At 38.3% G+C, this 137,474-nt stretch overlaps 3 protein-coding genes and 1 long non-coding RNA gene across 5 annotated transcripts; 2 read left to right on the forward strand and 2 right to left on the reverse strand.

The window, feature by feature from the left end:
- The first annotated feature begins 19,309 nt into the window (after positions 1–19,309).
- On the forward strand, positions 19,310–39,066 carry ANXA10 (annexin A10). The gene is made up of 12 exons (XM_052781009.1): positions 19,310–19,390; positions 20,917–21,001; positions 23,455–23,549; positions 27,899–28,012; positions 29,857–29,947; positions 30,575–30,654; positions 33,467–33,520; positions 33,644–33,737; positions 35,152–35,247; positions 35,911–35,969; positions 38,053–38,175; positions 38,998–39,066. The coding sequence occupies exons 1-12, from the start codon at positions 19,310–19,312 to the stop codon at positions 39,064–39,066; spliced, it is 1,041 nt and encodes a 346-aa protein (XP_052636969.1).
- Positions 39,067–41,125: 2,059 nt separating this feature from the next.
- Positions 41,126–50,723, forward strand: LOC128137641 (uncharacterized). The gene is made up of 8 exons (XM_052778761.1): positions 41,126–41,919; positions 43,411–43,497; positions 43,766–43,999; positions 45,809–45,831; positions 46,711–46,856; positions 47,442–47,542; positions 47,644–47,745; positions 48,835–50,723. Exons 1-8 carry the CDS (start codon positions 41,347–41,349, stop codon positions 50,626–50,628), a joined length of 3,060 nt encoding a protein of 1,019 aa, XP_052634721.1. The 5' UTR covers positions 41,126–41,346; the 3' UTR covers positions 50,629–50,723.
- A 3,250-nt stretch (positions 50,724–53,973) lies between these two features.
- LOC128137635 (probable ATP-dependent RNA helicase DDX60) lies at positions 53,974–103,955 on the reverse strand. The gene is given in 39 exon segments (XM_052778745.1): positions 53,974–54,680; positions 54,798–54,860; positions 57,177–57,328; positions 58,326–58,468; positions 60,806–60,953; positions 63,024–63,145; positions 63,817–63,955; positions 65,347–65,451; positions 66,501–66,701; positions 68,005–68,109; positions 70,499–70,651; positions 73,723–73,867; positions 75,133–75,291; positions 76,576–76,701; positions 77,519–77,649; positions 77,736–77,840; positions 77,952–78,061; positions 78,255–78,400; positions 78,932–79,047; positions 79,726–79,821; positions 81,240–81,359; positions 82,416–82,565; positions 83,556–83,708; positions 85,784–85,947; positions 86,792–87,044; positions 88,065–88,228; positions 90,403–90,518; positions 91,234–91,336; positions 92,722–92,883; positions 94,000–94,141; positions 94,634–94,724; positions 94,726–94,790; positions 95,727–95,888; positions 98,124–98,231; positions 98,739–99,080; positions 99,223–99,400; positions 101,728–101,797; positions 101,932–102,309; positions 103,593–103,955. Coding segments are annotated over 38 exon segments (5,475 nt in total). The 5' UTR covers positions 102,296–102,309; positions 103,593–103,955; the 3' UTR covers positions 53,974–54,577.
- Positions 103,956–105,580: 1,625 nt separating this feature from the next.
- LOC128152529 (uncharacterized) lies at positions 105,581–110,030 on the reverse strand. 2 transcript variants are annotated; one of them, XR_008238682.1, is made up of 3 exons: positions 109,915–110,030; positions 109,110–109,262; positions 105,581–107,532 (listed from the first exon to the last, which is right to left on the reverse strand). It is a non-coding gene; the product is annotated as an uncharacterized LOC128152529 (long non-coding RNA). The 2 variants fall into 2 exon arrangements; XR_008238681.1 differs by having other exon boundaries at positions 109,418–110,030.
- Positions 110,031–137,474: the final 27,444 nt, after the last annotated feature.

The following is a 137,474-nucleotide window of genomic DNA, read 5'->3' on the forward strand; positions in this document are numbered from 1 at the left end:
GTTTGCTTTAATACTTTCTCAAGGTTCAGGAAAACAGTTATAGGAATTTTAGAAACACATGTAAACTTGTCAGCAGAAGTGTGGTCCAAAGAGTGAGAAATCTTCCTTAAAATGAATTCAGATCAACTGCTTGCATTCCTAAATACAAATTTGCAGAAACACTTTTCACACCCTTAAAACACATGGGTTACCCACAAACACTAGCACTGTGTCATAAAACAAGAATAACTTTATAGGAGAACACAGCATGAAATTAGGAAAATATATGTAAGTAATACATCCAAATAATAATTAAAATGATACATTCTTCCACGGGAAGAAGCCAAGACTGCTTTTTGAGAAGAGCATGCTCCAAGCAGTTCCCCAAACCAAGTGATGAGAACCCTAGGAAACCAGGGGCACATATCTGCCATAAACATAGCCGTTCAGGTTAGGTTAGGTTAAAACATGGAAGAGCTCTAAAAACCCTGTAAATGAATGCAATTACAGTGGCAGAAAAAGTCTATAGTGTAAGATAAAAATCACAAAAGAAACCTCTACATTCATCCCATTAAAAACAAAATCTCTATCCCCAAAACAGTCTAAAATCACAAATACAGTGACAACTGTATATATTCATGTTCACCCTCCCTTGCCTAACAGTAGATTAAATGAAGCACATTTGAGCGGAGCATATAGGAAACATTTGAGGGATCAAAGCGGGGGGGGGGGGGGGGAGGCAGTGCAAGGCAGTAGAGCTAGAGGGGGATCTCATCCACCAGAACTGCAATCTACTGCACACAGACTGCCAGAACCCACCAGTCCCTTCACTGCACTCAAAAAGTCTTTAACTGCTTCTCATAGAAACAAATTATTTTGTGCGTGTTTGATATTTCTTTAAATTATTCTTCTTCTTTAATTTTAGTACTTTCTCTTAAATCAGGGATCTGTGCTTTTGATACGCTGAAAGATTGTCCTTTTTTAGAGGAACTATGCTTGTCCCAAGAGAAGTCACCTAGATCCTCTCTGGGTTTAGAGGTCATAAAAATCTGGAGTCTCTTTTCAGTTCCGTAACTTTCCTGCAGTTCCTTTCCCTTCCCAGTCTCACATGGCTAGTCCTGTAATACCGCACAAGATCTTTTGTAAATGAAAACATCTGTTTAAAATAAAAAACACTGAACCTTCCAAAGTCTAACTTGTGAATTACTCAATAAACTTCAGAGTCCCAATCTACAAAAAGGCTTAGCTACCTGGTTACCACTGGTAACCTGGTAGGCAGCTAAGCCCGTGTGACATTGACATCTCTCAAATTCTCGTGGCCGTGCCCAGCTCCCAAGTAGAGGCAAGCATCCTTACCACACCCTAGCTTCATATTGGAACAAAAATTGAGCATGTTTTGCTCCTTCAGCCCTTATGTCTAGTTTAAATGGGTACCCACCCAGTATGCATAATCAGGGCACCAGGATGACCAGGGGTACTAGAGAGCACATCTGCCCCAGAGAATAAATATTGCCTAAGAAGCTGCTGGTGCAATCCCTAACTCCTCCCAAATAAATCTTCCCTGTAGCACATCATCTGAGATTCAAAGAAGAGCTGAACATGCTTGTTGGTCTTATCTCTGTCTTGGCACGGCAGGTTGGGAAGAAGGAAAAGGGAAGAGGAAAGAGAGAAGATCCACTGGCCCTCTGCTTTCAGCAGCTCCTTCTGGGGCACCAAAACCATGAAAAGTGGCTGTGATGGGGTTCGCTCTACCTCCCAGCTCAGGAGACTTGTAGCCACCTCACAACTTGTGCTGGCACGAAAGGATGTCACCAAACGTGTGCTGTGGGGCTTTATGGTTTGTATTGTGGAAAAAGCCTGCAGTTTTTTGTGGGAAACAGTAAGCCTTTGGAGAAATTAAAGGAGTGTTCTGCATCTCCTCTAGGTTTAAATAATCTATCAACTGATACTTAAAAATGAAGGCACCTCTGATAGTGGTGAAGTTGGTAATTTGGAGGATTAGAGCTTTGCCACAATGTGTCAGTGTTTTGTTTTGGGTGGCCAGTATGCAAATATTTGAACAAATAACCTATTAGCTGTTGCCAAAGTAGAACCCTGAGCAACTACTACTTCACTACAATTATTATACTACTTAGGAGTACTTTACAGTATAGCAGTCTGAGCTAGGGCTGTTCCAGAAAGGCAGACACATCAGTGCAAGCCTAGCATAGTTCCCCAGTATCCAAATCAGTGACACTCAGGACTGGGAAGCGCTCTATAGGCCCAAGACTCTTTCCACCTTCTTCTACTGACAAACCACCAGAAACTGCAATTCTAAATTATATTGACACAATGGTGAAAACAGAATTTTACACTCACTAAGTAATCATGCTTCTGCTGTTTCTAGAAAGCTATGCCCACTACACCTTTCATTACCCAGTCTCATTCAAACCCTATGCTCTTCTTTAAAAGCCTCCATCACTTCATGTGGTCAGCCTTCTGTCAATGGCTATATCCCAAATGGCAGCTGGTGGTCACCCTTCCAAGGTGCAGATTACCAGCTCCACAGTCCTCAAAGTGTTTGGTATTGCCTCCTCCATACACATATCGTGCTCAGAGCTCTTCTCAGAAAGAGGGCAGAATTTAGCCCTGGCAACCCTAAGGGGAATTGGCAGGTAGATAAGTGCTCAAATTTCTTTTGTAATACAAATACAGACTTGGGAGTTGCGAAAGCTACATTTGACTCATAGATCCTACGTGATTCATTGCGTTAAGGTATTTACCACCAAATACTTCATTTAAGCATGGTGAGTAAGATTCTACATGATTATAAGCTCCTACAGTGAGTGTAATTCCCATTGCCACCTTTTTCAAATGCCCAGGACTGTTACTATTACACTAGAGCTAGAGATTACCTTTCCACCACTTCTTTTTTTGTGAGGCATTGGAACAGGCTGCCCAGGGAAGTGGTTGAGTCACCATCCCTGGAGGTATTAAAAAAAGCACATAGACAAGGCTCTTCAGGACATGGCTTAGTGGGCATGGTTGATGGTTGGACTCGATGATCTCAAAGGTCTTTTCCAACCTAAACAACTCTATGATTCCATGATTCTTGACCTCTGTCGTGTGCTCATGCATTCTCTACTATGGTGAGTTCTAGCAATTCCACCAGCTCTGGTCATATTCATTTCCCTTCCACCACATAAACTGCATGTTCAGCAGCACAAAGTCCCATGCTTTTAACACATTACTGCTTGCCACTGCTGTAATACTGGACAAAAACAGCAGTACAAATGTGTTTGTTAGCGTCCACATTTCAATTATCTGAAGAGACTTCAGAGCAATATCTGAAACTTATTATACTGTCCTGGTTTCAGCTGGGATAGAGTTAATTGTCTTCCTAGTAGCTGGTACAGTGCTATGTTTTTGGGTTCAGTATGAGAAGAATGTTGATAACACTGATGTTTTCAGTTGTTGCCAAGTAAATGTTTACTCTACAGTAAAGGTTTTTCAGCTTCTCATGCCCAGCCATCAAGAAGGCTGGTGGAGGGGCTCAAGAAGGTGGGAGGGGACACAGTCAGGACAGCTGACCCAAACTGGCCAACGAGGTATTCCATACCATGTGACATCACATCTAGTATAGGAACTGGGGGGAGTGGGGGCAGGGGGAATCGCCGCTCGGGGACTAACTGGGTGTCTATCGGCGGGTGGTGAGCAATTGCACTGCACATCATTTGTACATTCCAATCCTTTCATTATTACTGTTGTCATTTTATTAGTGTTATCATTATCATTATTAGTTTCTTCTTTTCTGTTCTATTAAACTGTTCTTATCTCAACCCACGAGTTTTACTTCTTTTTTTTCCGATTTTCTCCCCCATCCCACTGGGTGGGGGGGGGAGTGAGTGAGCGGCTGCGTGGTGCTTAGTTGCTGGCTAGGGTTAAACCATGACATATACCAATAATGGGGGGGGTGTTAAATTTATATGTAACTGATATGCTAGAGCCTAATTTTCAGGGAAAACAGAATAATTTCATATTAAATCATTTTTACTTTTCACTTTAATTAAAACTTTCTTTTGTAGAAGTATATGGATCTCTAATTAGAAATTAATTATGTCCCATTATTTTTAGTCAAGGTTTCCATTAGAACAACATGGAAATGTCAGTTGCAATGTCTAAGCCTAAGCACATCAATGAGCAGGACAAGGGAAATTTGAGAAAGAACCTTCAGCACAAGTGAGGAATTCCATTGTCTGGGAGGACCTGAAGAAGAGGAACTGACCTGTCCTCACTCCTACAGAAAAGAATTAAGTCTCTCCAAAAAGGAAGAACTGGTAACAAAGTGAGAGAGGAGAAAATTAAGAAGGAACAGGAACAGGAAACTTTTTAGTGAGAAAAAGAAGGAAAGCAACTATGTGCCCAGAACAGTAATAAAATTCTCTAGCCTATAACTGGGTCAGAATTGCAAAATTAAATAGAGGGAGAAACAGAAAAAGAGCCTTTCATCTGTCCAGTCCACTGTGAACAGGAGGACAAATTATTTTTTTCACTTCCCCTTGCAACAGCTTTTATTTTCTTGAACTGTTAAGGTCTCCTTCACCATTCTTTAGCCTAAACAAACTGAGTGTTTCCTGTCTTTCTGTATAAGTAATTATTTCTGCTCTCTTCTGCAGACTCTCCAAGTAGTCCCTATTTTTTTTAAATGTGAGATTGCCAAAACCACTTGCAACACAACTTCTTTGTTTTTTCTCCAAAAGACAGGATAAGCTCCTCCCTGAGAAATGATTCACACCTCTGACCTACTGAGTCTTGAAGAAAATGTAAAGGTGAGATTAGATTCAACATGTTTACTCTGGTACACAAAGATTGGATCCGTTTTGCTGAGCATTACGTGGACAAATATATTTTGCATTTCCTTGTCATAAGCCCTGCCTCTTGCCTTGGAGGGGAGATGGCAGGAAAGGACAGCCAAAGGACATTCACAGGGAAAAGGAGGTTGAAACCTCCTCTTCTGTTGAACACTTTCCCATTTTCTTTAGACTCTCTCACGGCTTTTCTCAGAAAGATTCATTAAAACCAGAATCTAGTTCAGTAATCAGTTAAGTGCTTTCCTCACATTATATGCCAGGTATTAGTATTTCATAGAACAACAAGTTTTGTCTACTTATTTACACACTGTGGTTCCTGACCACTGAAGGTTTTGACACAAGCAGACTAAAACATTATTGTAATCCTGTAAACTTAATCCATTTTGTGCTGTACTGAAGATTAACTGTATTACATTTTAATCACAGCAAGGAAATGCATGTAAAATTAGAGTCTGAAAGAGAGAGGCTTAAAATGTTCTCATATTCTTATCACTGCTTTAAAATATGTATCGTCAGGGGACTGGATCCTACTCTAGGTACCACCTTCAGCACCTCGCACGTGCCATCTTCAAACCAGCCAGACAAGATTCTTTATGGGGCATTTTGCTTAACTGTACAGTGGGACTATATTCCCCAGCCATCCTCGAAGAGCACATGAGATGATACAAAGATTAAACTAAGTGCTTGGTACAATTATAATAAAGAAAAATATCTACCACAGCCTTAATGAAAAAAGAGAAAGCAAAGACATGCCAGTCCAAAGCCCATGTTTCACATGTGTATGCTTCTCCGTGAAACTCTTCCAACTGTTCCTAAGGACACACATGTAGTCCTTATGCATAACACAGCCTGACATGCAAAAGCTTGTATTCAAATCAATACTGCTGAGTTCATACAAGGCCAGAGATAGTTTTTAATGATTAGAACAGTTGCTAAGATATTAAGGCTACAAAATAAAGTATTTTTTGATTCTTTCCAAAGTCTTCCTTAACTGTAAGAAAAAAAATCCAGCTTTTAATAAGTGCTACAAAGTATGTGATGGATACATTAAGAAAACCAAGAAAATTTGAAGTAATTTAATTCAGATTTTGAGCTACTATTCCTGTCCAACTACTGCAGAAAATTACCTCTCTATACTGGTACCCAATCAGGATAATGGTAGCCTGTGCCTTCCATTCAAGTTGTACTAGAGGATATATAGACTGATTCTGCACCTCTATTTTATATTTGGGGTTTGTTTTTTTTTTTTGAGAAAACTTTGTATTTTCTCAATGGTTTATCACAATAATAGTTATCATTAACAGAAAAAATACATAGTATTAGCTATGAAAAACGTGGTTTTGCTGTCAGTTGGACAGTTTGGATTCTGTATAAGTCTTCAAATAGAGTAATGTTACAGGATTTTTTTATCAGCTTTTAGCAGGATTTTGCAAATTGTAACTTGCGTGAAAAGACCCTTATCTACACAGTTCCACTGAGGCCCAAGGATCTGCCCTCATTATTCCAGGTAACACATAAGGGCTATAAAGCATCTTCCTATGCATGCCAGGTACAAATAGTTATTAGAACAAATGATGAGCTGAGAGATTTCAGCACAAAGAAAAAAGGAACTAGACCAGACCCAATCTGAAAAGTAAATCATTAACACAAGCACTTTCTGTAGGTGAACATTTCATTCTCTGACTAGCTGAATTCTGATTCTTAAAATCAACACAGCAGAGCAGAGGGTGTCGTGATAATGACACTGTTTACTTATGTTATAATCATACCTATTCACATATGATTAATGACTAAGTATACAGTGAATCTATAAAACCCAAGGACGTACAGTACCAAGCAGTGTTCCTGCCTCATTGTTACCTTGAAGCCTAACGTACTTCGTATCAGTTTGATTGGATGGTTTCTCTCAATTCTCCAAAACAGAATAAGAGTTAACTGTAACAATTTAGTTTACTGAACTGTTAATTTTATTCTAGGAAAGCTACTATTTTCATCTCAACAGAAATTGAAGACTTGTATCAAAATGTATTGTGGAGATTATGTGAGTATAACGATCTGTTCTCTGAAATTTTTCAAAACTTTTCATTGCTCTTGAGTTGTCATCACACAGGTTGGGACCCATTTCCTTCCACTGGTAGAAATTAATCTCAGGTGAAGTTAATTTATTTGTGACTTGGGTCTAATTCTGGGATTACTTACAGTGTATATGAAGTGTCTGAAATGAAGATTAAAACATAAAGAATTGTCAGTTCTTGTCATATTAATTTAGACCTTTTAAGACAAAATAATTTGTCTTTTATCTCTTTCTGAGACTCTGTTTGTGGGTTTTCTATACTTGCACTTAGCTGTTACACAAGATACAAAATTGCATACTATCACCTAACTATTAAAAATAAAAATGTGAGTTGTTCAGAAGATACCAATTCATGGCACTGTTTTGGTGGGTTTATATTTTCACAAGACAGTCTGTAACTGCATAAAGTAACTGAATAGCTTTATCATTTATAAACTTCTTTTTGTTCACAATGTGAAAAATATTTTAAAGCAAAGAAATGCTACCTCTACAAGGGCCATAACACAGGAAAAGCTATCAATTATTGTTCCCCATCAATAAATTGTAGCAATACATTAAATGGTTTCATTAATGCTCTTCAAGAAAATAAAAGTTCATACTGCAATTCTAAATCTCCATTCTGAAAGCTACTATAGTTATTATTTCATGACAGCAAAATATGAAATTGCTTTCTGCACTTGGCATACTGATAATTATGTTCACTAAGGACTTTCTTTTAATTACTCTTAATAGGAATAATGATTCATTCCTCGCAAATGCTTTTTGCATGTGCATTCCCAATAAATTTACAGATCAATATAGAATTTTCTAAAGAATGAACATTTTTTCCTTACTTACTTTATGTGAAAGTATAATTGCACTAATTATTCCAGTCTCATCAGTAAAGTATTCCTTACTATAAAATTATATTGCATATAATTGTTTTTCTAAAGTAATAGGTATTGAATGGATTTTACTAATGTGTTTGGTTTTCTGCAGTTTGGGATCTTGCATTCTTTACCACACCAGTTAAGAACTGCAAAGGGATTTTCTTCTTTGTTTCTTATTTTCTCTTTTAATTACTATGTTATTAATCTATTCCTGATAATTAAAGGAAGACAGGAAGAATAACTCCATCTGACAAAGCTAGTAAATCCATTTCAGTTGGAGAAGTCAGGAAGTTCAGTTTCTTTTCTTCTACTAATTTATTGAGATCAATTGTATTTAAATTATTGACACTGCATCTGCATATAGTATGTTGCCTGATATTAATGGTAGTACATTATAAAATAGCTTATAGAAGAAATTCTTTTGCTTTTAAGTCATTAAAATTGGTAATTATGATATTTGTAATAATATTGCAATAGTTTGATAGTATTATAAAAAAATCAAATAGATTACACATTAATTCTTAACTGTGGGAGAAGTTTACACCAGCTATTTTAGGCTTACTTTAATGTAATCATTGTGCATTAGTCAGCCTTTAGGACCGCTTGAACAGAGAAGGAACTTAAGTTTCTAATTTTGATCCTCTGAATTGCACCAAAATACTCCAAAATAAATGGTATGAATACCATTTCTCTATTCCCTTTGCTTCTAAACATATAAAGACACACTGATGAGCCCTTTTTTTTTGTAATCACAGAAGTAAGAGAGCAGAGAAGCTACTGTAGACAATGGGGTGCATATTGGTCTCAGGAAAGACATCAAAACCTGATTACAGGCTTTCTCTGGAAAGTATTGTGATGGATTCTCAGGTTGGGTAAATTTTTATTGTTTATTCCCATTTCCATGTGTTGTGGGGTGCAGAAGGGAGAGAAATTAGGGGTTTGTATGAACTAGCTCACTGGATCCTAACCAGTGGAGCAGACTTCCCTGCTGAGGCATCCAGACCAAATGGGGACATGTAGTGCGGAGCCCACGCAAACATTCTCCCCTGGATGTCTGCTGGTTCAAGATAAAGTTGGTCATGGAGCAGTGGCAGCTTTCTCAGATGAGACTCAGCAACAAAACAGCAGAAAAAATCACTCTTTCTAGCAAATCATGAGCAAGAAAGCAGGGCTTACACAGGACTGACTGGTGAGGCTGCCACATTAATTTCTTTCTTGTTTACTCTTCCTAAACACAACCTTAGATTGAGAACATGTCTTAAAAGCACACTTTAGACTGAAAGATATTTTTCAAGGAATCCCAAAACATCAATATACCTTTAATTCAGAAGCATAAGAAACATCAAAAAAGAATTGGAAGGATTACTTTCAAAATTTACTTGGTTCTTCAAGATTATCTCATTTATATTTTATGTTACCCATATTAGTAATTACATATGTTATATATGAACAACTGGATAGGACAGAGTCCCCCAAGATCAAGAATGAGATGTACAAAATGTTAACAGCAGCAGTTCTGCCAGATTCAGCAATGTAGGGCGACATCATTATCAGATTACATACAGAAAATGGCTCCCAACAGTACCACAGAGGTAAAACTACCAGAAATTAGATAAGATGACATCTGTGACCTCTCTAAAATACATATACAGGGAAAGATGGGAGGCTTTGGAGAAAGAATTTTCTATGTTTAAAAATACCCCTTCCATTACTGTATCATATATTATTCAAATGAAGTGTAACACATATGATAAACTCACAGGAAATCAAAATACTCATGAAATTTTTATTTAATAAAGTTGCACACAAAGGATATCTTCGCAAAAGTACAGCTAGCTCTAGCATGTAGTTAGGTAATAAAGCAAGCATTTTATTTTAGTAGATATTCCCTATGGGAAACATTCAGACTAAGGAGTCTGACTTTGACTGTTATCAGCAGAATGACTTACGGAACAAATATTTTTAGAAGGTTGTTCATACTTTAGATTGCTTTTTCCATCACAAGACTGAATTGCCTGAAGTTTACACATCATAATTTGATAAAAGCAGCCTCAGCTTTTACTGATACTTTTGTTGAACTGCTTATGGCTTTGGTCAGGAAAAGCTCTAACTTCCTTGCTCTCGCACAGAAGGAAGGTGGAGTGCAATTATCATTTTTCAGACTTACTACAAATTTTACAGTCCCTTTTCAATCTCTTTTGTTGTTTTAATTCATTCGACTAACACCACACAAGGCTCTTCTGTCTGCACAGCTGTTTTGGAGTCAGTTCCTTTCAAAAGACTTAAATGCACATGGGCAAACACCCAGAGATATGTATGAAGTGCCCACCTGGACCACCTCTGTGGAACAGATCTGTGTTTTTGTAGCAGAGGGCATCTTGATGTCAGAAAGAGGATTAAAATCCTTAAAGTCAAAAAACACCAAATCACCCCTGGAGATTTGTTTGGCTTACCTTTAGGTGCTTGGATACTTTATGAGGAAAAAACAAAATATTGTTGATTTTCTTCCTTCTGAATAATAGATATCCTTTTCGTTAGGAAGCTTCAGAAGAAAGAGAGTATGAAAAACATTTCTCCACGCTCACATACAGCATCTGGTCTAAACTAACGCATAAAAAGGCCAAATTGCTCTCAGAAATAACTTTCCTCAGCTGCCCTTTGAGGGCATTTTCTTTCTAATGCAGAAAGCCCTGCCATGCTGAATACTAAGCTTGGAAAGAGTGCTCCACCAAAATGGTGTATATGTGATGAGGGATGCTAGAATCCAGATATCAAAATCAAAACAGTCTTTTAAATTGTGGAATTCTTCATGTTCTTTCAGTGACCATACCAGGCATTTTCCCCCCAGTTTCTTCAGAAAATTTGGCTGTATTTCTGTGTATTTGTCCCTACCATCTGTCCCGACCAGTAACTTTGAACTTGATAGTGAATTTCTATCATATTTGGCAGAGGAATGGCAATCTCTTCTGCAGTTTTGGGAAAACACTGCTCAATGGAGATGAGGGAACCAAATTCTTTTTCCAGTTAAAAAAATACAGCAGTTTAAACTCAACAGTCATTTATTCTATTGGCCTAGCATTAGCCAAGCACTACATGCATACTTTGGACTCAGTCACAGGACAAACCATCTTTTACTTTGCCAATGGCTGACTTGGAAAGGACCTGATAGATTGCAAATGTAGATGGAGATTCAAGGAACAAGAAGGGGAAATTAACTGCTGGTTTTGTGGCTGGAGGAAGTAGGAATACAGAGTCAAAAGAATCTGGAAGAAACCAGTTGTTACTAGCTGCAGTGCTCACAGAACAACTTGTATCACAAAACAATGTATTTCAAAACAATACACCATCCTAATATCCACAAAATCCACATCCTTGCACCCAAACTGAGTAACTGAATGAGACATTGTTTGGTCAGCAAAACACCTATGTATGCACTTGTGAGGATGGATATTTCTGAGTGCAGACAACTCGAAGGAAAATTTAGTGTTACTGTATCCTGTCCATTGTACCTAATGAATATATCTAAACATATGAAAATCTGGAAAGAGCCACAGAAGAATGCATGAGTTTTCACAAGGTTCATTATGAAGACTGTGGGAACATGCAGTGTATTAGTGTCGTCGTTTAACCCTAGCCAGCAACTAAGCACCACGCAGCCGCTCACTCACTCCCCCCCCCACCCAGTGGGATGGGGGAGAAAATCGGAAAAAAAAGAAGTAAAACTCGTGGGTTGAGATAAGAACAGTTTAATAGAACAGAAAAGAAGAAACTAGTAATGATAATGATAACACTAATAAAATGACAACAGTAATAATAAAAGGATTGGAATGTACAAATGATGTGCAGTGCAATTGCTCACCACCTGCCAATAGACACCCAGTTAGTCCCCGAGCGGCGATTCCCCCTGCCCCCACTCCCCCCAGTTCCTATACTAGATGTGACGTCACATGGTATGGAATACCTCGTTGGCCAGTTTGGGTCAGCTGTCCTGGCTTTGTCCCCTCCCACCTTCTTGAGCCCCTCCACCAGCGTTCTTGATGGCTGGGCATGAGAAGCTGAAAAATCTTTACTGTAGAGTAAACATTTACTTGGCAACAACTGAAAACATCAGTGTTATCAACATTCTTCTCATACTGAACCCAAAAACATAGCACTGTACCAGCTACTAGGAAGACAATTAACTCTATCCCAGCTGAAACCAGGGCAATTAGTAATGAGGATATCTGAAGGGTGTCTGGGTAAGAGAGGGGTTAGGAGATTATCTAAGTTTAACCATCATCTTGTGTAAAACAAAGCTTTACTGACTTTGACAAAGTTATGTACATTTACACCAACTGAGGACCTAGCCCACATTTCTTCTTTATGCTTTTTAGATCGGTATTTCCTTAAGACAATATTTAGACATCCCTTCCCTTTTTTTCTTTTTCTTTTTTTTTTTTTTTGATGAATGACTATATTTACCATGACAGAGCTGAATAATGAGCTCTCTGCACTGACTCTGATCTGGTTCGAGATGCTTAGAAGTTCAGCTCTGCAGTTTCAGTGTATGCTAACATCCCTTTGGAAATGTGTAACTACATTCAGAAACTACTGAAATAGCTAACACCTTACTTACTATGGGATCCGCCCTAGATTATTATAAATAAAACCCATTTAGGGAAGGAATCTTTTTAATGTGATTGATTTATGACTGGTAAGATAAACTGTCTTGCTGTAGCTTCCATACAGACATTATAGTTAGGCTCGCTTAATATCCGTAAACAACTTTATTTTCTGTGCAAGTATCAAAGTCTGTCACTCCTAACAGTCAAATCTCTTAGGCTCCATGCTCATTATACCTTCACTAGTTTCCCTTTTGGGAAATGAAAATGCATAAATAAATTGCACATGAAGTTCACAGTGGTTTTATACTGACAATGTACACAATTCTTAGCAGCATGATAAGTCAAATAGCCACATTATGTACAGTGGACACCAGCAATCACTGACACAAACGTCAAGTTTTGTGCCTGATCCTGCAAAAAGTTTAGAATTCTTCAAAGTATATGTCTGGAATTGGTGTACGCCCTACAGGATTGACCCCCAGAGCATAATGCACATTTTGTTATCACTCAATCCCACGTCACTGAGACCAATGGTTGATTGATAATGTTTACTTTTTTTAAAATGTTATTGGAGAAATTCCTGTTAATTTTTGGCTTTGAAAAAAATTATACAATTATTAGATGGAATGGAGGGTTGGTAGGTCATCTAGCCCAGCCTCCTTATCAAAACAGGGTCAACACTGAATTCAGACCAAGGTGGTTAGAGATTTGCCCAGTTCAGTTTCTAAAACCTTTGAGGACCAAGACTCCACAACTTCTTCAGGCAACTTCTACTACTTGGTTATCCCAACAGTAAAAAATGTCTTCTTCACATCCAGCCAGAACATTCCCTGCTTTGTTTTATGACTTGCTTTTCATTCTTCACGCACCTCAGTAAAGAGCCTGGCTCCATGTTCTTGATGGTCTTCCCATAGGTCCTGCAGAGCAGCTGTTGGGTCCCTGCAAAGCTGTCTCTTCTCCAGTCTAAGTCCAATTCCCTCAGCTTCTCCTCACAGGGCTAGTGCTCCAGCCTTTTGACCACCTTGGAGACCCTCCACTGTCCATCAACAAGTTCTCCTTGCTTTCCTCAGCAAGGTGTAAAACAGTTTTGCTCACTAAGGGCACGACCCAAAGCTCCCTGAAATCACTAAAAAGACCTCCATTGACACTAACCATAAGATTTCGATAAAGTCCTAGTACTAAGAATGTTAAAAGTGATCCAAAAATGTCCCAGCTCTTCTCAACTTTCAAAAAATTTCTGTTAATTCTGAATCACAGTTTTGTTTTACTTGTGTGGGTGCATTGGAGAGCATTGTATTTAAAGAAATGATATTCAGTGAATGTACCTGTTATGGAGGCATGCACAATCAAATCCAACAGGTGTTAAAGCTCAGATTTATTCTTCAGTAAAAAAGTTAGTTAGAACTCCAGTAACATTTTGTAAACCACAGGCTCAATGATGTAAGGGGAATTAATACTACACAGCCGACTTAAGAATTCTTAAGATTTAAAATGATGACTCAAAATGCACGCATCGCTCACCTAAAAGATTAGGGCTCTCTACCTCAAGAAGTTACCTAGGGCGGCGTCCCAACCCAAGGTTTTTTTCCTCTCCTCCCTGCCTGGAGAAGTTTTGTTTCCTGTTGGGGTGTACTCTTCCTCTGATATCACCAAGACAACCACAATGCAACTTTCACTGCTGTGGATTTAGCTTTGCCATGAAGTGTAATTTCTGCTCATAGCAAACAGCAATATAATGTTCATTAAAATTCATTAAAATTCAGGATCACAAAGTTGATGTAAGCATGAATCTTAGCTATTTTATTCCCCACCCATATCTCGCCATCTTCCTGAGTTTAGCAGTTTTGTATTTCAGCACCTATGTCAATTAGTTATTTTGTACTCCAGCGAACCTCTGAATCACTTTTATTTGAAGAAGGCAGACACAGAGCATACTTGGTTTTAGTCTGGAGAGAGAATACTGCCTTCAATTTTAGTATTGAGTATACAGTAGCTGGTTACAGATAAATAATTAAAATGGGACTTTTCTACAGAGGGAGACTCAGCCATATTAAACCCAGGGTCAGAGAAAGCAGTAAAGGCCTGGTCTGCCTTCCTTCCAAACAATGGAAATAGTCCCTGACACTTTAATATATGCTAGTGTGGATCTTAAAATAGCTTAATGATTAAGGACATACAGGAGAATTTGGATATTTTAGTAGCTTTTCCTCTTTTAAAAAGTTTCACTGATAAAGCCAATTTCAGCAGACTAAAGCTGAATTAGCATTTAGAGTTCTGACCAGAAAAGTTTAACTTTAAAAGAGCCTGCTTTTTACAAATCAAAGAATCTTACTCAGTCTGTAGATGAAAGGCTGGAAATTAATTTTTAACATTATAAATTATAACCTAGAAGTGCTGAACTACAATTAAATGATAACGACTTTAATTGTCAAACTATTTCTTAAGAAAGGGAAAGATGATGTCAGTGCAATCCTAGCCTTTCCCCCTCCTTACACCACTGTTCTTCTGATCCTGTTTTCCTGAATTCTTTTGCCTTTATTCTATAGCAGCCTAGTGCTCAAGGTGCACAACATACCCTGTACTGATTTTTGCCACAGTTTACTACTGCTCTTGTTGGGCACATCAGTAATTTTTTTTATGTTGTTTCTATCTAGGGTGGCTTCTGATAAAAGCATAAATTGTGGTGTCCCCCCCTTTTTTTAAGATGATCACCACAGTAATTCTTGATGATCTGTCTCACAGCAGTTGCCACCTCATGTTTTCTATTTCACAGAGGAAGCTGTAGCAATTCTGAAGGTTTTTATTCACTTTGATTTATGATGTGCTTTCTGGTCCTGTAAAATATTTTCAACTAATCTTCAGAAGGAGTTATTGTAATGTGATTGCTGCCTCAAAGCTGTTGGAATCTGATGATGGTACCAGTGCTATGGCCTTCCTAAGAATTCATCCTGATCGATGGGGAGCTGTTGCTTGAATTACTCAGAACCCTGTTGGACATTTCATTCACTGGAGGGTGTTTAAAGGTTTATTTTTTCTCTATGTAGGTAGCTTTTTTCTTTCACATAAATATCACTTGTTGTTCAGGATCTTCTGGTGAATATTTAGAAGAATTAAATGTATTTTTAAAAATAAACATTAAGTAAGAAAAATCTCAACAGGGGAATGACTTAGCATCCCTCTAGTGACCACCTTAAGGCATGTGGAAGAAAAGTCACAAGATCATACTACTAATTTCCCTATGCTTTTCAGAGCTTAGGGGAGAAAAAGATGTTATGTAAGCAAAAAAGAAATGACCATAGACTCAAAACTGGCCGTCCTGCTGTCAGAGTCCAATACTCTCTCACCAGGTTCTTTTAGATATTCCACCCAGAGAGGTTGTAATGTATAATATCAAATCTAATTATTTGAAGATAAGTGATTTTACACAGGATTTTCAGTCTAGCAGAGTAGTACACAATGTACACAAAACACAATACAGTGATACTGATGAGATCCCCATTACTGGTCTCTATGTTATGCTCACTGTTACAATACGGGGCATGCCCAGTCACCAGGAAGGAATACATGGGTTGAAGCCAGCTCAAGCCCATTGCTCTCTTCCAAGTTATTTTGCTAGTTGTTTAGTATTTAAAGTCTGTGTTGGGCTGAGACATGTATGTATTCACTCCCCTCAAGCTGGTCTGGCTAACTCAGGGAGACATTCACACCCTTTTAATGAACTCAGGTATAAACATTTACACTACCAGTTCACCCACTCAACTGTTGATAGCCGTTTATCTAAAACAAAGGCCAGCCTCAGTCCCCTTTGTGTTGAGATAAAATCAGCTTTCTTCACAACAGCTGTGGTCAGTCACATCCTGCATTATTCCCTGAGCTTCATGGGCACGCTGCCCTTGCCCAGCTCCTCCGAGCCTTCTTCCATTATAGGGGTTTATTGGTCAGTCACAGCTGACTTCAGTGGAAATGAAGTGAAATAGCAGTACGTGTAACTACATTCAGGTGTTCAATCAACCCTAAAAATGCCCTGCTTCAAAACAGGGCAGTAGAAATTCTCTAACCAAAGATAATGGGAAGGAACAACCTATTCCCATGTAGTTGCCTGCTCCCTGATCAAAATTCAATCTGCTGTAATTTCATTCGGTTACCAAATGCCTCTACTGCTCTGCTCTCTCAGTTTGTGTAGTGAGGAACACTGCTGCTAGGTATGCATTTCCTAGGCATGTTTAGGCATGCAAATCCTGTATAATTTTGGGAGGAAACATGATTTTGCACCCTGGTCCCTAGGTTCCAGAAGGAGAGCCCCACCTTTCCCAAGGTGAGTGTTGTTTTGACTTATTTCCTCATTTTCTTGAGGAATGTTGAGCAAAAGAATGTTGTAACCACAGATGCTGCTAAAATATGACAAGACTGTAACAAGTCTTTGCAAAACAAAATGCCTGCAACAACCTCCAGGTTTATCTCTCAGTACAGAGGATTATTGTGAGCATTCAGTCTTGCTCAACAACTTAGAACTACACCATCTCTTTCATGCTTTCACTCTCCCCATAAAACTACACCAAAGGGCATTAGAGCAGTCGCTTGCCCAGAAAAGCATCCTCTTGGATTTCTGCATTGCTTTTGAAGCAGGTTTTTTACTTCTCGCCTGCTGTGTAGCATCTTGTCACCACAGGACAGTAGTGCCACCTGCCATCACAGCACTAAGGCCTGTCACTCTGTGACAGGTGTATGGATTGTCTGCACAGGATTTACTTCAGAGAGACACAGACAGCACTGCAGCATACAAGAATCAATCCCTGTCTCCACTGGACTGTCTACCAATAAATTTCCTTGGCTTTGCCTTCCATGGTAAATATCACACAGCACTCTCAAATTATTTGCTACTGGACAAAAGAAAAAAAAAAGGCTACAACACACAGCAAGTGGTAGGCTATCGCTGTGTAATCACACTGAATTCAGACCCCAAATTACCAAAGTTCAGCTCTAAAGGCTTGGCCCAGATCTGCTTGTGCCCATATTTCAAAAATTCAATGAAAACAGGTGGAATAAGTTTAGTAAGTAATAAAATCCAGAAGATTTTGAAATTAAGTGCATAAAGTGAACCAGGAATGCTTCTGCAGGCTTGTCGAAGACTGAAACTATGAAAGTGGTTACAGGATAAAACTGACATAGGTTGTGATGGAATAAATCTTCCTAAACGTTAGGCTGTGTAAACACCAAAAAGTAGCAAAGTACTTTCTTCAAGGTACACAACACTGCAACAATAACTCTGTGAGCTATGCCAGCAGTAAGACATCATTAGTTATGTAGAAATTCCTTCCAAGTATCCTGACAGCATGTACACTGTAAATCTCAGGTCAGAGAACTCTTATATATTGGCAGAATGATGAATTTGCTGAAAAACCACTCTGAAAATCCAAATACAAGGGAGGTATACTGAAACTCCTCATCAAAAATAACACCCTGGGACAAATGTCTTCCATGGGACGGAAGACGAAGCCAAGTACAATGTGTACACTATAAGAAAATTTTAAATAAATTTTAATTTGTTTAAAAACAAACAAAAGGGTGATAATTCTTTCCCACAAAGGACTTGTATTAAAAAGAAGTTGTATTTTACTGTATCTTCTAAAAGTTTTTACCTGAACCTTCATATTTAATTTGGTTCTACTTAAAAACATAGTGGTTTTAATTAGATCCTGGCTAGGAGATAGGCATTTACTAGATCAGGTTTAATCTACTGATGGTGAGCCTCAAATAATGAGACAGTGAATACTTCATAAAAGAAGTGTTCAGCAACTCTGATGAACCAAGGGAGAATTGACCACATTCAAAAATCCATTATTTTGCCTGAAAGATACATTACAAAGGCTGTGTTGAGTTTTTAGGTCAAAAATTTACAAGCCTGCAAATCTGTATATTCATATTCTATGATCAATGCCTCCATTATATTTTTGCAAATATGCATTCATGCAAAGCCCTTTTTTTTTTGTTTTCACTGTTTCATGAATAAAGATATATATTCAGAAATTATTAATGCTTGCTTCCATTCTGACTGAGAGGTGATATCTACTTCGAAAACCACTTTTACTCATTTTTCGTTCCAAGGACTATGCAGGAATCCAGCCTTAAAGCATTCACTAAGTTAGTCACTTCTTTCTGATTTTAGTGCAAGTATCATAAATGCTGAAAAGATCAGTGACTTACTGGTTCATTTTGTGATACCACAAACCTGAATGTGTGAAAGGAAATACTTTGAGATAACTAATCTTTACAGGAATTGAACTTGTTCAAAGCTGATGCAGAGATGAAGAGCCAGCACAGGTATTTTAAATTAGATTTGAATAAATGCACTCATGTCCTACATTTTCTCTCCTCCCCACCACCATCCTTCTGACCAGTGAGGGCTGTGACAGATTCAGACAGCTCTTAAACTGAATGCCGGATATGCTTATGCTTTCTAACTTTGGTTTAAAGTGCAAACTCAAAGTCTTTGAATCTTATTATCTGTTACTTGCATCCATTTGCATCCTACCATTCTTTATTATTATTGCCATCAAAATGTTTTCCATTTTGGCAACCCTAACATAATGTTTGATGATGTGTTGGTTTTGGATTTGTTTTGGTTTTCTTCTCAAGATTGATGAGCTTTTTTATGATGTCAGACATTTTGGGAAGCATGAATTACAGAGCCAGAAAGCTAAAACTTCATTTATTCCTAACTCATAGCATATGTCAATATATATTTTTGATTCTGCATTCTAACAGTGTCTTCTATCACTTCTTTCCATAGTTACTTTGTTTATTAGTAAGCTTGGTGTGGTTTGTCCAGCTGGCCAACCACAGAGCTCAAGTATTGCTGTCTCCTGAGCTGCAGAGAATGATGATTGAACTAAGGTCAGCATTATCTGACATGCTAGCAAAAGGGGAGGGGAAATGGAGCCTCATGTACCATCTGGCCAAACAGCACTTGGCACTCCACACTGCTGCAAACGGCACGTGCCTAGAAAACTTCTGGTGAACAACATTTGAAGAAGTATGTGTACTGTCAGTAACTAGGATGTCATGAGGATATAAACTCTCAATTTCTGAGGCTAGTATCTGCAGAGCCCTACCCTAGAGATATGTTAAGTGACAAGTGAGGCCCAGGCTATACAGCCAACTCCCACACTGAAAAAGGAAGATGGGATGGAGCATATCTTAAGGATGAGTCTGCAATTCATTTTAAATACAATAACATATATCAGCCTACAAAAATTGGCATGGTCTCATTGTCTTCTCTATGGCAAGTATTTATTTCCATATCTCCAAAATATTTTTTTCTCATTATTTTCCTGATTGTTTTAATGAATACAAAGGCACTATGTAGTGACAATCTGTTGCCCCTACCTTTGCTTGGTGGGTCTAAAGTAATGATCAAACACATCAAGAAATGATGTCTTCCTTCTCATCTAAAATATCCATTTCTTGCTTGGTGCTTTTTAATTCCTTTGCTAAAATTGCAAGCCATACAAAATCTGTATGTGTATGTCATTACTACTGAAGGCACAACATATAAAAGGCTTTCAAGTGTATGTAAAGTGAGCAAACAAACAAACAAATTAATTAGTGTAATCAGTGTAACTCCTGATTCTAGGAAGTATTCATAAAAATACTCCATTTTTATTTATAAAATATATCTCATTTTTCCTTGAAATGTAAATTTCAAGTTAACAGTGTCATTTTAATCAGATTTATTGACTGGGACCAGGAATCATCATAAAAGATAACTTTTATACTTGGTACGTCTGGAAAAGCAGGTAGAATCCTCAGACGAACTAAAGAGGTTAACGAGGGGATAGAGCTAAGTAGCTTTCAACCTCAGTTATTTTCTCCCGTATACGTATGGGTCTGTGATTCTATTAAAATGAATACATCAGTTCTTTTCATTATTCACAGATTTCTTAAAAAGAATAAGAAAAAATACATGAGAGAAAGTATCACTGAGAATGAACTGACAGTAATTTAATCAGTCACAAAGCAACTAGAAAAATGGTGTTGCCTTCTACATAGCATATCAGAAAGCTATCTCACACTTAGCAGTAACGCAATTTCTTTAAAAAAACTACTAGGTTTGTAAGCAACCTATGTATCTCATTCATCATTTTCTTACTAGTCCTTTCAAATTAGAAATACCATGAGAAATAGATATTGAAGACTGTCAGGGATACCATGGATTAACTCTGAAAGGTAAAATAATATTTTCAGGAAAAGGTTGGGAAAGACACAGAGACAAAAATATGGTTCCATTTGAATGCAAAAAAAATTAATTAAATTTAATTTTTTTTTCAGACCTAACTCATGCTAGTTAGTGGCAACTTCCTCAAATATGGTCTGTCTTCCTAGGGCTTACTGCAACTTAAGTTCTGTTTCATAAATTAAAAACTTTGCATCCTGTTCCCCATGAAGCGAAGACAATGTTATGATTGTTGGTTTTCAACAAAACTATATATGCAGTGTTATAGATGTAAAACACCTCAGTTAAAGGCTGCTTTCTCCTTTAGCAGATACAAGGAACAATTTTTCCCGCTCCAAATTTTAACCCTATTACGGATGCCCAGTTGCTAGGAGGAGCACTACAGGGAATTAGTGAGTATCTTGACTGATTCTAACACTTTTTTTTTTTTTTTCAGAAAGCTCTCATAAAATAACAAGCATTAGGCAAAATAAAAACTCATAAAATTTAAAGTGTCACCACATATCTGTTGATTCTTCAAGGTATCACAATAAGACACGCTGGTGAGGTCCAAATAAATCATGTATTTGCATTTTACAGGAACTAAGAGGTGATTAAGATTAATCCAAAATCTATACCAACACTTATGGTAATGAATGCTTTCCTTGAGGAAAATAAAAAGAGAACAGAATTCTGTGTTATGTCACTACAGTGAAGGTCAACAAAGGAAAGGTTTTTAATTGTAACTTCAACAATTAACTATTACCAGGGACTGTTAAGTCTTTTAATTAGTCATCAAGAAATAAAAAAAAAAATGGAGCAGAAAGTTTGAAGAATTTATTATCTTTCACTCACAAGCAATTTTTCCTTTCAGTCTATGTACAAAAAAAATTTTTGGTCACCAAAGCATTTTTTCTATATTCAGATTTTTGTGTTTTCCTGTTGAATATTGTTGGTATTGCGGAGGGTCAGAATACTGATTTTTTTTTTTTTTTTTTACTATCTGAAACATCTCCCTCACATTACAATTGTTTTCTACATCAGAATTTTTATAGGGCTCGGGCTTCTCACAAGGTTGTACAGCTCCAAATCTTGCATTCTGTTTTCAGTTTCTTCAGTAGAAATGTGAGGACTTGGACTTAATGTCAAATGAACCACAATGAGTATTATTAATCAAGGGGAACCTGAAGTAGCTTTTTGATTAGTTGGCTACAGATGAAAAGCTGTAAACATTTTGCTAAATTTCAAACAGTACTTTTAATGCAATGTTGCTAACATGACAATGCAGAGACGATTCTCTTCATTTAATACTGTAAATACAAGCGCATTAACCTTACTTTTAATTTACCTATCAAAGTACATGGAACAAAGTTCTAATTTCAAGGACAAATAATAAAAAATGGCAAAATAAAAAGTTAAGCTTCACAGGAGTTTAAGTCTCCATAGCCTTTACAGGCACTGACACCCTGACCATGAATCTTGCACACGACATTCATTCTTGTGAGGAGGTTCAGTCATATATGTTGTCCCACTGATACCAGTGGTATTACACAAATGAATGCAGTTATTTAGGTTTTTAAATATTTCCTGAATCCTTCTTAGTTTTTACTGTAGAGACTATATAAACTGTACAGATTCCTAGTGATAATTTTCTGAAAAGTAAAAAGAAATCCTTATGCACAGAGTTTCAGTAATACTTCCATTTTGTGAGTTTGATAGAAATGAATCAGACTGATGTCAAATCAGTGTCTTGCTAAAAAGCTGGTGTTACTGTGGCTAGATGATCCAGAAGAAAGAGAACTAAACCTGATGTATAATGAGCTAATACAGACTTCCTCTGCCAACTTAAAAAAGCTAAATGTATTCAAAGTCCAATTACATTTGTGTCAAAATAGAACCTGTCAGTTATAGATTATGTGACAAAATCTGCCTAACAAAGCTGTAATAAGTACAGAATGTGTGTCTGTAACATATATACAGACATGTATGCCTATATAACAATGACTGGTAGAAACTTGAGAGACTAGCCTACTCCATTCAGATGCTAGCTGATCCCCATGCTTTCCAGCCTAATTCATCTCTGTTACAAGTGTGATAAAGGCAATTGATTTACACTTGGAGATACATTTATGCTGTAATGTCATTAAAATGCTCAGCCACCTGAAATTACCAAAAGCCAACTTTGGGGATAGAAAAAAAATTTAAAATTATAAAATAATTTTCAGAATATGTTAATCGTTATCTTCTTTTTCATAAGCAGTAAATACTGATTCATTATAGAAGTTTAGCAGTATGCTTTAGCCATCAAGCAAAAGATCATAGGTAACCTTCAACAAAATGCCCTTGGAAATTGGTTAAAATATTATATTTTTTAAAACTTCATAACTTATTTTATATAGTTCCTCTGAAAATATATATCTTTCAGTTTTTCAACAAATGGTCTGACCATAATTTGTCATCCCCATAAAAGAGATCCCTAATCCTGAAATGACAACTTAATCAATATCAACAGGGCATACAAGTATGACTTCCCAGGCTCAGCCACAAATTCTGCTAGTGTGCCTGCTTCTGAATAGATGAAAGCTTCTATCTGTTTTATTGATGCTTTCAAATCCATTGAGCTTGAGAGAGATGGTGATGCATCTAAGACTACTTCACTTTTTGTTGGTATTATACCAGCAATTAAAAGGTACATATGCACGGTAAATGTAACTGATGTTGGTAAATACCAGTGGGATATTAATTTGTTGATCTATTTTTTTCAAGAAATTAGGATAATGTTCTTGAACAAAGCATGAACAATCACAAATGTAAGTAAATAACAACACTTTGTTAATTTAGAGTCTGTGTCATGCTTCCTTTACAGGTTGTGAAAAAGATGTGTTGATTGATATCCTAACACAGCGTTGCAATTCACAGCGGCTTATGATTGCTGAGGCGTACAGAGACATGTATGGCAGGGTATGACAGAGCCATTTTGTACTTTCATTACTTCTATCTCTCCTGTCTCCAGTGCGGTTGGTCAGCCCTTCTCTCAGGTCAGTCACTGGAACCAAAAGCCTGGCAGACAGCTGGCTGGCACCAACAGATTGGCACACAATTTCACTCATGTAACTATCAATACCTCTGACAGTTTCAAATTGTCATTTATATAGCAGTAGAAGTACTTCTGCCACACACAAGGTTAAAAAAAAGGGACATGAAAAGTTTCTTCTTCTATAGTTCATTCTACTCCTCTATTGACCAAACCAGTATTTCTGGACAGACTTTTTTCTTCCTCTATGGGCTTTTGGGGGTTTCTGCATTACTTTTTTCAAGTCTTTGGAATACATAATAAAATAGTATTGTATTTGGTTTGAAACACCAAAGAAAAACACCATATCAACAATTACAGGTGGTTGTATCTTACGCACTGATTAACATTCTCATCTCAAGCACTGACATTCTCAGACCTCATACCATGTAATCCCATCCATATGCTAAGCACAATATTCACCTGAGCTGCTTAATGTTAAATTTATGAATCTTTGAAAGGTGTTAAAAAAATTTTAAGACATAAAAAGTTAGTTTTTTCCTTCAAATGTATTTTATCCATATTTACAGTATATAACAAGGTAATTTTTTGTTATACGAGTTCTTCAACGTACACAGAAATAGATATCCTCATTCTGTTTCCAGATCTACTATTGCTAATCAAATGACTTTGGGAAAGTTGCAATGTCTGCATTTTCCTCAGTTACCCCAGCTATATAAGGGCAAAAATAACAGCAACTCCTTTTGTAAAATCCCTGTGAAATCTAGTGATGAAAAGTGCTGCATGAAACTAGATACTATTGGAAAGCTAAAGAAAAATGCTGTGATTAAATTGACCAGATGTGCCCTTCCCCTAATAGAAGCCAGCCAAACATTCTAAACAAAATCCAGTTTCCTTCTTTTCCTGAAGCCTGAAAAACTAATGGCTCATTGGAAAATGCCTTGAAGGTCAGTGTAAGCTTGCTATTGAATCAATCAGCATGAATGAGGACAGTGAGTTTGCAGAAATCCTACCACACAGCCATCAGCAATAATTAGAGCTAACTAGAAATAGTTCATTCAAAAACTCCACATTAACTGCTGATGTGGTAGTCTGTTACACCACCAGTCTGTTAACCAGTAGAACAGTGTATTTTCTTCTTTGGGTAGTCGAGCAGTTTTCCAAACAGCCTTTGTGCCACCTGTATACCAAAATACCACACAACTGTTGACCTCTAAATATGCTGAAACACCCCCTTACTCTTCTAGAACTGGGGGAAAAAGGAGAGCTGGATTTAATCAGCATGGTGGGTTGATTTTGTGTTGTTACTCACCTGTGGGAGATCACTGGCTTTATTTGGACTGTTATAAAAAATCAAACACACAATATCTGTGATATTTTAGATGCAGCCTTGAATGGATCAGTATGTTTTAAATAGACCATAGAAAAACAATAACTGAATCACAGGTATCCTTACCTTCCAGAGACTGTGACAATGATTGAAATCAGTGGATCTGAATGATTAAAAGTGTTTTTCTATTACATGGTATTTATTAGGCTACCATTACCATTACACATGCAAACCACAAAAGTTCAGTATTTATCCATGCAACATTTCTCACTGACTTTTAGTTTTACTTACAGAAAACTAAAGCATGTCAAGCTACCCAAAGGTGCCTGTGACAGTAAAGCACCCAAGCCCATTCTTTTCAAGTCTTCATTTGTCTCCTTAATCACTGGACAGTGCTCCTTCTCTACTCCATCCATAGCAGCTGGCTGGGGTTTTTTAACCTCTTCTCTAGAGTGTTTCAAATGGACCTATCATTTAAACACGGGAAAACATTTAAAAGCTCCATATAATTTTTTATCTTTAATTTCTGCCCTCTGATACGTGAAGATGACCTAGAGATAACACTAATGATATCTCAATAAAGAATTGCCAAATGTCCTTCAGGAATGGAGTTATGATTTGCCATATTTTGTATTCATAGAGAACAATTATTGACTTGCTCACCACTGATCTATTTGGATTTTCTTTTCAAATCCAAAATAAAAATATAAACAAATAAATAAATCCCTATGAAAACATACCACCTTTAAATTTTTACCTGTCAGCCATATTCTGCCAACCTGAAGTGCTATAAAGCCAGTGGCCACAGACCTAAAGATCTAGAAGAACTAAAAAAGCCAAAGAAAACCTCAGATGTCATTCTTAAGAATTTCAATCTCTAAAACTATGAATGATAATAGAAGGAAAGGCAAGCAAACTATTTTTATATTCCAGCAATGGGCTACAGAAAATTCTGAAACTCGTGGAACATCTTGCTTATACACGCACAATTTTAATTTAAATAAATCTGTTAAGCACTGGGTATACTTTATAGCACAAGATACATCAAGATACTCTTGACAGCTTTCCAAAAAACCCACCTAGTTCTACCTTTTGCCATGTGGAAACAGGGGTCAGTACAAATTAGCTCTAATCTAGTTCAGAGATTAAACAGGAATGGTGATTTTTTTTGCCTCACCTGTGACAGCAGATATACTGAAGTGGCTAATCTGGTTAGCGCTCCATGCAGTTTATTTGATTGATCCCTCAAACATCTGCTATCATCTTGGGCAGGAACTGCCGAACAGGATGGGATGCATCTTGCCCTGAATTGCAGCAGTTTACACTTCAGAGGATACTTCAGCACACATCAGTGATAGCATTTCACTGGCTGTGATCTGTATTAATGAATATATTGCATTGGGGAAATGTGCCATTTGGCAGTTCCAGCTTGTGAGTGGTAAACTCTGCAGGACAGAGAAGACAGACAGCTAGGCAATAACAATTTTAGCCTTTTCAGTTTAATCTGTGGTAAAACTGTCAGTCCAATCCTCCACCCTCTTAATTTCAATTCAATATGGCAGCCACTATGCCCATTCATTTGACAAATGTAAAGTGTGATGCATTAGAAGGAGAAATGTGTAAAAAAAGAAAATAAAACCCTGAACTGGCTGCATTATTCAGACATACAGACAAGCTTTCATTCTTCTTACAATTAGCCTTCAAGGATTTCATATAGCAGAGACAATTAGGGAATATTGACAGCATAAGAGTTGTCTTTTCTTATTTTTCAATACTTTACTTCCCTTAGTTCTGATTGCAGGAGTAATTTTTAATTAGCAGCCATTTGTATTATTAATCCATTTTCCCACAGGCATGTTGTCAGAAGTGAAATGTCTTAATGAATTAATTTCTATTCCGTGTGTGATTTAGTGGTTGTCAAATGCATCTAATGTGCATTCACTGAAGACTGCGTATGTTTCTTCATCATAAATTTAATTTTTAATGTGTATATGTCCTCCTTCATTGCTACTTTAGCTGCTAATTATATTCAGATATGTATCAAAACCAAAGTACAGGCCTGAAAAAGATGCAGCTCTGAAAACATAACAGTTTATCTCATGGGAACCATTTCTGGTACTCCTTTAAATTCAGACTTAGGTCAGAACATATCTGACAGCTACCTAGTACTGTACAGAAAACATAAAAAAAAAGAGTGCACAAGTATCCTCTTAATCAGAAACAGCAACAGTATAACTAACAAGCTTTTGGCATTTGGAGTGTTTTGAAGGATGCTATCAGGAAAGGGCAGAGTGGGGAGGACGTTAATTCTCATCCATTACTCAGCTACCTGGCAAGCAAGTACTGAGACATGTGGGGGAAGAGAGGGGTTCCTTTTTATTAATCCAGCATCTGTCAAAAGTAGTGAATTCAGTTTGAATGTAATATACATAAACTGAAGCACATAACCTTCCAGTAATCCAAAGCAGATATTTTTATGTAGTAGGAGCAATATGGATGATTTTTTAAATTATTCACATAGTGAATAACACTGAAAAAAGCACAAGTTGCCTGCATTCTGTGGGATTTGACTTCCAAAGGTGCTTAGCTCTGACAGATTCGCACAGGGAATATGCCAAGGGAAGCTGCAGATGCTCTGCCGTGGTATTCAGGTTTCCAAGCCTTTAAGTAGTAGTTGCACTTAAACCCTTGAATTTTCTTCTGTATTCTAATGAACCAAAAATCAACAACCCTATGTGGTCTACTGACTTGTGTGTCTATTGCCGTCTCATCCATACTATTAGAAGAAGCAGGTACTATCTAAAATTTTAATTTTAGCCAGAATTCATCTTTGACAGTTCATCTTTATTCATTTACAGAGAAAACCACTAATACTTTTTTTAAGCTGTCTTAATGAAGTGTGACTACTGAAATAATCCTGTCTATGCATTTTTTTGTCTTTTCAAGGATCTGATAACGGACCTAAAAGAGAATCTCTCTCATCACTTCAAAGAAGTCATGGTTGGCTTGATGTTTCCACCTGCCTCCTATGATGCCCATGAGCTCTGGCATGCCTTGAAGGTACTTGTCAAATTCAGAATTGTTTAGAGTCGCAGTCACTAATTACAGTACTGAACATATGTTAAATTGATTTTTTTGACATTTAAATGGTTGATAAACTGCTGGAAGTTAGTACACTGAAATAGCATACTACTACATAGTACACTAGGTCATCAGAAATACAGTGCTATATGAAGTCTATTCATTGGTATGCTAAAACCAGCATAAATAATATCCTTGTAATGTAACAAATACAACCCATTTAACACCTATGGTAAACTCAGTAAATGAATAAGTATTCATACAGGGAAATGTAAGGCCCTGATCGTGCAAGCATTTATGTGTGTTACGAACAAAATTCATTTTAACAGCCAGTGCCATGCACTAAGCCTCCACCTCTGAAAAGACCAATACTTCCTTAGCAGAACATGTCTTTACATAAACACTTACAAATTACTCTGTGACAAAGCAATCATCACTCCACTCAAACTGAACTGATTGCACATTTTGAAGAAAATATTTCCTTTTCTTCCCAGGATCTGAGCCTGTGCTCCTTAAACAACTGAAGTTTTGAAACAAACAAAAATATTTTTTCAAAGATCATGTAATTAAATGGTGAAATTCATTCCTGCAGGGCATTGCAGAGGCCAAAAGCACAAATCAGTTCATAAAAGACTTCAGTACATCCTTAGAAAATAGTTCCACTGTTCGCTATTGAAAATAATAATCCTTGGCAAATTCCTTCTCAGGAAATTCCTAAATTGCCAATTCCTGGAAAATGGGAAGGCATATCAGAGGTCAACACTGTTTTCCTTTTCTTTCCACGAATAGTTGCTACTGTCCACTGTCACAAATAAGACACAGATTATACGACTCCAAGCAAGGTGATCTGTCTTACATATTTTGAGAATACCTTAAAAAAAAAAAAAATTAACACTGTTTTTTCTTGTCCTTCTGACACTTAAAGCAATGCACTTTTTAGAACTAGTGATACATTTTTAGTTACAGTTGGCATTAAAAGGATTGTGCCATATCATTGGTAGCACTGGAAGCATGACTTTCATAAAAATTATTGACAAGATTGCCAAAGTTATATTTTTTCTAAATGTGGCTCAATGTTAAACTTTCTTATAGTATTCTATCTTGATCTGGATTCATATGGCCAAAGTAAAAAACAGGCCATACATGTCTCCAGGGTCAAACTCGATGTCTTATTCTCCCATTATCCCAAATGCAGAATACTCACCAACACTATATATGTGCATATCAAAAGCAGCATATGCAGTGTATCTTATGTCAATTCAAGTTTATAAAATTAATTCAAATCCTGTGGGAAAATACAGTGATTTGCAGCACTGCATGCATGGCCATGAGGCTTCCTTTAAATACCAAGTTCTACAGCAGACATTACAGACTGTAACATTCCTAAATAAATTAAAAAAAAAAAAAAATACAGGCACAACATAATAGTTGTGCTCATATCTACTTCAGGTTGCCTGAACACTTGCTGGGGATATATGCTCAATCTTTGCATCTGATTTCTTTCAGCAAATCCTAAATTCTTACTAAAGCTCTAAAATTCTTCCCATTATGTTTCTGTCAACACTAGTATTGCTCCATTCCCCACTTGTTAATGTACATGCTGCAATTCAAATTAAGTAGGAACATATTTGAAATACAGGGTTCTAGTACTAATTTAAAGTCATTTTCTATTTAAACAGGTAGACTACGCAAAAGTACACTCTGCATTGCTCCAGCAGAGACTGCTATTCTTTTGTTACTTCTGATAAGTGCAGCATTGCTTTCTTCTAAAAGCTGTGGTTTCTACTAACAACATCTTTTCATATTTACTTCTTTCCACACAGGGAGTAGACACAGAAGAAAAATGTCTAATTGACATATTAGCCTCAAGATCAAATATGGAGATCTTCCAGATGAAAGAAGCCTACTTAATGCGTAATGTTTTTTACAAGGGCACAGTAGCAGTTGTACTATGTGTGCTCTGGATGGATGTATTAGCACACATGAAGGAACTGAACTACAAAAATGACTTCTCAATACTACCTGGTTCCCTTCCCCCTCTTCTATAAGTATATAACTTCTATAACTATATACAAAAGTCTGAAGCAAAATGTTTAAAGTTGAAAATACATCATAGTATTTTTGAAATGTATTACTGCCTATGACATGTGAAACACCTGGAAGCCACATTTGGGCATTCTCAGAAACTTTTGCACTCTTTATTCAAAAAAGTATCTACGCTGTCTTCCTTCAAAAAGTGTTTACTCAGGCTGGACACCCCACTCACACAACAGCAGCAGTGGTGGGGCTGCGCCCATGGGTGGGTAGGTGGACAGGTGAGCTGGGGCAGCAGCTGAGGCCCCCTGGCAGGACCTAGACAGACCTGCCAGCCCCATGGCTAGGTCTGTGTAGAACCTGCATGGGTTACTGTGGAATAATCACCATAGAAAATGGAGTAGTACTTGCACCTTATTTATTTACCCTTTGTTTGCTAATCTTAACTAGTACTATTCAGAGCATGTTCATTTGTGATTTAGATTATATGTTTTTCGTTTAACCTAGAATATAATAATGATCTTCAACAAGATATTGATTCTGAGACTTCTGGTCACTTCAGAGATACGCTCATGAACCTTGCGCAGGTACTGTAAAAAAAAGTAATATGACTTACAGTTCTAAAAAATTCATAATAACTTTTGATACTATTTGAGAAGTCTTAAATTTTAAGATGACCATGGTTAAAGCTAGTTCAATAGGACTACACTTTAAGAGGGGGGGGGAAAGCAGGAGAGGAATAGAACTTGAATTCCTTCATCTACTTTGACTTTGGCTTTGGCTTTCAGATGGAGGCACAGGTCAACAGACTATTTTATTAAGACCCTTGATATTCAACTGCTGACCATCTGCTCACTCTCTCTCATCTCAAAAGGAGTCTACTTGCATGTACAAATGAGACTTTCATTTTTAAAGCTCTGTTTTCTCCATTGTTAGAATATATGGCTCATAATCCAGTCTAGGCATTATGCAAAAATGGAGATTTATCCGTATTTGACTATGAAAGAAAGTATTAAATAGTTCTCTGTTTTAAACTTTATGTTCTTTGTGCTGCTGCATATGCTAAATCACAATATGTTTGCAAGCAGGCAAATGAATTATCACCATCACACAACAACTTTTGCAGTTTTACCAATTTGTACTTTTATGCAACAAAGTTGGTCATCCTTGTCAGATCATGAGTTCCCATTCTCATTGTAGTCACTGTGCTTATTATCTTAAAAATCTTTTGTAAACCAGAATAACAAATAATGAAAAAAGGACTACCAGGAGATAACAGCATACATAAGGTATATCTGTATTTTTACATATGTGTGTCTGGTGAAAAAGTTCTTACTAAGATTTAAAATAGCAGCAGGCTTCACTGAGGTACAGAGATAAAGAGCAGATGTTTCAAATGTAGAAGCTATGAACAGGAAATATTTTTTTCTAATGTTGGGTGTTTTTTCCCCCTAATAATGAAAATTCTTCCTTGATTAAAAATGAAGAGCTGCAGGTTAAGCAACCTCACCTCTCATCTTTATTAAAACCATAGTACACATTTTACTTGCCAAAAGAACAAATTTAAAATAAATTATCTGAGACATTATTAGTCCTTATTTTCTTAAACCACAGATATTGATAGAGAGGCCTGAAATCAGAAACTTCTTAGCTAACAAGATCTAACTGCTATTTTTCTCAAGATAAAGAAGAGTTGCAGGGAGTTCCAACTTTACTCAGTTATACTGTATACTTCTGAAGACTGTTAGTTGAATCATCCATGTTTGGATATGATCTTACATTAAAACTCAGTGATATTTCTTTAAAATATATCCTTTCTAGTTCTAGTACCATGCAACTTACAGAAGATTATTCTATAGCAACATTTCCAATCCATCCCTTAATGCTTTTTTCAGACACTCTTTGCTTTGATTTCTATTAAATCTTGGGATTGATGACACACACATCTGACTACAGATAGAAGTAAATGTGCTTCACATATGGAGAGCAAACCATTCAATTGCCATAGTGTGGTATTTACACAGGTCCACACTGAGGCACATTAGAAGTTATAGGTTATAGTCCTTCCTAAATAAATTAACAGAGTTACAAATTCAGGCTAACTAACATTCTAGTATGAGACAAACAGATTTTTATTCTAATTCTCTTTTTTAGGCATTAATTGAAATACGATCATTTTCTCCAATTTAAAAAATAACTATACATATTGTGGGATTCTCCAGCAAAACTATGCCAAGAGCAGTCACTGTTAAATGTTACTGGGGAAAGTGGGTGTTTGACTCATGTAGAGTATTATTTAACTTATTTTATTGTTCGTTTGTCTTTCTTTTTTTCCTGTGTTTTCTCATGTATGTAACTTTATGCAGTCATTCCAGCATAATTTCCTTCAAGTAATTTATCTTGTTACTAGGAATTCCACTGTGTGAAATTCTTACAATTTAATTAAAATATAAATTAACATTTTTAACAGGAAAGAGCTACAAATCAGTCATTCTACAAGTTGACAGCCAATACTTAATTTTAATCCTCCCTTTCACATATAGGGTAAAATGACTGTAAATTTTAATCTAAATTGCTTCAAACACGTATCATTAAGGCAGTGATTACATGCAGCTTGAGATTGTTGAGGGTTCTGCAACCAAGGCTGATTTGTATCCTTACAAGACAATTATAGTTAAAAAAGCAATTCCAAAAGTTGTGTGCTCTTCTCTTTTTCTAACTATAAAATTCAGATCATAGCGTGTTTACTAAGGCATATCAGCTTGATTTGTGTAACCGAAAAACTATTAAATATATGGGAAAATTAAGTATTCTTCCGTGGTTTATGTATCAATGTTGTCAAACAATTTCCTAGTCTTGAATCTTAATTTTAGACAATGATTACAAGCAAGCAAAATCTCCATTTTTTTGATGTGCTTGCTCCTATGGTTTGTGCAGGGAGAAAAAAAATTGAAAAAAGATTCTTCTGGTAATATGCATATTGATAAGAAATAATCAGCGAATTGCAAATGTTACTCTTATCCTTGTTTTCCCCTCATAGTTACCTATTATAGTAAGCAATGTAACATGCATAATACTGGAAATGGTGGTGGTAAGGTAAAAGCTTATTTAAAATGGGACTAAAAATGGGATAGGTTTATCCACTTTGCCCATTTTTTCCTCCCACAAGACCGTTTGTCATTCCAGAGTTCCTCTTCTTAGAGGAAATGAAGACACAGTATGACAACTTGAAGATATTTTCTACAGTTGCAAATTCAACCATTGAATACACTGATCCAATCTAAAAGCCCGTATGTGTTATCTCAAGAAATGAAACATAACTTCATATAAAGACAACTTTATATTCCTACAGTCTTTTAGGATTTAACTTTTGAAGAAAACGTATCTTTTTTTCCCCAGGGAACAAGGATGGAAGGATATGCAGATCCTTCTACAGCTGCTCAAGATGCAATGGTAAATATAGTCAGATGTGAACTTCTCAAACATAAAAAGAAAGAACAAATACAAACATTGAAAAGTAATTTAGGAATTACTTAAAATCTTTTGCTTTTTTTTTTCCTTTTTCTGGTATATTAGATTCTATGGGAAGCATGTCAGCAGAAAACAGGCGAACACAAAAACTTGCTGCAAATGATTCTCTGCAACAAGAGTTACCAGCAGTTGTGGATGGGTAATCCAGCGGTTCAACTGTTTGAACACAGATTGGAAAGGAAAAATCTGCCTTGCTAATAAAACCATGGTTTACATACCAAGAAGCTCAGTGTGCAGCAGGGTATTAGCCTGAAACCTAAGTGTGAACTGTTGGAGCTCTCAGACTCCCACTGATGTTAATGGGATTTTGGAAGTAATGCAAAACTGAACTTTGCGTGATGACTACAGGCAGCTGTAGATAGAACAGACAGACATCAGGATGCCTAATAACAGAGGGAAGAATGCACCATCAAAGAAAGGCATAGGCTATGGCTGCACTGAGTTTATACATGACACAACAGGATGAGGCAAATTTTTCTTAACTATTCTCTTCATTTTTCCTAAGTAACTCTTCGCTATGAGTGGAAACACCTTGGGAGAGGCAGTTGGAGTATTTTCAACAAATGTTTGTATGTGAAAACACATTGCTGTGTTGAAGCTTTTCCCCAGAAGTTGCAAAGAAGTTTTTGATGGGACCACTTCAGGGTCCACATTCGCTCTCTCATAATGAACATACACACAGAAACATAATGGGACATTTTTATTTAAAATAGATAATCAGACATAATTACAGATTGCAAGAAATTTATGTGAGATATCCAGATCTTCCACTTTAGAAAAGAAACCTGTTGTATCTGTTTGGTAACAAGTTTATCACTGTGCAGCCAGCTGTATTTTTTATGCTGACTTCTAACAGTAGCTTAGAACTACTTTGCTGTCATGGATCAACAAAGTAATTCTTCTATCATGACTTCTGTAAGGCTGGTGATGATAGGATTAACATAATGTAACACACCTGCTTATGCTCTACTCTCTTTCTGTAAGAGATTTGAGGGCTCTGTAATGTAGTCCTCCCTAAGTTTTGTAGTAAGCAGTGAGTTGAAAATTCTCCTCCTTCCCTAAAGGAGTAAGCACGCCCTGTATATTTGTGTGTGTAAGTCTGCACACCTGCATTATCCAGAGAGTGTCCATGTCTGGATACTAACATGTTACAGATGTCACGCCATGGCTTCTTGTCACAATCTGTGAATCTCTGGCCAGTTTTAGCCAAGCTAAGCAAGGAAGTTGTCTCAATGACATGACATTCTTACATGTATTGTAAAGACAGGTTGCTAGATAGAGAATTTATTAAAGCTTCGAGTGAAACAGAGGCTTTGGCATGCATTCATTTTATACTGTATACTGGAGAACCCAGAGAGAGAATGTCCTGGAAGCCAGGTTTCAGGCTACTCATTTAGATTGCCTTACCTGGGAGATAGAAACATAAAACACTGAAAATAAATAGGGGAAAAAATAAACTCACTATTTATAGTACTGGTGGGAAGCAGGAAAAAAAGGCAAGTTGATCATTATTAATGAACTAGAATAAAGCAAGATTTCTTCCCCCCCTCAAGTTTTCCAGGAGTTCCAAAATATCTCCGGGCAAGACATAGTAGATGCCATTAATGAATGTTATGATGGATACTTTCAAGAATTACTGGTTGCAATAGGTAATGTAAAAATATTTATTTTATACTAGCAGTAATCTCATAATAAATATCTAGTATGGTATCTCTGTTGCATCAAGAATATTATTCTTCTGATATTTTTATCCACTTTACTGTCCTATATTGTGTAATTAAATTTTCAGAGATAATTAGAAAATAATATTTGAACTACTTTTCCATATTTGTGTAAAACTAAAAATGTATATATGCAGCACTAGATTCTGACTGAGCAGAACTAGTATCTGTTCTTCACTTGATAACAAATTTTGTGTGATCACTGATAACTGCATTACCAACTGATTCTACACATATTAAATAACTGGCAAAATTTTCAGGACTTCAGTGGAATATAAACAAGTTCCAAGCTTTATGTGCCCTTGTTTTCCATTTATAGAATAAGGATAATAATATTTCTACAAAGATGTCATGGAAGCATATTCACTGATATTTAATAAGGCCTTTGATGCAACAGCAATGAGTACCCACCCAAAATAAGTGCCAGACTTTTTAAATTGTGAATATAGTTATGGTTGTGAAAACTGGTAGCTTAATTTTAAGCTGAGTCATGGACAGCACTACCCAGCTTTATATTTCAAGGAGCCCAAAGCCAACAGAAATTCTTTTATAATAATCTTAGGTTTACTTGTTGCAACTCTTCTCTCCTAGTTCTCTGTGTTCGTGACAAGCCTTCCTATTTTGCTTACAGGCTTTATAATGCAATTCACGTAAGTAGTCCTTCTTTTTCACATACCATAAAAAGTAGCTTCCTATTTTTTTGTTTGCTTGATTACTCTTAAACAAGTACTTACGAATCAGTCAGTTCAATCTTTAAGGTGTGACTGCGTGTTTTAAAACTGTTGGTACCTACATAAATTTCAAAGCAGTAGTGCCTAAGCAACAGTTAGGATTTAATGGTAACAGTAAAAGGTTAAATATATAGATTCCTTAAAAAAAATCTGTCTGGTGTCAATTTATTTTTTTTTTTAAATTGAAACCTTTTTTTTCTATGGATTGTATCTCCCCCTGCTGTGCAGAACTCAATGTGCACTTTTTGTACTACGTAATTTTTGTCTCTAGAGATTCAGTAAGTATCACTAAAAATTAAATCATGAATTAATGTTACATAAAAACAAATGGTCATGTTTTCTTGTGGGGCTCATTGTATATACATAGATTCTTTTATCTTTTTGTGTAAGTGCTAACATACTAAAACAAATGAGTGCCAAGAAGAAATGTGGGTACATGCAAAGAAACACCTACAAATTCTTCCTACTAGAGGTCGCTGAAGACATTTTCTTTTGTTTTTCATTCATCAGTGAAAATAATGATGCGTTATGTTATATAAAAAATAAAGCACAATCTTTCAAGCCTAATCTTTTAAGTGTAATCTTTAGAAGATGGTCATAAAAGCCAGCCATGGGTAAAATGTGAAATATCATCTGAGAGCAGGAATGGCAAAGATAGGATTCAAGCCAGAACCATTGAACAGAACTTTTCAGCAACACTTCAGCAGTGTCCCAGTATCCTCTTCCAGATGCTGCCACTACTGCTGTCCCCTGTTTCAGCTAAACCAGCAACAGTGGCAGCAAAGAACCAAGGAAAATCCTGGGGGCTGAGAGGAAGAGGCAGTATTTTGTCTGAGTAGTCAAAAGAGGATTCTGGCACGTGACATGAAAAAGGTTTGCCAAAAGTACCGGGAAATACCAGCTATCAGGAAGAGGGATGTTTCTCAAAGGCCCTGTATCAAGACCGCTTTTCAAGTTAAAACCTCATTTTTAATTTTAGGAAATATCACATAGATAGTTTTCTTCTTTATTATATTCAGATGATGTATCTGATGCAGGAAAAAGTTTTTATTGATTAAGAATAAACGTTTGCATTTTGTTTTAATTAATATTTTACTCTGTTTTATCTAAGTGTTTTAATGAACACAGATAATTCTCAAAAGAAATGCAAAAATTTAAAATAGTGTCTGTTTTTGCAGTGAAGTTATGTCCAGATTATACCAAAAGCTTTTTATACGTCCATTTGTAATACAGTATAATAAAACCCACCCAGGATTCTAATGCTTGAAATAATAGTCCGTAATGGTTTATAAGGAAGATTTTAAAGTAGCCATCAAACATGTATCAAATTCTGTATATGCAGCTTTTAAACATATCTCATTACTTGTTTTTTGGAGAAGAAGATTTCAATATCAATGGCTAGTCGATAAAATTATGATTTAGCTTTAAACAATCTAAACTGGTCATCAGTCATCCCAACCCTAAATGTTTTGATTACTTTTATTGCCACTAGATGTCCCCATTCTCCACACAATTACAATATGAAAATTTATTCAGAAAGTTAAAATAAAACACAGCTGAATACAAGCTATGTAAATTCTAAATCAATAGTTAAAAATCTCACTGAATTCACATTCAGCAGCAGTTGTGAAATAGATTATTGGCTTCAGTGTAGTTTGAATGGACTCCACAACAACAATCACAACAGCTACCTACAAACTGAATACCTAAGAATACTGACAAAAGTTCATCAGGTTTTTGTTTTTAAAAGTTTCAGTGCATGGTTAAAACACTGATATATGGGGAAACTCTGTTATTCAGTAACATGAATTCTATTATTTGAGCATGTGAAAATCCTGTAGGATAAAACCTTTGAATGCTTAGACTTCTTTAAAATCTATGATATCTTTATGGGTAGCCTAATAAATTGGCTTATCTATTAAACATTCGTATGAGCATATACAGACGGGCAAACACATACTGTCCAACTGTCAAGTTTCCTCTCATCTTCTTTTCTTTTTAGGACTTAGGGTTTCACAATAAAACAGTTATAAGGATTCTCATTGCCAGGAGTGAGATTGACTTGATGAATATACGACAGCGATACAAAGAGAGATATGGGAAATCACTCTTTCATGACATTAAAGTAAGTTTTTACAGACTTTTGCATCTCTTCAGCAGTGGCACCACACAGACAGTGCCAAGCCCTACCAGAAAAATACAGAGGGTTAATCTCCATTCAATCACTTGGGTTTAAAAAAAAAAAAAAGCAATGTATAAAAACGATAAGCTATCTTTTCAGTGTCTTGGGCTGACTTCAGTAAGTGAGCAGTGAATTCTCAGCTCACTCTCATTCTATGTGGTTTTGTCCCTCCCCAAGAGCAAGAAGAGGATATAAACAGGGCAGGACAGTGAATGCTGAGGAACAGTTTGCATTAATAGTTTCTACACTAATTGATACCATCTTCTTTCACACCGCCCTGCAAGGTTAGGCTGATACCACTTTCATGCAAAATTGAAATAAAAATCTGGTTTTATCCTTGTGCTTAGGTAGTATCAACCTTCAGAAAAACTATTGCTCTTGTACTCTTGCTCTGTATCTTAAAACAAACACTGTTTAATTGTAGAAAAATGACTCTTGCTAAGACACTTTACCTTTTTTTATGATGCTATAATCCAACTGGAAGATGTGCAGTAACCCTAAGAAATTGCTCGTGATTTTTTGGTATTGAACTTGAGAAGAATTAAACAAGTTTGATCCAACCTTTCAAAGGTAGATTGTTTCAAGGTGCCCACGCAACCAAAGCCCGAGGTATGTGAAATTAGAAAAATCTTGGCCTAGAATCCTTATGAAAACACTGTAATGTTTTACAAAACCTTACAACATCAGTCTAGTCCTTGTCACACACCAAGAAAAGAAAAATTAAGAAAATGTACAGTCACAGAAATGTGGTTTTTTTTCTTGCAGCATTTTGCTTCTGGGCATTATGAGAGTGCTTTACTTGCTATCTGTGCTGGTGATGCTGAAGATTATTAAGGAAGAAGAATATGAACTTCGAAGGCTGTATAAATCTATTTTAAATAGAAATTGAAGCTATACACAATACACTAACTGTAAGAGATCCCTATTCTACATAAAAGAACACAAAAATCAGTGCTATACATTTGCTAATACTAAATATTTCTTGAGACAGGAAAAAATTTTGGGAGGAACATGGTTTTATCCCTAGTTCTAATTAATATTTCTGTTTGTATGGTTAATGTAAATTAATGAAGCAAGTAGCAAAATAACTCCGTGTAAGCGTTATGTTTATCATTTAGTCTCGCAACATCCCAAACATTAGACAATAGGCTCTGGAAGAACCTATTCACTTCCACGCTGGAGAGAAAAAAAAAGGTTTTGCTTTATTTACTTTTAGCAGCATGAGTTCTTCCTTTAAGTAGTTTTTTTCTTTTCTTTCACACTTCTTATACCTCATATTCTATGCTCTTGAACACTATTGTTTTAGTTACTATCAAAGTAAGCATCTGCCCCAGTCTATTATCAGTCACTCACCAAAGAGTGCTTTTGTATTCTCTTTCATTTAGCCTACATACTTAATGGCATTTCCCTTTTCCCATTTGAAACGAAAGCAAAAATTAGAATCAAGTATCCCAAACCATTCTTGATTTAGTGCCACGCGCTGGAGGCCCCTGGAAGACGAAGCATTACATAGCTTTGAGCGGAGAAATTCCAGAGGATTAAACGCTGAAATTCCATTTGCGCCTCTCATTTTAATCATTAATTGAATACTGACCTTCAGAGCACTGAGGTATTTCCAGGATGCCCCAGATGGTATAATTCAGGAGTTGACTAGTAGTAGGTAACACCACACCTCCAAATGAGGCTGAAGGATGCAGCACTCCTCAGAATACCAGCAAACGCAGTCTGACAGCATCTGGTGACAACTACTCCTACCACAACGGGGAAAGGTGGCAAAGCCTGGCTTCAAGTCTTCGTCCCACAGGAAAACATGACACTGCTTTTAAGTATCCCGAGCCTATTCAGTGCAGCCTATCGATGAGACTTTCCAGCCTGTGTATTTGTACCTCCTGTCAGTCTCTTACGTAAACAGACATAAGGGAAAATGTGGTAATATTCACTAAAATAACTGCCCTTTGTTTTTCTCCTGCAGCTACAAGCTTTCCAACTTGACACAGACATTTTAGGGTGTTTTTTTAAACAGGTACTTCCTGCAAGTATGGCTTGGTACAACTGAATAAAGCGCTACTATTAAAACATACAAATACACTTTTATGCTGTTTGCACCTGTCCCCTCCCTCAGTCTGTGAAAATAATGTTTATTTCTGTGCATCTTGCTTTTTTGCAAATACTGACTTTATGTTACAAACCTACTGATTTACAATAAACTTGAAATTTCAGTTGAGTCCCTCTTGAGTTTGACACATTTCAAAATACTTCAGGTGGATAACGTAATCGTTAAGGCAGAACTTTGGAAGGAACGGCTCTGGGAAGAAAAATAAACCAAGAACAAAACGGAGAACGAGATGAGCGCTATGCCAGTCTGTCAGCAGTAACAAAACCCTAAGCTTAAGTTGTATCACGATTTTGCAAGTGTACTTGGAGGTAGCTAGTAACAGCCGTACCTCAGCACTGGGGAGCTACTTCGCTTTAACTCTGTGTACGTGCAGACAGGAACACGGACACCTCTCTCAACCGCAAACGCCTTGTTCACGCGGTGCTTCCCACAGCACGAGGCCCCCTCCCAAAACGCAGACCGTCAATTTCGCGGACAGGCTGTCACAAAATGGCGGCGGCGGCGCTAGCCCCCGCAGGCGTCCGGGGGCGCAGCCGCTCACAGGCCGGGCAGCGGGCGGGCCCCAGCACGCCCCGCCCCACGCCGCCGGCGAGGCGCGGCCGGGCCACCGGTCACACACGGTCAGCTCCGCTCCGCTCCGCGCCCCGCCCCGCCCCGCCCCTGTGGCGCCGCCTCACTCCCTTCTTCTGCCGTGACTGGAAAGCGGCGGTGTCAATCTCGCGGCTTCCCCAATCGCCACCGCGTCGTCTCCCCTTGCCCCTCCCCGCGCCGCCGGGCTCCGCTTCCTGGGAAGTTGGCGGTTGGCAGCGGCGGCTGGAGTTTGGAGCTTGCCGGGTCTTCGGCTGCTTCTCTGCGGCCCCTCGGCGGCGGGGCTCGCTGCCGCCGGGCTGGAGGCGGCGGGGCGGCGTGACGAGGCGGGGGCGCCCAGCCGGCCCGCCTGCGAGCCGGGCCCGGGGCAGCAGGAGCGGCGTCCTCGGCCGCCCGCCTGCTTGTCGCAGATGGAGGCCAGCCTGACGTGCGCCGTGTGCCTGTCCCTCTTCGAGGAGCCGGTGACGCTGCCCCTCTGCTCGCACAACTTCTGCCGGGGCTGCGTGCTGGAGTGCCTGGCCTCGGCCGAGGCCGCCCGCCTGCAGCAGCAGCAGCAGCAGCGGGGTCAGGGGCAGGGGCAGGCCCGCCTCTCCCGGGGGGGACCAGGACCGGGGCCGGGCGCGGGCGCTGGCGGCGGCGCGGCCGGCGCCCGGGTGTCATGCCCGCTGTGCAGGAAGCTGTGCCCGCTGCCCCGCGGCGGCGCCGCCGCGCTGCCCGTCAACACCACGCTGGCGGAGGTGGTCAAGCTCTACCGGTCCGGCGCGGCAGGGGCCGCCAAGGCGGGGGAGGCAGAGCCGGGGCAGGGCCCTGGCCTGCTCTCCCCGCTGGCGCTCGGGGGAAGCTGCCAGAAGCATCCGAGCCGGCTGGTGCAGCTGTACTGCCGGATGTGCCGCCAGGCGGGGTGCGGGCAGTGCGTCTCTGAGGAGCACCAAGGCATCTTCCACTCCGTCAACCTCATAGACACTGTATACCAGGAGGAAAAAGTAAGCGCCGCGCTTCCCCTCCGCGCCGGGGGTCTGGCTGGGGGGGTCAGGCTGTCCCACGGGGGATCCCACCGGCCCCGGGCTGCTCTTACTGGGCGACGCAGGGAGAAGCGCGGTGTGGTGGGCAGGCGAGAGGCAGCGAGGGGGTCTGCTGCTTGGAAGCAGGAGTCGAGATTTGTTTGTGGGCTACTGGGGTGTGCCTTCCCCTCCTGCCGTCAGACCACCTCCACCGCAGACAGGGGACCGGGCGGTATTACGGTATCCACAGAGCGGAACCCAGCTTACCAAAGCACCTGAGGAGTTGGGGTTTTTTGGTTTGGGTTGGGTTTCGGTTTTGTTTTTTTTTTTTTTAATATCGAGACTGGCAGTCTTCGCCAAAGAAACACACTGATGCTAAGAGTTTATTGCATGTCTGGATCCAGTTTTTCCAAGTTCAGGAAGATGCTAGTCCTACTAACAAAAAAAAAAAAAACGCACACAGATATTTTGTTTATAGGCTCTCTGAGCTGGCATAAGTAATTTGGGTCATAGATAATTACATATTTAGAAATAGATGGTTTAGGTAAGTAATAAGTTCATAAATGTAAAACCAAAATGCATTCCTGTTTGCATGAAGACAGCAACTGCCTGGCCTAATGGTTGGTTGGCCGCTTTGTAGTGGTAGTAGTTGTGTTTTTTGCCAAAATAGCTACCATTTGGGTAGAATGAGCCTTTCGTGCCTTATGCAAATTGGGTGCAGGGCGGCATGTCATACAGCAGTTCTGCTGTGCAGTAATTGAAACGACTGCAGGGCAGTGATGAAGAGTATAGGTATAAAAGTTTAAGTACAGCACTGACTATTCTTTAAGCCACAAGTTGCTTTTGCACTGATTTCCCTACTGCCTCTCCCATTACCAATTGCATGTCACTCAGGAAACCGGGGAAAACAGTGTTTGCACTAGACTCTCTGTGTAAAACTTAGTGTAAAACTTAGTGATACTGTGGTGAGGTAAAGGAGGAAAAAAACAGTGATAATCTTAGTTTAAAACCAAACAGAAATAACTCAGTTATGGACAGCTTTCTATTTTATCATTGAGGCATAAAAAAAAAAAAAAGCGAGTATCACACAGTTGCTTGTCAGACTGGAATAACAGCATTAAAACTTACATTGTGATAGATGTCTGTGTGAGGGGAGAGGTTTTTTAAAAAAAAAACCAAAACAAAACATTGTTTCCCTCAGCCTTTTTTTTTTTAAAATATGAAGTAACCCTGTAGCCATTCTAGCAATATGCATTGTAGGTGAGCCTAAAAATATTGTTTTGCAAAATAGCAAAAGTAAGTTTGTGTACTGATCCAGGAAAGCATTAAATGTTGTTAAGTGATGTTTTGAATCACAGCCTATGTTTAATATGTTTTACAGCACATCCCATGATGTGATTCTAGATAACCACTGAAATGTATTTATTTTATGGAGCGGATAAAGTCATACTAAGTGTTTCAATTGTCTTGCAGTTAACCTTCTTCAGCAGTCTGAAAAAAATGAGAATAATAAATGAGAAGCTGATGAATGAAATTTCAAGTCAACCAAATGATACGGACGTGAGTTACAGTTGCTGGATATTTTTATATATATATGAAATGTATATTATAAAAATATATTTTAAATTATATTTTTATGTATTACATAGAAATATATATATATCTTATATATGTGTCTCTGTTTCTCTTTTATGATAGGTTAATCACAACATGGACTATACTGGTGCTCCTTGTGGCAGAGATGTGCTCTGAGCTTACTTGGGGAAGTGACTCCCATATAGACATTGTTACTGCATTTTCATCTGTTTTTATGTTCTCGTGCTTCTAGATGGTGCTGAACAGTGATGCAGAGATAATTGCACTGGAATTTGGAGAAATTTTCAAAACCCTGGAAATGAAGAAACGGCAATTGCTAGAAGATGTTGAAAATCAAAGAAGTAAAAAAGAGAAAGAATTTCAGATTTGGAAGAAAATGAAAGAAACTCACAAGAAGACCATTGAGAATTTTTTGAAGGATTGTGAAAAGCTTGTCCATGAGTGTGATCCTCAGCGTTTCCTGGAGGTGATGGCCTTTTAGTTATTATTTGATATCAGTTGTATAATGAACCTCAAACGTCATATAGAGCCTGCTATTTTGTAGATTATGATAATGACTGGATCAGGAAAAAGAAATTCAATAAATGAAAAATACAGACTAAAATTACTTAACACTTCATACTTTTTTTTATAGCAGTGCTTTTCATTTTAGAAAAGTTTGAAAAGCTTTCATTGCAGCTTATCAGTTATATTTAGTGAATTCAGTAGACACTTTTCTTCTTCACTGAAAACTAATGAAATTAATATTGACTGTGTAGCTGTTGCTGTAACACTTGCTGTATTAAGCTACCAGCTGTGAAAGTAAGCTACCTTGGTGCTGGATAGGGAGTTATTTACTAGTACTGCCTTCAAAATTCTCACATTTATTTGCTTTTTCATATTTATTTTCAAATGCTTTGTGTATTAAGCATTTCCATTGCATTTTTGAAGTTGCAAGACATTAAAAATGCTTTTTGGGTAAAGATTGGAGCCAGAATCAATAACTTGTCTGTGCTGCACAGTGGAGTGCCATGTTGGGATACCTGAGCTAAGGTGATTATACTGATTTTAAAACCTACTGTAAACTTTGCACTGAGGTGTGCAATGGAGATAAATCAGCCTATTCAAAGCTGGCTTAGGTGCTTCTGACATACGCTCTACTATGTAGTATATACACTTCTGTATACAAGACCCTGAAAGTCTTCCTCATAATGTTTAAGGGAACTGCACAGAAAAACAGTTTCTGATTTAGAGATAAATGCTAGAGGAACCCAAGACACAGGCTTAATCTTCACTGTTATCTAAACTAGTGTAGACCTTTTCATCTCGTTTATGTCAAACACTGTGGCTGCAGTTGTATGGAATTTAGGCAGATAGTAGATATGGGGCAAAGTACTTAAATAACTACTGAATTTTGTGTTTTCCTTAATTTCAAGGCTTATCCTTTCCTAAGAAATTACAGCATATTGCTGTTTTCTGCAGTGGGTCTTTTTGCTACCTTCAGATAAATGAGAAGCTAAGAAAGTACTTAGAGTTTGACTAAGTTTCTGGTAACAACTCGTTAAGGAAAATTTCACTTTTACCCAAAGTAAAAGCAACTCCCAGTTTTGGAAGAAATAATCTGACTCCAGTGATGAGTATGCTTTAAACTTAGCACTTTCCCACCTGCCCCTCATAACACTACACAACTCATTTCAGTGAGGTGGGTTTTTGTTGTTGTTTTAAGATTGCGTTCAATGAGATCACCAGGTTTTTAAAAGGAGGCAGCTAGTCTATAATCCAGTCAGGTTTTTACTCCCATTCTTTGGGAAGTGTCACTTAGCGCAGTGCACTTCATACTGCCATTATCTGGCTGATTTAAAACTAAAAGACAGCTTTTTTTAATCTCAGTGTAATAGCATCTTGAGAACAGGTAGCAGAGGCTTCCCTCGCCAAGAAATACAGAACAGTCTTTCATTGGAATGTTTACAAATATCTGAACATCTGAAATGGATTAGATAACCATGTGGGTCATGATTCATGATTTGAATGCCTTCATTTGGCTCTGAAGGAGTTCTTTTTGTCTTTAACACAAAACATGACAAGATAAATCATTGTCCCAGACATACTTTTTTTTTTTTACATTTGGATGCTTTTTTTTTCTTTTTTTTTGAATGTTAACAGGTTTATTTCCTATAGTCCTGTGAAATGAAGACAGGGCGTTCAGTCTCTGAAGTATTTTGATAAAGCAATAATCTCCTTTTGAGAGTTGGAGGAAAACTCATTCATATCTTACAAATTCTTGTTTTATTTATAGGTGGCCTGTGGCTTGAATACAAGGTATATATATTTTTTTTTTCATGCTTTGTTAGTTCTCTAGTGTAATTTTAAGATTAAAAACTAAGAAAATAGTTTCTTTGGATATGGTCAGATATAGCAACTTAAAATGAAAATCATATTTGGTAATTAAGACATTATAATGCTTTCAGATTTTTTGGATGCTCCATATTCCAAATTTTAGGCAATGTGTCAAGAATTTTAGTGATGTACTGTCTGGGATTAGAGATAAACAATCTTTTGAATTGGCTCCCTGGCAAAAACTGAGTATAGGAATTCGTTAATACATGGTGATTGGATATTTTTAGATATTTAAACTCAGGAACACTGAAGCATGCCTGAAGCTTTTACAGAAATCTTTAAGTCTAAGTGTGTGTACGGAGATTCTGCAGTGTCTTCATTTTTGTGTTTGCAGTGCACATACCCTGTATATTTCTTTCTGAAGATTCTTAATTACATTTCTTATTGCTTTTTAAGCAGAGTTTAAGAAAGAATATTGGAAATGGAGTTCTTTAAAATATGTTGTGGTTGAGACTAACATTAGCAATGCCCTCTGAAGAAAGAGTATAATTTAGATTCAGGTATTGTACACTAAGAAAAGTGGGGGTGTTTTAATCTTTTTGCTGAACTACGGGCACTACTTATTGCAATTTCCATTGTGTATGAAACCTAATTCAAATGAATCGTCAAGTAGTAAGTTTTAAGAAAAAAATCTAGGAAACTTGACATTTTATTGAGGACTTAACTTTTTCTGATATCTTCTCCCTTTTAGTGATTTCTTTTTAAAATTAATTTTTTTTGTATTAGGTAGGTGTAATTTAGTTGTTGGCATGTGAGCCTTAAGAAAAGTGTTTAAGATTGGGGTTTTTTTCCCTTTTCCAGAATGAAAACTCAGCTTGACCTGATGAATATAGCATCTAGCTATGAAAAACCACCAGAATATACTCAAAAGACGATGGATATCAAACCTGCGGTTAATGAAATCTTGGCTTTGAAGTTAATGCCTGTTAATGTAGGCATTGTTAAAGGTAGGGAAGAAGGACTTAATATAGGACAAGATTCGGGGAATCACTCTAGGAACCTGCAATTTGTGGAACTAATTGCTAATAAACAATCTGCATGGCAAAAGCATGCAAGAGTTCAGAAAGCATCTGAAGAAATTAATGGATGTTAAATTTATCGAGGGCTTTTAAATGCATTTTATGAATGTACTTTCTCTACAAAGTCCTTAGGCTGTATTTTTGGAAGCTGGGGGAAGTATCATTATAATTTTCCTATACAACCAGTATCGTCACTGTCAGAAGTGTGTTGCTGAAGTAGATGGGCATTTGTTGTAGTGTAGTGTGAATGTTAACTACGCTCTGATTAAATGCTTTTACCTCAAGGAGAAAATGTTGGGTTTTGTATCAGGGCAGGAATCTCCAGGCATTTAGAAAACTTCTTGTGCAGGCCACTTGCTTTTTATCACAGAAGTTTCGACAAGTACTAGGGTCTCACTTAGGGCAATATACTTTTGTTCTTAATTGGAATCTGTGTTTAGATGCACAGGAACCTTTTGGTATTTTCCATACTTAATATGATCTCTATTAGTATTCTTGTATTCTTTCTGATAGATCTACCTTCTGGAGGAAATGAGAACTCAACAAAAAATACTCTATTTAAAAATAACATAAAGCAATGGCAGGACCAGAAGAATATACCCAACACATTTCTTGTAAGTTATTGACTATGGGGCTACAACACTGTACTGTTTTGTTTTGGTTTTTTTTTTTTTATCAAAATAAACTATAATGTCTGCTGCAAAACATTTTTCAGCCTGTAGCAGGACAGGAGGAAGCACTAGCAGATGGTAGCAGGATCTGTACTCGCTTAATGTCAATATCAGAAATGTCAGCGTTTCAAAATATGAGTCATGAGGTATGATTGAACATCTGTTGTAAGTATGGCTAAGTTACTATTTGTTGTGACACAACTTTCTAAATAAACTCTTATAATTTTTTTTCAGTTTTCTTAGTAGAAAGTTACCCTTCCAATTCTAGAATGTAAATCTGACTAGGTTATTAAAGCTGTCAGGATTTTACTCTTCTTTTTTCTTCAGAAAGCTGGAACTTAATCTTACTACTGACTTCAAATACTTTATTTTTATATTTTATTGTGGCTTTTTGAGTCACATCTGTAGCTTTGTAATCCAAATAAGCTTCCCTATTGCCTATTTGAAGAGGAAGTCATCTGCCTGTGTTCTGTTTTCTGAAGATAATAGAATTCACTCTTCTAAGACTAAATTCCTGATAGTTTGACATGAAACTGAAACCAGTCTCTCTTTTTGTTTCATTTCCAATGATCTAGTTATACAACTAGATTGTTTCACTCACTAGCAGTTCCATGTGGGTGGCTGAGCGAGTATTGTTCTGTACAGAATGATTCTAGTTAAAGTTGGTGAAGCATGGCTGGCAGTGAATTGCATAATGTATGTTCTGAGAATACCAATGGCAGATGATTAAATGAAGAAGTTGCTTAGGTCCTTTAATATAGAATTATTTTTCTTTTGCTGTATTATTTTGAAGAACATGTGGCTTATTGCCATTGAGAATACAATTTACATAGTTATTGTATCTAGTAAAAAAAAAAAAAACCATACCACCAGCTAAATTGGTTTCAGATGGTTATTTTTCATGACAACTTGAGAATTTGTCACTTACTGTCTAAGCTACTATTTTTAGTTATTTGTGGTTTTGGCAGTGACTTTAAACAGTTTTCTATAGTCTCCTGTTTCAAAACCTACTTTGTCATCAGGGTTCCATGTGTATCTTGTTCAATTATTTTTAAAGAACTTTTTTCCATAATGACTTGTGTTCTGTTATCTTCTAGCAGTAATGGAAAAATACATCATAAATGCTATAGAATATATGAAAACTTTTCTTCAGTCTTAGGACCGTATGGGGGTTTTATAACCTCTGAATCCACACGTGCCATTTTACTTAACGGGATTCTTTGCTGTAATTGTAGGAGTTACGTTACAGATACTATATGGAACGTCAGAAGCTCACCGATGAGTTCAAGACACAAACTTTACCTGCAAATAAAAAGTATAAATTTGTAACTCCTGAGGCTTTGAAGGATAGGTCCTCAGGAACTCCTTTTGTACCTTCACCTACCAAAGCAAATAACACAGATAAAGGAAAAATGGGAACCCTACAAAGAGCAGATGGCTTTGATGAGAGAAGGTTTTCTGGAACCAGTAATCACAGCATCCCATCCACAAATATGAACTTTTCTGAAACAAATGGTGACTTAAAGTTATTTCATGAGAGAAGTTCCCAGGAAGTAACCACTCCAGCCTTATCAGAAAACTCCGAAGACTTAGTAATTAAAGAAAAGTTGCCAATGCAGGCATCGGCAGTTACTGTTTCCAACAAAATGGACACAAATTCTAGCACTTCATCTGGCTTAAAACCAGCAGCATCAGTAAATGTTACTGTATCAAATTCAGAATTTCTAGATGTTTCTGCAGAGAGACTTTCTGCTTCACCTTTTGCTTTCAGTGCATGTAACAACTCATTACCCAGATTTATTAAAGATGCAGGTACATTTTCCTTCAAAAAGAAAGACAGGAAATATGTTTTCCCTCAATTTTATCTAGGAAAATGTGATCGTGCGGTTAAAACTGATAATGAGAATGAAAGCAAATTTAGAAAACATGGTCCTGTAACAAAAACCACAGTTTCTGATGCTTCAACCAGTCCTAATGTAGACTCAGCAGAAAGTGAGAAGCCAGATTTTTCGTTTCCCTTTGGCAATTCAGAAAGAGATTGTTTTGCAGGATTGGGAGTGAGCAATTCATTTAAGGTTTTACCATTATCCTCATTTTTTAGCCAATCTGAGAAGCCATTTGACAAAAGTACATCATCTCACATGAGAGAAAAAACACTTTCTGCAAAGGAAACTGCAGAATATGGTACACAGAAACCATCTGTCTCATGGGAACAGAAAGCTAATGCCTCAGAATCCATCACAGCTGCAGCTTGTAGTACTTCAGAACCCAACACTGCAGCTGGGATAAATGATGTCTCAGAGTCCCCCCTTCTCCCCAGTAACTGTGTATTTTCCTTCAAAAATAACTGTTTCCAGTTGCCTTCAACAGTATTTTCATTTGGAAGTATTGTCAGAAATACCTCTGATTCGCTGACTTCTTCTGTGTTTTTGTCTGGAAATGGTACTGAAAAAACGGAAAAAGAGAAAATAAAATCTGACAAAACACCTCTAAATCTAGGGAAGCTTGTATCTTCACAGTGTGCAGAGCCTGCTTCTAGACATAGTCGTCCAAAATGTGAAGGTTCATTCTTTCCTGTGAACTCATCTGAGAAAACTGAAAGCGCAGAAATGCTTGCTGATAGTAATTCTTCTAGTAGTCAGCCTTTATGTTCAGTTGTCCTTCCTGTTAAATATGAGAACGCATCTTCCACTCAACTTCTTATTACAACAACAAAACAAGAAACAAAGGTAAAAGATGAGGGAAGTGAAACTGTTGCTGAGAACAACTCTTCCTGTCCTAGGAGGGAAGATGAACCTGAGTCTGTACAGTTTCAGAATGCAGCTTGTTCTGTTCCTGGCATGTGCAATGATCCATCTTTAGGAGATTCTGTGCTTATGGTAAATGAAGCAGGAGGAATGCCAAGTGACAGCGATTCTGACACTGAAGAGCTAAGTCAAACATCCATCTCTACTGATACCAGCAGTGCATCAGAATATTTTTCTGTTGCTGAAGACAAAATATCTACTAGAAGAAAATCAGAGACATGAAGAGAGAGTGAAATGGAAGATGACTATACTTAAATAAGCTGGAATTAAATAAATGCTACTTAACACATTAAAAAGTGGGGATACCTGTGATTTTACAGCTGTTGTTCTCCCTGATTCTTGCCAATTGAGGTACCTTTGTGTTAGAAACATGACTGCTTTTCAGCAAGTACAGTGTACTAAAGTTATTTTTATAGTGCAAACCCAAACTGAAGAAACAACCAAAAATGTCATGTCTTGTTAAAGACTCAAGTATGACCATGTATGCTGTATCTTTAAGAATGCAGACCTTCTGAGAAGTACCGCTGGGGGGTGTGTGGGTGGTGGGGGACTGAGGTGTCCCAGAAAGCAGGTTCAGTGAAGCCTCAGCAACAGGAAGCAGTATATTGCTGTTTTGGTACAGCAGCACTTGCACTAGGGTTAAATCAGAAAGAGTACAGACAATAGCATTCACCTCATAGGCAGGGAGGGACGAGAGCCATGGGGAAAACAAAGGATGTTGAAGGGCATTACTGGAAATTGCTTTGCTTATCTCCCTTTTGCTGTTTTTCTTTTTTTCTGTGATGTATTTAATATATACTGAAGGTGCAACTTCTAGTGTAATTTCAATAATTTCTCTTGCACTTTTGAAATTGAAACACTACATCAGTGTTCTTGTTATGCATTGCAGAAGGGTGTCAGCTATGCTTCTGAACCACTGCCTTTATGAAAAGTAACAGTCACAACTAATTTTCAGTTCCTCTTGGCAACAGTTTTGGAACCAGTGGACAGATGCTAACTTGCTGTTTTGATGAAAGCATTAGGAGAATCTAGCTTTTAAAACACAAAAAATCTCCTTTTAAAATTTGTGTAATGACAGGAAAAGAGGAAAACAGCACTTCTCACTGATCCAGAACTCATTGAATTTTTAGTCTGTGAAATATGACACAAAGTGAGGATAAAAATACCATCTTTTTCTAATTTATTAACCTTTTTGTTGCATACAAGAGATAATTGTGCTTTAGCTATTAGAATATGCAGACGGTAGTGCTATTTCAGATTAAAGCTTTATTTCATTTAGTGTTCACTCTCCAGCAAGAGCTGGTGCCAGATTTTAAATAAATGAATCTTGCGTTAGGTAGCTATGTCAACTGGCAAGTATTAGATCAGAGTGGTTAATATCCCTTCAAAATTTTTCACAGGCAACTAGACAGACATCTTTTAAAAAGAAAAAAAGATCCAAATTATCTTTGTAACTTCATAAGAGAAATATTACTTAAATTTAGATCTCTGCAAGGCTTACCAATATACTTATTGTGACAGAATACTTAGAAATACTGTTCTTGGTTTAGGAAGTGATCTAATTTTAATTTGACTTGTGTTAAATTCTTGGCCTCGGTTTTTCTGTGGTAGTGCATTCCTCTAAATGTGCTGAAAAATAGTGTTTAGAATTTATAAACTTACTAATCTTCCCTTTGCATTATAGTAAGGAAGGTGGCGAAAATGATCTTTATTGTTTTAGTTCTTTATGTTCATCTCTTAAGTCTTACTGTATTTCAGTTTTCCCCGAAGAATTGTTCCGCTTTTATCTCTAGACGTTCTTGTCATGTTCTTCTGCGTGTGTAGGAGACAAGTGTTAAAAAGGTATTAAGTTAAATTACTGGAAGACAAAGGCTGACCATGATGATAATGGCAAAGAGTGTAATGGATGGAGGTTGATCTCACTATAATGAAAGCAAGAGAAATGGAACAATTTTAGAGAGACAGATAAGGCACCCATAAAACTTGTTGCCAGAAGGCTGTAGAAAATGTTTGTTTTCTGCTACAGTGACAAAGAAAAATAATTCCTAATGAGTTAGGGTTATTCAGAAACCCTACTGAGTTTCTTAAAATTGCTTATTTTCTACGTATCTTCCGTTCATTTCTATTACAGTGTTTCATGAGAGTTTGATAAAGTTAAGCTTTAAAGCAGATACTTCATATTCTAGTGAAAAGACACCATTATAGAATCATAAAGCAAATAACAGACTACAATACAGTTTTTGAAAGCAGAAATTGTTGGTGTGGGGGTTCAATACAGTCCTAGAACTTCTTTTCAAGAATGGCAAGTTGTTGTCTAAGTGCATTATAGCTCAGCATTAAGGTTTTACAAGGGAGATAAATGGCAAGCAGGATGTTTTATTTACAATAGGTCGCAGTAAAATTACAGTCCACCCAGATATTAAATCAGTAGAATTACTGATGTTTCTGATATTTTCATGAGTTGATTCGTTGGTCATTTTGACTTAAGCACTTGGTCATCTTTCACTATTGACTCCTTACTAAAAGCTGTAACATGAGTGAGGTACTTCTTGTATACATTATTAAAAGTGAAATGTTGACTGCTATTACTAATGCTTTAAGAGACACTACAGTCTTCAGCATATAAAATTAGTACCCTGTGACAGACCTAGTAAGTGTTTTTCACCCAGGATTTCATGGTTACTGGTCAAATAACTGAGAATACAATAGGACCAATTTCTGACTTTATTCCTTGGTCAATTAATTGTGTCTTAGCTAAAAAGATTATTCCATTTATATTGGGAAATGTGAACCTGGAAAGGTCTAAATAAAGTTACTTCTACCCTAGTTGAGGAACAGTTGTGCAAGATTTATCTACATATGGCATGGTTTGCCAGATAGTAAGGAATAATTTGAGTAAATTTTATTTTCCAATCAGAGTTAAAACAGTCTTTTATACCACTGGGTTTGATTTCTGTCATAATTTTATTTCACATATTAAAAAACTGGAAGGAAAAAAGAGATTAAGTCAGTTGATGGTAGCTCAGCAGCACTACCTGACTACATAGAGTTTTCCCCCCAATATCTCCTAGCGACATGTTGCATGTAGTTTAATGCTGCCTAAAGAGATTAAGTCAAAGACTTCATCAGTGATCATTTGATGAACACCAGAGCTAATTCGAAGAAATGGGGTTCTGAATTGTCCTTAATGCACATTTTGCTTATTATCAATAGCAAATAATTTACATCACTATCTTGGTCATCATTATAAAATTGTGTGTGGCAATGAGGACTGTTGTCAAAGCCTAATTTTCTTAGGTTATCTAAATATTAGTATGTATGTATATATTTTTTCAGACTACAAGTAGACTAAAATGTATGTTAAACTGAAGAATTTTCAGGAATAGTATGAAAATACTGCTGAAAACTTTGTTCTTCCCAGCAAAACCCAAGAAAATAGTTAGGAAACATATTTTACTAAACGCAATAATTTGTATTGCAAGGGAATTTTTGACAAGTATGCTAGAGGTGTCCTGGATCTTTCTGAGTCTTAAGGATACAGGAGGTGAAAAATGAAGCAATTCCATATATGGTTGGAACATTTTTATTAAGCAAACTTCATTGTACTGATATAAAATCCTCTTTATACTTAAAATTTTGTAGACTAAAACTGCAGACTGGTTTAAAAACTTTTATAATGGTTCATGAAGGTACTACTTTATAACTTAATAGAAACCTTGGAAAATAATTAGAACAATTTATTTGATTATAGTTGCCACAGTAATTGCTGAACATCCTTCACAAATGGGCTGAAAGTTTCCAATGCTGTCCTACTAATCTCACCAGCTGTCAGAACTGTGACATTTGCTCAGTATATTTGAGAGCTGTCTTAACATATATATCACTGCCTGAAAAAAGAAATGTGCAATTGAAAGATATGTGCAATTACCTAGTTTTGTAATCTAATAGACACAATTATTTAATTGCTAACATGTCAATGCGTAAAGGTTAATTTTCTAAAGTCAACTTTGTATTACTAATATTGGATATTACTAAAGCTTTATTATGAAATATATTTGATAACTCACACCTAGTCACTTCCTAACTTAAAAGGCAGCTGATCTGTTTGGTGAGAGTACTATGTGCTGCTGCTGCTTTCTTTTTTTTTTTTTTTGTTTTCTTTCTTTTTTCTTCAGGTGACACACTTCAGTTTCTTTTCATAGATTTCACCCAGTTGTTGAAATGCCAGTAGAACATTATCATTTGGATCATCACACAGTTCACTCAGCGATGTTCTGGTTTGGTTTTTTTTTTTTTTTTAAATTAAAAAAAAAAAAAAGCATTGTTTCATTTTAAGTTGCTTTAAAATGAAATATGTATCTTGTATATTAAAAAGCACAAGTTTATCATACCCAATAGACTTAATGAGGAGTGAAAAATCCTTGAGTGCGTAGTAAGCATCTTCTTCATTTAACCTAAAGAAAGAAAAAAATTCAAATGGATATTCACTATAACATACTGTTTCATCTTTAATAAACCCTGCCATGTAGGTTGGATAAGGATGCAGAGAGCATATACCATGGCCTCAAACACTGACATACTAGTTCATGAGGATTACTGTAGAATAACTATAAGCTTAAAATAATTAATAATGCTGTAGGGACACATGTTTCTATAATTATACTAAACATATAAAAGACTTGTGAGTAATATTTGGAAAGATAATTTAATTTATTAATATTATCTTGGGAACATGGTTTCAACTGTTTGAATAACTAATCTGTCTCAAGCTAAACTAGAATGCTATACTTCAGACGAATCTGCTGGCTAAATTGAGCAGGAGATAGTGTAAACTTTCTACAGATGATGAAGACCCTATATTTTGAAAAAAAGGATGACTGATTACTGAAAAGCAACTTAATAAACTAGGTTTCTAGTAATTAAGAATACCACATTTAAAAAAAAATGACCATCAGTATTGTGTTGAAAATAATAGAATCATAGAATGGTTTGGGCTGGAAGGGACCTTTAAAGCTCATCTAGTCCAACCCCTCTGCTATGGGCAGGGACATCTTTCACTAGATCAACTTGATAGAATCAGAGTGTGATTCTATAATCAGTATATTTCCTCATCTCTTGATAATGTGGCATTAGTGCCAAACTCTGCTATTGTAATTACAACAGTGCATGGAATGTGTATTCTAATTGTTCTTCTTAGAATCTGCTTTGAAGAGCTTACAGGAAAGCAGATACTGTCATATGCTCCCAACAGCACCTTTGGGGAGCAGCAGAATGAGGTGGTATTTTCTCAGTCATAAATAAAAGTTACTGGCTATGAGCATGAAGGCAAAATAAAGATACTTGCTAGAGTAGTTGGGAGAGGGAGCTTGTGGTTGAGCTTTTTTGAGCTGAGGCTGGGAATAAAACAGGTATGTGAATGGCTTCATTAAGAACTGCAAGCTAGAAGTTTTGTAAAGAGATGGATTTAATGAACAAGATTATACAGGCCAGTGAGATTCAAAGGTGAAAATGATAATGATGAAAATGGCAAGACATCACATTTAGCAGGTGCATCTCTAAAAGATTGAAGAGGGCAACAGGGCTGTAAATGGTAAGAGCAAAAGACAATCTTAGCTTCTGAGAAGAAACAGAAGGCTGATGCAGTTTGTAAGTTGCTTAGGAAGGTAAAAGAGTGTTAAAGATTGTTTGGAGCTCTATCAAGCTTAAGAGCTTGACAGGCTCTTCAGAAGTTGGGTTTTTTTATTTAATCAAGGTTTTTTCACAATGAAAAAGATCAGGGAAATCGCTTAAATGAGGAAGGCAAAGGCAGTAGTCTGGAAGATGGTAACATAGTAGCAGAGGGATGTCAAAAAGTTTGATCAAATAATAAAGACAGAAACAGATTAGAAGAGGAATTCATGATCAGTGTTAAAAGATACAGGCAAGAGAGTGTAAAAGAAAAGATTAAAGCTCCAGTTTTGGAAAATGTAGAGCATAAGTGCTCCAGGAGGAAAGAAGAGAGGAAGACTACATCTACCATGGGCTTAAACATGAAAATATGATGAGATACAGCAGTGGTCAGCCAGCTTCAGCACAAGAGTTTTTGGTGGGTGGTTGTTTTTCTTCCTTTAAAGAGAGATGATAGTATGATTGAATTATCAGGACAAGTTGCTAAATGCTTAGGAAAGATAGGAAAAGGGGAGGTATTGAAGCAATAGTGGTACAAATACTGAATTACTGGCAGATTTTGCTTTGCTACTGTGAAAGTCAGGTTTCTATGGTGACAGTCTTCCTGCACCAGAAAAGAGTTTGTGTTTTGGATACCTGTCTCTCACCACTGATCATGAATTCCTTCTTTAATCTGTTTCAGTCTTCAGTATTTGACCAAGCTTTTGACATCTCTCTGCTACTATGTTACTATCTTTTAGACTACCGCATTGGGCTTCCTCATCTCAGGGACTTTGCTGATCTTTTTCATTGTGGAAAAACCTTGATTAAATAAAAAAAACTTGTGAAGAGCCTGTCAAAATAACCTGTATCACTGAAGTCAAGACTTCCCATTTGTGGTACTGTTTTGAATACCTGGCTAATATTTAACAGCCATTGCCATTGGACTTTAATTTAGCATATGTTTTATTCTCATTAAAACATTCAACTAATCTAATCATATTTAACAGCTAATCCATCCCCAAGTTCTGGAGTGCGAAGGCTTTAAAAACAAAAAGATGTACTTATGTAACATATTGTAAACAATGCTGCTGTTTAACCATATTAAAAATGGTAGTATGTACCAGTTATCAGTTGTCAATGCAATCAAGGAACCATGCTTATAGAAGTCCAGTGCATATGCATTGAGTGGCCTCCTCCTTCCTTGATTATCATATTTGTTCAAGTAAAGCAGGGGGCAGTTTGTGACATTAATTCCAAGGGAACGTAAGTCAGCCTAAAAAAAAATATACATAATTATCTGTTGAGTAACTACTGTGGTTTTGTTCGTATGCCTATTTTGTCAAACCTACACTTTCAGACCCACAGCTGGAAAGTTCCACACTTCTAATCCTGCACCACTCCAAAAAATCTGCACAAGTACCTGTAGACTGTAGATACAGGAGAGAGTTTGTTAGTAAAGTGATTTACGCTGCCAGTGCAGCTCTGGGACGTTTCTGAGTAAAGTTTGGCTAGGACACTGGATTTCTCTTGAGTTTTAGATGAGGATTTTTTCCATATGCATATATCATGTATTCAGACTCTCTCACTGATGCTTTGAATCAACCTTAAGCATGGAACATTTTAAGGACAAAGATAAATTTCAAATCCCCACTTGTAGGAATTTAATTTTTTCTACGACAGAATTATGAGTCATGTGATAATTCCCTAATGCTACAAAGCCCATGTAGAAGACTGCAGGAAAATGCAAGCTGACAGTAAACATGTTGATGTATATTACAATTAAGATAATTCGTATGCTAAGTAATGTAATCACTGAAATCCTACTTGAGAAGCAAATGATCAATGCAATAATGCATTCTTTTCGTAGGATCCTTGAGACTACTGTGTGATTGATTTAAAAAAAAAAAACAACCCCCGCCCCAAAAAAGAAAACCTCCTGATGTGGAGAAAATGAACTGGGGATATGGCTTGAATCTGAAATTTTAGAGTAATTTACTTGTCTCGGAGTCAAAAGGAAGAGAGGCGTTGCAAGAAAACAAACTACAGATTTTTTTCCTACATCCATCTATTCTGTGTTCCTTGCACTGTGATAATGCGGTGCTACTCAGTGCTGATTATTTTTTGTTGGGACACCTTTCAAATTGTTTCTCCTAAAGAGTGACACTTGAGCATAGTGCCATCATATTACACAGAGGCAAGAAGATTGTAAAAAAAAAATTATTTTTATTGAACTGTAATAAAATTCTGTCCTCCATGAAAAAATGACTTACTTTATTAATGACCTCCCCGTGAAATAGGTCGTTATCAACCACTCCAGATAAACATGCAAAGGGTGAGATGGCAGATATGCTTTTGGTGTTGTCCATCAGATAAGATGCTAGTTCAGAGCCATGCCAATTCTTAGACGTAAAATCTAGACAAGAAGTTTCAAATACAACGTAAGCTATGCAGACACAAGCTCCCTTTCAGCAATCTATTTTAAAAAAGAGAAATTTTCAGTTCAGTAGATAATGATAGGAAATAAGAGTTAATCTTCTAAACTTAAATCTTTCTTGATAGATGTTTGTTTCTTTTGTTTGTAAGAACCTCTACGCAACTGATTATAGTATATAAGAAAAAGCTTTCTAGTGGTGAGAATAATTACATCTCAATCCCCCCTTGCAACTTAAGCCTTTCTCCTTGACTCATCTGTAGCCACAATTGCTAACAGCATAAAGTTGTACCAAAACCAAAGGGAACGTTACTATTGGAAGACTCATTTTACCTCCATCTTTTATTCTGTCCTACATTGAAGAAAAAGTTTTTTCAACCTGTATTCACAGGCCTTAATAGCTAGACATCTAATAATTTTTATTGCTATCCTCTGGACTCCCAGGCAACATTTTTCTTGAAGTGTGGAGCTCTAAAGAATGAATATTCTAACTGAGGCCCTGTTAGGGCTTATATATGTGAAGGTTGTCACATACAAGCGCTCTGCTTTATGCAACCCAGTATGAATTCCTGTTTTTACAACAGCATGGCATTTCAGTTGGCTTATGGTCTGCTTGTAACTTCAACCACTGTCTGTAGAAGACCTGTCTAGTTATTTCTAAATATATCTACACTTTTGATTTTCCTTTTCTAAATAGAAACTTATTCTTTCTTTCCAAATTATCAATGATACTTTCAATCCTTACGCTGCAACCTTTTCTGCTTTGTGTTATGGTAAGTATGCTGTAGTTAACACTGTTTATGGCATTCATAAAAATATCTGAGCAGTTTGACGTAGTGGGTTTTTTTGCAGCCTTGCCCAAAGTTATGGTAAGTAAGTACAAAAATCTCTACCACCTCTTGAGCTGCAGGTTCTTGCATTTCTTTTTCTGTAAATCTAAAGGAAAATGTTTCTTTCAAAGTGAAACACCTTCAGCAAAATGGGGAGAATGCAACCACATAACACCTTCTGTTTAAACAAGAAACTTCACCATTCAAGTAGAATAGGAAATTCAATTTCTACAGCTCACATCCTGAGTAAAAGTAGCATTAGTAACACTAATATATATAAAGGAATATATATCCTGAAAATGCAAGACAGCCCATGCTTTCCTCTTCTCATTTGGAATTCCATCGTTCTGTGATTTACAGCTCTTCATTTCCTACATTTTTCAGGTAACATCAAGGTGTGGGGTCCCTCCATTGTTAAAATAAGCAATCTTAAATTGAATATGAAAAAATAGGATTTCATTATGGTGTTGCTAATGTTATACCATTATGCAGCACTTTCCAGTGCTCTGTACTAGAAATGGAAAACTACTATTTACCATCTCAAGCCATATGTAGTATTCAATCTTGTTTTGCATTCACCTTATCTGTTTATCTCCCCCAGCTGACATCCACTTTCTACAGAACTTTCTACGATCCAGCTGTCACCGTACTTGAAACTCAAAGTAGATGGTAAGATATGGTAGCTTGTAAGGTGAACTGGGCTGGTTTTGGTTTCATTTGTACACAGCAGAGACTAAAAATATCACTGTACCAGTGAAGGAAAAAAGGATGAATAAATATAGTTATCTGCTATAATTAAACTGCTTCCTTACTGCAAAAATAGTATTTTTGAAGGCATGTTATTTTTAGAGGAGCTAGGCAATGGGATAGTGGTATATTATATTGCTTTTATATCTCTCTTCAAGGAAGTAATATGAGATTATGTGGTAGTTAAATATTTTTCATCCAATGGCAATCATATTGCTTGGTAATTTTATAGTCATACCTTTTCATATTGCTTTGGTTATTGGACATCATTTATTGGCATAAGTAACTTAGCTGGTTTAACAAATAGTGCAAAGTTCTTTAATTGTTACTTCAATCTTAAGGCTGTTCAGATATTGAAAATCTAACCTTTGTAAGACTCTGAAGCAATTCAAGTATCACAGGCATTTGAGGATCTGCAAATGCATTGATGATTAGATAAAAAGGCTTTTATTCAATAATTACACTTAATATTTTTTCCTTTTATAAAAAAGTCCCTTTTATTTTTATTTCCTCTACAAAATAATAGAATAGCAACTAAAATGATCCTTTTCCTGTACAGAACTTCTACCGTATACAATATAATCCATAATGCTTGTAGAACAAAAGTGAAATACAAATTGTATCTCTCTATTAGCATGTCTGAAGTCACCATTTTTTTCTTTACAAAATAAGAATTATCCTAGATTTCCCAATACAATCAATTTCACAAATTATGAATATGCATTAATTTCTCACTTCCTACCTGTCTTTGACAGTGGAAGTCTGTATTCTTGTTCCATATCTGCCAGTTTGGCAGTTGTCAGAAGAAAATGAGCAAAATTTTCCTCTACTTTGGTGTTGTACTCATTTACAGCATCTGCAAAGTCTTCTGGCAGATCTTCTAGAAAGACCTGAAATAACATGCAGTTTATTGCTTAATTCAGGTAATTTCTCCAAAACTGTCAGTTCGACATTGGTGCATGTATAAAGTATTATACACACACAGCGTATTAGTAGAAAGAAGGAAAGAGTACAGCTCCAAACTTTACCCAACTTGTCAGACTGCCTGACCATCTAGAATTAAAGGATTTTAAAGATGAACATGAATTTCATGCAGAAAAAGACATGGAAGATAGAGAGTAAGTATAAAATCCCTAGATTTTTATTCACAGAGTACTTGGCAAACAGCTTTATTAAAGATAAAGCTAAAAAGGGACTTCTGAAGGACTGCCTTTCCTAGATCTTGTTTTGCATATCTGGTGTTCAACAGGTTCCCTACCAACATGACAGACTGATGCTTTGCTGCTTTTAGCCACAGCAGTCCTGTAATTCCTCCTACATGACTGGCCACTCTTCAGAAATAAATAACATTTTTCCTCTTGGAATGCTTGCTGGAAACTGGCCACATACACATCTTCATCTGGAAGAAGTTTCCTTTGTTGTTCCGGCCATAGCTGCATCCTCCAAAATTTTAAGGCTTTGCATAGAAGAGCCAACGAGAGCACATTATAAATGTTTCACTTTCTGCCTGTATCCATGGTGGGTTAACTTTGCGCATTACTAATGTTAATGCTCAGCCTGCTAATATTGTCCCATTTTTGGAAAAAGCCCTAGGCCTACAGTGTCATGTGCCACAGAGCATGCTGGTGTCTTTCTGGGTCATTGGTATGTGCCACAAAAAGCTACAGCTCCTTAGAAGGGAACAAAATTCTAGGAGAGTGAGGAGAAGTAAATTGCCATTTGGGAAAGAGATACTTGAGTAGTATTGTATAAAGAAATGCTGTGTCATTTATACTTTTACATTCTGCAATATCATGACAGTAACTGTATAATCATCTGCCATCACTAAAACATACTTGAATAATCTGGTACTTTTCACTTAACCTGACACTCAACTGCTACTTCTGTAGTTAAATCAAGGCTTCTTTATTTTAATCCAGTAAGTACTTTATATTATTCTAGCTACTTGTATTGCGTGTGGGTGGCAGGGTGTTGTGGGGAGGGATGGGCTGGGTGCAGTCCAGGGCTGGCTGCTGTGAGAAGAGGCCAAGGGCTGCCCTGTGACAGACACACCCAGTTCCAATGGCCCCACCACATGACAGAGCTGAGCCCATCAGGCACAGGTGCAGCACCTCTAGGAAAACTTATTTAAGAAAGGGCAAAAATGTCACACAGGCAGAGTGGGAAGCAGCAGTGCTAACACTGAGATCAGAGAAGGAGGGGGAGGAGATGCTCCAGGTGGTGAAGCAGAGATTCCCCTGCAGCCTGTAGAAGAGACCACAGTGGAGCAGAGATTTCCCTGCAGCCATCTCAGTGGAGAGGGCCATGCCAGAGCAGATATCCACACTGTAGCCTGTGAAGGGCCCCACACCAGAGCAGCTGGATGTTTCCTGAAAGAACTACAGCCCATGGAGAGGCCACACTGGAGCATGTTTATTCTGAAGCACTGCAGCCCACAGAGAGGACTCACAATGGAGGAGGGGTGACGCGTAATGAGGAAGGAGCAGTAGAGAGAGCTGTTAAGAACTGACCACAACAACTCATTTCGCATTTTCCATCAGCCCTGCACCGCTTGGGGTGGGGGGGAGGTAAAGGAGTCAGGAATGAAAGAATAAAGTTGAGCATGGGGAAGGCAAGAGGAAGGGGAAAGTAGTGTTGAAATTTTTACTTTTTGTTTCTCACTACCAAAATCTATTTTAATTGGCACCAAATTAATTCAATTTTCTACAAGTTGAGGCTGTTTTGCCCATGATCATAACTGGTAAGCAATCTCCCTGTTTTTGTCTCGACCCACGAGCTTTTCCATCCTATTTCCTCCCCATCCTATTGAGATGGAGGAGTAAGAGAGCAGCTGAGTGGGCAGCCACCTGCTGGCCCACCAGGCTACTGTACATCCATAATGACACTAGTCTAACTGAGAAAAGGAAACAAGTTCACTGAAGTGGTACACAACGTAAGTTAAAGACCAATGATTTCTCTACCTTTGACTGGCAAAATGTGCATTTGTATTTCATTGAGCAGGCTGGAAGATATTTTCTCCCAAATAGGTTTGCTAGAATAAGCACTAGCTTTTCCAGGACATCTTCTGAAAAAACAGTTGAGCCTATGTCAAAACAGAAAGTACTAGGGTTAAATATGATAATGTAAAAAAAAAAAAAAAAAAAAAAAATTATTAAAACAAACAACTCCTACTCAGGAATTTCCTTCCCAGCTGCCATTATCATGACAGAGGTTATGCAAAACTACGTTGGATAAAGATCAACTCATTACATACAAAAAACTCCAGTAGATAATTAAGCAAATAATAACATGTACAAATGAATACTGTATTCTTATATGTTCACATACTGCAGCATATCTCAGTGCACAGAATGGATTTGACTCATGTAATGAGACATTAGTAGTATTTCACTTTTTAAAATTTGTTAATATTCAGAGTAGTCATCCATCTGATTTGCTACATGTCATTCAAATCTTGCTCTGGAGTCAGAATTATTATTTTATCTATGTAGAGCATTCTTTACCTCTTCAGAGTGTTTCACAAACAGTAAATTCAGGTTCATGATACCAGCATTGCAATATGTGTGCCTTGGCTTTCTCAGACAGAAATATAAGCATACGCAGACTGTGCAGAGGCAGAGGCCAAGGATATGAGGATGAAGGCTAGGTAAGCAAAAGGTGGCAGGAGCAAGAAGGCACCCAGAAAATTTCAGAACCATTGGGGTTACAGAGCTTGCCATACACTGTAATTAAGATGCATGGAATATTATTTACCTTTAATTGGCTGGCACAATTTGTGGAATAAACCTTTCACAAGAAAGCTTACTAAAACAAAATTTGAAGGTTCGTAATAGTACAAGTGTGTCACAAGTCCAGCAAAGCCTATGGGGTTACCTTCTTGATCCAAGTAGCCCTATTTAATTTAAAAGCAAAAAAAGCTTAGTTGTAAAAGATGAACTTGGACATAACAAAAATATAAAATGGTGGCATTCAGAAAAACAGTCCTTCAACCTAATGCATAGGTACCTATTGAGACCATTCAATTTCCACTGAAAGGCAAAAATTTGTCCTTACTGAAAAACAAGTCACCAACTATTTGAGTATTTCCATGGGAGATCTTCATCACCCTGTGCAAAGCATAGTTCTTGATTTCACAGTTTTAGCATGGATTTAGATCATGTTGCAAATGAAAAGTGCAGACAGTCACCAAAGTAAGATTTGATGCAACTTTCATTAAAAAAAACTATGAACCCAAATGTTTGATGGGATAAAAGCACAGCAAGCAGTGATCTGTCAAATATGTTGCTGCAAGATATTTGGGTGCTAGAAGCTTATATGGTTTAAAAAAACCAACAGGATAAGTTCACAGAATAAAACTCCATTAAAGGCCATAAATTCTAGGACACCTCTCCTGTCAGAGATCACTCTGCATCACACCCTGTGAGAAAGCAGGAAGTACCCAGAGAATCATCATTCTATGGTTGCCCTTTTTTTTCTTTATACAGTTCCCTGGCATAGTTATTGGAGAAAGGATGCTAGGTATGTGGGCCAGGTTTTGTCCAGTTCTTATGCTAACTGTAACTTTTTGGAAACATTACTAATCTTTCTTGTACACTGATCAGACTCTTCTCTTCAATAGGAGTATCAGATTCTTGGTCTCACACACAAGGGACACTCAGCAGAGGAGGCAGAAATGTTGGTTTGGGCTTCTACTGGGAGCAGGACTGGGAAACCTGGGCATAGATGATTTGTTAATGTAATCATATTATTGGTGCCTCTTACTGCCTGTAGTCCTGAGCTGTAAGTCAAAATGGAGTCATGCATAAAAAATTTCCAAAATGGTATCCACCAAATTGCAACTATTACTATGGAGTGATACACCACTAATTTTCAGTCTTCTCTAAGACCTACTCCCTAAATTTTTATTAGAGATATAATTTCTCCCAGCATTTTGGAAATCATGTCATCCTTAGTATGTTTTAAACCCCTATCATTTCACATGCATGCATCTTCATATACAATATAAATGTACAACTCTTACTTTCATAATCAAATTGTAATCATATAGACCATACCATAAGATTTTTGCTATTGAATTTATTCCATAACATAAGTAGATCAGAATTAACCTCAAACTTAAAGCACTCTATTTTTATCTGTTTCCTTAAATTTCTAACAGAAAGAAATAGCCCATTGTTATGGAATATTTTATATATTGTTCTTTAAATGAAAGCACACTAACACAAACAAATGAGAATCTGTAGATTTAAGAACTACCCTTTATGAGAATGAATTAAAACCTACCTCTTTGATAAGAAATTGCAAGGAAAACATAAAATAAATTTTTAATATTTCAGCATTTCTTTCTTTTCTGAATGACATCAGTGAGTGCTTCAGCACTGACAGTGCCTGGTCAAACAAACAGGAGGGGGGGAAGAAGAAGAAATTAGAAATCCAGGGGAATGCTGATATTGTAACAAGCAAAGAAATTTAATATCCAGCTTTTATGCCTTGTTTCATCAATTGGTTTTCAGGGTTAAAATGCTGGGTGGGGGTTATGTTGTATTTTTATGTAAATTGAATGCCTAACTCCTGGAAATGCTTGTGAAAAAATCCATCCTCTGTCTGTCAGATGTGTGCTCATTTTCTAAATTTATGCTGAGGCTTGTGAAGTTAATTACATAAAATTCATATAGAGATCTAAAAGACAAGGATTTAAATATAATTAAACTAAAACCAGGAATTTTTGAAATTACTCCTTACACTTTAATACCATTTTAATATCTAACACAGAAGTTTACCAATTTACTTTATCTTAAGAAGACTTATGTCTGAATTCATTTAGTGAGTCCTCGAAAATAATGTCTCTATGCCGAAGTAGATGTAAAAACCAGACCATGTGGAGGTAAGAGTTCCTTAATAATTACGAGAGGAGATCTCTGACCAATTTGTAATCATAGTCATGGGTTTTTTACTTAAATCACTGCATTAAATGGCAAGAACAAGAATTCTTTGATTCCAGAGAATTAGTATGCGGATTTAAACAAGTGAGTAATACATAGAATTTTCTCATTGTTTCAACTGAAATAGCATTCCATAGTTCCCCTCTTCCCTATGGAAATGTATTTCACATCTTTTCCTCAAATAAAGCTGAAATTTTAAATATTGGAAGACTTTCTGATTCTCCAAGTTAATGCAAATATTGCATAGAACAAGAGTCAGTAAAAATACCTTCCTGACAGTAGCATTCTTTCTGATGATAATATTTATTGCAAAGAATAAATGCATGAAAATGGACAGTAAAATACTGTGGAGAAGATGGCATGGGTACTAGAAGCAGTATAGCAGAGTATGCAACTTCATTTGGAGGCAGATTGCTTACTTCTGAAGTGCATAACTTTCTGCTCATGTTAAGGAGACATTATAATTTAATTGCTATTAAGAAAAAAATACTAAACCTTTGCTCTGGCATCTGCTTTGTCATCAGCCTTTGCAGCCAACAGCATGAGTCTCAATATTAAGGAAACAGTCAGAGGAAACTGGCCTTTCAACTGAGGTACATTGGATTTGATAAGTCTTTCAACTTTGGGCAGAGGGATATTGTAGAAAAACACATTTCCAATCATATCTTGTCCCCGTCTTCCAGCACGTCCTGACATCTAAGAATAAAATATTTAATAATTACATCATTAAAATAACAACATTATTAATTTTTAAATAAAATATACCTAAGTTGTATATACTGGTACCATCTATACAGTCTTAATAAAGCACTTATGCAAAATTATCAAAATAATGTGTGCAAAATATGTTGTACCTCAAATACAGCTGGTTTAAAAATGTGGTGGGTTTATTTACTTTTTTAAATATGAACTTCCAAATTTCATAGAATACCTAAACACTGGCCAGGATACTTACATTCTCCCACATGTCTTTTTAACATTATATTTCTTCAAGGTAAGTTTTAACTTAATTTTTACCTATACACCAACTTTGTTTTCAAGTTACATTTAGCTCTGAATTATTTCTGGGTACATTTGGGGCAGAGGTAGTCTCAGTATGAAGAAAGAGCAGAAAATATGAATAAGGAGTAGAGAGAAGCTTCCTAAGGGTGTATTCCCTTGCTTGGATCACCTGTTCTTGGTCAGGTCCATTGTGGCGACTTGCCCCTTGTACCAGATAACATGACAAAGCTGGAGTCGTATCATTTATGTGCAGCAGAAGGGAGATGCATGTAGGTCCGGCTACTGCACAGATCCACTCACACTCTGACTCTGATTGCTACCTGCAGGTGATGCCGTCAGCTCTATCTGGCCTACATGGCCTCCTGAACCAGAGGCAAACTGGCAGTACTTCATGAAAATACAGGTTTGAAAAGCAGCACAAGAGCAGGAAACAGGGGCTAATGAAGAGGTTAGAGTCTCTCAGCCCACCCAGTAAGTTGTGCCATGATGGAAGACATTCTGCTTTATTGCATTTGCAACCTCTCCTACACACTACTGTGTTGCATTCTGTGGAGTGCCACTTCCAAGATGGAAGGAACTCAGATGTCCCTATTAATCCAGTCAGCAATCTTTCTTGTCCTCATTACATACCCACTGTATGCTCTTATAGCATATTTTTCACACATTTGTAAAACCCTGGCTAGAACAAAACAGCCTTTTTCTTTCCAGCTCCCATAACTGAAAGCCAAATCTATGCCTTTAATTCACTGAGCAATTGTAATGCTTTCATTGCTGAAATAGGTCTTTTGACTACATACATAATTTGTGGGTTGGCAGTTCTGAAACATTAGTAAAATCACCTTAGCTAAAACTATTATTGTAACCAAAATGAACAGCTAAAACTCAGAACATACCCAGAAGTATATGTAAAAGAAAAGACATTTTTTCTGAATTTGTGTGTGATGACAGCTACATGTATGCTGTTCTTGTAATAAAAAGTAGCTGTTCTATTTCATACCTGTCTGTAATTTAGGGCATCTAAAAACACAGAATCTTCAGCAAAGACAACAGATTTGCATGGCATGTTGATTCCTAGAGCAAGTGTTGAAGTAGCTGTGACTACCTATAAAATATCAAACATGAGTATATCTATTAGAAATGGTAATATCCAATTTAAAAAAGACACCTGTAAAATCCAACTTAAATCAACAGGAATTTTACTATCATTTTTCATATAGCTAAACTTTAATCTGATGAATTTAACAGTGCTATGAACATACATGAATTCCACTCTATTGTAGTTCATATAGCCATTACATATGCGTATTAAACTTTGTATCCTGAAAGTTTATACCACATCTTTTATGGAACACAATTGAAATAATACTGAAATTGAACACAAATTGAAATATTCTGTGAAGACAATACAAAATATCATAATCCTATAGAGTTCATGTAACTAAAACACATTCAGTTGGCTGCTGTGGTAAAAGACAATGCAAATGTTTCTATAAATACATTAGCAACAAAAGGAGGGCTAAGGACACTCTCCATCCTTTATTGGATGAGGGGGGAAACATAGTGACAAAGGATGAGGAAAAGGCTGAGGTACTTAATGCCTTCTTTGCCTCAGTCTTTAACAGGAAGACCAGTTGTTCTCGGGGTACCCAGCACCCTGAGCTGGAAGACGGGGAGCAGAATGAAGCCCCCATAATCCAAGGGGAAATTGTTAGTGACCTGCTACACCACTTAGATACACAGAATTCTACGGGGCCAGATGGGATCCACCCAAGGGTACTGAGGGAGCTGGCAGAAGTGCTCACCCAAGCCACTTTCCATCATTTATCAGCAGTCCTGCCTAACCGGGGAGGTATCAGTTAACCAGAGGTTAGCAAATGTGACGCCCATCTACAGGAAGGGCCAGAAGGAGGATCTGGGGAACTACAGGCCTGTCAGTCTGACCTTGGTGCCGGGGAAGGTTATGGAGATCACTTTGAGTGCCATCATGCAGCACATACAGGACAACCCCATGATCAGGCCCAGCCAGCATGGGTTTATGAAAGGCAGGTCCTGCTTGACTAACCTGATCTCCTTCTATGACAAGGTGATCTGCTTAGTGGATGAGGGAAAGGCTGTGGTTGTTGTCTACTAGACTTTAGTAAAGACTTTGACACTGTTTCCCACAGTATTCTCCCGGAGAAACTGGCTGCTCATGGCTTGGACAGGAGTACTCTTTGCTGGGTAAAACACTGGCTGAATGGCCAGGCCCAAAGGGTGGTGGTGAATGGAGTTAAATCCAGTTCGTGGCTGGTCAGAAGTGGTGTTCCCCAGGGCTCAGTATTGGGGCCAGTTCTGTTTAATATCTTTATCAATGATCTGGATGAGGGGATCGAGTGCACACTCAGTAAGTTTGCAGATGACACCAAGTTGGGCGGGATTATTGATCTGCTTGCAGGTAGGAAGACTCTACAGAGGGATCAGAACAAGCTGGATCGATAGGCTGAGGCCGATTGTATGAGGTTCAACAAGGCCAAGTGCCAGGTCCTGCACTTCGGTCACAACAACCCCATGCAACGCTACAGGCTTGGGGAAGAGTGGCTGGAAAGCTGCCTGGCGGAAAAGGACTTGGGGGTATTGATCAACAGCTGTCTCAGTATGGGCCAGCAGTGTGCCCAGGTGGCCAAGAAGGCCAATAGCATCCTGGCTTGTATCAGAAATAGTGTGGCCAGCAGAAGCGATTGTCCCCCTGTACTAGGCACTGGTGAGGCCGCACCTTGAGTACTGTGTTCAGTTTTGGGCCCCTCACTACAAGAAAGACATTGAGGTGTTGGAGCGTGTCCAAAGAAAGGCAATGAAGCTGGTGAAGGGTCTAGAGCTCAAGTCCTATGAGGAATGGCTGAGGGAACTGGGGTTGTTTAGTTTGGAGAAAAGGAGGCTGAGGGGAGACCTTACTGTTCTCTACAACTACCTGAAAGGAGGTTGTAGCGAGGTGGGTGTTGGTCTCTTCTCCCAGGTAACAAGTGATAGACCAAGAAGAAATGGCATGAAGTTGCACTAGGGGAGGTTTAGATTGCATATTAGGAAAAATTTCTTCACCGAAAGGGTTGTCAAGCATTGGAACAGGCTGCCCAGGGAAGCGGTTGAGTCATCATCCCTGGAGGTATTTAAAAGACATGTAGACATGGCACTTAGGGACATGGTTTAGTGGTGGACCTGGTAGTGTTAGGTTAATGGTTGGACTCAATTATCTTAACGGTCTTTTCCAACCTAAATAATTCTGTGATATGCTAATCTGAAGGATAGAATATCTTAGTTAGAGATAAAGTTCTACAGCTATCAGTTCACTTAGTTTATTTTATTTGTTTGGAAATGTTCATGGCAACATTTTTTAAATGAGCACGACAAAGTCAATGCAATATATTTTACCACTGGTGAAAGGTACACTATATTTTTTAATTAAATATATGGAGAAACTAAAAGTAAAAAAAAAGAACTGATCCCAATTTACCAACCTTGATATATCCCAGCCTGAAAAGCATCTCCACTACTTGTTTTTCCTTTGTGGCCATAGATCCATGATGATACCCAATGCCCCTCTGTGCCATCATTTGCTGCAGATAACCTCTTCTCTCAAACCTAAGTCGATGAAAAATCTTCCTCAAAGTCTACAAATAAAAAGAAATGTTAAATGTTAACCACAACCAGGTGTTGTTAATGAAAAAAAGTGTTCTCTGACAAAGTTCCAAGCACTACAGAGAAATATAGCTGTTTATGATCTTCAGTGAACCTGAAGCCCAAAGTATATAATTGGATGTGTACCATCAGTAGCTTCATTATGAGGACAAATCCAGGCTCTTCAGTACACTTCTATATACTATCAGGTTTTTTCACCTTTGCAATAAATGCCGTTATAACAGTCCCAATTGTCATACCATGCAGCTAGATGCAACCAGACATGGCAAGCTTGCATGTTCATGACTTTCCTACTCAAAGCATGGCCTCATGACCATGTACTGCATACCACTATCACAGAACAAATTCCTAAGTAGCTACGTAAAGCTGATACTCCTGTCTTTTGCTCCTGTTTGTTGTCCCTGCTTGGTACCCCCATCTCATCTCACAACACAGTTAGGAGCTTCCCTTTCCCAAACTCAGAAATAGCACTGAATTAAGCTTTTTCAGTATTTTCTGAACTTCACTCTACAGCTAAGTGCCATCTGTTCCAAAGTACAAGCTACTTCTTCACTTCCTTTACCCATGTGCATCTGTGGGAAGCAGTGTTCCCTCCATGCTGGCTGACAGCAGTCCAAAAATGCCATCAGGATCCCAAGTTTCCAGGATAAGGAATCATGAGAATTTTCAAGTTTGGTCCCAACACACAGAGTTTTCCTCTATTTCAAGACGTATCACAATAAGCAGAAAGCATTAGTTTTCCTCTCTTTCAAGACGTATCACAATAAGCAGAAAGCATTATCAAGACACTTCATCAAAATTTTGAGCACCTTTTCTCTGAATTAAGAGCTTTATATCACAATTACTTTTTTTTTTAATTAAAAAAAAAAAACAAACCAGCCATGAAAGACAGCTATATGAACCACAGTCATGTTTCAGGAAGTTTAGACCAGAAGGGATCTCCTGAATCAAGGCCCAGTCACCCACTACTGCTGGAAACCACATCATGTAAACCTCTTTCATAAATTATTCCTTAGTTATTTGTATACAAATATATACATTAATATTTCTGATGGACATCTGCAGATTTTCAGTGCTTTTCTCACCTTTTCTTTCCTCAGGGGACATAAACACATTGAAGAGTATGGAAAATTTTGCTTAATGGGGACTAGAACTTTTAGACCCTAAAATAATTTATTATTTAATATTTTTATAAGATATGAAGGGCTTAAATATGTTCTGATAAGTACACAAAGGTGCCATGTAGCCTATGCTGATGACTCGGTCAGAAAAATAGGAGTCTGAGATGTGAATCAACAAGTAACAGAAGCGCATTCCTGATAGTTCATGGAAACAAATTAATTGTAGTATACATCCCAGGACTCCTATCACAATGACAAGTCAACATCTTTTTATTTGTCAGAAAGAAAGTTGTCCATACATCTTAAAAATAAAGTTATCTAAGATTGATACCTGGAATCAAATTTAAATGGAAATATTCAGAATGTTTTATGAAGTCAATGCGTACTGTTATAAATCATAGAATCATAGAATCATTTCGGTTGGAAAAGACCTTCAAGATCATCGAGTCCAACCATTAACCATGCCCCCTAAACCATGCCCTGGAGTACCCTGTCCACTCGCTTTTTGAATACCTCCAGGAATGGTGACTCAACCACTTCCCTGGGCAGCCCATTCCAATGTTTGACAACCCTCTCAGTAAAAAAATTTTTCCTAATATCTAACCTAAATCTCCCTTGCCTCAACTTGAGGCCACTTCCTCTTGTTCTCTCTCTAGCCACCTGACAGAAGAGACCAACACCCACCTCACTACAACCCCCTTTCAGGTAGTTGTAGAGAGCTATAAGGTCTCCCCTCAGCCTCCTCTTTTCTAGACTGAACAACCCCAGATCCCTCAGCCACTCCTCATAAGACTTGTGCTCAAGGCCCCTCACCAACTTGGTTGCTCTCCTCTGGACACGCTCTAGCAGCTCAATGTCTTTCCTGTAGTGAGGGGCCCAAAACTGAACACAGTACTCGAGGTGCGGCCTCACCAGTGCCGAGTACAGGGCAACAACCACCTCCCTGTTCCTGCTGGCCACACTGTTTCTGATACAGGCTAGGATGCCATTGGCCTTCTTGGCCACCTGGGCACACTGCTGGCTCACATTCAGCTGGCTGTCAACCAGCACCCCCAGGTCTTTCTCTGCCAGGCAGCTGTCCAGCCACTCTCCCCAAGCCTTTAGCGCTGCACGGGGTTGCTGTGATCGAAGTGCAGGACCCGGCACTTGGCCTTGTTGAACTTCATACGATTGGCCTCAGCCCATCGATCCAGCCTGTCCAGATCTCTCTGTAGAGCCTCCCTACCCTCAAGCAGATCGACCCTGCCTCCCAACTTGGTGTCGTCTGCAAACTTGCTGAGGGTGCACTCAATCCCCTCATCCAAATCATCAATAAAGATATTAAACAGAACAGGGCCCAACACTGAGCCCTGGGGAACACCACTTGTGACCCGCCGCCAACTGGATTTCACCCCATTCACCACGACCCTCTGGGCTCGGCCATCCAGCCAGTTTTTCACCCAGTGAATAGTGCACTTATCCAGGCCATGAGACGCCAGCTTCTCAAGGAGTATGCCATGAGAGACAGTGTCAAAGGCCTTGCTGAAGTCTAGGAAAATAACATCGACAACCTTTCCCTCATCCACTAGGCGGGTCACCTGGTCATAGAAGGAGATCAGGTTGGTCAAGCAGGACCTGCCTTTCGTAAACCCATGCTGACTGGGCCTGATCCCCCTCTTATCCTGGACTTGCCATGTGAGTGCTTTCAAGACAAACTATTCCATAATCTTCCCCGGTACCGAGGTCAGGCTGACAGGCCTGTAGTTCCCCAGATCCTCCCTCCGACCCTTCTTATAAATGGGAGTCACATTGGCAAGCCTCCAGTCCTCTGGAGTACAACTGCATCACACATTATATGCATTTTATGTATTTATGCACAAATTCATGAATTTTAGACATGCATTTAGACAAAACAAAATCATAATTATCAGTGAGTTACTTACATCTTCATCCACTGCTTTAGGATCAGCATAAGTGCACACAGAAGGGATAGCAGTTAGCCTTTTAAGTCGTTTTTCTAACTGTTGTTTTGTAGTCAAAAGAAGTGCCATGTTTTCCATTTTACTGGAGCTCAACTTTCTGGTATCCCTGTATACAATATACAATTAAAAATATTATTTCTGTAATTAACATAATTTCTCAATTTTAAAATATTCTCTGCCTACTGAAAGATGAAGACTCATTCCCTTTTAAACTGTAGGCTCAAACATGTAGGTAGAGCTGTTAGTGTAAATTTACTGATAATGCTAACAGCTTCATTTTATCATGGCTTGTATGCAAAACAGCAGTAATTCTGGGTGAAGTAGAGAGGAGGAATTATGGTGATATACAAAAAATGAAGGAAGATGAAAACAGCAACTGTATGTACCTCACTTAGCAAATTAGCTAACAAGATTACACAGTAGAAGAATTAAACATGAAAGAGAAATGTGATGGATTTACTGCTAATAATGACATGGACTATAAGGATTTAGGACAGGATTTGAAGAAGAGAGGGGAGAGAAAACTATTCAGAGACAGATATTCAAGCTACTTCAATGTCTAAATACACGTCTCAATTCCTACTGGATTTTCAAGTTCTCACTTACTACTATTAAAGTCAGCTAAGTTCATTCTTTCATGATATTATGTCCAAAGAATGCACTGTAAATTGCCATGATTAGGACAAAACCATGATGCTTTATGTTCCTGACAATCCTGATACCTACCACCATATTTCATTGCCAAATGGCTTATAAAAATCCATACTCTATGATCACAAAATCACGAAAATTCAAGGTTAAGGAGGAAAAAAATACAGTACAATCAAGCAAAAGGCTGACAAATATTCAAAGAACATCTCACCAGTAAGGTGAACCCGAACTTCAGAGATCTACCACTGTAACCAGCCATGGTGTGGCTAAACTATGAAAATATGCTCCCACCGTAGCTGACCCAGCACTAGGGTCAGATGTTGCACTATTTTTAAGAGTTGCATGACAAAAGTTACTGTCTGGAGAAAGAGCCATTCTGATATCTTGATATCTCAGTAGTGGATTACTGCAAATTGACCAACCTTATATACTCAGGTCTCTCTCTGATTCTTATGTTGTAGTTCCAGCACCTTACACAATGTCAGCAACATTGGTATCTTCCTGCTACCTGACTATACACTAGGTACTGCTGATTGATACCTGCCATACAGTCGCTCCTACTGTGTGAGTTGCTAGAGCACAAAGAGGAGCAGAGACTACCATACTGCAAGCTGGATGAATGTGCTGCTGAAAGGTACATTCCCCAGAAAAAAGTTATCACAAAATTACGCTTTATCATAATAAGTAAGCTTTTTAATAACATATAGTTATAGTACTTACTGAGGGTTGAATTTTATTAATGTTTTTTTCACTTTTCTTAGCTCATCACTTAAATGTTCTATTTCCCTCTTGGTATTAGGGTATTGTTCACTTTTTTGTTTTTTCAGCAAATTGAGGAATACGTTCTTGGCTGCACGTTCCACTGAATCCACATTAAATCTTAAAGTAAATAATATAAAATATACGTCAGTTAGGTGAACTCTAATAGAGTTTTTATTTATATGTAATGCTGTTACAATAATATTCAGTGAGCCTTATCATCTGACAGTAGTTAGAATCTAACCATTAGAAGTGTATTCCTATTCCATCTCCAAATCATAGCCCATATTCACTTTCAAACTGCTATTATTCCAAAACTGAGTGGTAAAATTTAAAATGGTTCTGCCAATAAATTATCTGTAGAAAGTATGCTCAACTCTAGCTTTCCCTAAGCCGGACACTTGGACATACAGATAAAGCAAACTGTAGCTTAAGTAATTTTAATTCTTCTCAACTACCCAGTTGAGACTCAGTGCCTGTCTTTCTTGGTCTTCTACATAGCTGTTCCTCCTCATAGCTTTTTCAGTATTGAACTGTTTGGAGTTTAACTGGGATGAAGACTTGTCCAGCTTCACTCTCAAAAAGTATTTTTTTTTATTCTTGTTGCAGTAGGCAAATCCTGTTAACCAACACCATACAAGGTGTTGGCAACACATGGGGTGAGGTTGCATCCTAGTCCATTAGAATATTCACAAGTCATTCAAGTCTGGCAGTCACCAAGAACGGGAGCAAAAATTGAAGGACTTTATCCTTTTATCCTGAAAGACCAAATACAGATTTTAAGGCTAGGAGGTAACCTCTCCTTAACTTAAGCTTTTCACATCTTCACGGTGGCAGAGCTCAGTAACAGTCATTTGCCATTTACTCTTTTACTTCCCTTTGAAGCTCAGACTGAATGATCTAATTTCTCTCTACCATTGAGTTTATTCAGCCATAGGGAGTACTAAAGTGGTGCCAGCCTGTTCTTTCCCTTGATGGCTCTAAAAAAAGAAAAGCAAACTCTAAGTACTGTTTTTTCCTTACCACCAATGGCTGCAATAGCAATTTGGCTGCTACAGCTCTGACACCTGCTCTCTCAGGAGTCTCCATTAATTCCACACTAACATAAGACCAATACAGGATGACTGCTTTGCAACCTCCTTCATCAATAATGGCTTAGGGAGAAAAAGATTACCAGCACCAATGAAGCATAAATATCAATCTATTACTCCAAGTCACTGTCTACTACTTGTGAGGGCTACTCATCAAGATAGAGCTTGTAGGCCTTTACTTTGTATGTTTTAAAGCAAAGGTAACAAATACTATATAAATGACATTTGCCAAGCCATATCAATGCTTAGCTCCAACACCCATTTTTCTGAATATAGGCAATACACGTACAATACATGGAATGTAAATACTTACATAAAAAATATGGCAGGCAACTTATCCATCTCATGTAATTTATCAACAAAGCTTGCAAAACGTTTCCACTTTTCCCGTTCTGAGCAATCCACAGGTTTTGGCTTAAGGTGCTCCAGTAGCTCATTCAATAATACCAAAGTAGTATTATTGTGGAGATTTTAATGTCAGAAACTTCTGGCTGGAGGCTAAGAAATATGGAGACTCCATTTTCCTGTGTCAACTTGTAGCAGCTCAAATTTTTTTAAATCATTCAGAACTGCAATAGCCACATATAGTTTACAGACTGAAAGGTCTGCAAGTTATCAACTGACTTTGGTAAGAGCTCAAAATGCAAATTGTTGTAGCATTCATGGCTACCATCACTGTGCAAATAATATAGTATCACTAACATGCTGATTATGATATATTTTCACATTTAAGTGTCATATTTCAAGAAATTTGTTTTCTCCCCAGATATTCTTTGTTTCTTCCTCATTGTTGATTCACCACCTTCTCATATTTCTTTTTATGATATAGGAATAGGTGGCCTCCAATCAAGGACTTGATTTTCTGCTCATTGCTTTAATTTCTATCTTTTACATGGAAACATACATACTGCCTGTGGTTACACAGAACGTTTCAAATGAGCTGCAAAAAACAGGTAGACTAAAAAAGCAGAGCAATGGTACAATATTATCACTAATTGTAGGAGGTACCTAAAGGAATCAGGAATTGAAATCTCACAGCGGTATCAGAAGTCTGATTCCCAGAGAAGTTTGTGAAAACTTGAAAATGCTTATGGAAATGACACAAATATTAGTGCTTATCTTTTAAGTACAGCAGCAGTTAAACCTAATAAATAAAAATTATAGGAGAAGAAAATCCCATAATTATATTACTACATATAATTATTATTATATTAAAGCTGTACACAGTCTTAAGAGCGAGCCCTGTAACAACTGTTACCTTCTGTCTTTGGCCAAGCACAATCCATTTGCTTAGTTCTTTCTTCAGCTCCTGTTCATATTTTCTCACATCTGCCTTTTTGATTACTACTTTATTCTTGAAAGAGACAAACTCCTCAGGATCTAGCTCCTGGAAAACAACATTAATATAAAACATTGCAGTTCTTTGTTATCTATTTATTTTTATATATTTTGCCCACAGCTGTGTATACACACCTGTGCCCTTGGCCACTGTTGCCAGACTTTTACCATTGTGTCATAAAGCTGGATGCTCTCTCGTGGAGACAGAGAAAGATCTGAAGGAATACCATAGTTCTCAATCTGCAAGGAGTTTAAACAAAAGAAAAATAAAGGAATCATTTTGATGGAATCCATGTTGCCTAAATGTAACAGTTGCTAAACAATGCCGGTTGATGCCGGTATTATGCTTACATGATTGACTGTTAATGCAGCACATGGATGACAATGTTCAATGATAAAATCACTGCCCTTTAGAGAACACACATACTTTTCCAAATCATTGTATCGTTCTTCATACAAAACTGTGAAGAGACAAAAATACTGTTATGATGCACTTGGTTGTTTTAAAAAGCAAGTACTTAATCCTGCCAGATTTGTTTTTATTTAAAAGAAAAACCAAAATGAAATACGCTGAAGTTCACACACCATGATTAAAGTTATTGAAGAAATAACACTAAAATTTATTTCTTAGTTACAAAATATTCTGATACACACCCAGTCTAACATGATATGATTTCTTTTGTTCTTGTACTTTAGATTTCACTCTACAATTTCTTGTAAAGTTCTCTTCACAGTTTGTAGAGCTTCCTTCTATTTTATTCTCAGCACGTTGCCAATACCTTTTCACAGATTGTAACCACCTACAGTGCAAGAATAAAATAAAAATAGGAGTTGTAAAAAATATTTTAAGAAAATTGCTACAGCTATAATAGATTAATTAGTACAATCTGCTCAATTTCTCCCATAGAATTTCCAGTCCCCCTCTCACCATCTTCAGTGCAATTTTCTCCAGCTTATCCCAGGGTGCAAATAAAAAATGTGAAATAGCACCTTTATTTATATATATATATATATAAATATAGTGCAGGTGTCTTCTCTGATTGATGATGGGCAAGTGTGCTTATCAGGCTTTGGCAATTCAAAGAGATGTAAAAGCCTCCTAAATTCCTCTGCACAGCTTAATTATAGGGTCTGAAGGAACAGTAGTGCCTGTTCTCATTACAGAGTTAAGAGTTACAGTATCATTTTGTGTCAGTTGGGGGAATAAGTGTAGCATAATACATATAACAATATAACTCCAGTTGCCTCCCAATAGTAATTGACTTCTCTATCTAGAACAACTCATTTCCAATTTAAATATGCTCTTGTGAGCAAGAAAATTCCACACATACTCAGTTAGGTGTCCCGGGTTACTGACAGTAGCAGAAAGTGCCAAAACCGGACATCGAATTGTTACCAGAAGATGCTCCCAAACCTCTGCTCCAATATCACCGCCAAGACAATGGACCTATGTTTTGGGGGAAAAGGAGTAAAAGAAAAGAAGAAATGTTTTTTATCAAAGTGCACCCATAACAGGAGTTGGTTTGCGTTTTGCAAAAACCAAAAGTTTGGCAAGATCAGTACTGAACAATTCCTATGTTGTAGCAAATGACAATGAGATCCAAATCAAATGTCCAGTAAAACCCTCTCCAGACTTCACTGGAGAGCAAATTAGTCTAAATTCCAATACTACTGTTTGTACCCTAGATACTCACTTGGCATCATTAGCAATTAATTCTATATACAAAAAAGAATACAGTTGGAATTTTAAATTTAACAAGATTAATCATTGACTTCTTCCCTGGAAAGACTGACAAATACCGTATGATGTGAAATGTGTATGATCCCAGTCTGGAATGCTACAGTGGTGGCTTTTAGTTTTTCAGTTGACTGAAATAAAGGAAGTTCCTGGTAGCTTTGACTGAACTGTATGTCCTTTTGAGGACTAACAGAGTTTTAAGTTCTTTCACTGCAGTACATAAACGCTCTCAGTGAACAGAAAAAACCAAGTAAGTCTAAACTAATAGTTCTGAAAGTTGGTTTTTTTACCAGCAATAATGTAGGTAATGAAAAACTGAGTCACCAGCATTTTTTCTCAAGATTTTTTGTGTATTTGTTAAATTGGTTACTACTAAAAGATGCCTACCTCATCAAATATAACATATTGTATCCGTTTGGTCCATTTCTGACAACGAGGAGACAGCATCAAGATTTCTAAACATTGAGGCAGGGTCACTAATATCTAAGAAGAAAGGTTTGTAAAGCATTATTTTCAAGTAAACTGACTAATCAACTACAAGTAGATTCCATATTTAAAAAGCATTTAAAAATATACATGTACTGATTTCAAGGTAAGTAAGAAAGAATGAATGATTTGTCACTGCTGTCTTCAAGAAGGGCAAGAAAGAGGACCCAGGAAACTACAGGCTAGTCAGCCTCACCTCATTCCCTGGGAAGGTGATGGTGCAACTAATCTTGGAAATCATTTCCAAGCACAAGAGGAACACGAAAGTCATCAGGAGTATTCAGCATGAATTCACTGAGGGGAAATCATGCTTGACCAACCTTTACCAACTTCTATGATGAATGACTGGTTTGGTAGATGAAGGGAGAGCAGTGGATATTGTCTTCAGTAAAGCTTGTGACAACATCTCCCATAAGATCCTCACAGACAAGTTGTTGAGGTATGGGCCAGATGAGCAGACAGTGAGGTGTATTGAAAACTGGTTGGAAGGCTGGGCCCAGAGGTTGATGATTAGTGGTACAAAGTCTAACTGGAGGCCAGTAACTAGCAGTGTACCTCAGGGGTCAACAGTGGGTCTGATCCTGTTTAACATCTTCATTAATGATCTGGATGAGGGGGAAAAGTGTAATCCTCAGCAGGATTGCTGATGACACCAAACTGGGAGGAGTGGCTGATATGCCAGAGGGTCATGCTGCCATCCAGAGGGACCTAGACAGGCTGGAGAAATGGGCTGACAGGAACCTCATGAAATTCAACAGGGAGATGTGCAAAGTCCTGTACCTGGGGAGGAACAACCCCATGCACCAGTGTATGCTGGGAGCCATCCAGCTGGGAAGCAGCTCTGCAGAAAAGGACCTGAGGGTCCCAGTGGACACCAAGTTGAACATGAGGCAGCAATGTGCCCTTGTGGCAAAGAAGGCTAATGGTATCCTGGGCTGCATTAGGAGGAATGTTGCCATCAAATCAAGGCAGGTGATCCTTCCCCTCTATTCAGCACTAATGAGGCCACACTTGGAGTCCTGTGTCCAGTTCTGGGCTCCCCACTACAAGACAGACCAACCTAGCAGCCTTCTATGATGAAGCAAGTACATCAGTGGACAAGAGAAGAGCTACTGATGTATTTATTCTATCTGGACCTCTGTAAGGCATCTGCTGTATGCTGGCAACCAAAGGATTTTGATGTTTTTTCTTTAACCAGAGCAAGTAATCAACTGCATGTCCCTTAAGGATGAATAGGTAAGGTTGTATGCCATAGACTGAAAGTTTCTGGTAAGCAGTACAGGTATGCTTAGATTTTTCTTGAACATCGTATTTATTAATGGCACAGTTCTTATAATTAGAATTAACATTTTCAGAAGCCAGATAGAATACAAAAGTCATTATTACTATGTGTTAAAACACCCATAAAAATATACCTGAGAATTCATGACATCATTGCGATAATCTCGCGTGAAGACTCCACACACTACCAATCCATCTGGAAGTTTCTTGGTGAATCGATTGTATATAGTGCCCACCACTTGGTTTACAAGGGCCTTAAATAAAGCAGGTCATTAACAAAACTAGACAGTGTATGTCTAAAGGCATATGATATTCCTCGGCATATAAAAGCATTCAATTTTGGCACTAATATTCATGTACTAGACTATAATGTACTATGTAATGTACTATTAAGTCTAGACTGTCAATAATGTTAACTTTAAAAAGATATGGTACTTGATTTTCAATTATACTCAAATGCTTTCAAGGAAATTTAGTGTTGTGTAAAGTGAGTTATACATTATTAAATCTGTATTTTAATTATTTTCAAAGCAGTGAAAATTAGATCACCTTCTACTGCACCTACAAGCACTTTAATGAGCTCAAAGCCCTGGGGCTGCAGGTATAGAATACATTTCTGCACCCAGACTGATATTCAAATGAAAAGATGATTTTGATGCCTAACCTGAGCATGACCACAAAAAAAATTTATTTTACTTACTTATAGAAAATAATCCATAGAGATTGTTATTGAATAACAGCACATGTAATTCACTATCCAAAAATCATATCACTGAACATTAAAATAAGTTTTGGAAGAAATCAAAACATTGTACCTCAGCACTTAAGTCAGTTTTTAACTATTAGGATAGAACTCATTAAAAAATATCCGACTGCCTGGAGTTCCATAAATTTCCTCTTGAAGCATCTAAAGGCAAACTCAATTAGGAAAAGACAACTTGACTTGCTTGGTCATGATTCTGTTCTAATATTACTTTCACCATGTTGGTAGGCTTTTGGTGCTCTCACCATTTATCTAACATGCTACTTATAGCACTTTTGTATATATTGGTGTTTCTGACCTTAAATTAGCTATACAGATATTAATAGACAAAAAACTCTATATGAGCTTATATATTCTGAAGATTATTTTTGTAAACATGCTGTTTCTAAGAAATGTAAAGGCAAAACAGGATGTAAAGATTCCATTTCTAATCCAGAAAATATATCTCAACTAAATTTTTGTAACAAGTTACCCCAAACAGTTTCAGAATCATACGGAGAAATATCACAGTCATACATACAGAATATGTAGTAGGATGCAGCCTTACCTTTGTAGGAGCAACATACACAACTACTCCTTCATTGCTTGTTTTCAGAACTTTTTCCATGCAATAGTATGATGCATATGTTTTTCCTGATGAAGTGGGAGCAACAATCACTGCAGACTCATTATTATCTACAGCATCAAGAAGTTCTCGCTAAGAGAAAAGCAGTTACTTACATCAAAATGTCTTGTTATGAAGTTCTTATTGAGTAAACCAGCTCCTTCTGCGAAAACATCTCTTATTTTTGCATGCAGACTTTATGTACAGATTTCAGACTACTGAAAGTCAGAGTTAACCTAGTCATTTTATGACTGTATTCTTTCCTCTTAAACTGTTGGTGGAAAAAAATGGAACTACAACTTATAACTTGTCTATTTCAAGTATTTGGTCTGAGATACCAATACCAGAACATTCTGAGTCCAAACCTGGACATGTTCAATTTGAATAATAAAACCTGTTAACTCAGCAGTGCATAATTCAGTTCAAAAAACTTCATTGTTTTATACAAGGCAGTATTTTTTTCTTGCATTATAATAGTTATATCAATACTATCCAAATCTCTCTTCTCCTCCTAGCGTACAGTGTTTATTAATCTGTTTTCTTCCCTATTACTGTCGTCCTCCATGCTCTCTCACCTTACATAGGTCTGTGAAAGGGTAGGGGAAAGGGTACAGAAGAGGAAACAGAAATAGTGCTAACAGTAACTTTCTCTGTCAGCACATATGCCAAGTTCCAAGTTGCTTTTCAAGTAAGTGACTGTTTTGCAGATATGGACATGCAAAGCAGCAAATTCATTTGGCCTCCCCAGTCCAATAATAAAAAAATCTGAGTTAGACTTACTCTGCTTTAGACAGAAAAGTTATTTCTCAACTCATACTATGGGTAATTTTTAAGGGACAAATGAGCAGAGGATGAACAGTCAGAGATTATCCAAATGGGGCTCTCTGTAGAAAAGCTCTCAGCGTAGAAAGAACATGGAATACAGTCCAAAATGATCTAATGATTTTGTTAAACTTATTACAAAATTAACTTTGTTAATGCTCTTTTTGATAAGTAGTATACTAATATGTATTTTTAAATGGAAAAAAAAAAAATCAAAGATAATTTCCATTAACTTTATGCAAAAAGTTTGTGTCTCATTACCTGCCACGTGTCTGGTATGAAATGTTGCACTCGGGGATCTGGATCATTTCTCTCTTCCCTGAGCAAGTAATAATCCATGTATTGTAGCTGAAAGCGAGCTGGACCCACTTGGATAGCATAGTTGCTTATATTCTGATCATTACTTTTTCCTGTCTGTAAGGTCAAATGAAAATTCAAGCTGGTTTGAAAGCTAGCAAGAGATTAAGAAGATGGCACATCTTTTGCCCTGTGGAAGTCTGCAAGCGTTGAAAAACATATGAAAGTGCAGGTGATTTTTAAATATTTTTTTGCAGCAGTCTAGACTATATAGCCTTATGTCAGGGTTATGCTTGTATGGCTTTCAAAGGACACTATGTTCTAAAATTAATGTCTTCTGTAGCCGGTGGTGGTGGTGTTTTTGTTGTCAGAAGAGCTAACAAAACTGATTAGCAGGCAAAGCTCAGCCTCTTCAAGCTATCGCCTGCCAGAGCCTTCTCATCCTATATTTATTTCTCTTTTCTTCAGCCTGTTCTGACCCCTTGTGCAATGAATCACAGTTGCAAAAGGAAATTCAATATAAAGACTGTGATCCCAAATTTTGTAAAGCACTGTATTTTAAACAATGCCTGTATACCCTAAGATATACCAAATTTAATGTTCATGGACACATCTGGTTATAACATCTGATCCTGAAAGCTGTATAGAAAAGCATTACATGTTACACATTCAGCAGGAGATCAGAAAATTACATAATAATTCAGGTTGTCAGGGAAGTCTGGATGTCAATTAATCCAACTCACTGACAGAAGCTGGTGCAATTGGATCAGGTCACTCAGGGCTGTGTTCAGCCGAGTTTTTACTATCTCCCAAGGATGGAGATTTTACAAGTTTTTCAGTTTCTCAAAAGAAACATTTTCAGTTATTCCTGAAAATTTCAGTTATTCCTAAAATCCCCCCAACTTTGCAAAAGTAATACCCAGAAACAAGTAGCTGCAAAAGCAAAAGTAGGTCCAAAATGCACTGACTGATCTAGAGCCCTTCTGAGCAAGGCATTAAACTTGCCAACATATCCCTTCTATCACCACAAACCTTTACAACAGATCTTTTGAAATCCTTGGATCCTACAATTCTACTTCCTGAAATGTAATATACTTTATTTGGGGCACCAAACACCCTTACAATAACTGTGTAGCCAAGAGCAAATGATAATGTACACCATTTGAATTCACATAGAGAAAGAGACAATTTCCAGTCTTCAAGAGAAGAAGATTTCTTACAAATCAATCACTTCCCCCCTCACCTCTTAGTCCTGGTCCTCAAGGAAGGATGATAAACACTTTCCAAGAATAAGCTTCCAAAAATTCCTAACTCTACTGTGCCTGAAAAATGAGACACTGAAGTGATTGATTTTGGTTTTACAGTTCACTGTAATCTTCATTCCTTTTGCTATTGACTTCATATTCTGCAGGCTGTGAGTTATATCCTCCCTCTTCTGCCTGAGAGCCACTTTAGCATCCCCTCTCCCTAGTAACATCCCATCTACACACAAAAGTATCAAACTGCTCTTAACATTAAATCAGCCAGCAGGCAGGTTGCTAACATGCAGAAAAGCATAAGGTCAATCCTTAGAGAAATTACTTCAGAGCCAAATTCAGTGTAGCTACTGGTGGTCTCAGCTGTGCTAGCAAGGACAAGCAATCCAGTATCTGAAACTGTCTCCTTCAGAGGTGATCAGTAATATCATAACAACAAACGGAATAGTTTTCATCCACCTCTGCAGTCTCAGAGATTTCTTTTTCTAAAGTAGCACATTTAGGCCTGTTAGATAGCAGGTCCTCATCACCTAGCTTTTAAGTTATTTTTAACACGCAGAGTTGAGCTGATGTGATGAATTGAACAGCAGGTACCTCTCAGATATATCTAAGGCCTCAGGCAGACATAACTAGAGTAAATTAATCTTGATGCATGTTTCAAAGGGTATCTTTGCAGCCATATAAAGTTCTATTTGCTAAAGGGGAACTGGCCTATTGTGCCAGCTAGCCCTCACATCAAGCAGAGAAATATATCCATGAAACTAAAGACTATTAATATCTGAAACAAGAATAGACAGTTCCAAATCTTACGGCACAATACAAAATAAAATAAGCTCAATATATATCTTCTACACGCTATTCAATGCTTAAGAAAACACTGTTGATATTCAGCTACAGATTCATTTACACTAGAATCATTACACTCCATAAAGTTACCGAGTCAGATGGAGAGCATGCCAAATTCTCAAATCCAAGAAGTCTTAGGTATCTGGTCAGCTTTTGTAGATGTCGTTTCTCCAAAAGATCTTGATATTTTTCAAGGAGGATATGAATTCTCCTCATGACTTGAACAGCTTTCCTTAAATCTTTAGATTTGTTACCTTTAAAAAACAAAAAGCCTACCATTATTTGAGACCCAGTTGTATCATTGGGAGTCTTCTGGTATTAAGTATTTTTAGAACAGACCTTATCCATCCAACCACATTTATGACAATTTTAAAATTAATTTTATTTAAAGACAACTAGACAAAGACAACCCAGAATCCTCTGACCTCTACAAGGTGTGCCACTTAAGACCAAGCACCCAAATAATTCTATCTGCTTCTGCATGCTCAGCTATAAAAGGTACATACATGTACAGAACAACTGAGGTCTGCCATTTCACCTTCCTGACCCACACATTTGTTACTCAATCTTATTAGCAACATATATCACTCCAATGTTTACAACTCTCCTCAACACATTTAGAGCAGTGTGTGTTTGGACCCTCCTGACTGAGGGTATGGACTGAACAAGTTAATTCTGGTGAAACAGGAGGCCACTAACCATGGTAGCACAGATTTCTGTGCAAATCATTATTCAGGCTGTGAGCCAACCACCTCAGCTAATTAAACAATCCACCACAATATGGATACATTTTAGTGTGCATGATACATAATCACTAAAGATAGATACTATAAAATAAATTTATGCATGGAGTGTTTAAAAAGCCAAACAGGAAAACAGCTACAATCAAATTGCATTGGCTACTGTATGGCTAACTCAAAGGACCTTGAAATTGCAAAAGGGGACCAGAGCCTGTTAATACTTAAAAACACCTTTCATGCTGCTGAAACAGGACTGTATTTACACATCTTTATTCCAGCTAAGAATGTCCAGAGTCACTCACCCTCTTGGTTAAAGGAAGTGGAAGTTGAATCCTTAACACGAATTTGGTTACCATACCTTGCTCTCTGCAGTGTTCCTTCCACACTTCTAAACAGGCAGCCAGCCCTGTCATTTCTACGCTGAACTTCACAGATTTACTTTTAAGGGTCTTGAGAAACTTCTCCAATTTATTTATTCCAACGGTCAGATTTGCTTTTATTTCCTTTTCAGTCGGTATACACAAGGCTTTCCATTGCTCCTGTTCTTTCTTTTCTTCTTTAGATTTTAGTCGCCTGTTATTTTCCTCTGCAATTGTTTCAGCTTTACTTTTCTATCCAATAAAATGAAGACATTTAGAACTAACCAGCACTGTGCGTAAACATTATCTAAAAAAGGCTAATCCATAAACTTAATCACAGCAGGTACATTATAGTTTTCAGTTAATCTGTGTGATGCATTGTGTTTTGGGAATTGTTTAAAATAGTACTTCATTTTGAAGGAGGTATCATTTCTGAATCCCAATATATGTTGCTCTAAAGAGCTTCCCTAAGCTTCATTTTAAGTCAGTATAAAGCTTCACAAGTAGTATAAAAAAGCACAAATGTGGAAAAATAAAATAGCAGATGTCTGAAAGTTAAATTTCAAGCTTTTATTTTATACATGGGTAATCATAATTCTGATCATATTGAGATGCTTTACCATAAGTTAAATAAAATTAAGAGTTCAGCCTTACTTGAAGTTAACAAAGTTATTTTATATACAGACTTTTAGAGGTAATTCAACAGGCCATAATCTGTAATCCACAGCGCAGTCCATTATGAAATATTACTCACATTACTATTGCTCAGTATCATTCATGAGTATGCAAGTACATGCTACATACCCTATGGTGTCTGACAATGTTCACATAGTTAGGATTAATTGCAACATCTACAGGATCTTTCACAGAGAATGTTTCCAAATAGCGCAGGGAAATAAATAACTGAATAATGTTTTTTCTGGTATTTCTCAAGAGTTTCTTAAAGTAAAATTAAATTCATGAACTCCAGTTTCCTTCACATTATAATACTGTGGCCATGAGACAAAACCTATCAGCCTTTACAGAGTTCATATTTATTGATTTTTTTATTTACTTGTGCCTGTTAATATATAATCACTCATCAGTATTCCTAACTAGGAACAAAAATACTTTTGCCAATTAGCTAATTAAATTTGAAGTCAGTTTAAATTTCTTCAGCTGAGAACTACTAGTGCATTCAGAATATAAAACTTCAGCTGTGGGACTCATATAGTAGAAATCCTTTCCTGGATAATAGAAAAGATTTGGAAGGAGCAACTTGAATATACTCACATGCTTTTTTTGTGTCTTTTTGACAGCAGCATTAGCATTCCCTGACACATCATCTTGACGTACAATAAGTTTTGAAGTGCTGTCTTCCAAAGTGCTTCCATAAAAATGACGAAAAGTCTGTAACTTTTGTATTTGTCTTCTTTCTTTTGGATCTCTGGATTTTGCTGCAAACAAATATAATTGATTAAAAAAACACTCTGATAGAATTCCAGCCTAATCTATTTCCAAGAAAAGATACCTGGGTAATGGATAAATTTCCTAAAAATTCCTCATTGACCTAAAGGCCAAAATCACATTTTGAAAGAGACTGGCTACTAAGACTCACTGAAATCCAAGAGTACTTTGAATTATCTGAGAGACAGGCAATAGACTCAAATTCAAACTACTTCAGGCACACATTAAAAATATTGGAAAACGTAATAAGCAGGATGCCCGGAAAAAAATTATAACTGTTTGAGCAAAATGCCTAGGCTTCTCACACAGTCCATCAAAATAGGAAAGTGTCTTCCGAAGGCAATTCAGATGATCAGAAAGAGACCTCTTCCCCATGAAAACAAGAGTCTGTCATCAGAACATAAATAAATAAAGCTGCTGGAAGAACACTTATGCTAGCCAATGGAAGATACTGAACTGAGCACATGAATAATTCCACACTCAAGGCTAAGTATTTCTCTCTGCCCTAAAATCAAAATGATGAGTCAGCTTCTGAGTGTGAAGACCCATCTCAGAAGATCTTTCTGCTTTTCACAAGAAATCTGAGATGATACATGCCAGCATTCAGAGGGCCCTCTCTTCAGCTGGAGTGGACATAAACCTTCAACTCCAACATTATGGAAGGCGCTCTACCTACTATTCTGCAGGTTATGCTCCCCAAACATCCCACTGAAACCACAGTGCACAGAATATTGCAAAAAATCATCCAGTCAAAAAGATGAGCAGACAGAAACGTGGTTTCATAGATTAAGTGGCGCAAATACCCACTCAGTAAAGAACATCTCTAAGTCACTAAATGAAAACCACAAGCAACACTGTTGGAAGTACTAACAGTAATCCATGAATTCTCAACTCAACAAGTTTAATTCATTGTATGATGCAATAGGTGATAGGAACATCTTTGAGAAAAATCTTTGTGTACTTCCTGGTACATATAGTATCATGTACCTCATTTCAGGTAAATATGCAAATCTAAGATCAAAGCTAAGTTCATGGCTTGTTTTCCTTGGTATCTCAAACTGGAAAAAACTTACAGGAAACTATAATGCATAAAATCAAGAATTATGATACAAACAACTTCTGTTTACTTCTGTGCTCATTTTAGTGGGATAGAGTTAAATTTCTTCATAGTAGCTGGCATGGGGCTATGTTTTGGATTTGTGCTGAAAACAGTGTTGATAATACAGGGATGTTTTTGTTATTGCTGAGCAGTGCTTACACAGTCTCAAGGGTTTTTCTGCTTCTCACCCCACCCCAGCAGTGAGTAGGCTGGGGGTGCACAAGAAGTTGGGAGGGGACACAGCTGGGACAGCTGACCCCAGCTGACCCAAGGGATGTTCCATACTGTATGATGTCATGTTCAGCATATAAGGTTGGGGGAAGGAGGAGGAAGGAGGGAACGTTCGGAGTGATGGTGTTTGTCTTCCCAAGTAACCATTACACGTAATGGAGCCCTGCTTTCCTGGGGATGGCTGAACACCTGCCTGCCCATGGGAAGTGGTGAATTAATTCCTTGTTTTGCTTTGTTTGCATGTGCAGCTTTTGCTTTACCTATTAAACTCTCTTTATCTCAACCCATGAGTTTTCTCACTTTCACCCTTCTGATTCTCTCTCCCACCGGGGGGGGCGTGCACGAGTGGCTGGGTGGTGCTTAGTTGCCGGCTGGGGTTAAACAACAACAACTTCTTTTCTGTTCTCAAAAGATGAGATTGGCTATGCGTGCACTGTGCAAACATCCGAGCAGATTTTGCACACGTATAGATGTGCTTACTAAGCATTATCCAAACTATATATTTAAAAATTAAACTGCACATGTACATACAGTTTGCTTATATAAATCTGTGAAGCATTCCACAAGCAAAAGGGAATGTATCATGAACATCTGACCACAAGTGCTCGTTCTGTTATACTCCTCAGACCTATCTAAGATAATGCACAACGCATAGACATAATGCACATGCACATCAGTTTAAGTGCAATTTAGCTATTGCAGTAGCTCTAGTTTGGCAAGTATGCAGCTGCAAATATTTTCTGAAATGAGAAGTCCTTCTCCAAAACCACGTTAACTTTTACAATACTGTTCTATCCAACACAGACATGTGGGCTTTGTGTTAGTTTTTCTTACCATCAGCATTGCACTGTACTCGCTCATATTCCTCAGTCAAAGGTCTGCCAGAATGCCAGTGACAAAGCTCATCAAATTCCTTGTATTTAATAAGTGAAGTAACTGCAGGATCATTGCTGAAATATACAAACATTAGCAGAGCAGAATTAAAAGTGCTTTCTGGCATCTCTAATGAAACATTCAAAACATTAAAAAACCTGGGTATTTATCAAAACACAATTTTCCTGTGGCAGAAAACCAACACAGGGTTTAATTCTACTCCAAATATAGTATGTCAAGAAAGCCTCCGTTTTTCAGAAAGAATTACTAACAAAGTAAAACCCCATTTTTTCACTTATTTTCATACAGATTAATCACAGAATGCACTGTAACTACATAACTCACACGCTGGCTAAAAAATACTCATTGTGCAGCACAGAACACACTTCCACAAGTAGCAGAGCAAATGTAAAGGATAATCTCTTCTTACTTTTTTTCAGTATTTTTATTTAATGTTTTTCTTTTCCTGAAATCAATCTGAGCTTTGCAATTTAGGGTAAGGCCTTTCAAATACAAATTGTACATTTAGAAAAACAGTTCTAGAATGTAGAATAAGAATCAAAGACTATAATGCAAATAACAGTATGAGAAAATATGGATATATTGACTCTCATCCATCTTGTTCTGAACTTAATATTTACACCAGTACATGTAAATGTGAAATTTTACCCAGTCATAGCAAAAACTTTTCTACATTTGTACAAATTGAGCATAATATGGATGTAAAGTGCAGGGGAGTAGAAAATAAGCCCATATAATGTTATTTCATTAGAATAAAACTCATATATGTACCTTTCTAAAACAGGTAGGTCTTTCAAAACATCTCCAGCACAATCTTCAACAAGATCAGATTTCACTGAGATCAGTCCAATGTTAGGAATTTCTTCTTCACAGTCTTTACAGTGTAAAAAATAATTAATATTGTTTAATTAAGAATATCTATAATTGCATATCATATGTAAAAATTCTGTCAAGTTACATTATAAATGAAATTCTATAAAGTAAAATTTGCTAGTTCCCCTTTTCCTGTTTCTTCTCAAGCATGGGAAGAAGAATGAAGCAGACATCATTATTGCTTCCAAGTAGATACTCTCATAATCCATTTTAGACACCTACACTAACTTTTTGAATGCTACAACCCATCCCATCTCACAAGCATCTACTTTCCCACGCTGATTCCATAAAGACCATAGTCTCCTAAATATGCACTTTCAGCTGCACTTATGTTAGATGACTAAAGATGACATGTAACATTGTGCATCCTTCCCACGTTTGATGTCTAGCCACAACTTCAGGTATTTAAGGCATCCAAAGGAGATACAGAAATAGGCAATACAAATGCTGTGCCAAAAGATGCCTTAATATCCCACAGGTAACAAAGAAACTGCCTTTTTTTGCCCACTAGAGCTCACTTTGCCCACTTGACAGCTTTGAAACCAGCTGAAGAACACCCACAAACTTAAGTAGAATTATATTCCAGCCTTTACTCAGTTTCTTACCAACTGTGTCTTCTAAACATTTATACAATTTGGTAGGTTTAAAACAAACATTTGAAGGTTGTCACAAAACTGGTTCTCAAGAAATGTCAGATATCAGGCAAAAATCTCTACCTACTCCTTTCATATATTCAGAACAGGTCTTGTAAGTGAGGGAAGAAAACAATCTTTGAGCCAACTACGCACTTCCCCAATTATGGGCTACTAAACAGGATGATGGTGTAATTCAAGACACTTATGGGCAAGGCACATTTCTACACCTTCAAGGACTGCAATGTGAGCTACGCTGATGGCTGGACCCTACCACGAGGGCAACAATTTTGTATTTCACTTTATTTGCTGCTCCCGTGCCCAATACCTATGTCAACATGTACAAAGATGTTCTTCAGAGACAGTTTTCCTGCAGTGTAATTGTTACATTAATTGTAAGTAATTATTATGCTTTTTACTGTTATTTGTATTACACTAATCATAATGTTTTTTTACAAGACATACAATAGATTTGGGCTAGCAATCATGGAACTAAACCCAATTTCTACTGAAGTCAGTAACAATACTTTCCACTGTCTACAGTGGAATAAGAATTTCACTCGTGAGGCCTGGTCAGACTTATTTTGGCATCAGCAGCAAGTTTTGCTAGTGGGTTGAAAGAAAGGAGGAGAGGATCCATGAAGCATGGATTAGACTTGTGATCAGGACAAAGTCAGATCACTACTCCTAGAACTTTTAGTGACAGTAATGAAGATCGTGCTTCTAACTCTCTAATTTGCAGAGTTTTCAGTACCTCTAAATAATGTCTGTTCCTGTTCAAGAAATAGTTGAGAGCACTTTCGTATTGGGAAAGCGTCTCCAAAACTATATTTCACAGCCAATTTTGTTACCGTGTCCCATAAACACTGGTATTCATTCTCCATTTCTTTCCCCAATTCCTTTTTGAACTCTAATCCTGCACAAGAAAGAAAGAAAAAAAGAAAAAAAGGGCACTTTAAAATTAAGTGTCCTCAAACAGAACCTACCTATTCACCTATGCAGCATCAGACACAAAGACTTCAGTTCTATCCAAGGTCTTTGGTCATTAGAACAAATTAGAACAGAATGTTGTACATTCACAGTTTTCAATAGCCCACGGTATAAATAACTAACTGTACTGAGATGCATTTTGGAAGAAACATCAGATTTAGACTGTCTGTGGTAATCTGCAAGCTCCACAGCTAAAGAAGAGTTTCCCTCACCTTCGCCTCCTGCAGGGTAGGATCTTGAGTTGATAATTTTCTTTTTAGTGCCCAACAGTAGGTATCATTATAAAAATAAATGTTTCATATTCCTAATTTGTATTTCCTTTAAAAAATTCCTCTACACTTGCTTTAGTGAGGTACATACAAGACATCTTGTGACTAGATTCATAAAGAAAGTGTTCTGGTTTACTATCAGATAGGCAGACTCATGGCAGAGGATTTCAGGTAAACAGAATTACTCTGAAAGAACAGTTGCTACAAATCTTTTTCCATACTTCCTTGCTCTGTCAGCTTTTGTAATTGTTTTGCAAATCTTAACATATCTGATGGTGTTTTCATGTATTTATAAGACAATATATGATTTTGCCTGAATCAATCTCATCTGAAATTAAAAATATTATCCAATGTCACAATGACAGTAGGGATATAATCTAATTTCCATTCTGACTGTGTTGCACTAAGACAAAATGAAATGGATAGAAAACTGGCTAAAAATCAACTGGTTGATAATACCCAACAACAGTGACCCAGAGCTCTTACTACCTATGCTATATCACTCTTCCTTTGCAAAAGTACAGGTGGCGCATTAAAGATATGACATGGTAAAGTATTCTGAATGAGTACTGGTGAAAGACACTTTCTCATGTGATTTTCTAGACTTAGCTATAGAAAAAAGTTTTCCTATTATTCCATAAAATGTATCCATTATTATATGGGTAATTAGAAAATTGTGCTCATTTCTGCTTGTACAAGCAGTTTCATTCTCATTTTGCAGCTTAATAAAGTTAGAAATGTAAGAAAGCAAACTGTTGAACAAAGATAAATACCTTCAGTGTATTTGACCTCATAGTAATGTGCAAGATTTATGAGCAGTGAATCATCATTTAAGTCAGGCAGGTAAGTTAAATCCAAATTCCAATCATTTGTATCACTTAGCTGTGTCAGAGCAAAATGTGTACACAACTATTGCTGTTAAAATAGAGCAAACAATTAATTCTTACAGAGCAGCTTTTCATGCAGAGGGATCAAAGCATCTCCAAAGCAAGGTTAACTACCACAGATTTTATTGACATGAAAAACAACACACTGTTACTTGACTTCTCTGTGATCAGGAAACTGCCTTCACTGTAATAACCAACTTTAAACAATAAAAAGGCCTGCCATTAAACTTTCCATATTGGATGAGACCAAAACGTCCATCTAGCCCAGTACCCTAACACTAATGGTGGCTAACTGGAGATGTCTAAGAAGAGGTCAAGTATAGAGATATTGCCCCAAATATTCTTCTAGCCCCACTGATTTGTGGGTCACAAGATTCCTGAACTAGGTAAGGTTTGTTTCCAGCAGGTACATTACATTTTTTGATCTCATCAGATGACTAGAGTAGCATATAAAGGAAAATGAAAACTGAAATGACAATTGCACCTGATGACAGGGGAAGTAAGGCAGTGCTACACATACCATTTTTATTAATGGTAAAACTTGCTTAGTCCAGCAGGATTTCATTAGCCTAATCTGAGCTCTCTGTGAAAGAGGCATATGAAGAAGAAAAGACTGTAAGACATTGCATTCTACAGAGGTCAGCTGCTGCTTCTGGAGATAGAGGTTTACTTCTTCCCTGTTGAGAGATGACAGATAAAAATTTGACCATGTCCTTCAGTAAAATAATTGTGTTCCTCTCTACTTAATTCAGTGGTTTGTACTTTGTTAAAGCAGCTAATAATTTTGTTCTATTTAAACAATTTGTGCATTGTAATTACTTGTGGATACACTTACTTCAAAATGAACATTCTTGTAGTGCTGGTAGATGCAGATCAGTTACAATGTTAAAAAAAACCAAAACAAAACAAAACAATCTCTTTTCCAGAAAGAATATGACTATGAAAATCAAGACAAAACTTAAAAACAATTGTCAGTGTGTCTGGCTAGAAATATTAACTTTCCCTCTTACAATAATAATATCTAGATACAGGCCTATGCTCTTCTCTCAACTTCACAGCAAAAGTCGGTACAGAAATCCAGCTGTGCTAGCCACTTGTAGCTATCCTGTAGTCCACTGAATGTGTCTCAAAATATTACTGATACATTGCATCTGTGTTAACTTGATGAAAATATAAGACTTGTAGTATGATCACAAAAATGATGTCATGACTGCATCTAGAAAGAAACCTTTTTTCCGAAATGTCTTGCTAACCTGAGGAAAAGTGTATTCTTCTGTAAAAGCTAGTATGCCACTGAACATTAGGAAAAGAAAAATAATGAGCACAACCAACTTCTAAGGTAAAACTTCCTATGGAAGTAATTGCTCCTAAGGTAAAACTTTCCCCAGAAACAGCCACTGTGGCTAGGGGCACAGTGCCACCGACAGAGAGACCATGCTCCTTTGAAAAAGCTGTGGCCATGGTAATTATCTGAACCAGACCACTTACAGAGTGTAGTAACAAAGGAAGCAGCTGGGCCTCTCTTCAGCTTGGGATCTAGAAGGGCAGCAGTCTCTCCTGTTAGCAAAATGTTTATGGTCGCTGTGCTGAAAAGGTACTAAAAAAATTCTTACTCTTGCTGATTGCTCTGTCTTTGCTCCCATGGAAGTATTTGCATTTTCCAACATGTTGCTGTATATTTTTAATCCCACAGCACAAGCAAGAACACAGACCACGCGCTGAATGTCAGATCCTTCAGGCCACAGTTGTTTCAACAGATGGACAGTCTGGCGAACCTGTAGTCATAACATTATGAATAGCACAAATGACAGCTAAAATAAGTCACAAAAAAAGGACAAGTCTTATCCTTTACAGTTCCATCAGAGAAGGGAAAAAAAAGGGTATGAAAACTACAGAAGGAAAAGTGGGCACAATCATTAGTAAAAATACCTCTTTTTTGTCATGTCCCTGAGGGCACCAACAGCCCTGACTGTCCCTGCCCAACCCCTGGGGCCTCCTCCCACCTCCCCTGGGCCCCATTTCAGCCCCTTGGGGCCATCAGTCCCTGCCCCAGCAATGCTGCAGCAGTACCTGTCTCCAGCTCCCCACAGCCCAGCAGGCTGACAACCCGGTCTAGCCTCAGCCCATTCCCAGGGAGGTGCCTGATGCCCAGGGTTGCAGCTGCCCCCCGGCTGCCCTGCTCTTGACTGGGGCAGTGGGACAGGCCCTGGCTACCAGACCCTGCCCTGCCACCCCCAGGGGAGATCCCACGGCCCCAGCCCCAAAGGAAGAGCCACCCGTCCTTGCTGCACCCTGGTGTTTCTCTGCTCCTAGGGTATCCAATTATTTATTGAACTTGCTTCAGGAAAGATAATCATAATAAAACAAAATATTAGCAGTAGCCAGGCTTTAAAATGCTTTCTGATTAACACCATTTTTTTCTGGACTGAAAAAAATTAGCTCACTGGACCAGTATCATTCCCACTGAAGTCAAAGGAAGCATCACGGCAACCCCATGCAGCGCTACAGGCTTGGGGAAGAGTGGCTAGAAAGCTGCCCGGCAGAGAAAGACCTGGGCGTGCTGGTTGACAGCCAGCTGAACGTGAGCCAGCAGTGTGCCCAGGTGGCCAAGAAGGCCAATGGCATCCTGGCCTGTATCAGAAACAGTGTGGCCAGCAGGAACAGGGAGGTGGTTGTTGCCCTGTACTCGGCACTGGTGAGGCCGCACCTCGAGTACTGTGTTCAGTTTTGGGCCCCTCACTACAGGAAAGACATTGAGCTGCTTGAGCATGTCCAGAGAAGGGCAACCAAGTTGGTGAGGGGCCTTGAGCACAAGTCTTATGAGGAGCGGCTGAGGGATCTGGGGTTGTTCAGTCTAGAAAAGAGGAGGCTGAGGGGAGACCTTATCGCTCTCTACAGCTACCTGAAAGGGGGTTGTAGTGAGGTGGGTGTTGGTCTCTTCTGTCAGGTGTCTGGAGATAGGACAAGAGGAAGTGGCCTCAAGTTGAGGCAAGGGAGATTTAGGTTAGATATTAGGAAGAATTTTTTTACTGAGAGGGTTGTCAAACATTGGAATGGGCTGCCCAGGGAAGTGGTTGAGTCACCATCCCTGGAGGTATTCAAAAAGCGAGTGGACAGGGTACTCCAGGGCATGGTTTAGGAGGCATGGTTAATGGTTGGACTTGATGATCTTGAAGGTCTTTTCCAACCGAAATGATTCTATGATTCTATGATTCTATGAAGCCTTGCTGTTGTTCTCTGCAGGAGCAGAAGTAGAGTCACAACACTGCTGTGTAACTTAATGCTCGGGAAAATGGCAGGAGTATATCAGGCACTAAAGGTCATTACGGTACCATAAAAATACCGATTTTTTAAAGTTGAAATATTGTAAAACTACTGCTTTAATCATGCAAGCACAGACCTTGCAACTGCAATCAAGCTCTTAAAAAAAATTCCCAGATTGTGAACACTTCAGTTAACAGAGTGTGCAAGCCTTAGCAGCTGCAATAGCAAGAATCAGATTTTGAGATATCCCTACAGAGGAGGTTGCTGCTGGCAGCAGCACTGACTCTCGCTCGCTGCTGCTGAATGTACCCTCCCACACCCTACCCTCAGGAGACAGCTGCTGCCACTGGGGTGAGACAATGGCCACAGTGCACCCAGAGTGTAGTAGCCACAGCCCTCCATGTGGCTAAGGGTGGATTTATGCCACAGATGGTGCTTTCTGCTGAACGGGCTGGTTCCCATCTTCTGCAAGACAAAGGCAATCACCAAGACGGAAACATCCCTTAAATGGCATCCCACTAATCAGCTTCCAGCTGAACCATCCTACTATAGTGGACTTTAAAGAAAGAAACAGCTTCAAGCTGCTGTGAAGAAGAAGGGGCACAGAGGAAACCTTCTCAGACTCAGGGTGTCACTTAAGGATGAGAGCCCCCAGTTCTGGCTAGGAGAGAATTTCAGGTAAAGGAATGGAGGAAGACAGTCAACCTGAGGAGAAAAAAGAAAAAGGATCGAAGAGGTCAAAGTACCTCTTTTTGTATGCTTTTCAGGCTCAGCTTGAGATGTTCATACAGACATATTAATGGTTCTTTGCTCCTGACTAGGTTTTCACAGGCACATCGCAGATCTTGTTCATACTAGAAGTGCAGAAGTCAAAGTTACATGCAAAAGTCAATAGATACAATGCATCAAGGACTACTAGCCACAGACAGAAACCATTCAGATATATGTCAATCCTCAGCCTCCAAGAAATTGTAAATTTCAGCCTCCATCTATTGTAAATAAAATTTTTAAAATTACATCCCTGGCCTAAATGCTAGTCTTTGTCTGGCATATTACAAGTCAACTAAGATACATGATACTGAAGATGTAGGAAAGGCTGTATCTGAGACTATCATATCTTAAGTGAACAAGGATGTGAAATGAGACTAGAGACAAAGGGCAGGAATTTGCCACCAATCACAATGTCTTCCTGTTAAGGATTTCAAGATCAGTAGGTTAAAGAATCATAAAATGAGCCACATATCAGTGCTCTATAATTTTAATATGTAAAATGTAATACTCATATTGAGATATTTTAATTAAATCTGCTAAGTAGAACTAACGCCATTATTGCAAACAAACAACAACGTTGTGTAACTTACCTTTTGAAAAAATAATCTGTGTTTATACACACTCTGAACATGATATCCGTAAACTCTAAGAATATCATACTCCTGTCCTGAAGCAAGCACAACGTTGATTTTCTTGGACAACAAATGAGCAATTAAAATAGATAAATAGTCTGTTTGGAGAGAGGTCAGTCCTATGTCAGATAGGATGATGAAGTAAGGACAGCTTTTCTTCAGGAAAATCTCCCATTTGGATGATAAACAACTGGAAAATTCTGTATGAACAGTGGTGCTTGTGTTATGCCTCAGGTGTTCTATTAACGCAGTACGTAAGAAAAGAAAATGAGGATACGGAAAGTACATCTGTTCTGCATCCTGTGGGAAATAAAAACAATGAAATTATTCAGTTACATTTGTTGACACAATGAACAGTTTCCTAATCCTGATTAGGATTAAGCAGTTAGTTTTGAAGGAGTGCAGAGGTTTAAACAGCGAACAAATGTTACTTGTTCAGTACCTTGAAGAAAGCAATGACGTATTTTGCTCCTTTTTCAGTGAAATCCTGCAGGAAGCATTCAATCTGGTAGAAGAAATTTAGATACTGTGTTTCCTTATCTAAAAACATTAGCAGTAAGGAATCCCCATCTATCACAAAGAATTCAGACTCAACAAAGTCTTTTAACAGACTGACATACCTGAAAGAAAAAGAAATAGCAGGTACATAACATTACTCCAAGAAAAGCTGGGGACATGGGACAGAAGAAATTTGCTTACTAATATATTTTAAAATAAATGGTTTTGTTAATTAAATTGACTAAACATTAAATGTATAAATTAAATCAATACCAAACCATCTTTCTTGGATCTAAGGTTAGTCCTAAATAGCTTGCAATTCCTACAGTTATTGAATGTATTAGCAGTTGTCTCCTTTACAACTCCGGATACTTTTGTAGCATCTGAGGCTTCTGTGACTTACCTGGCACCTCTTGTCCATGTCTGCTTACGCAGAAAGTGTTATCTGTTCTATAAGAAATACCCCACATGAGATAACCACAAAATATATTTTGAGAGCCTTCCTGCCTGAGTTTCCAGCTAAAAATAGCAAGTGGGTTATCAACAACTATCATGACAATGACAATCATAGAATCATAGAATCATAGAATCATTTCGGTTGGAAAAGACCTTCAAGATCAAGTCCAACCATTAACCATGCCTCCTAAACCATGCCCTGGAGTACCCTGTCCACTCGCTTTTTGAATACCTCCAGGGATGGTGACTCAACCACTTCCCTGGGCAGCCCATTCCAATGTTTGACAACCCTCTCAGTAAAAAAATTTTTCCTAATATCTAACCTAAATCTCCCTTGCCTCAACTTGAGGCCACTTCCTCTTGTCCTATCTCCAGACACCTGACAGAAGAGACCAACACCCACCTCACTACAACCCCCTTTCAGGTAGCTGTAGAGAGCGATAAGGTCTCCCCTCAGCCTCCTCTTTTCTAGACTGAACAACCCCAGATCCCTCAGCCGCTCCTCATAAGACTTGTGCTCAAGGCCCCTCACCAACTTGGTTGCCCTTCTCTGGACATGCTCAAGCAGCTCAATGTCTTTCCTGTAGTGAGGGGCCCAAAACTGAACACAGTACTCGAGGTGCGGCCTCACCAGTGCCGAGTACAGGGGAACAACCACCTCCCTGTTCCTGCTGGCCACACTGTTTCTGATACAGGCTAGGATGCCATTGGCCTTCTTGGCCACCTGGGCACACTGCTGGCTCACATTCAGCTGGCTGTCAACCAGCACCCCCAGGTCTTTCTCTGCCGGGCAGCTTTCTAGCCACTCTTCCCCAAGCCTGTAGCGCTGCATGGGGTTGCCGTGACCGAAGTGCAGGACCCGGCACTTGGCCTTGTTGAACTTCATACGATTGGCCTCAGCCCATCGATCCAGCCTGTCCAGATCTCTTTGTAGAGCCTCCCTACCCTCAAGCAGATCGACCCTGCCTCCCAACTTGGTGTCGTCTGCAAACTTGCTGAGGGTGCACTCAACAACTACCTCCCTCATCTAAGGAATGTCTATGGCAAGAAAAATACCTTAAGAGTGAGAGGAATCCAATCACAATACATTCCTTCAAGAGAGCAAAGAATTAAAAGACTTCTTCACCCCCTTCCTATTTCAGAAAACTATGAAATTTGATAGAATTTGCATTAACCAGTCTTAGGTCAAACTTGAAACAAATCGTTTGCACTGAAGATGGCAAGTATAAACAGGCAGCACCTCAGCAGTTAATACATCCTAGGAACTTACTGCATTCTCCAACTCTTTAAGAATCCATGAAAGTCCAGGAACATGATGTTTTACCCAGGACAGACCAAGGAGTCAGAAGAACTTTTGCAGGTCCAGATGAAGAAGAGGCAAGCCCTTCTAGTAAAGGTTCTTTGCTTTCATGTTTATCTATTACATACTACACTATTACATACTACAATACTAATGCATATTATGAGAACATCCATACTCTAATGGTAAGAACATGCTTGTTTTCTTCAAGGCTGTCAAAGTGCCTGATACACATCATCTTAGATCCACACCTGGGAATAACCAGCTTTCCCTTCTGGCTGACATCAACAGATTCTGGTTTACAGGCCCAGTTTGTTATCCGATGCAATGAGTAGCCTTCCATGAACAAAAACTATGTAAACTTCTGTCTTACACATTTAAATTGTCTGCCTTTAATTAACACTAATCTTTTCAGCATGTAAGCTCCAGAATGAAGAGGAGACACTTCACTGTCAATGTGAATGGCACTATTGCTAATCCTTTTCCACATCAAGCAGGGAAAGGAATTAGAATCAGGAGATGCAGAAGATCATGCATTAGAACTGACGTGCAAAAACACAGAAAGTATATATGAAAAGGAAAATTTTGTAGGAAAACTGTTTTAAATGCTGTAAAAGTAGTAGCCTTAAAACATGTGAGGAAACACGCTCCAAAAAAGCATAACAATTTGAAAAATAACCCCACTGTACTTACTGAGCTCTTGATAAGGATGCCCAAACGTGTAGCCTCAACTTCTTCAGGAATTCAAGATGTTTTCTTATTTCCAAAATATCCACATACATGGTTATTGATAGAACCATAAAACCATAACTCATCAATTAATTACAAAAGAGCCAAAAGGTAAGACACCTCAATAAAAGCCACAGACACGAGCATAAACTAGTAACAGCTTCTCACCAGGGCTTTGGGAATCACGTTCATGCTGAAGAACTATGAAATCCTCTCCTTCAGTTTGTGATGCCTGCTGTGTCACTTCCTCAGTGGTTGAGATGCTATAAGCATTACTGTAGTCTGGGTCTTCGGCTTCTTTTTCTCTGTCTTCCTCTTCTTTAAGCATCTGTGCAACAGCTGCTTCCGCTTTGTCACTGGTTTCATTCTCCTCATCACTGTCACTTGTACTCCCACTCTCTTTATCTTCCTTTTTTGGAATGAAGCCTGTTTTCTCACTGTCGCTACACTCACTATCCTTATCATCATTACTAGCATTCTCATTTACATCATTATGAACGACTTTCTTGAAATGATCTTCTGCAGAATCCATCACAGATCTTGATTCTGGCATCCAAAAAAAAGAAAATTCTAAGTAATCAAGAGATAATTTTCAGGAAATAGGGTATGCTCTGAGGCTTCAACCATTAAATTATCTACTTCATAATCACACTGGAATAAAACTTTAAGAAAAATCAGAAAGCATTTTCTGAACATCCCTGTGAGACATATTTGCATTTTAAAATCAATAAATGTTGTTATGAACTGTAAGGAAAACATCAGCTTTTGTCTTTCTTAAAGTTTACTAAAGACGAGCGTTACATATCTGTTTTGCGTTTTGCACGAAGGGACCCATGGGGGGTTAGTCATGATTTGCTGTATTAGTCGTATCTACATGGTATGCTCCAAGAAATTATGTGCATTTCCTGGTTCAAGGGACTTGTACCCACGCCGTTCGTGCTAGTCCAGTCACAAGTAGACACACCACAACATCTTCATTGCATGATGGGGGTAATAATGGTTTGGTATCAATCCCATTTTTTAATTCAGTTTTAGCTTTTTTCTTCTTTTTTTCAAGGGTAGAATTCTCAAATCTTGAGTGAGCATACAATTGTAATGGTTAGGGTAAATCCCCACTTTACAAGGTCACAATGTTCAGTTCCTTTGAGCTAAAGAACAAGCAAGCAGGTTGGGATAACCCTGCACTGTTCCTACAACATCAGCTCAGTTCTTCTGAACTTCAGTTTTCTCTAGTTTCCATTCAGGTAACAGCCTCACACAGTATTTATTGTTGCAGTATTTGCCATTGTAATATTCACATGCCTTAGATATGGTTATCCTTCATTTTCCTGAGACCATAAAAGAACTATTAAATCTTTAGACGTCATTTTTAGTCTTATAACCTTTCTTAAAAAACTAACAAAATAGTGCAACCTCCATTTTTCAGATTTCACAAACTCAAAACTGAACTGCAATTTTCTTTTTGATTTTCACGTTGTGTTAGTTTAAACTTCTAGCAAATGAAGTTGCAGAAAAAAGAAACGAAAATACATTTTTATTATCAACTTGTAAAACACTGTACACGTAGTGTGCTATATTACAGTGGGGAGCTTAACCTAACTTTACAGTTGAACTTTAATACCTATTTTTACAAAATGCAAGCTATTTATACACATACAGCTACATAAAGTCACTTTTTGTGTACCTACATATGTAGTTTTTGTCAAGGCAGCAATAAACCTGAGACTTTTCTCCAGTTTCTTATCTAAATTGAAAAAGCTATATCAAAGGCTTGAGAACGCCATTCTGGGATGAATTATCTATTTTTGCATGCTGAAATTGTCGCTTACCTAGAAAATGGCCATTGCTACTTCAGCAATCTCCTAAGCAAGCGTGACTTTCTGTATCTCAAAATGTAAAGTGACCCATTCTCAAGGAAAGCAAAACTGTATCTGTATATATTCACGCATGGGCTGCTCTATTTCCTTTCAAAAAAAAGGCTTAAATACTTCGCTACATCGGTACTTTTCTGCAGTGCACACACTGACATCTGAGGTGCCTGGGGCTACAGCGTAGGCAGAGGCGACCAGGTGGCTTTGACACCCTGCCAGCACCCCTGTTGCCCCTCCACCCTGGAGGGTGCTCCCTTGCTGCCTGCAAAGTCCCAGAGGATCCCCTGAATGCGGTCCAGCCACCTCGTCCGGGCCCAAAACCAACTGCAACCGTAATGCAAACCCCAACCCCAGCTCCAGCACCATGCCTAAACCCAACCAAGCCCCCCCCCCTTCCCGGCACCAAGCCCAATCCTAGCCCTAACCGCAATCCCAGCCTCAGCCCCAAACCCCACCCTAAAGGCAACCCTAACCACAACTTCTAACAAAGCCCCGACCCGGACAGTACCTGCCGCCGCCGCCGCCGCCACCCCGCCTTTAAGGCGCCGCAGACGGGCGGCTCCGCGGTCGATGCCCCGCCGCCGCCGCCCGTCCCACCAGCTTTCGGTTTCCATTCCCGGAGGCCAGCCACCAAGTTCAGGTGTCATTTCCGAGTTGCCGGAAGAACTGCGTGCGTGAATACGGCACTGCAAAGTATCACCAGTATTTCCTTGCTTCCATTAAAGTCAGGGGGGTCCATGCTTCAGCTAACGGTCCAAGAGCCATTAAGCCTGCATTGCTTAAGAATTTTGTTAATGCAGGTCGCATACACAGTGCAGAAAATATTCATTCCTATTTCTGTCCCTTTATTCACCACAATCTATTCTTCTACCAGCCTGCTTTCTTAAAGTAGGACATTGCACGTAAAAATAAACTAAGAGATACACTTTACACAACTTTTTAGCATTTCCCGCAAATCCTTTAGCAGGAACAGCACCAGACGCCTATCACTTGGTTTAAAATAGCGAAGCCTTGATTCGCAAGGGAACCTGGGTACCCAAGTACTGTTGAAACAACATTTAGGAACCCAGAGTTTACATATCGGATTGTCTTGGCGAGAAGTGAAAAGCCCAGCTCCTCTTTAGATCAGATACAGCACAGAAAACTGCTGGATCCTCATGGATCCAGGTAAGTTTTCGACAGCCTCCCTGGTGGACAGCTGACACATTAACACTTGCCATGTAAGCAGATCAGAGGTCTTTTCCACATCCCACATTTCCTTTGAGACCTGTACAAAGATTCCAGAAACTCAGGAGAATGGTATCTTTCACAGAACAGTGACACACCCACAGTGCTCCAGCATATCAAAATTGTTTTGTTTAGCTAGCCAAGATAAGCCCCTGCTCCCTCCTCTCAGCACAATTCCTTTTTCTTTGGTAGGTAACCATCTGGGAAATACTTGGAACTATTTCCTTTCCTCAAATTAAATGCAAGATGATCTTTAGCCCAATGCTTCAACAGATTTTTAATATAACTTTTAATTAGGTCCTGAAGACAGACATTTAGATTCAATTCTCCATCCCTTTGGATGATGCATTTTGGTTCAGAAAAGTATATTTTAGGTCTGCTATTCACCTGAGTAAAAGGCAGATCAGACACTTGCCTGAGGAAGCTGGTGCCACCTCCATGAAAACATATTTAAGAAAGGGCAAAAACTCCACTCAGGCAGAGGAGTGAGGAGGCAGGAAAGGAAAAAAAAAAAAAAAAAAAGAGTTCAAACACCAAGGTCAGGTGCTCCTACGGAGGACCCTATGCTGGAGCAGGTGGATATGCCCTGAAAGAACCACAGCCTGTGGAAAACTCACCTTGGAGCAGGTTTATCCTGAAGGACTCACACTGGAGATGGGGTAAAGTGTCAAGAAAAACTGCTACGTCCTGACTAACCCCCCCCAACCCTCATCCCCCCTGTACCACTCAGGGGATGGGGAGGGATAGAAGAATCAAGAATGAAGGAGTGAAGTTGACCTGAGAAAAGAGAGGGTGGGGGAAAGGTATGGTTTAAATATTTTGTTTGTTTGTTTCTCACTGCCAAAATCTATTTTAATTGGCAATAAATTAAATTACTTTTCCCCAGGTCGAGTCTGGTTTGCCTGTGACAGTAACTGGTAAGCAGTCTCTCTGTCTTTGTCTTGACCGCAAGCTTTTCCATCCTATTTTCTCCCCCCTCCTGTTGAGAGAGGGGAGTGAGAGAAGAAGAACTGGGTGAACATCTGGTGGTTGGCCAAGGTCAACCCACCACACTTCTATATTTCTCTACATAATGCGTGAGGCAAAAAGGGAAGGGGTAGAGATAGGTGCTTGAGATGAGTATCCAAGACAGCCGTTCTTTCAAGCATGAATCAGAATGCCTAAAATCATTGAGCAGGTGGCAGTAACCATCTAGTGTAGAAAAACAGCTGCAAAAATTTTAACTTGAGACATCTTACGAAGGGGAAATTCAAATTGTAACTGCTCAGCAATCATAATTGGAGACCGAGGAATGACCTTGTCCCGCAGTACAAGGTCTAACTCCAGAACCATGTCAAACAATAGAAACAGGAATGTCAGAGATGAACGACTCTATATAAGGGAGAACAAATTCCCTTGTTGATAAAATAAGAAATGCTACAGTATTGATTTGTAATTACATGACTGGTGGTGGCACAAGTGTGTATAAGGAATCGGCTTATGCCACATTTTTGCAGACTCCCTGTAGAACCGCTAACGGCAGTAGGACTCTGTCCGATGCATTGTCCACTAAATCACTTTATACTTAAGCACAAATGTGTATTTAAGTGGTATAATAAAAATTCCGCAATACTTATTTGAAGCTGTCAGGAGCTGCCTATCTTAAGCTAAGTGTGGCAGGTACACTCACCCCAATAAAGACCAAAACTTCTTGATTGCTGAATGGAAAGGGTTAAACTAGAAGCTGCAGTTTGGGGTTCCAGCCGCACAGCCTGCGTGGCGGCTGGAGTCACTACACAGAGTGACACAAGTCACATACCCCAGCTAGCTGAGCCCACCAGGAGCACCTCATCCAACGAAACACTTCCATCAAGACAAGTCTCTGGACCCCTGACCATATATGACCACAAGTCCTGATCCGACCTAGGGTATAAATGGAGCCCTCCGGAAGACCCCTTGGAGCCAGCCTTCCTCAGAGCAGCGGGTCTGCAGTCGCAGACTCTCCCCTTAGATCAGGACACCGTCTAAGGAAACTTCCCGGGATTGAGTGCCTTGCCTTATCGGTGAGTGATATGCGCATTTTGAGTCATCATTCTAAACTTAGATTTGGTTACAGTTTGTGTAGTGATAGTTCCCAACTGACATCCTGAACCTGTAAATAAGTTGTGTTTGTCACAGTGTTTACAACCTAATATTCCTGTTCAATCTGGCTGTTATATCTCAGTATCACATAACATTCCTGTTCAATTTGACCATTGCATTTTGATATCATTAAAGAAAATTGACTTTTGAAATATATCACTGTCGGCCTAGTGTTTCTGTGACACTAAGCTAAGCTGTCTCCTTTAAAATAAATGCATAAATTCAAATTTTGCATAAGTTGTGCCTCAAATGTTTTTGGAATCTAGTCCTAAATTCAATACAGATGGTGCAAAGACTAGTACATGTCTGAATGGGAGAAATTTTTAACCCAAAGATTGAACTAAATATGTGAATATTTTAATTTCTTTCATTAACCTTACTGTACCAACACAAAATACAGAAAGTAGTGATAAGAAATGTGGTAATGTTTTGATTACTTTTCAAACAACAGTAAGTGCAAGGGCCATACCATAAGGAACCCTCTGCTTGTCTGGTCTAACTATAGCCATAGAACTTTGACCACATTTCTCAGAGGTCACTTAAAGAAATGCTGGAAAATGAAAGGAAAAGATTAAATGTGTACATGTTTTTATGTAGAAGAAAAATTCTTTGCTTAGTGTTAAGATAGAGTTATTATGAACAAGCTAAAGTTTTAAATTAGGAACTATCCAGGGTTACCCAGTCATTTTTATTAGTATTTTTACTCTGCATTTTCTCATTGAACTTTCTAAATGGTAAAACCCCAGTCATGTGCATCTTGTCATTTTTTCCTGAAACTACTCATCATAGAGGGCTCTCCAAATATTTCAGCTCCATTTCTTAAGATCGGCTAGATTTTGATACATTTCTATTCAGTTTATAGGAATCAAGAACAAGTCTCTCCCAGACTCTGGGGATCTGCATCTGCTCATAATGATTTAACCATTTATGTGAGGTTTCTGAAGTGGGTGTGCTTTCTAGCACAATGGTAAGCAAGGCACTAGAATAGGATCCCAACAGTGGTTTTGCTCTGGCGGAGGGAGGTATCAAGTTGTTTTGGGGGGGTGAACAAGCATGGCAAAACAGAGGGATAAGGAAGCAAGAGTCTGACCGCATGTAAACAGGTTGCTGGGCAGAATGCTTGTCTAGCCATGCACCTGCACCTAACCAGCACAGGCTGTCCTGTCTGCTCATTAAACTCCATTTCTAACCACCTTCCTGGGTGAGGGACTACCTGTTGTATGTGCATGTGTGTGTATGGAGGTCTGAGTGCCGGCAACTGCTGTCAGACCATGGGTCACAGGGGTCCATGTGTCTGTGGAACCAGAAAGAGGAGTGAGTGAGGGTATGTAAGTCAGTGTGCAATCCCTAGTGACTATCAAGCCAAACCTGCCAGCAAGCAGGTGAAGTGGCCTGGGAGCCAGGTATGCATATCTCTATGAGTAATACCCCTGGAGGAGCTGGCCACCAGGGTGTCCAGGCCAAATTCTGGCAAGCCCATAAGGTCTCAGGCTCAACTGAGAGACCTGTTTCCATGTGCACGTGAGTGCCTGTGCAGGAGGCAACTGGGGAGAGCCAGGATCCATGGCCAGCCACTGGATAGCCCAAGTGCACAGGCCCAGCTACTGGTGAGATCTGCATTGTACATATTTCAGGCCTTCTTCCTGATCAACCAGTGAGTGCTGAGCATTTCTCTGACTCTGTTGACCTATGTGGCCAGGTGTGTTTATATGTATGTGTTGTATCCATGTGTGTGTTTGTATACCTGATGGGGACACATGCTCAGCCCTGCTACTGGTTAGACCAAGTATTTTCCTAGAAAAGTAAATCTGATATATGCTATCAAATTTAAGAGGATGAAACAAACTTTTCCAGGTATAAAATCTGTTGATCATCACTAAATTGCATGTGGCTGTAAAAGGAGAGACGAAGAATTTGATGTTAAATAGAAAAGTGTTCTTCGTAAAATAAGAATGCCTTTCTCATGTGGCTGTTTTGAAATTAGATTCCCTACATGTTTGTCAAGCACATTAATATCCTCAAAACCAGTAATAAGACACAATCTATAGAATTTCATGTGCATTCTCTGAAATATATCCATCCTGGATACTAAATGTGTCCTTATAAGCCTTTTAATTACATACTTACAGCATTCACACTTTCTGAATGAGCTTATAATGGCTGCATAAGCAATTATCTTCATTTCTAGACAAGCATGAAAAAGGCGAAATAGCTGTTCTTCCATTATTACAACCCATTCAGATGCCAGTTCTGAGTCAGTGCATTCATTACCTGAGAAGTCTAAACAGAAGTGACATAAAATGTAAGCATAGCCATATTTACACACACAATTCTTCTCCAACCCATACAAAAAGCTGCTTCATACTAGTGTTATTTAAGTACTACCTCTATAAATTTGAAGTTACAGAAAAACAGCTAAAATCTTGAAGACTTACTTTTTATTAAAGAAAAATTCAGCCATGTTCTTCATCTAATTTTTTAATGATTGAGATCCTTTTACACCCTGGTAAATCTTTCCTCACTTTATATACACAGAGCCTCTGTTCTCACTCTCTTGTAATTTTGGCTAAATTGAATCTGATATGAGATTTCACAAGCATGCTCTTTGCCTCAGGATGAATAGGTGTTTCTTAAAGATTCAAATCTTTTAACAATTACTGAGAATAATTTTAGGGGAAAACAGGACTATTTTTAGCTAGAATTATTTTTCTGTTTCTTTAGAAACCTCTATTTTACAAGGCTCTACCCAAAACTGTTATGAAAATTTCCTTCCCTAACTATTTTATCAATCAGTCTTTATAGTATGAAAGCATATTAACTTTGTTAACATATACTAGTTCACATTATACACTGCAATGTAATGAGGCAGTGGAATTTTACTGGAGGCTTTAGTATTGTTCACGTTTAAGTAAAGCAAACTAAAGGACACCACCTCATCACAAGCACCACAAGGACAGCCCAGCCCTGGAAATAAGGACTTTGCTTTTTAGAGCTGTTCGTGAAGGATAAAAGATACCCATGGACAACCAAGGTAATGCTGGCATCCTAGCCCCTCCAACACATCTTTGAAACCCTCCCAGCATCTGGTGTCACAGATAAGTTCTACAGCAAGACTGACTCCAGAGATGTCTGGATCAATGGACAAGCAGCAAAAAATGCTGATGATGATGCTGCAGAAATATAGTTGCTTTGCAAAGTTTTACTATGATTAGTAGTAGGTAGTATATGTGTTAATTAGTGATTAGTCAAATTGTGTTGCACCCGAACACTTGAAGGGTATAAGAACCCTGCATGAAACCACATTCCAGTTTGGCTGGAACACCTCATACACATGAATAAGTATTTACCTTTCTAATTCTATACTTTGCTTCCTAGCCTTTTTCCTCAGCTGACATGGGCCAGCTGCAAAATTTATGTAACACAATACATAGGGCAGAAAAATTTAAATTAGTTTTGGTGTTAGACATGTGCGTTTTAAGTCCTAAAGAAAGTTCACCAAGACTTGGCCTAAATTCTATCCATAGGTAAAATATAATTGTACCAATTCAGTATGGATTATTTGCAACAGCCTACTGAAATCTCTGATTTTTCCTGCACAGACTAACCACACTGAACATGCCTTACTCTTTGTTTCAATCTCATGATTATCACAGAGAAAAACTGTCAAAGGGATGCAAACACAGGAACAGCAGCAAAATGCTTACTGGTGCACTGGATGGGGGACACAATAAGCAAACAAGTTTTGATTAGAGAAAGAACAACCATGATAAGAGAACAGGGGCAGTGCAAGCCTGATATTACATGAGATTTTGTTTTCACACACACAAACACACAGATGGTCCTCCAAATCTTCCTGCAATCTATACAGCAGTTTGTTGAAATTACACTGTATGTCTGTTTATAAAAACAGAATATTTACCTACCAATTTCTAAAAGGGGAAGTTAATATTCTTGTTTCATATCAGCCATTCTAGAAGCAATCAATAGGAACTGGCCAAAGTTCTCCTCTCTTTTGCTGTTGTACTCATTTAACACAGCAGCAAAATCTGGGAGATCATTATGAATCACCTAAAGAAAAACACAATTTACATTTAGTTTTCTGAGCAACTAGAAGAAAACATGAAACGCTATAATCAAATCAAATACTAGAGTTGAAGTTCATTATGATATAGCCACAATAATTGATCAGTGCAGCTGCTGGGGAGCTGGAGGAGCAGGGCCACTCCCTGCCGGTGGCAGAGCCAGCAGTGCAAGGCAGCAACCACACTGAGGGGTGCAGTCCCACTGCACCAGAGATGGGCAAGTGAGCAGGGCAGAGCAGTGGCAGCAAAGGGTCCTGCCAACAGCCCAGTCATCATCGGGGAAAGTAATAAGCCAAGATCAACCTAGGAAGCCCACACAGTAGCTCAGAAACAGGGTTAAGACAAGCCAGCTGCAGCCCAGCAGAACTTAAATGCTCCCACGGTTGGGGGAGCATAGGGGAAGGCTCCAGGTGAGGCTGGTTGTGGTGATGAATGGTAATAAGTACACTCAGGTCTCTGACCCTATCTGAGCTTAGGCTCAATTACTTTTCAAGCAAGTTTCAGGATCTGTGTATTAACTTTCAAAAATCAAAGCTGACATAAAACTAAGACCCATGTATTTTGCAATTTTGAAGCACAGAATTTCAAAGCAAATCCACTCATTAGCTTCAGGATTTTACAGACAACTTATTTTTTATTTTGTACCATTTCTAGAGCTTACACTTGAAGATATGATTTGGTACCTTCCTGAGCTTGCAAATCTACCAAAAGAGTATTTTAGAAAACGTATGTCTTCTATGCTGCGTGTTTCTTATTGATTACATAGGAAAGACCTTACTCCTCATTTCAGAAACTTATCATATGCTCAGTGAAAACAATGTTAGAACAGGATATCTTGGACTATGGTCCCTTTGTCACTGATGATCGAGTGCTGGGAGCTGTCTTGGTTTTTAGATGTTGTGTTCAAGAAAGTAGAAAGACAACACAATGGATATGTTCCTAATATTACTTTCCTGTGTAAATAACTGTTATCTTTAAAGATAAATATTTTTTAAAGGAAAAATCTTTTAGTACATGAGAAAAATTCTTAGGTTAGGGTCCATATTTTGTGAATATTTGGCAAGGAATCCTAGCTGTTGTAGAAATACTTACTCTTTCAGAGAGGTGATATGCTTGCAAAGGACTCAGATACCTTCACGGGATCATCAACTTACATGGTTTACATCTGAGAATATATTCTGAATCAACAGTTATGAATATGGTTGCTGTCACACTGACACTCTCAGTGATAAATTTGGATATTTCTTGTCATATTTCCAATTATCATGTACTATCATGTAGTCCACCTCTATTTGCTTTCCTTTATCATAATCTTTAACACACTGTTAAAACACAATGGTGGTGTTAGGATGGTGGTATTAGAACTTACTGTCTAGCTGATAATGTGGAATTTGTGACCTGCAAAGGAAATATACAGCATTAACCTTAAGCTTATTTGATAAAGATGTCAAAGCACATGAGGAGGAAGAGAACAGAGAGGGAAAGTGCTAATTAGTAAATATTTAATATCTGTTCACTGTTCAGCATTTTTGATGCAATTGAAGTACATGAAAAATTTGGGCCTGAACAGCACAACTGGAAACCTTTTGGACAGTGAAAGAAGTAACAACCAGTATAGCAATATACACAGTGATAAAAGCTAAATGGCATAACATAATTGAAAAGGGATTGACCCTGCAAAGAACTCTGCATGGATAGGTATTTGTGCCCAGATAGTATGTTGAGGCCACAAGAGTGTAAATGTAGAAATAATCCATTTGGTTATAAAAAAGAAATATGATGAAGACTTACTTCTTTCAGGAAAAAAAGCACAGAAAACAAAAAGTAGAGTTTTAGCATCTCTAAGGCTTTTGGTTGTTTGAAGGACATAAATGAATGCTTCAGCAGTGACAAAACCTTTGAGAGGAAAAATACCTTAAATAGTCTGTCTCTAAAAAGTCTAAACAGATCATCTGCTAATAACTAACAGCTGTTAGTTGTACAGTGATGATTTTGAGATGTCTGAGGAAAAGAAAAATAAAGTGAAAGATTGGGAAGGAGTATCTTTTTTCCCCTCTTCTCTTTCTGTTTGGAGCAGGGAACATTATTCTGCCAGCATAAATGAGATGTGAACCATCGATGAAGGTGTAACCTATAAATACAGTTACATACTTTTTTTCTTATACAGTAGAGACCACCCTATTTTCTTTCTTAGCATTACAGACTTGTCCCCTTCATCCTTCTGAACAAGTGACAGAAGATATTTCTCCTGAGTAGAGCTCTCTGTGAGCACTTTAAGTAATTAAGGCATATTACACAGAATACAGAATAAAGAAAAATATAACCATTTTTTATCATTTAATATATCAGAAATACTATTATTTATCTATTTACTGAAAACAGAATGCATATTTTTCAGCTTGCCAAAAATAATATATAGAATTAACACATTCGTGTAAGATTTAAATAATATATTTAGCTAAAAGATACAGAATCCATTCTCAAAATGAGGAATAAAACTATATCATATACCTTTGCTTTTGCATCTGCCTAGTCATCAGCTTTGGCAAAAACCAGCATGAGCCTCAATACCAATGTGATACTTAGCAGAAACTGGCCTTTCAGCTGAAGTACACTGGATTTTACAAGTTTTCTTATTTTGGGCAGTGGAATATTTTAGAAACTCATATTTCCCAGCACATTTAGTCCATGCTGTCCAGCACATCCAGGTATCTGAAAAGAAGGGTTCAAAAATACAGTTTTATTTCATTTTCTATCCTAGCAAAATGTCATTTCAGTAATAGTCAGGACTATGCCTTAAAGTGAAGTGTGTTGTCAGAAGGATTTTGGGTACATAAAGGTACATTGAATCAATGATACCATAGTGTAACTTGTGGATATTAGTACTTCCAGGAGAGTAGATAGGATCTGAGAGATCAATGAAGTGGAGAAAATTTTGGCACTGTTTGACAGCACCCCAAGATTATAGTCTAGACAGAAAGTGAAAAGAGACTGAGGTGGAAGAAGAAAATAAAGAAGTGTTTAAGTGAATCGAACTATTTCTTCATCAAACTTGCTGTATTAGATGTATTGATATTGTGCTATCTTGGATAAAGACATTTTTAAATCAGTGTATTCCACATCTTTTCTGACCCTCAGACAGCTACCTCAGCTCTGGTGATTTGGGATGCAAGTTGGTAAAAAGAAAGACTTCAGAGATGCGAGAACCTCGTGTTATGCAACTTTCCTCCATGTGATTATTTTACTGTGAGATGCCTCATACTATAATTAAATTAAACCTTTTAAAAAATTCAGTCAAGAGAAAAGCAGAGACAAACCAGTCAGTGCCCCTATTCAGATTGTATTTTACGTTATAAAGAGTAGGCATACAGGATCATAATCAGCTGTTGAATGAAGGAAGCATAGAAAAAGTATGCTGAGTTTTTTTCACTTCAGAGTGTTTCAAATAATGAAGTTTTGCCACTTATACTGGCTAAAAATTTGTAAAGAATCAGGATTGGAATTGTGAAGTGTAAATGCAGTTTACATGCTGTTGCTGGAGTAACAGGAGTTTACATGTTGTTATTGTAAAGTACAAATGTTTTTTTAAAGGGATGCTTATTCTTCCAGTATGTATGGCAGGACACAGTCCTTTGTTCCTCCTCCTCTCTGTTCATGCACTTTTTATCAGGTTACCACATCCAATGTAAAGTCTTAAAATGACCTTGGTTTTTATGATTTACAGATCCATTTATCCATGCCTGATTTTTTTCTATCCACCAAATTCTACATTTCATCCTGCCTCTGTGACATACAGGAAAGATGTCAGTTTCAGCACTATATGGCAAAACTAATGAACTCAACTGCTAACCCATTTCTTTCCCAATTTGTGGCACCATTAAAACCACCATCCCTCTCCAAATCACTGTAGTCTGCAGTTATCCCTGATTCTGTTCGTCCTACATATTTAAGCAAAGTCTAAATTACGCTGCATTATGATTCATTAGTGATGAAACTATAGGTAAATTTCACAAACTGCTACAAATGACAACAAACACACTCAAGCATTCTATATACACTGCATAATGTTACCAAAAAGATGAGATTTTTCAGCAAGTTTTAACATTGCATTGCAAGTTTTCTTTCTCTTCCTTCCTATTTATGAGCTTTAGTAACTACCTTCATTCAACTATATAGCCCTTAAAAATGGGGGAAAAAAATCCTCCATCAATTATAACACAGAAAAATATATTTTCCCACTCACCTGTCTCCACCAGGATGCTTCCCTGCTTCTTATACTTAATGCCAGCTAAACCACCACTGGAAGACTACATAGGCAGCAGTAGCTGGAAAAGGTCAGAGCAGGCTGAAGAACATGTAGGGGGAGAAAGGAGATAGAGTGTAGGCAGTGGTTTAGACCTCCTGAGGCTTAAGGAGCACAGTCCTCTGTGAGATGTTTACCTAGACTTACCTTAAACATGGACCTCAAGCATGCCCTGTTTCCAGACAGCTCTCATTTGGCTATTGAAATGTCTGTTTATGCTGTAGGGAGTGGTGGGAAGAGGTAGTCCTAGACAGTTAACACCATAAAATGCTGGCTTTTACCATACTGAGAGGATGAGAAGGAACAATTTCAGTTTGAGCTCTATTTACAACACAGGCCACAGACATGAGTGTTTTTACCCAAGGCAGCCAGGGAAAAACCACAAACCTCCCTTTGTATTTTCTGAGTGTGTGTACATGCTGGACAGGGATTTCTTGCAGGTAACCAGGCAATTATGTGTAAGAAAATATGTTGATTTATAATTGTGTCTAGTATGTACATATACATACATATGAACTTTACATGTTCAGTATGAGTGTCATGCTGCTTATGTATTTCCATACCTGTCTGTAGATCAGAGGATCTAAGTAACAGAGTTCTGTAAAAAGACGAGATTTACATGCACATCGATTCCTAAAGCCAATGTCCTAGTAGCTGCAACAGCCTAAAAGAAAAACCAAAAAAAATTGTGCAAACTTATGTTTTTAATCATAACTTTCTATTTTGAAAACCAAAATTTTTGAAGCACAGAATTTACAAAATCAAATGTCTCTTTTACTTAATTCCTTCAGGCACAGGTAAGACACACAAGTGCTTCACCCCTGAAACAAGGGACTTGTAGTAGAGCTCAGATCTTCCAAATTCAAGGGGCTTGTTCTGTTTAAATGATGAACATTTTAGAATGATCATTAAAAACATACATGTCTCTTAATTATAGTTTGGTGTGACTTTAATGTTGTAGGTTTTGTGTTTCAGATATGGAACATTTGAGCAAAGAGTTCTCCGGGTACTTTTTGAGATTTAGCCTGTTCAGTGCATGGTCTTCTCTGTCCCATGAGGAAACTAAAGCTGAAAATGCTATCAGTGAAAAGTCAAAACCTAAAGAACTTAACAGTTTGTACTGCAAATGTATCAAGAATAATAGCAAAAAGGTTTTGCTACTCTTCCTCAAATAACAATTCTTCTTCATCGAGAATAGTAATACAGAAAAAAAGTCACAGGATAATTGAGCATGAAAATTAATTTTACATGCAAATCCCTGTCCGATGGAAAAAGGATTATGAAATGGAGTAGGGATAAAAATGGGAGGTGATTGGTGACAGCCAGCATGGCTTCACTAGGGGCAAATCGTGCCTGACAAATTTGGTGGCCTTTTATGACAGGGTTACAGCATTGGTGGATAAGGGAAGAGCAATGGACATCATCTACCTGGACTCATGCAAAGCATTTGACACCATCCCACATGACATCCTTGTCTCTAAATTGGAGAGACATGGATTTGACGGATGGACCACTTGGTGGATAAGGAATTGGCTGGATGGTCACACTCAAAGAGTTGTGGTCAACGGCTCCATGTTCAAGTGGAGAGAAGTGATGACTGGTGTTCCTCAGGGGCTGGTATTGGGATCAGCGCTGTTTAACATCTTTGTTGGCAACATGGACTGTGGGATTGAGTGCACCCTGGGCAAGTTTCCTGACGACACCAAGCTGTGTGGTGAGGTCGACATGCTGGAGGGAAGGAATGCCATCCAGAGGGACCTTGACAGGCTTGAGAGGTGGGCCTGTGTGAACCTCATGAAGTTCAGCAAGGCCAAGTGCAAGGTCCTGCACATGGGTCAGGGCAATCTCAAGCACAAATACAGGCTGGGTGGAGAATGGATTGAGAGCAGCCCTGAGGAGAATAACTTGGGAGTGTTGGTTGACGAGAAGCTCAACATGACCCAGCAATGTGCACTTGCAGCCCAGAAAGCCAACTATATCCTGGGCCGCATCAAAACAAACGTGACCAGCAGGTTGAGGGAGGTGATTCTGCCCCTCTACTCTGCTCTCATGAGACCCCACCTGGAGTACTGGCTTCAGCTCTGGGGCTCCCAACATAAGAAGGACATGGACCTGTTGGAGTGAGTCCAGAGGAGGGCCACGAAGATGATCAGAGGGATGGAGCACCTCTCCTATGAAGACAGGCTGAGAGAGTTGGGGTTGTTCAGCTTGGAGAAGAGAAGGCTCTGGGAGACCTTATAGCAGCCTTCCAGTGCCTAAAGGGGGCCTACCAGAAAGCTGGAGAGGGACTTTTTACAAGGGCATGTAGTGATTGGACAAGGGGTGATGGCTGTAAACTGAAAGAGGGTAGATTTAGATTAGATGTGAGGAAGAAGTTCTTCACTGTGAGGGTGGTGAGGCACTGGCACAGGTTGCCCAGAGAGTTGTGGATGCCCCATCCCTGGAAGTGGTCAAGGTCAGGCTGGATGGGGCTTTGGGCAACCTGGTCTAGTGGAAGGTGTCCCTGCCCATGGCAGGGGGTTTGGAACTACATGATCTTTATGGTCCCTTCCAACCCAAACCATTCTATGATTCTATGATATGTAAGAATATTTAGCATTCTGAAATGCTGTCAATTTGTCAAATTATGCAGACATATCATTTCAGTAAGGATTTATATTGGCATAATTCTATATTTTTCATTTACACATTTAATGTCATTTTTGTAAGGGACTGTGCACATCGCTAAGTTTATCTAAGGGGAACAGGCATTTTACAACAGTCAGATGAGCTGTAAGGTCAAAGGGTATTTAGGGGCAAGCCAGTTCTGAGACAACAGAAGAAACAGCAAGTTAATTGGCTGACATACTAACATAACACTGGAAAAAACAGACTGTTAAGCAACATATAAATGGGTATTCTAATCTTCATCTGTTCTTTGTATTGCCCTTTCCGATAGTGCAATCAGTTTTATCAGCTACCTTGGCAGAATAAACATTTGTACATATTCGGTTTGAGGGCAACAAAGCATTCACTCTCTAGCTTTGAGTGAGAGAGTTGGCAGTGTCCTTTTTCCAGCATTAGTTAAAGATTTTTTTTAAACTGGGGTGTGTTTGTTCTACATTAGTAAAGGCTACTGGAATACCTCCCCCATCAATAACAACCTCTTTATTGCAGCTAATAAACCCTTTCCAATTAGCAGTTAGGAAAAAGGGGATGCAAGATAGCTTATCACATCACAGGTGTCTTCATATGCATAAAATCTTTGACAAGAAAAGACCTGTATAAATCCTATTCTAAATAGCATCTCTACCAACTGTCTTCCTTTGTGGTCTAGAGCAGCATCATGATATCTAATTCCCCTCCACACACACGTCTTAAGTGATTTCTTTTGTTTCATTGACTGTGTTCAATCAATCAACTTTTGCATAGCCTAAGATAAATAATAATTAAAATAAATGGTCTTCTTCCATATGATATTTGCAAGTTCAGTGCCAAAATATCAAAATTATTTTTTAATAGCCTTAAGGACCATGGCTGACAACCTTGTAAGATACAGTAGTGCTTTACAATGTATCAGTAAGGATGGAGAACAGACAAGTTTCTCAGGGAGTCAAAGAAAGTACAAACAGAGCTAAGGAATATCATAAACTCCTCACTTTTACTTAAAATTCATCTATCTTACTGTAGAGAGGAGAAGCACATAGCAAAGGATTGTCCAAAAAAGGAAAAAACTATAGAACTGGAATACTATTTATATTATTGTAACTTACATAAAAAAATAATACAGGCAATTTATTTGTTTCTCTCACCTTTCCAACAAAGAGTGGAAAACTGACTTCCATTTCATTTGTCTGAATAAGCACTGACACAAAGTTGTAGTAAATCTAGCAGTCTGCCGTACTCAGCGGGTTTTGACCTCACAGTCTTACTTAAGTTAGGTAAAAAGTAGAAGGTAGAAAAGACATAATAGATGGGATTTATTTTCATTGACCTGCTCCTAACATCAGTAAGACTTCTGCCATCAGCCTTAGTGAGAGCCAGTTGTGAAGTGAACAACAGAAATACGCTACAGCCCTACAACCTTGTACCGGTACTTGTATATAGTTACAAGTCGTTAGTCAAGTACAGTTACACTTGCAGCTGCTGAGGGTGAACTGAGCAGCAGAGAGAGGGAGAGCCTCCAATCTACATTCCCCATTGAACCAATGTATTTTGTAATGAAGCACAAGTTAGTGTAACGTGAGCTGACAGTTCATTGCAGCTACCAGAAATATTTCCTTTTCATAATACCTCTCCTTCAGCTCTTCTCTTTCACTAGTTTTTCACCCATTGCTCATTCTCAACTAGACAGCCTGATCACTTTTCTAGTTTTGTTTCTGTCACTCATCTGCTGATTCAGCTCACTAAGATGGTAGAAAACTATTCACTTCTTTCTTGGGTTAGTTCTCCGCTGCATTGTCTTCATGATTTCACTCACTGTGGAGCCAGATAAGTACCAGAGCCAGTATGAGATGGGGTAGCTCACACAGCTGGGACAGGAGAGAGAAAAGAGAGTGGAAAAGGGGAGAAGCACAACTAGGGTGGCCTTTTTTTCCCTAGCAAACTGTTAGATTGGCTTGCTCAGGTCCTCTGATGGTGCTTGTCAGAAATCTCCAAATTTGCGAAGATGCTTACTTTCCCATTGTATTGGGTTTGGGTTGCAAAGTTCTGGTAGTGGGGCGGGGCTACAGAGGTGGCTTCTGTGAGAAGCTGCTAGAAGCTTCCCCTGTGTCCGACAGAGCCAATGCCGGCCGGCTCCATGTCAGACCTGCCGCTGGCCAAGGCTGAACCTATCAGCAACAGTGGTAGTGCCTCTGGGATAACAGATTTAAGGTGGGGGAAAAAAACTGTGCAACAACCTGCAGCCTGAGAGAAGAGTGAGAATATGTAAGAGAAACAATCCTGTAGACACCAAGGTCAGTGAAGAAGGAGGGGGAGGAGGTGCTCCAGGCACCAGAGCAGAGATTCCCCTGCAGCCCGTGGGGAAGACCATGGTGAGGTAGGCTGTCCCCCTGCAGCCCGTGGAGGTCCATGGTGGAGCAGATATCCACCTGCAGCCCGTGGAGGACCCCACGCCAGAGCAGGTGGGTGCCCAAAGGAAGCTGTGAGCCCATGGGAAGCCCACGCTGGAGCAGGTTCCTGGCAGGACCTGTGGCCCTGTGGAGAGAGAGAAGCCCATGCTAGAGCAGGTTTTCTGGCAGGACTTGTGACCCCGTGGGGGACCCACGCTGGAGCAGTCTGTGCCTGAAGGACTGCATGCCATGGAAAGGACCCATGCTGGAGCAGTTCGTGAAGAACTGCAGCCCATGGGAAGGACTCACGTTGGAGAAGTTCATGGAGGACTGTCTCCCATGGGAGGGACCCCACGCTGGAGCAGGGGAAGAGTGTGAGGAGTCTTGCCCCTGAGGAGGAAGGAGCAGCAAAGATAACATGTGATGAACTGACCACAACCCCCATTCCCCATCCCCCTGCGCTGCTGGTGGGGAGGAGGTAGAGAATTTGGGAGTGAAGTTGTGCCCAGGAAGAAGGGAGGGGTGGGGGGGAAGGTGTTTTAAGATTTGGTTTTATTTCTCATTATCCAACTCTGATTTGATTGGAAATAAATTAATTTTTCCCCAAGTAGAGTCTATTTTGCACGTGATGGTAATTGGTGAGTGATCTCTCCCTGTCCTTATCTCGACCTACGAGCCTTTCATTACATTTTCTCTCCCCTGTCCAGCTGAGGAGGGGAGTGATAGAGCAACTTTGGTGGGTGCCTGGCATCCAGCCAGGGTCAACTCATCACATTCATTTATATCAACAGCAACTGTAGGTACTAAGGATGCAGACAAATATGCCATTCAATTCTGAATATAGAATTAAGTGCCTAAGCCTAAACTTAGATGCCTATACTTAAAAATGTAACTGCTTTTTAGAAGTGACTAATACTTGAATTAAAGCTAATTTAGTTTCCTCTACTTACCCAGTCTAACGCTGTACGTGTTATTCACTATCTTAGTAGTTTTCTGGTTTCTTCTTCCTTTTTTTGGAAGCTGTCAACAAACTGGAGATTTCTTCTTTGCTCTCAGCATGTTGCCAGCATCTCTTTACTTTCTGTAACCACCTAAAGAAAAAAAAAATACAATATATTGTATTACTTTTCTAGCAGATGTAATACAGCTATACAAACTTGGCAAACTCTTCAAAACAGCAATGATAAGAACAGAATCCACCGGTAAAAGGGTATGATTTTATGTCACTAAGGAACACATTTTTTATTTCCATTTGTCTAACAGCCATTGGGTGGCAGACAATGAACAGTATGTACATGGCCTGCTGCGGGCCTAAGAGGTTTCCTCATTTATGCAGTTTGTGCCTGACCAGCCGGAGATTAGATAGATCCATTGGCTCCTTCTAAGATGCACAGTAAGCAGCACAGCAGCGTCCGAGAAGTTGCTGAACTGCTTTTTAGATAGACCCCACATTCAATCCCTCATCTTTTTGAATATAATCCCAATACAGACTGGTATTATTTTATACATTTTTTGCCCCAGGATTTGTCACAATAGGCAAATTCTGACCAAAAACTCCTTCTGGAAAAAGTAAGTGGAAACTACAAATAAGACAATTAGAAAGTAAGCAAACCTAACATATTGTAGCCAGTTATATATGTTTATTCATTTTTGTAATACACAGAATGATTTTACTTTGTGTTTTTCTGTGCGCCTGCACATATATATAAGTATGTGTAGGTATGGGTGTGTAAGTGTATGGATGTTAATGCAAGAGGAGTGAAATTGCTTGGAGAAAAGCTGCGGATCCTGAACTCCATATGAGACAATTCTCAATAACTTGTATCTCTAATTTCTAGGCTGGAATTCCACATCTTCCAGCTGCCACTTCAATAAAATAGTTACAGTAAGTGCTAAATCAGTGTACATATGCATTCCTCTGTGAGAAAACTGTGATGCTAATGAGAGCATATTTGTTCTACAATGTCAGCCCTTGTCCTACAGCTTTAGTTTTTATATGTTCTTATTTCTTTGGAAGTTCACAATTTAGAAGTAGAACTTTTTAATACTGATGTAGCCTCAAGCCTGAATAATCATATTTTTAAAAATAATTTAAATAATATAGCGTTCCTGACAGGTGAGAGCATCATGGCAAAAATCCCATCTGAAAACACCACTCACTGCTAAGCCATCTGGCAGTGTTTTATCAAATCGATTACAAATAGTTGCCCATACTTGGTTAACAAGAGCTTGATTTTTGAGAAAATACCGTACTTCAGTAATAAGTAAACAAAAGTAAGAGATTGAAAAGAGTAAACAAAGATCTTGGTTCATCATACTCCAGATGACACAAAACCTGGAATGGTTGATACATCAGAGGGTTGTGCTGTGAGCACTGGTACAGGTTGCCCAGGGACATTGTAGAGTCTCCCTCCTTGGAGATACTCTAGGTGGCCCTGCTTGAACAGGGAGGTTGGATCAGATGACCTCCAGAGGTCCCTTCCAACCTCAACCATTCTGCGATTCTGTGATCACTGAACTACCCCTGTCATACTACGGTAACTACAGCAGTGTACTACTGTATACTAAAGTAAATTCAAAATACAATTTATGGAGATTAAAGATGTGGTATAATAGAAAGCAACTCAGCATGCTAAGTATATCAAAAAATAATGATGACAGAAGGATTATACTGAATGCAGGAAAAATTCCACAACATCAGATTGGCCACATTATAGAGGCCATATTAAACACCTGTCAATTTTTTTGCTGATTTCCATGTAAGTTTGGTCTTGTCTTTATTATATCCTGAAAATTAAGGATTTAACTCCAGCTAGCTAGATCAGCAGCCTGCACATGTCAGCTTATGTCATGAATGAGTGATTTAGATCACTTAAACAATCACCGTCAAAGATATTAGCAACAGTGATATTTTAATGGGCATTTGTAAAAGTGCGACTTAACAAAGTTTGATAGCAAGGTTCACTCTATTACTACGCAGAAGAAAAATAAAAAGGAAAGTCGAGTTAGAATCTATTTTAAATGACTTAGAGACTGGAAACGTAAAAAAGTAAGGGAGACCCTCCTATTGAGTCACGAGGTTCAGAGTGGACCCCCTTGCTTTCTAAACTCCTTCTCAGAGAAGAGTCTAGGTGCGGCTGGATCCAGACTTAGTCCCAGACTTTGTCAATGGTTTATGTCTAATGGAATTAATATAAAGGGTAAGGAAAACCTCCTGTTGAATTACTACGCCAATTTGTTATCAGGGAATGAGTGATTATGGATCCTACATGACTGAGGTAGCAGCAATTTAAGATTTATTAACACTATTATGGTAATTCACAAGATTAGGTTATATGATTTTTAACCATACTTAATGATCAGCCAATTATCAGAGTGGTGTAATAAAATTTGCTATAATCAACACTACAAAGTTTCCTAAATCAAATCGCACACACACCAAAACCCACACCCAAAAATATACGGGTTAACCTATGATCTAGATTTTTCTCTCTTTGCCAATTGTAGTAAATTATTGGTACAAAATGATCTCTGAAAATTCATGAAATCTAATTGTAGTGAATTACTCACTATTCTCCTCCATCAGCATTTGTCAGCAGATGATCTTTGACCCCCTCTTCTTCGTTGGCATCTAACAGTGGACAATCTTTGAAATCCTCGTGAAATCTACTGAGAGGCATCCCAGCTCAGGGGGAGATACTGGGTCACAGCCTGCTGCGATCCTGGAGAGCTCAAAGGGCCTCACTTAGGATCACTATTTATAGGATCGTGAGATGATTGACTTTGGTCGGTGTATTTCCATTCTAGTCACAATTCTTGTCAGGTAATTCTGGCACCTTCCAGGGCAGGCCATGATCCAGACAGCAGGAGTTTTAGGTATAGTTAGGGAGTGCCTAATTGTCCTAACTCACTGTACCGCAGCCAAGACAAGAAAGTACCAGATTGTCCCAACTCAGTGCACTTGCAGCTGAAACAAGAACGCAATGTTGGCTGCCTCTGACATCGCAATGTGGCCCAGGGGGTCTGCATCACCACAGCTTAGCTTCAAAAAGTCCAACATAACTGCACTACTTCATACACATTGATGATATTGTAACACTGCAGTAAACAACTATTTTGTATTAAGCTACACAAAGTAGTAAAGTCATACGTTTGTGGGAGCAACATATGCAACTACCCCTTGATTACTTTCCTTCAGGATTTTTTCCATGCAGTAGTATGATGCATAGGTCTTCCGTGATGAAGTAGGGGCAACAATCCCTGCAGACTTGTTATCTACAATATCAAGAGTCTCTTGCTGACAAGGGAGCAAATGGACGGCAAGTTACAAAAAACTTTGTGATAAATCCAGAACTGCACTCACACAATTACAACATTTCACTGATATAGGGTCAATATTTTCTTCTTTTTTTTTCTTCACCAATTTTTTTCTTTAAGGAAAGAATTTCCTTGTTAAAGGAAATTCATCTTTCCTTAATTGATGTCATCCTGCTGTTTAGTATTACTAAAGCATGATACTATGAATAAAGCTCTTAGTTCCTTCTATCAATCCTCATCAGTTTATCACGTCTTACAGTATCTAAGCTTTAGAATATTTTTGCCTTCTTGTTCCAGAAAAAAATCTAAGTTTTTCTGAGATTGGAAATCCCCATTTTGTTTTTAGGTTCTCACTTTTGGTGGAAAGTGCTTGAAAACATAACCTAGATACACCCCACAGTTCTGAATAGAAGAAAATTAAGAGATTAATTTAAAAAAAATATTTGATCTGATTATTTTTAATCCAATCCCATGATACTTGAGACTTCACTCACTTTGTTTGAAATGAACAATACTGACATGAGAAAGCAGAAGTCACCTTCACTCTTCATTGAGCGTATTCAAATAACTGCTGGCTCAAAGGTGTATGTCAGAGTAGTTTTGTATCAATATCTCAAGATTATCCTTGAATTTAATTTTTTTTCTTATAATACCAGTGTCTTCCTGTGCACACCCAAGAACATAAGCTTATTAAATAAAATTCAAAGTGTATGGTGTTACCTATGTAACTGGATAAAAATTTTGAACCCTGGGGTCTCCATCTTCCCCTCTTCTCATAACAGGAAATGGCCCATGTGCTGTAGTTGAAATCAAGCTATTCCCATACCAATAGAAAACAGAGACCTCTGTTTTACTGTGCTCTCAATTCTGAAGAGATTTAGTATGTTTTTCAGTTGCATCAAAGGACCCAGAAAATATTCTGGGCAGACTTTAATTATTAAAGAAATGAAATCTTGACTAAGTGGGTAGAACAACTGCCAAATGCAAAATAGATCCCAGTCTGACAAAACTAACCACTTATTTGGAGCAATGCCATACAAATGATGTGGACATCAGTGTAGGAAGAGCTCAGCAAAGTTTAAAAAAACAACTGCGCAAACTGAATGGTTAAAAGAACAAGATGTGGCAACAACAAAAAGCAGATACTAATATATCAGAAATTATCTGACATTCTCTCAAGGATTTTAGTTCACAAGCTTTGTACTTTTCCCAAATATGGATACAGTGGCCTGTATTCTTTAGGTAGGTAGGCATGCAAATGAATTCAAAAGGAGTACAATTTTTGGAACTTCAGACTGGCCTTCAAAGCAACTCAAAAAGCAATTAGGACATCTGAAAGATATTTGCATTCAAATTTGCGTCCTTACAGGGGAAAAGAGACAGGACAAACTTCCATCCTGAATGGGAACTCCCAATGATAAGATTAGATGATCAATCATCTCAAACCTATTATGACCCCAAATGGCTGATTACCATGGTATCTAGTCTCAATTAAAATGCAGTACTGGGTGGCATATAATAATCCTATGTATGTATCTTTATTAATAATGTTTGTCAATTACAAGTTTTAAAAGATAAAGGCATAGTGGATGACATCATTGCCTTAAATCATACCTGCTTATCACTTCAACTAGCAGAAAAAGAATTTTACTCCTCATTGATTGGAGCAGTTTTAGTTAGGCAAAAGAGCAAAGAAAATCACAGTTGGTCTGCTAAGGTGGTATGTGCTTTTCAGAAAAAAAAAAAGCAGCATAATTTAGAGAGAGTATTATTGACCTCGTAAGTTGGAAGTGAATGGGATTGCTGGAGAGTCATTGAAATCTGAACAAACTGCTGGAGGACACTGAGAAAGAAATTGATTATAAAAGGTTAAACGATTCACAGAGAAAGTGCTTCTTAAGATAAAGCACCAGAGTCCGGTGTGCAGTCAAACATGCTGTGCTAGGCATTTAAGAACACCTGTAAATGGCAGCAATGTCACAGGTCTAGGGGTTAAAGCCTTGGTGATAACATGTTATGGACTCAGTCCCCTATAATAAAATTTGTTCTTGCCTTTTTCCCCTGTAAAGAATATAGAATTACATTTAAAATATTATTACAGAGGCCTTCTATGGAGCTTTTGCACTTTTCAAATTCAGGAAAGACAACCTTAACTTTCGGTCCATTATTTGCTTACAACATGTAGTACAGGCAATTATAAATAGTGCATCTCTGAACTTGACAGTGCTTGATTTTGCAATGTAAGTCTGCCTTTATCAGGCGTTTCACTGCTAATATTGTTGTTGCTTTAACTTAATATTTTGCAAAAGCAGTACCAAATATGCAGCAGCAAATATATATAGGAAAAACAGAAAAATGAAAAATTTTAATTATTTCATAGACATGACCTGTAGACAATCCAGGCTGTTTACCAAAATCTCAGATCCAAAGCATCTAAGGCATTTGACAATCCTCTGATAATCTGTTGTCTCCAGTAAATCATACTATTTATCCAGTAGAAAATGGATTCTTCTCATTGCTTCAACAGCTATTCTTAGATCTTTCACAATTCTGCCTTGGGGAAAAAAAAAAGCCAGCCAGTCACATCCAATACTTCTGCTTTTAAGAATCTTTCCCCTAATGGAAGGAACTTTCAAAAATCAGGAGCCAGTGATGCTCACAGAAATCCCAATGTGTACAGAAATCAGCAAATGTGATAGATGTACTTGGAAATTAAAATACATGCATATTCTGTCTGCAAACATGTGGCATGCATTTTCCCCTGGTCTCCCATATCATTCCAGACCTCCAGTCCTATTGTCATGGGGGAGGAGCCGCTGACTCACTCCTCCCCCGCAGCGGGATGAGGAGGACAAAATATAACAAAAAGCTCATGGGTTGAGAGAAGGACTGGGAGGGATCACTCACCAATTATGGTCATGGGCAAAAACCAGACTCAACTTGGGGAAAAAACAAAATCAATTTAATTTACTACAAATCAAATCAAAACAAGGATACTGAGAAGTAAAACCAAACCTTAAAACACCTTCCCCCACACCTCCCTCCTTCCCAGCTCAACTCCACTCCCAATTTTCTCTACCTCCTCCTCCCCCCAGCAGCGCAGGGGGATGGGGAATGGGGGTTGGGGTTAGCTCGCCACACATTGTCTCTGCAGCTCCTTCCTCCTTAGGGGGAAGACTCCTCACACTCTTTCCCCGCTCCACCGTGGGGTCCCTCCATGGGAGGCAGTCCTCCATGAACTTCTCCAAGGTGAGTCCTTCCCACAGGGTGCAGTTCTTCATGAACTTCCCTGGCGTGGGTCCCTTCCACGGGCTGCCATCCTTCAGTCACAGACTGCTCCAGCGCAGGCTTTCCCATGGAGTCACGGCCATCTTCAGGGGCATCCCCCTGCTCCGGCGTGGGCTCCTCCACGGGCTGTAGGTGGGCATCCACTCCCTTACTCACCTCCATGGGCTGCAGGGGGACAGCCTGCTTCATCATGGTCTTCAGCAGGGGCTGCAGGGGAATCTCTGCTCTAGTGCAGCTCCTCCCCCTCCTTCTTCACTGACCTTAGTATCCGCATAGGTGTTTCTCCACATTCCAATCTCCTCCCCCACTGTAGGGTCCCATTCTTAAATATGTTATCCCGGAGGCACTACCACCATCACTTATCAGGTCAGCCTTGGCCAGAGACGGGTCCAACTTGGAGCAGGGAAGCTTCTAACAGGAGCCCCTCCCCACTACCAAAAACCCCACCACACAAATCCAAAACACCTGTAAACCTTACAGGCAACTGCTGATCTGGTTAAATAGTTACCGATGTCAGCCCACCCCTAACTTGTGTCACCACTTCATTACTAGGTATTACTCTCCCAGTTATTCTACATTAACTGATGATATGCTAACCTTTATCTGTTAGGTGATCCAGCTTGAAAGCAAAAAAACCTGCTGCAATAAGAAGCTGGTGTGTACAAGAATGGAAATTATTAGCCTGAAAAGGATCAAACCAAAGGCTACTTCTAGCTGTTTATAATTTCCTTTCATTCCTGGAGGGCGTGTCAGTGGGCTCATCAAAATAGCTCAAATCGAGCAGCATCAAGTCCTAAACTTAATGGATGGTGGGTCTGGGCAACCACAAAATAGCAATGCATCTCCTGATGCAGTACCAGAGCCCCTGGCTGATACTGTGGAGGGAGAGTATTAGGCAGAAGAGAGGCCATTACACCCAGTGGATGCATACCTCACTCATGAACATTTTTGCTCCTAATTGTCCATCATGTGAAGAACACATGTTCATCATCACTGGTATGAATTTAGGGGAAATAGAAATGAACTAAGATATGCAAGACTGACATAATAAAACCACCTTCAAAATGCACAGTGTGGGTCTATTGTGTGCCTTAGCATGTTCAAAGCATTCTTTCCTCTTTTGTTACTCAGCTGGCCCAACATAATCTGTAATATCCCTATTATGAAAAACTACTTCTCACAAAACTCAGATGATGCCAAACTGATGAATTACTGTAATGCTTAGAAAACTCAAATACAGAATATGCCTCTCCCACAAACTAATTTCCTTGAAGTGATCTGAGCTGCACACAAAGCCCTGCTATTAGTGTGAAAACCCTACGCAATGGCAAAGTTGTTCTTCTCCAGTCTTCATACAGTGAATTCCTGCCATCCCCTCCAAAAAACCCACAAAAATATGTACACTTACCTTTACCTAGGGATTGTTCTTTCCACAGTTGAAAACAGACATTCAAACCAGACATTTCTGCAGTACATTTCACAGAATTACTTTGACATGTTTCCAGGAAATCTTTTAACTTACTTAATCTAGACCTAAAATCTGTTTAATTTGGTTGTCAATGTAAAGGCTTTTCCATTGTTTCTGCTGGTTTTTTTCCTCTCCATCTTTCATCCTTTTCTGGTTTTCTTCAATGATTTTTTCTGCTTTTGAATTCTACCGATAAATCAAATTACATATAAAGTATTTGTGAAATTTTAGTTAACAAATGCTAAATGTCTTCCATTAATTCCGTGTTCATTGCTTTATAAATCTGATTTACATTCTGCATTTTCTCTCGTATAAAATATTTTCAGAACAAAATCATAGTCAGCACATATACCACCAGTAGTATCCCAGTGGTAATGAAACATACCCACATACAGTGAAGAAAACATGTCCAAGGACAAAATGACATTAAGGCTTTGAGAACTCTTTAATCTTTGTTTTAAGTAAAGGACACATATGTACTTTATCATGCATATGAGTTGGTTAATAAACAAACACACAAAACAGCAGTGATATTCAACTGACTACCTCACATATTCAGACTAAATGAAACCTTTTTTTCTATTGTATTATTCAAACTTTTTGAAACAAATTTATTTTCACTCTGTATCAGCTACTATCCAAAATTATAATGATATTTAGAATAAACAACCTTTGTAAGAGAATAATATTCACCACTCATTTGCTAATTAAACTAATAATAATAATACCTAGAACATTTATTCCCTCATATGCCTTTGCCATTCCTCTGCCCTGTCCCATTTTCTGTGTATTAGCCAAGACACAAATGTTGTACACACATAAGTAGTGTGAATGACCCTGCTTTTAGGCCTCTGTTCCCCATAAGAAATGCTCAGAAAAGATATGAGGGCTGCAAGCTCAATAAAGGACTAGTACTGATCCTTTATTATCACTATGCATCACCAAATGGCAGATTGAAGAGATGTATCATGAAGTCTTGCTAACATTTTGAACTGTATTTTTGAGGAAATGTGTGTCTGAATGTATTAAATAATGATCACTCAGATGCCAATGTACAAGGTAGAACCTAAGAACCAAAGTAAACTTATACACATACATCATATGATGAAACACTAGTCCATTCAACATACATCTGTGCAATTCTAAAAGTGAAATTTTAGAAAGTCTTAGCAAACTAGCACAAGGATTATGCAATCATATTCAAGTACCCCTTTATTCCATGATGCAACATACAAGAATAACATTAAGGCTGCAAAGCCAAACATTCAGAAATCAGATAATGACAAAATGGAGTCTGCCCACAGAAAGAAAATGAAATCACATAGGAACTTAGTACAGGAATGGATAACCTAGGTTAATTTCCTTCTGTCTTGTTCTTTCACAAGTACTATGTCATGTAAACCACATGCAGCCTCTGCGAGACCTTAACAGTGAGGCAACAGCCTGTATAAATATGCAGTCTGCTTTCAAAGCTGTTACATTTAGGAACTTGAAAGCCTTGTGCAAGGACTGAAGTCTGTACATGAAAGGCGTCCATTCCTACTTGACTTACAATCAACCAAAAATTAAGGTATTTGGTTAAAACCAACATTTCCTAAGTCATAAACTGTTACCTATCCATGTAGAATGCTGGTGAAGTATCAGAACAATTATGTCTGCTCTAATAATAAGGAAATACTTAGAATAAAAGATCTGTAATAAACTGTAGAAAAAAAAGAAGAAAGAGTTTTGATTAAAGTACCTTCCTCAAACCATATGAAAGTTTGATAAAGACAAAAGAGAATTAGCTTCTTACCTGGATTTCTGAAATCTTTTTTGTTTAACTCATTGACTATCAATATCTGCTCTATTTCCTCTCTCCAAGAAAATGTATTTGAAAAATCTCTGCAGTCACTTTTATTTTCAGTAATTTTGTATTTTTTCTCACAGCTTTTAGCTGTGAGATTGTCTTTATCATTTCCATTTTGAAAACAAACCGCAGATGCAATGACTGTCACCTTTCAGTTTATACATGCTTATTAGACAGAGGTGTTCTATCTCCACATAATACATCTTCTGGATATCTCTAAGAAAAAAAAAATTCTTATAAAGTTTACTAGTTAAATAACTGTATAAATGAAGTCAATGGAAATTTGAAAGATGAAAGGTAACTATTGTTATAAGTTTTGGGAAATCATATTTACTAATTTACTTCATCAGGGTTCGAAGTCAATGGACACCAACAACCCTAAGCATAGTCCCTGCCATCCCTTCTGTGCAACTCCCAAAACTGCAAACTCAGTCTCACTCACACCAGTACAAGTGCCCAGGAAAATGAAGAACATCGAAACTTGCTATACGGGAAACCCTCTAGGCTTCACTGCTTGTTGGAATATTACACCATCCATTCAACTTGCAGAAGAAAGCTAAGAAGAGAGTTCTTGGTCAAACATACATACGTGTCTGCAAAGGAGAGGTGGTAACTTTTATGGGCTTTTGAGGTAGTTGACCCTGTGACTAAATACTCACAGACAGCATGTCCCAAGGGGAAGCTTTCAATTTCGATTCCTGAGACTCACTCATAAGATTGCTTTCAATTTAAGACTTAAAACGCATACTCAAGGATAATCCTATTCAAAACAGAGATAAGAATGCTGTAATGGTTGCTTTACATAGAACTTATATATCCACTGATCACAAAAAGGTGCAATATATTCTCATACAGTAAGTACAATTACCTCAAAATAATAAAAGTTTTGTGTTAACTACTTCCTCAACATTGTGTATTTACACATTGTAGTTGTACATGTGTAGGTATTTTTTAAAAAATACATTATACATAGTTATTACCCTAATTCCATGTAAAAGATATCTAATTCCTCCTCTAAAACTGTTTGTATCAGCATAAACTTTGTAACTCTCCAGCCTGTTTGCATTTTTTTAAGATTTGGGAGTGGCAACAAAGTGAATTAAGCAGCTTGTTGTTTGGTTTGGGTTTTTTAGAGCACCACCCTTCCCCCCTCTTGTTATGTAAAGTAAAATCTAGATTGATTGGTTCTTTTGGATCCCAATTTTGCACACCAGACCTGCCTCTATTTCTGTCTGTACCACCTGTTCAACGATACAGTTAACGCTATTGCAAAAAGTTTTTCAATAACATATTTATTACCTAAGTTCTGTGGGTTATAGCCAGGTTTTACCCTTGCCCAAATTTCAAAGCAAATAATATAGGTATTAGATTGTTTATATGGCATCTTAGAATTTCAGAGCCTTTTGCGAAAGCATCACAAACACCTCCTGTCTTTCATCTGTGGGTTCTTTGGATCTAGTCAAGTTTTGATGGCAAAGCCAGAAATTGTATTCCAAACAGTCTGAAGGTGTTATTTCTAGTAATCTACTTGGGTGAATCATTGTTTCAGTGGCTCCCTCAGATGTCTCACTGACAGCTTTTAACTCTCATATGCATACTTGCAACATTATTAAAGGGTGGTTGTCTTGGCTATTCAGGCCTGGTTCCTTCCAGGTCCACATTCTTCCTCTGACTGGTTGAATATTTTGCATGATTATCTGTAACATTTCACCTTTTAAAGAGAGTTCATTAGTTCACTAATCAATCAGTCTGACTTCCTTTTCTAGACTATTATATGAAGCTGGTGGTATTAGTCTATACCACCAGCTTCATATAAGGACCAGAAAATTGCTGTATAAATTATCACTGAAACTCAAATGACACCTCATTCAACAACTATGAAATACATGAATTTAGAATTAACCGTTCCTTTTTTGACAGGGAGTATTCCATACAAGGTGCACATCTGATGCTGTAGAATTTAAAGCATATAAAAACATACCTGCAGGTAACTGCATACTTTGCCTCTTTATCTTGATTCTAACCAAGGTATCAAACAGGACAGGAAAGGAGTTGTGCATACCTTATCACTCATTTTTCATGTTTGATGGCAAGTAGAACCTATCATGTTATGTCTGGAATATATTTTTACACAGCTTTTCATCACTGCCTTCTAAATGTACTCAATTTGTCTATGCAAATTTTATTTTTTTTCCCCCAGAAGTGATCACTGTTTAGGAAAAGGAAGAGGATTGACCTGCCTAAATGGAGAATGTGTTTAACAGCTTGTTTTACTTAAAAATCTTGGACCTCCATTTTTCCAGTCCATCAATGGCAAAGTATCAGGACTGTATCCCCACAATGTTCAGTCATTGGGTCTGAAGCTGTAATGCCTAGAGAAAGATGTACTTATAAGCACAAAATCAATACTCTGCCAAAATTCTAAGTCTTCTTTTTGACAGAACCAGTGGATTCAATTTGGATGTCCAAGCTCTATAAATTGACTCCAAAATGAAGAACTACAAGGATTCTCACTGCCACCACACAAGTCTTCATTGCCACTGAAAGGGTCCTGCTTTCTCCCAAGTTCTGAAGCTTACTTTATATCATTCCTAAAAGCACCTATTTTAAAAAATAATTTGTTTGATACATGATTTATTTCTAAAAGTAAATGATTCATTTATAATGGAACAATACGTTTCTGTTTGAAGGACACAGGCTCTTTAAACATAAAACAGGTATTTGTAAATCAGAAGTACATAGAACACTTCACCGTGGAAGAAAAAATATATGGTTTCAGTTTTAAGCCATTAAACATGTGCTATGGTAGAATACACCACGCCCAAGTTGTAAACATAGGTGGTTGTATTTTCAGCCAACATTAATCTGTGCTTTGTCTGACCTCATTTCGTTTCACATCAGAAAGAGAGAAAGGAAAAATTCTGTTATATTTTTACATGATACAGCCTATCATAAAACAAAAAGTAACTTACCATTGCTTGTCCATATGATATTCACCATGTCTGGAATATTTCTGCCACCACCTTTTTCAGCACCTGTCCGTTGGCCAATCAGAAAAAAGCAAAAGGCCTGAAGTCTCTTCAACTCCATGGAAACTCTTTCCAAAAATACCCTCAAGCTAAGTGTCTCCCTAATAGAAGCTAGTGATTGACAAATCTCTCAGCAGTTCATTCTAAATCGCCAGCTGTGTTTTAACTTTTTTTTTAAATTTAGTCCTACTGAGGTTAACAGCGGAAGTAATCAGCTGTTCAGTGTTCCTCCTTCAGCATTCATTCCTCTTTCCAGAAGTATGGATGTCACATTCTTGCACATTTGTCTTTGTTTAGCATTATGACTTCTGGCAGCAATACACAGCTGTCTACCCTTATCTTGCACCAGTCATGTTTTTAGGTGGCAGGCTGAGCCTTTCTACAGACTGCAGGAATACATTTGGCATAATCAAAAGACAGCTTGCAATAGTTGTTAAAAAGGTAAAGTAATGTAAAGCTGGTTTATGATAAAAGGAAAAAGAGAAGTAAATATTTATTTTCCTAGAGATCAGCATTTCACAGTTTGTTGAATAAAGCACATTCCTTTTTCAAAGTTAATCCCCTTGTAGAGAAAGAGGCTTTAATCTGGTATTGAACTTCAGCGCTGTCTGTGCCTGCTCAGATCAAACACATTTCACATGCTAAGAAGGAATCTGAGTAACATGGCTGGCTGTGAATATAAACATGTAAAATATGCACTATAGGCTTGCAGCTAAAATTAATCTAATGGAGATCATTTTCCTTATGAAGAGGAAAGTCTAACTGAGCTGCATTGACAAAGGCTTAGTACATACAACATAAAAAGACTCCATGTGTTGCTTAAAGCATTTTTCTCACTGCCCAGCTAAAAGAGTTTTACGATATGCATAAGTGCAAACAGTTTTTATAAAAAAAAAATCAGATTTGTTTGAAATATATTTTTCACAAAGGTATACAGGTAACAGCTAATGTGAGTGGGACTGAAGCACATACTTAAAGCTAAGCAGTTCCATACTACACAGGGCATAGAGGGATGGATAACTTTTCAGGTATGGTACAGGGAGCGATAACAAGTGTAATTAATTTACAAAATAAAAGAAACAATAAGGCCACATGAATATGACTAACATTTACAGAATACAGGACAAAATCAACTTAGAGAAGAGTAACAGTTGAAGCAGCTAAATGAAACTAGACAAAATTACAGCTAAGGTCTTGAATGTGGACTCCTTAAAAGAAAACTCTTAAAATTAAGAACCAGACTAGTGTTAATTCTGCTTTGCACAGTTGGGACACTTAAATTAACTACCTAACACTTACGGTTTGCATGAGGTATCAGTCTAAGTTATAATGTTACTTTTGTGACATGGATTTTCCACTAGAGTGTTTTAGTTATAATTTATTTCACTTCTTTCCTTAGAAAATTATGTAGGACTACACTGAGCTGATACATTAAAAAGGGTGCTTAGATTTCTTAAATTTATCATATAATCTGAAATCTTTACATGCTAGACTATTCAATCTCAATTATATTGCCATGTGCTACACTGCCAAATTTTATCATTGCTTTCTCTACCCTTGTGAGATTGCATCAGTCCTGCTTTCTGTAACTTTTGCTCCCTTCCCACATTTAATTCAACATGAACTGGATTTCTTGGTTTTTTGTACTTTAACAACATCAGCTGTATTATAGGCTTCCTTAAATTCTTATTTGTATAATTCCCAAATGCCAAAACGTGGAACGGCCTGTCTAACTAAACCACATGAGATTGTCAATTCCAGTTTGTTGACACCTCCTTTCTTGTCCTTTAATATTATTATATAATATGCCTTAAATATTTTAATGGAATCAGGCAGTGAAAAGGCCTTCTCAAGGCCTTCTGCACAGATGTGAGCCTAGCCTATAAGGATTTTCAAGGACTTTTATTACAAAAATATCAGTACCTGTAAATCAGATTGTCTGTGCATGTTCTCTGTTCTCAGGAGGAATTTCAGAGAAATGTGTCAACAGTGCAGGGCCTAAGGTACATGCTGGACCCTGGCCGAAACGTTTGATGGCACACTCCACAGCAACACGTCCTGACAGCCAAACTTGTCCTGTGGGCCTCCACCGCTCCACGACACCCTCCTGGTTGCCACAGCCAGGCGGGGCGGTGGGCGCCGGCGGTTGCTCCCCGCCCTTTCCCCACGGCGCCTTCCCCCTCACCCCGAGGGGTTGCCGGGCTCCTCCGCCTGAGGCAGCCACTCCCGCCGGGTCCGCGTGGGACCTCTTCACCTCTGCCACCGCCGCCCCTCAGCGGGCGGCAAGCACCCGCCTCGCTTCTCCCGCCGCTGATCCCCCTCCAGCCCTTCTCCCCCAGCGTCGACCCCCCGCCTCGCCCTTCTCCCTCAGCCCCGAACCCCTTTCCCGCCCTTCTCCCTCAGCGCCTTGCGTTGGGCCACTGAGCGCGTACATGGGCCTGTGAGTGGAAGGGCTTAAAAAGGCGAAAGGCAGGCTCGGAAACGAGTGTAACAGTGTCGCGAACCTAGAGGGAGACTGATGAACGCCGGGGCCTGGCAAAAAGCAAAGGGGCTGTCAGTCTCGCACGGCTGGCTGACTGCACCGCCCAGCCCAGGCCACTGCCCACTCTCAGGTAACTTGGACAGGGACATCTTTACCCCAGGCACAGTGCTTATTGGCAAGGATCGAATAGCTTTACTCTACGTTTCTTCACCTTAGTGCTAAATCCTGTGAGGGCACGGTGTGCTTCGCAGCCCCAGATGCAGAAGTGTATTAATCCTAGTGCACACGGGCGCAAACTCCTAACAAAATTCCTTTGAGATTTTAAGAGATGTTGAAGACACTCACCAGTAAAGTGGCAATTTGTCCATGAGTTCAGTTTTTACCTGTCTGGCTAGTGATAAATTAAAAAATATGGCATATTGAGAGAGAATAGTATTAAAAATGTTCTAGTAGTCTTGAGATAAGGGAAGCTGAATTACAGGTTTCTCAGTCTGAGGTAAGTTGCCTCGGCAAGATCTTAAGATACCATAGATCTTGGACTGAGAAGCCTTTATCTCTTCCCCAGTTTAAGAAACTATTAGTTCTCTGAGTTGCTTATTAGCCGCCTTTTCCATTTTATGGTTTCCTTTCCTACTCACAGC

Source organism: Harpia harpyja, chromosome 2 (genome assembly GCF_026419915.1).
Source record: "Harpia harpyja isolate bHarHar1 chromosome 2, bHarHar1 primary haplotype, whole genome shotgun sequence".
NCBI classification, from domain to species: Eukaryota; Metazoa; Chordata; class Aves; order Accipitriformes; family Accipitridae; genus Harpia; species Harpia harpyja.

What these genes read in the sequence shown, in the direction of transcription:
- ANXA10 (XM_052781009.1), top strand. Translation starts at nt 19,310, where the DNA reads ATGGAGCCTCATGTACCATCTGGCCAAACAGCACTTGGCACTCCACAC. An exon ending in GAAAGAAGCCTACTTAATGC is followed by an intron (nt 29,948 to 30,574) that starts GTAATGTTTTTT and finishes CGTTTAACCTAG; the next exon opens with AATATAATAATGATCTTCAA. An exon ending in CACTCTTTCATGACATTAAA is followed by an intron (nt 38,176 to 38,997) that starts GTAAGTTTTTAC and finishes TTTTTCTTGCAG; the next exon opens with CATTTTGCTTCTGGGCATTA.
- LOC128137641 (XM_052778761.1), top strand. Translation starts at nt 41,347, where the DNA reads ATGGAGGCCAGCCTGACGTGCGCCGTGTGCCTGTCCCTCTTCGAGGAG. An exon ending in CTGTATACCAGGAGGAAAAA is followed by an intron (nt 41,920 to 43,410) that starts GTAAGCGCCGCG and finishes ATTGTCTTGCAG; the next exon opens with TTAACCTTCTTCAGCAGTCT. An exon ending in ATCCTCAGCGTTTCCTGGAG is followed by an intron (nt 44,000 to 45,808) that starts GTGATGGCCTTT and finishes TTTTATTTATAG; the next exon opens with GTGGCCTGTGGCTTGAATAC.